The sequence below is a fragment of the Musca autumnalis genome, unplaced genomic scaffold (genome assembly GCF_047663935.1).
Source record: "Musca autumnalis isolate F117 unplaced genomic scaffold, ASM4766393v1 scaffold_2, whole genome shotgun sequence".
Taxonomy (NCBI): Eukaryota; Metazoa; Arthropoda; class Insecta; order Diptera; family Muscidae; genus Musca; species Musca autumnalis.
The window spans coordinates 48,793,673-48,937,851 of NW_027411755.1; the positions used below are offsets into that span (position 1 = coordinate 48,793,673).

Consider the following 144,179-nt stretch of genomic DNA (forward strand, 5'->3'; position numbering starts at 1 on the left):
GAAGGATCAAATGTTTCGCGGCTTACCTTTTGTATGCCTTTTTGTAAGAATAAGATTTGTTGTTTTTCGTTTTAAATTCAATGCTTTGTTTTATTTACAGTTTAGGTTAAGTAGCAAATTTAATTTACTTCATAGATTTAAGTAGGCAAATTTTACAGCAATTTTTAGGTAATTTTAGAAGGTAAGTTTTAGGCAAGTTCAATTAGCAAATTTCAGGTAAGTTAAGGTAAGTATTTGTTTGTGTGTTTAAATTAGGTTTTAGCTTGTAAGTTTTAACACTTTAACTTGTAAGTAGATTTTAAGTAGCACAATTGTAGTTTATAATTAGATTTTACTTAGGAAAATTTAGGTTTTAAGCTTTAACAATATTCTTGTGTTTTGTACTTTAATTTATTTTGTACTTTGTGGTATTTTGTGTGTTGATTCTTTATGTTTACAAATTCAATGTAGGTTTCGTTTGTGTAAATTCACCTTTGTTTAAATTTTAGCTTTTTGTATGTTCAATGTTCTATAACGATTTTAAGTGTGTTATTAATGTTCACTGTTTTGCACTTGTCACTGGGGGGTTTGGAAACTTGCTTGAAACTTACGCGCTCGCGGTTAGAAAAAGAACTGGCCGATGCAATAATTTGCATCAGCTTAGCTAACCGATTTACAAATCTACTTTATGCTTATTTACTTCCAATCGGTTGGAATTTACCGGTGACTGCGCATGAGTGTGTGTGAACTATTTACCATGTTTACACCTTTTAGGTTTTACATATTTTCTAATTTTTGCCGCAGTCACCGCTAACTCCAACCGACAGTAGCGAGCAAAAGTTTACGAATTTATAAACAGTAAGAGTATATCACAAGGTAGAAGCTTGCAATTTGAGATGGCGATCGGATAATATTTAGAGGGTTAAATGGACCAAAACTTTTGTGTGAAAATTGTGAAAATTTTTAATATACAGCTTATATCTTAATTCCTGAAAGTGGAACGCTTGACCTTTCAATTGATGCCAATTATGTTGGTGTGCATGATCAGATAACAGAGTTACAGCCTAATATATTCCGTTATTTGTTTGTAGTGTAATAATAAACTCGCTAGGAGTCGCAATTATACATCAATAGTCACGAAATTTTGCACCGGGTAAGAGTATTGGTCGAAAAAGATGCCTACAATTTTGAATGATGATCTAATATTAAAATACTGACCTTTCCTCTGATGTAAATTGCAATAAAGTGTTTGCTAGATAACGGCCCTACTGCCTAATATATAATGGGTTCTGTGTAGAGAACCACATTTTTATCCCATGTTACATATTGTCTCTCCAAAAGTTTATGAAACATCACGAAATATTCGTCCTAGACCCCTTATTTGGTATGCCAAAATTCATATCTCGACGAGATAAAGCGATTTAGCGATGTGTGTCCGTCCATTAAAAATTGTAAACAAGCTTAAGGCCGCAATTATGGACCGATTGTAACGAATTTTTTAAGGAGGTTGTGTTCGGGCCAGAATAGAAATGATTAGTTTTTGGTGATGATCGTGAAATGTTCAGGGGATGAAATGGACAAAAACATAATTTTAACCAATTTGGTAGCGGCTCTGTAGGTCAAAATAATAACCCGCAAAATTTTAAACAAAGTTTGAGTTTATGATGAAGAAGAAGCGTACAAACCAACATGAAGATCAGATAATTCTTAGCGGGTTAAATTGACTGAAACTTTTGTGTGAAATTGGTAAAAATTTCCGTAATGTAGCGGTTAAACAACGGGAGTAGTAGTACTACATAAGTGGGTTTCATTACATTTTAGTTTGTGTGAACTAAATTTTCCTTTCCTGCTACAAAAATGTCTTTGTCATGCTAGATAACTTGTTGGTTTTGGTCATAAGTATTATACATTACATCTCTGATATTTGAGAATTAAATTTTCACAATCATTGAAAAGAAGTTCCGTGGAGAGCGATTGTCCAAGGATAGTGGTATAGGGTATCCCATGGTCGGCTCCGTCCGACTATAGACTTTTCTTACTTGTTTTCATTATAAGTTTGTTTTGGTTATAATTTATGTAACACAGCGAAATATTCGTCGGACACCCCCAATGTGGTATACCAATCCTTATATCTCGACGAGATAAAGCGATTTTGAGATGTTTGTCCGTGCGTCCGTCCGTCCGTCTGTCCATTATAAATTGTAATCATACTCCTGGCCGCAATTATTGACCGATCGTCACGACATTTTGCATGTAGGTCGGGTTCAGACCAGAATAGATCCCTTTTTTTGTTGGAGATGATCGTAAAATATTTAGTAGGTGAAATAGACCAAACACATAATTTGTATCCAATAATAGTCCCATCAACGCGAAATTTTAAATATGGTAAGAGTATATGACAAAGAAGTAGCAATTTGAGATGACGATCAGATAATATTTAGAGGGTTAAATTGGCCATAATTTTTGTGTGAAAATTGTGACAAATTTTAATATACAGCTCATATCTTTGTTCCTGAAAGACACATTCTTCCCTCGTGAGTTATATTTGGAAGACGATCTCTTGACCTTTGAACTGATTTCAATTACTTTAATGTACGTTATCATATAACAGAGATACAGCCTAATATATGCAGTTTTTTGTTTGTAGTGTAATCATAAACACTCTGAATAAATATAAATTTGATGCCGCATCATCCAACAGACAGCCGCAGCTCGTCTGTAAAAAATAAGGAAAGACGCAGACGTCTTAACACAATGAGTGGTTGTAAGTCACTGATATATTTCAATAATATTTAGCTTAACTGTATCAATGCAAAATATTTCTTAGGCTACTCATACATTACAATTCTTATCACTAAAATTCTTATCTTATAAAATCTTAAGTGCATAGCGCACACACATACCACTATCGATACCAGCTACCACTGCATGGGGGATCTTCAACTCTTATCTTAAAACACTTCCATTATTAAATCAATGGAAAATGTGATAGTCTGTTCAAAGTATTTTGAACACACGCTTTTTGTTCTCAATGTTTAAAAAAGTGTTTATAGTTTTAATTGTTTGGAACTTGTAAACTTGTATTTGTGTAACTTTAAGTTGAGGGAGAGGAAGTGCGGTCGAACGCTTTTAATGATCACTGACGGAATGAACGATTGCTACTCTTTGAAATGCTTTTAAGGTTGACAAATTGCAGGATTCATTGGAAGGAGAGCAATAGATTAATAGCTAGCGGCCGCGGGTTGTATATGTACATACTGCAGCTACAGTGATCGCCATAAGTATGGTCCTAGACCATACACTAGGACTTATAGTAACATTTTATGGCGAACAAATTTCTGGAATATTTTGACCTGATACGATCACATTTTATAGGAGATTTTAAAGGTTTGTGCAAAAAAGGACTAAAAAGACCACATCTATGACTCGCACGATGGTTATTTTTTAAGGAAACTATTTCTTGCATTCTTGTCGGCAATGTTGCCAAAGACACAATATACCTAAACAGCAAGGATTCCAAGTAATCCTAACTCAACTATTTCCAAAACTGTAGAAATTGTAGAAGTTTGCAACCCTATTTTAGTTTCTTGGTTTTTTTTTTGGCAAAATTGATATCGATATTTCGTTTGTATGTAATGCAAATATAGATTCTTTCATTTCTTTGGTGACTTATAGTGAAATTAAGCAGAAAATATTTTTGACTTTTACGTCATTCTTCTAACATTATGTTTTCTATGACAATTTTGCCAAAACTCACATAAATTACGACTTTAACCCAAAAATGTGTTTTTAGTTATGCATTTTTCTGGAGTTTAGGTAAGATATAGAGTTTTGGTGTATTCTAGGACCTATAATAAAAATGATGGCAAACAAATTTTTAGAAACTTTTGAACGGATACGACCACACGATTATAGGAGAAGGGACCAAAAGGACCCCTTTAATGATCGTCCGAAGGTTAAAAAATATGACAAATTAAACCAGCGCCCGAAGAACATATGAACTCAAGCATAGGTCTAAATCAATTCATTTTTAGATTTTTGGCCAGTTTTTTGTAAAATTGTCCACTGTGCATTGGTTTTATAAATTGTATTGACAAATCTAAAATATAAGGAAAAATAGTAATTATTCAAATCCCAATATAACTAATCGTAGTTTAATTAAAAAAAAAAATCAAGAAATTAGAAGAGATCAATCATTGATAAAAATTGATTTTAAATATTAAAACGAGCCCACTGTGCAAAATTTTTTCTATTTTTTAATTTTATTAGATTAAAATTGTTTTTATTTGGACAAATATTTTGAATATTTCTTTGCATATAGTTTTTACAGAATTCGACTTTTTAAGGCGCGATACCTCTGGAACCCTTAGACAAAAAACTTAAAATATACTAAATTTTTTTTGCTGATAAGCAGCGTCTCCTCAGCAACAAATGAAGGAAATCGAAAACCTCATTTTGAAACAAATGTCTGATTTCACTCAGAAATCCCCATATACTATTTATTGTCTCCTACGAATAGTTTGACGTATTGGTTGGTTGGTTTACGTGGTGGCTATACTTTATAGCCTCAATTAGTATATAGGAGATACCGTTTTGAAAAACCCACACCACTCGTTCAGAGATTGCTATTTCGTTGTTGCATGTTGACAGTTAAATCCAGCCTGATGAGTTTAGGAATCGCAGAAGTTCTCCCAGACCTACTTCTGTTATCTCTGTTATATCAGAGGAACGGTTGTCCTAGAGCTTTAAATCGTCGTTGCATTTGTGCAGGGCAGGAACAGTGGAGGTGCCCAACAGTTTCCTCCTCTTCTTCATTCCCGCATCTACGGCAGTGGTCATTGTGCGGTAGATTTAAACGTTTTGCATGGTTACCAATTGCCCAGTGACCGGTTAACACTGCAATAAGTCTTGCAAGGTTCCGTCGCGTTTGATTGATTAGGTACTTAGTTCGTTTGGCGTTGTATTGAGGCCACGTTAATTTTTATATCTTGCATGTTGCCGTTTTGTCCCATCTACTTTCTGCCAGTGATAGATAGTGTTTGAAGATATCCCCTTTAACTACTCCCATTGGAATTGCGACTGACGCCTTTGGGAGTTCGTTAGAGGCGGATCCTGCTCTAGCTAACTCGTCTGCTTTTTCGTTCCCAGCAAGTCCTTGTGGCCCGGGATCCAAGTGAGAACTACTCTTGACAGACGCCCTAGTTTGGCAAGTTCTTCTTTACAATCTTTCACTAGCTTTGATGTGACAGCGTTGGATTTTAGTGCAAGGAGCGCCGCTTGACTGTCGACGAATATTCCTATTGAGTTTGCTGTGTGATGCTGTAAAAGTTCAGTACAGGCCTCCTTATTGCCAGTATCTCCGCTTGAAAGACACTACAGTACTCAGGTAGCTATGTTCTTCTGAAAACACACCGGATCCGACTCCACATTTCATCTTGGAGCCGTCCGTGTATACCTTAGTGTCATATGCTATCAATGGTTATCCATTACTCCATTCTCTTCTGCTTGGAAATTTTATTGCAAAAGGCTGATCAAAATCCAATGTAGGTACGCAGTAATCAGCAGTGGTTGTTATTTCTTTCGGAAGTTTTTGAAGCATGCATGCATGTCCGTAAGCTCTGTCTCTCCACATTCCTAGAGCTCGGAGTCTTAACGCATTACATGTTGCTGTTGCTTTGATGTGTAGATCAATTGGCAAAATGTGCATCATTACATTGAGGGCTTCCGCCGGACATGTTCGCATCGCCCCTGTTGCCCCGATGCATGCAGATCTTTGTATGCTGTATAGTTTTTTCTGTGTTGTTTTCTTGTCCACTGCTGGCCACCATACTAGTGCTCCATATGTGAGAATTGGTCTGATTATGCTGGTGTACATCCATAACACCATCTTAGGTTTGAGGCCCCAACGGCTTCCAAACAATTTGCGACATGCGTAATATGCAACAGTTGCTTTGTGAGCACGGTGTTCCACGTTACGTTTCCATGACAGCTTTGAATCTAGGATGATTCCTAGGTACTTGGCATGATCTGATAGGGGTATTACCTGACCTCGCAGTCTTGGCAGATTAGGTATTGCATATTTGGTCTTTGTGGTGAATAGCACCATCTCAGTTTCCCTGGATTCACTCCCAGACCACATCTTGTGGCCCAAGTATCTAGCGATCTCAGGGCTCCGCTCATAATGTCACTTATTACGGTCGGAAACAAACCAGAGACGAGTATTACCACATCGTCCGCATAGGCAACCACCTTAATCCCCATGTGGTCAAGTTTATTGAGAATTTCATTGATGACAAGAAGCCAAAGTAATGGCGAGATAACTCCTCCCTGTGGAGTTCCTCTGTTTACGTGCTTTGACAGTGTACTGTTTCCCATTGTGGCATTAATAACTCTGCTTTGCAGCATGGTGGTAATCCAACTACTAATGAGTGGTTCCACGCCGAAGTTATCTAGTGCTTGTTTTATAGCTGATGTACTGACTTTGTTAAAGGCACCTTCTATGTCTAGGAAAGCAGCTAAAGTAAATTGTTTGTGCTCTAAGGACTTCTCTATAGTCCTAACGACTTCGTGTAGGGCTGTATCCGACGAGCGCCCTTTAATATAAGCATGTTGGCTAGAAGATATGATGTTTGAGTTGTCAATCTTTTCTCGAATATACACGTCGATGAGTCTTTCGAGCGTCTTAAGTAGAAATGATGACAGGCTTATTGGTCTGAACTCTTTAGCATTTTCGTGACTACGTTTTCCTGCTTTGGGTATGAAGACAACCTTTACCTGTCTCCAACTCGTTGCAACGTAGTTAAGGGATATACGTCTACTATAGATGTATACTAGCCAAGGATTTATTATTTCCTCTGCACATTGTAGCATTTTTGGTATGATTCCATCTGGTCCTGGAGATTTGTAGGGAGAGAAGCTGTTTATAGCCCACGTGACTTTACTCGGACTTATTATCTTATCAACTTCCCCGTTGTTTTCATCTACAGCTGTAATGGGTCGCATTTCATCGGTACTGTCTGACCAGCCGGGGAAGTGCGTAGTGAGGAGGATTTCGAGAGATTCGGCTGAGTTTTCGGACCAGGTGCCGTTGTTTCTCTTTATATAGGTAGGATTCGAATGACCTTTTGCCATAACTCTGCTTAGTCTGGCTGTATCTTTGGTATTTTCTAACGATCCGCAAAAATCAAACCATGATTGCTTTTTTGCCTTGGCTATGGCTTTTTTGTACTCCTTTAGCTTATTCTTGTATGACTGCCAGGATCCGCTTTGGTAGCTGGCGTTGAAAGCTTTCCGTGACTCTTTACGCAGTTTAGAGAGTTCGGATGTCCACCAGGGTGGATAGTGTTTTTTCGATCGTGTCATTGGACAGGATACTTTAAAGGCTGTGTCTAGTGATTTCTCCAGAATAGATACAGCTTTGTCAATACATGTTGTAGTGTCCCCTTTGTGAGGAGAGCTGGGAAGTTTATCTTTTAAAACCCTATTAAATTTCTCCCAGTTTGTTCTTTTGGGGTTGCGAAAGCAATTTGTTGGCGTTACTTTTTCAGATATATTAAATAGTATTCAATTGTGATCTGAGAAAGAATTCTTATCGGATACCTTCCAGTTAGCAATTTCAATATGTCGTTTATCGGATACTAAAGTTAGATCAATGACATCTTGCCATCCCCTAAAGTTATCCGAGCTTGGAAATACAAAGGTTGGGTTAGTACCTCTATTGCATATAGTGAGATTGTTAGTATTAATGAAATCTAAAAATGACTCACCTCTGTCGTTGATTTCAGAGCTACCCCACAGGGTATGTCTTGCGTTTGCGTCGCAGCCAATGATAACGGTGTTGTGTGGGTGTATGGTGTTGTGTGGGTGTATGGTGATGTCCCAGACCTCGCTTGGTGGTGCTTCCCTTGAGTGAGCCATATAGCAGGATGCGATAAAGAACTGTTTACCATTTTCCGGTTCCACTCTTGCCACGGTGAAGTCCGCTGTACTATACTGAGGACACAGAAATGAATTTATGTTTTTTTTAACAATTAGACATGATCTTGGCTTATCTTTATCCTTCATGTATAATGTATTGTATTCTCTGCTATCAAGTCCCTTTACTTCATTCTCAAAGACGTATGGTTCTTGTATAATGCCTATGTCTAGATTCTCCTCCACCAGAAGGATCCTCAGGTTATCAGAAGCTAACCTAGAGAGCTTCAGATTGATCTGAACGACCTTAAGCATAGTTTTAATGGGGGGATGATGTGGATGGCCCCTCTAGCTGCATATTATCGAGCAGCTTTTCGGCATCGTCGACGTCAACACCATCGTCTTCTCCGTTCGGGCCAAGTGGGCGTAGTATCTTTACTTTGGCTTGCCTTACGCCAAAGAACAATTTGTTGCCTAGTTTCTCCAGTGCCTCTACTCCGGCCTCTGTTATCGAGAGAACCAGGCTCATACTATTATTGTTGGGTGGTTCCATGGCGATTACAGACCATTCGTCCATTGGTACGTCTTTGTTCATTTTCGCTAGACCTTGCAGTAATTTGGGGCCGTCGCAGTATATCTTGGGCAACCAAACTCTGGCTCGAGGTCTCATAGGGATATCTTGGGCTGGTATCAGCCGCAGGCTGATGTCTTCCCAAGCATCGCTCATCTTTGCGATACATTTCTCCAAGAATCCTTTTGAGAATTCGTCCATGCATTTGATTACCTTGTATCCACGGTGTCGAAATGGGGCACAGGAGAATCGTCGTTTGCGAAAACATGTTCCATAACTTGTTCCGACAACTTTGTTTCTACCATGCCCCATTCCGCTGTGGTGATAGGGGACAGCTTATCATTCTTGTCGTTGGCCACGGCAACCATCAGGTTATCCTTAACGACTTCGTTGAATGGGCGTTTTATTGTTGAAGAGGCAGTGGTGTTATGCTTTAACTTTTTCCTCTTTGCGGGCTTATTGTCCTCTGTGCGAGAGCGTTCACGCTTGGAGGATGTTGGATCATTTTTAGAGGCTTTTGCTTTTTCGTATTCCTCCACGATTTTAGTATAGGTAATCTTGTCTTCCTCATCCCGTTCATGGACTTTACCTTCTGCAGCATTCTTAGCAATTTTGCTGAGAATATACTTTGCCTTCTGGTACAGGGCCTTACGAACGTCGGACGGGCTTTTTTTCTTTTTGTTAGACTGACCATCTTCAGTGACGGCTAGAGTTTGTGTATTGGTTTTATGTTGCTGAAGTGTTTTATGTTGCTGAAGTGAGTCAGAGCTGTTTGCAGTGCTGACTGACGTATTAGAAACTGAATAACAAAATTAACTTTTAACCTCCATCTTATGGTGAATGGTATCAAAGATTAGCAATTAAAAAACAGGAATCTAGATGTTTTCAATGAACAATCCACGTACTTTGAACTTTTTGTTCTAAAATGTGTGTGGTGATATTTACAGAAGATTTTAGTTTTTTTTTTTTCAATGGCTTTAGGGAGTAAAAAGTCAGACCCATTAACGCCTTAAATCTATTATTTTTATGTTTCATTTGTAATAAATTTATAATTGAACAAGCAAAACGAACCAACAAACGAAAAAAACAGTTGTTGGTCGTGATATAATTGAATTGCATTCGTGAAATTGAATTTGCATTGCAATCTTATAATATTACTTTATAGAAGCCGCTGTACATATGTATGTCGTTGTTTGTATAAAAACACACTAGGCACATAAGCATCACTATTGCTGCTGATCAGCATTCACAATTGAATTCAATTGAAATGTGTTTTTCCCAGGGTTTCGGAGTCGATGTCTGAGTCGCAAAAAATAACTCGACTCCGGGAATTTTTTTTTCTATTTTTTTTTTTCAAAAATCTATATTTATTTTAAAAAGAAGCTAAAAGAAAACTTTTTAGCAAATGGTATTCTATACAAATTTAGAGGACAATTCACGGGATATTTACTGTCATTAGAAGTCTATTAATTTCATCTCTATTTTGATTACAAAATGCATGTCCAGAATATATTTGATCCAATTGATCCATTAATTTTTTGCAAGCAAAAGTAAAGTTCTATGACAAACGAATTATAATTGGACATTTAACATCTTTTATATAAGTCCTCTGTCAGAAGACTTCTCAGAGAGAGATGTCTTCCTTGTCTTCTATTAAAGGACCTGTTAGACTCCTATGAAGGACATTGTGTTCGCTATGAGAAATTCTACGGATTACACTGTGACATAAAATAGAAGTCAAGGTCTGGAGGTAAAAATTCACGTTGGGAATGAAAGCCGCTATTTAGTGTATTAAGAACTCCAATGACCCATAGCAAAAGTTTCTGAGTTATGAGGTAATGATTTTTTATTGACCCCCAATAATGATTGAGTAAGTAGCTTTATATCTTTGTTTGGCAATATTGATTCATCATTTTGAGGTGAAATGTTTTCAGATAAATAGAATGAAGAATTCCTTTGTAGATTATTTTGTCCTTCTAGCTTAGTTCCTTCCATGTCCTTTTTGTTCTTGAACTGCAAAAGAAACACAAGATCAAACTTTGCACATTAAAAATTTTTACAGAAATGTTCCTCAAGTAATTCATCGGTCGATTTTATTTTTCAAATCTTTTGTTCCCGTTTTATGACCAAAAACGTCAGTTTTGTAAAGCCAAAAATTTAATTTCTTTTCTGTCCGCCGTTTCCGTAAAAACTAATAGATCGATGAAGGACTAAATTTTGATGTCCTTGATAAGCCCACAAAAATATATGTAAGCAGTGTTTCGTAGACGGTCATTTGCCACAAAACTTCTTACAGCCTGTTTATATATTTCGAAAGAAAAATGTGTGCTCATGAAACACACCAAAACTTTAGTTTTCGAAATTTTATTTCCTTTATTTTTGCTCCAAAACAAAAAACTAATTTGAAAACAAGTGAGCCAAGGCTATAGTGGGGTCGGGGGCGACTATGTGATACACCACTACCCCTGTGCATAAGCTTTTGACTGGTAAAATTCAAAATATTAAAATTGGGATAACTTAGCGCCTTTGCTCTGAATGTCAATTTTGTTGAAACGCATTTAAGTGCATCGTCAGTACAACTCAAATAAAAAATGGAAAAGTTGGATGTACGCCAACCATTAATAGGCTTCTTTCTCTGTGAGACCCCCATCTAAGCTCAAAATTTCGTGAGGATCCTATCAAAATTCCGACCTGTAGTGTGATTGATTTCTGTCATATCTCTGTTATTTGACCACCAAAAGGTGATATTTTCTACTTCCCTTGCCAGGTTTTACTTTCGATATACCTATCACAGAAGAGATATATTCGCTTTGAAATAAAGCATTGGCCTTTTCTCCAAATTAATTTTTTCACATTCCGACCATATCCAACCATTACCAAAATCAATAGGGTTTTTCCTCTGTGGAGTAAACCTGTAGCGTGATTACAAAAAAATTAAAAATGGGATGTATTACCGACTATTGCGATATCTCCGTTATTCGGCCACCTACGCCAACCTACTTTGCATCATTGTAAAAATGGGATTTTCTACTTTCATAGTCAGACTTGGCTTTTGGAAGGTCCCCAACCAAAGCTGGGATATTCGTCATTATTATTAAAATCGCAATGATCGGAGTACTTCTGCATTGGTAACATTACGAATATACACCACAAATATTTCAACATATGTATGTTTACGATTATATGGAGCGAACAACATCTTTTGTATGAATTCATAACGAAAAACCGAAGCTACAATGTGGATAAAAATTGGAAAATATGGCCCTAAATGGTTACAGATTTATTTTATTCAGAGACTCATAGTGAAATTTGATTTGGAATCAACGTGAAAGATTTTGTGTGATTTTGATCCAGCATTTTCAAAATGAAAGCAAATAATTTGGCGTTACGAAATAAGTCCCCAATGCAATAAGTCCCCAAACAGAAAATGAAATAAATCCCCAAAATTTTATACACAAAACAACAACAACCATAATTTTAATTTTTGGGGATTTATTTCATATTTCTGGGGATTTATTTCATATAAAACTTTGGGGACATATTTCATTATGAAATAACTCCCCAAATTTGGAAATGAAATAAATCCCCAAAAATAAATTTGGGGACTTATTTCATTTTTGTGAAATTGCATATTATTCAGAAACTAATAGAAATATCCCATTGGACTTATTGCGCGCGTCGTTGTGTTTTCTCATATAGTTATTGCTTATCAATTAGTTAGTAAAGAGCGTCTACTGATCAGTATGGAATTCGAAATTATTGCCGAACTACTAGCATAGGGAAATATGATTGTGAAAATAAAATGTTTTGTGATGCATGGTAGTAGTTGTTTGGGGGAAGAAGGTCGTGTCTTGGTATCACGTTAAAAATCCGCGGGAATTTTTAACTTGATACCAAGACACGTCCTCTTCCCCCCAAACAACTACTACCAAGCATCACAATCGTATTTGAATGTAACTTGTTTTGTTGTGCAAATAGGTTAATAATATGATATGAAACCAAAATTCGCGCGAATTTTTGTTTCATACCAAAATATCAAAATGCACAACCAAACAAGTTACGTTCAAATTCCTAATACAATAAGACATTGAATATGTATCTTTATTACAAAAATGAGCCAACAGAGTTATTGGAAAACTGTAAGATAACGGTAGAAACTTTATTATCTTGGAAATATATGTGAGAGAAACGGCATGTGTATAAATATGGTACCATAAGTATATATTTTTCAAGAAGGAATTAGGGTAAACTTTTAGATGAAAAAAAAAATCTTTGATGAATCACTCAATTTCTGAACAAAATTACGTTTTCAAGTGCCTTATTTCTATATTTTATAAATTATTATATTTTGTTGCATACGAACGAAATAAAACAAGTAAAAAAGCGTTTCATACCCTCCACCATAAAATATTCTGAACTAAAATGGAATAATTAGTTTTCATTCCTGTCACCAACTTTAAGTGGGTACGTTAAAATGTCAGATAATGCACATAAAATGTTTCATTCGGTAGGCCCTTTTTTATGGTGCCTATATCTAACTATGTATGTTGACAATTTTTGGTGGGCTAGAAATTGGGAGGTACCGTTATATAGGGGTTATAATAAAACATGGACCTATGTTGACAGTTTTTGATGGGAGCCTTTAATGTCAAATAACTCCTAATTCGGTTAAAAATTGTAGCTAGAATCTTCAAAATACCGAAAATCGGTACATAACGTGGGAACTTCAAATGTCATTATCAGCTAGTTCGGAGGTATGTGGGCTATACGAAAATATGAACTTTTTGTGAACAATTTTTGTTGGCTTTTAAATTTCAAATTACAGAAGCTAATTACATAAAGCTAAGGTACGGAAAATCGGGAGGTTTGTTTTGGGGCTATACCAAAACATGGACCTACGTTCGGTTAAACATTTTAAGTAAAGTACCGAAAATGGGGAAGTATCGTTATATTGGGGCTATGTTGAAAATTGTTGATGCAGATGTGTGGTGACCACTACAACCTTCAAATGTCGAATTACAGTTAGTTCGGTTAAAAATTTTAGCTAAAATTGCCAATTACTGAAAATTGGGAGGTACCGTTATATGGGAGCTATATCTGAACATGGACCTATGTTGAAAAATTTTTAAGGAGAGGTGTTGTGACCACTAAGAACTTCAAATGTCAAATTACTGCTTGTTCGGTTTAATATTGTAGTTAAAATCATCAAATTACTGAAAATCGGGAGGTACTTTTATATGGGAGCATTATCAATACATCGACCTTTCTTGACAATTTTTGGTGGAGAGGTGTGGTGACCACTAAGAATTTCAAATGTCAAATGTTCAAATTACAGATAATTCGGTTAAAACTTGTTACATGGGGATACCGGAATCCGTTATACCAAGGTACCGTTATATGGGTCTATTCCAAAACATGGACCTATGTCCACTAGTTATATAAGTTTATTGACATTTAAGAACTTTAAATGTCACATTATAGATAAATCGGTCTGAAAATGTAGCTAAAAACGTCAAAATACCGTAAATCGGGGGGTACCGTTATATGGCGGCTATACCAAAACGTGGACCTATGTCCACAACTTTTGTTATATAAGTTTATTGACACTTAAGAACCCTAAATGTTAAATTATAGCTACATCGGTCTGAAAATGTAGCTAAAAGCTTCAAAATAGCGTAAATCGGGGGTACCGTTATATAGGGGCTATACCAAAACGTGGACCTATGTCCACAAGTTTTGTTATATAAGTTAAGTGACGCTTAAGAGCACTAAATGTCAAATTAGAGCTAAATCGGTCTGAAAATGTAGCTAAAAACGTCAAAATATCGTAAATCGGGGGGTACCGTTATATGGGGGCTATACCAAAACGTGGACCTTTGTCCACAACTTTTGTTATGTAAGTTTATTGACACTTCAGAACCCTAAATGTCAAATAATAGCTAAATCGTTTTGAAAATGTTGCTAAAAACGGCAAAATTCCGTAAATCGGGGGGTACCGTTATATGGGGGCTATACCAAAACGTGGACCTATGTCCACAACTTTTGTTATATAAATTTATTGACACTTAAGAACCCTAAGTGTCAAATTATAGCTACATCGGTTTGAAAATGTAGCTAAAAACGTCAAAATACCGTAAATCGGAGGGTACCGTTATATGGGGGCTATACCAAAACGTGGACCTATGTCCAGAAGTTTTGTTATATAAGTTTACTGACACTTAAGAACCCTAAATGTCAAATTATAGCTAAATTGGTCTGAAAATGTAGCTAAAAACGTCAAAATACCGTAAATCGGGGGTACCGTTATATGGGGGCTATACCAAAACGTGGACCGATATAGCCCATCATCGAACTTGACCTGCCTGCAAACAAAAGACGCATTTTCCCAAAATTTCAGCGTCCTAGCTCCATTTTTGTGGATGCTAGAGTGATTACCACAGACGGACGGACGCACAGAGGGGAAACATAGGCCTAAAGTTGCTCAAAACTCAAAATATAAAATCGTTTTTTTATGAAAAAAATGTTGATAAACGGCAACCAGACTCTTTTCTGCATTTGCTATAACCATCCTCGACTTTGTAAGATTAACCAATCCAATGCAGCAGTCGATTGAACTCAGCCATACTGAAAACAAAAAGTAAATTTTCGAAAACTAAGAAATTAGGTGAACATTAAAATGATATTATTTTCGCGAAAATTTATATTTTTCACGATTTATTGTTTTTGTACAGTCTCCGAACAAGATTAGCATTTAAAATTTTCAGATTGATTTTACATCTTTGTTCTTTAATAATGGTGATACATATCCTCTTTATGAAACATTTTTTATGATAATTTTTAAGATTACTACAAGTTCAATAGTGAAAAAGTCTATTTCCCCGTCGTTTCCCGACCATAGTTTCTTCTAATGTTTTATGCGCTTGAGTCTCAAATATCAGATTCAATCATAAAAAATTGCACATATTTGCGCCATTCCGAAAAAATTCAATTTTTCTTAACTAAAATATGAAATATTTTTATATGGAATTGCAAGGTTTACTCACACTAAATTTTGTTCCGCCTTATAACCGGGACTCTTATTTATCAGACTAAACCAAAACCTATCAAATATGTTTGCAATATTCAGAAACATTCACAGCTTTTCTTAGGTGAAATGAGAAAAATTTAATTTAAGTAAGTTTCATAAAATAAAATTTGGAATGAAATATATGTATATGGGACTATATATACATCTGTACTGATTTGTTTGAAAATTGGCTCAATGTTTTTTAAGGCTAGTTCAGGTTGCATGTGTCAAATTTCAGTGATTTTGGTGCATTTTTATCTCATATCAGATGCGAATATATATGGAAGCTGCATCCAAATCTGGACCGATTTTCATTATTTTCTATAGGATTAATCCTTGTACAGAAGATATGCTTTGTGCAAAATTTTATAGCAATCCGACTATAAATGAGCTCTCTAGGGCTTTTGATCAACTTTTAACACAAATTTCCCCTCTGTGGGACGGACGGACGGACGGACGACTTAGAATTTTACCCTGATCAAGAATATATATACTTTATAGGGTCGCAAATGAGTATTTCAATGCGTTTTAAAAATCGGGTAACAAATGGCATAAAGATGGCATAACTCACGCATTTTTCAACCGATTTCATTGGTTTTCCCCATTTTGTAAAGCTAACTAAATTATCTTCTTCATAAAAGTAAATAATTATGCAGTTTGGTGTCTTCTACGCAGCCTAGAGCAGGAAGAAAAGCATTTTCCTGTTCTTAAATGCGTTTTTGTCACACTTAAATCACTATAAGTTAACCATTTGTTACATGATTTTTAAAAATTATGGCTGGGACATGATTTTTACATTTTAAATAAAAAATAAGCAGTAAAAGTACGTTGTGGAAGAAAGAGGTTATGTCCGTTTTAAGTTGAAAATCCAAGAAACTACATTTACCGTTATAAAATCAAAAAACGAAGTGACACAAAGAAACCAAAGGTATTTTCGTCTTCCATGGACTCCCACAATACCGAATTTATGCATCAGAACTCCTGCAAATTTTCACTGTAGCACAGTGTAATTAATGTGTACCGCTAAAGCTTCATCAAGAAATATGGTTTACAATCGTGAAAGCTTATTATACCCTCAGCATTTATGCTAACTAGGGTATATACACTTTCATACGGGCAAAATGTGCCTCATCGAAATAATTGTTTTAGACCCCAAGTATGTTTGGACGAAATGTGTTTCAGACAATTTGGAGTCGATTGAGCAATGTCCGTCCGTCTGTCTGTCTGGCTGGCTGGTGCGCACGATAACTCTCGAACGGATGAACCGATTCACTTCAAGGTTTGGCTTTCGTAATATTGTGCCCAAGCTTAGTTTAAGTTCGAAGATGGGCTATATCGGTCCACTCCTTCCGGTACCTCCCCCACAAAAGTTCGAAAATGTTCGGAAAATTTGTGCGCACGATAACTCTTGAAGGGTAAAACGTGTACCAGACTTAGATAATGTTTCAATATAGACTCAATCGACCCACTCCTTCGGGTACCTCCCACACAAAATTTCGGAAAAGTTCAGTTTAGGGCCATCTCTCCAATCACTCTGATTTTTGTTTTAGCAACTTGTATTCACTGCCCTCTACACGACGGTACAAGTTTCATTAGGTGCAAGTCCACATTTCCTGCGAAAATAGCCTGAAATTTGCATAAAACCCCTATGAAACCGTGTGACGTGGTTGGAGCGCAAGATAACTCTAGAACGGATATGCCGATTCGTTCCAAAATTTGGCCTTAGTAATATTTGGTCCAAACATAGTTTAAGTTTGAAGATAAGCCATATCGGTTCACTCCTTCAGGTACCACCCCCACAAAAGTTCAAAAATGTTCGGAAAAAATGTGCGCACGATAACTCTTGAAGGGAGTAACCGATGTGGTCCATACTTTACACATCCTAATATATCTACTAAATATAGATCAGGTTTAAATATGGACTATATTTTTCCAATCCATCCGGTACCTCCCACACAAAATTTCGGATAAGTTGACTTTAAGACCTGCTATCGAATCACTTTGATTTTTGTTGAAACAACTTGCATTTACCTCAATTACGATGGTAAACTTTTTTTTTTCAGGGGAAGTCCATACTTCTTGAGCAAACATCCCGAAGGGTGGAAAAACCCCCTATGACAACATATGCAGTGGCTGGAGATCCACTTCCATAATGGTGAATGTAGATCCATTCCTTTTAGTATCTCCGCCGCAAAAATTTTGATCTCTAAGCCTAATGAACATTTTTGTCGGTTCAAGTTCCCAAACTTTTAAAAACCTATAAATACATACGTTTTTTGTGAAAAATTGTTTCAATATATACAGGCTGAGGGTATATCTCTGTCGGCAAAGACGACTGAAACTTTTTTACTTGTTTGCTTACTGTGGTAACTTATAAGGATTGGAAATTAAGAGTAATATTTAAATTACAATCATATAAAAAAATGTGGAAATTAAAAAGTCTATTATTCGCGAATTAGTTAAAATCAGTTAATGCGCATCCGTTTTTGGACACAGCGAAGCAATCTCTTTCAATATTTATGCATATTTCGATGCTTCACTCGGCGGTCAAAGTGTGCCGCCAGTTGCATCACACAATGCAAAAAACCTTAAAAATCGAGCAATTTGCATACAATTTTGATGCGCATCCGGTTTCAGTAGCACCCATCTAAAATACGTCTATATACACATATTTCAAATAGATTCTTCAAGAACCGCGGATGTGCCTCCACATTCTAATTTTGGTAAAAAACCCATATTACTCGCGAATCTCTGTAATTTATGACACGCGTTTTCGCACATCTTATAATCGCGTATAAAGGATTCCATTTATGTGAGAAATGTTAAAGAAAATCGAGGTTTAATACGCCGATTTGTCAAAATAAATTTTTGCCTATTTTCGTATTTCCAAGGTATCTATATCCGCGGTTTTAGTGGATGGATTCGATCGCGGAAGGTCTCATTAGATCCGTCGTGTAAAAAAACTAAATTCACGCGGGGTACAAACGAAATTGAATGGCATTTGTAAATTTTAAACGCAAAAAATGCGTATTTTACAAAATTTCACGCATCAAATATTGGCCTTTAGACTCCAATTACTAGGATGCTGTAAGGAGCACACTCATGAGATATGCATTAAACTACGTAAAATCGCGAGTTCTATAATCCTATTATGAGTTTTGAATATTATCTTGTTGCGCGTCCGAATTATTAAAAAAATCAAAAAAACCCGAAATTTCGGCTTCAAAATGTCAGCATCAATCAATTTAGGTGGATGCAGTGGATATATCGAAAAATGATACACTAGTACAGTGTTCACCAGCGAGCCCGTACTGAGAGCAACTGAGCATACATTACCGTGTGTTTTGGATTGAAAGTTACGATAATTTGCTCTCAGTAGCAGCTCGCTGGTGAACACTGCACTAGTATCATATTGCCCATGAAGTATTTTTTGAGTCTTTCTTTGGGCATATGTCTATAAAATGTAAGGTTAAGCCAGAAATCGGAAGGGAACATAAAAAAACTTGTTGGCTTCAACCCATTTCTACCTATTTTTCTACATTGATGTCAACACAGCTTCCACGTAAATTAATTTTAATGGTCGACGTTATGGGATTCCTCCTAAAACACTTCATTTTAAAGAATTTCAATCATACTATATAGAATATGTTAACAGTTCGCGAATTCTGAATGGGTGAAACTCGGATTCATCGGTTGTAAAACATCTTTGGTTTTCGCCATATATGCTTTATTTTAAAACTCATAATGAAATTTTGTGTAGAATTTATCTTTTTTGACACTTTTTACCTAGAACCAAGTTTCATATTACTTTCATGCATCAACTCGAAAAAAGACGGAAACATTTTTCATAAAAAAAATTGGGAAATATTCTCAAGTTTATTCAGCAAAATATATACGGATATTTTTATGTTATATAATGTATATAGACATTTCATTTCTTTGGTAGCCCATAATAAAATTTGACGAAAATTATTTTTGCCTTTGACGTCAGCTCTCTAAAATTATGTTTTGTGGGACAGTTTTGAATAAACTCAGATGAAGTCCGACTTTAACCCTAAAATGTGTTTTTCATTTTTAACGATTCCTGACGATGAGATAATATTTGGTGTATTCCGAGACCTATAGTAAAATGTTATGACGAACAATTTTGTAGAAAATTTGGATTTGATGTGATCATATTTTAAAGGAGTTTTTGAAAGATTTTCGAAAAAAGGACCAAAAAGAACCTCCTGAGGGTTAAAAATGTCAACAGAATGATTCCACACATCTTCCTCAGTAAAGTTGCTAAAGACACTATATACCTAAAATGTAACGATTCTCAGTTATCTTAACTTGAATATTTCGAAAAAAACTAGAAATGGGCGGAATTTGCCCCGCCTACTTCGTTACTTTCCGATGTAAACTTTAAAAACGCCGATACACGTGTCTCATATTTTTAGCTCTACTTTTATAATCTACTCGGGTTTTTCCCATCATTTTGAGAAAAATTTAATTTTTGTTCCACAGTGTTATTAATGAAACTAGCTGGCGCTGATAGTTATATCAACAACGTAATTTGTTGGAATATGCATTCAACTTGTTTCTACTTGCAATAATAATAATTTACACAAGCCGATGTACATATGTATGTATATCAGTATCACTATTGCTGCTGACCAGCATTCACAATTGAATTCAATTGAAATGTGTTTTCCATTGAGTCAAAAGTGAGTCGATTCCAGCTATCGCATTCATTCGCAAAACGCGAAGATCAGCAGATAATGTGTAGCGGAGAGTCTTACAAAAACAGAGTTTTCCAGTAGGACCTTTGTTTTTTATTCCTAGATATTATGTATAAAGTGACTTTTAGAATTCCGATATCTTAATAGTGGTGGACTTAAAAAAATAATCGGTGTAGAAAAATGACAAAAAAATGTTTGAGAAAAATTACAAAAAAAATTAAAAAAGCATTTGGCCCGGAATAACCTGTTTGGACACATTGGATCGATTGGGAGATTCAGGATAGTAGATATAGAATTACAAATGGAATAATTCGAATTACAAATGGAAAAATTCCAATTACAAATGGAATAATTTGAATTACAAATAAAACACTTCGAATTACAAATGGAAAAATTCGAATTACAAATGAAATAATTCCAATTACAAAAAGAATAATTGGAATTTAAAATGGAATAATTCGAATTACAAATGGAAAAATTTGAATTACAAATAAAGCCATTCGAATTACAAACTAAATAATTCGAATTAAAAATGAAGAAAAATCGAGTTGCAAATGGAGTTCTTAAATAACAATTGCATTGTCTTGAATTAAAAATGGCATAATCGAATTAAAAATCGAATTACCTCTGAACAAGTAAAAAAGTATCAGTCGGCTTTGCCGACAGAGATATACCCTGTGTATATTGAAACAATTTTTACCCCAAAATACGTATGTATTTGGGGGTTTTAAAAATTTTGGGCGTTTGAACAGACAAAAATGTTGATTAGGATTAAAGATCAAAAGTTATGCGGAGGAGATACTAAAAGGAATGGATCGACATTGACCGTTATGGAAGTGGATCTCCATCCGCAACATATGGTGCCACAGGGGGTTTTTACACTCTTCGGACTGTTTGCCCCTAAAAAACTTTTACCACCAAAAATCAAAGTGATTCAATATCAGGTCTTAAAGTGAACTTATACGAAATTTTGTGTGGGAGGTACCGGATAGAGTTGACAAATATAGTCCATATTTGAACCTGATCTATATCTGGTAGATATATTAGGATGTGTAAAGTATAGACCAATTCGGCTACTCCCTTCAAGAGTTACCGTACGAACAATTTTTCCGAACATTTTTGAACTTTTGTGTGGGAGGTACCCGAAGGAGTGGACCGATATGACTTATCTTCAAACTTAAACTATGTTTGGCCAAAATATTACTTAGACCATATTTTGGACCGAATCGGCAGATCCGTTCGAGAGTTATCGTGCGCTCCCACCACCTTACACGGTGTCATAGGGGTTTTTTGCAACTTTCATGCTATTTTCTCAGGAAGAATGGACTTGCCCCTGATGAAACTTGTACCGTCGTATGGAGGGCAGTGAATACAAGTTGCTAAAACAAAAATCAAAGCGATTCGAGAGATGGTCCTAAACTGAATTTTTCCGAAATTTTGTGTGGGAGGTACCCGAAGGAGTAGACCTATTGAGACCATATTGGAACCTCATATTACTCTGGTATAAAGTTTACACTATACAAAGTATGGACCAAATCGGTCACTCCCTTCAAGAGTTATCGTGCGCACAAACTTTCCGAACATTTTCGAACTTTTGTGGGGGAGGTACCGGAAGGAGTGGACCGATGTAGCTCATCTTCGAACTTAAACTAAGTTTGGGCAAAATATTACAAAAGCCAAAATTTGAACCGAATCGGTTTATCCATTCGAGAGTTATCGTGCGCTCCAGCCAGCAGGATAGACAGACAGACAGACGGACGGACATGGCTAGATCGACTCCAAATTGTCTGAAACACATTTCGTCCAAACATACTTGGGGTCTAAAACCGTTATTTCGATGAGGCACATTTTCATCGTATCAAAGTGTATATACCCTCCTTAGCCTAAAGGCTGAGGGTATAAAAAGGAGTAAAAAATTAACCACAAAGTGGTCCCATTGGATTTTTTTTTTGTTTTCTCGAATTACAAATAAAATGTTTCGAATTACATATACAACTTTTTCAGATGTAAATCAAAACATTCCAGTTGTAATTCGTAACATTTCATTTGTAGTTCGATTATTCCATTGAAATTAGTATAAGTCCATTTGCAATTCTAAACCAGTAAGGAAAGGATCAAAGTCGGGCGGGGCCGACTATATAATACCCTACACCACTGTGAATATGTAAAATATAAATCGGAGCTATATCCATATCTTAACCGATTTTGATAAAATTTGGCACATTTCACATTCCAAATATCATTGAAATCGGACTTATATATCGTGTTTGGAGCTGAAAATACACGAAATCGGCCGAAAATATATATGGGTGCTATATCCAAATCTGAACCGATTTCGATATAATTTGGCACATTTATTTCTAGACCGAATTCAGTCAAACATTTCAAATTTCATCAAAATCGGAAATATATAGCGTGTTTGGTGCAGCAAATACGTGAAATCGGGCGAACATATATATGGGAGCTATACCCAAATCTGAACCGATTTCGATATAATTTGGCTCAATTTAAGTGGCGAAATTTGGTGGCCACTGGGAACCACATATGTAAAATTTCAGCTAGTTCAAGCAAAAAATGTGGCTAAGATCCCTAAAATACCTTAAATCGGGAGGTATCGTTATATGGGGACTATACCGAACCGTGGACCTATCTTGACAATTTTTAGTGGAGCAATTTCGCAGCCATTGGGAACCTCAAATGTAAAATTTCAGCTGGTTTGGGCAACAAATGCGGCTAAGATCCTTAAAATACCTTTAATCGGGAGGTACCGTTATATGGGGGCTATACCAAAACTTGGACCGATATAGCCCATCTTCGAACTTGATCTTCCGACGGCTAAAAAAATGGTATTCCCCAATTTTCAGCGAAATCGGTCAACAAATGCGACCTGTATGTTGCGAACGGAAGGACGGACGGACGGACATGCATAAATCGACTCAGAAAGTGATTCTATGTATATCCCTAGAAGGAACTATGGGTCTATCTCGCTTCCTGTTGTATGTTACATACAAATGCACTAACACATAATACCCCTTACCACATAGTGGTGTAGGGTATAACAAGTAAAAAAGCGTTAAGTTCGGCCGGGCCGAACTTTTCATACCCAGTTTTCATCCCCAACTTTAAGTGGGTACGTTAAAATGTCAGATAATGTACATAAAATGCTTCATTCGGGAGGCCCTTTTTTATGGTGTATATATCTAAATATGTATGTTGACAGTTTTTGGTGGGCTAGAAAATGGGAGGTACCGTTACATAGGGGTTATAATACAACATGGCCCTATGTTGACAGTTTTTGATGGGAGCCTTTAATGTCAAATAACTCCTAATTCGGTTAAAAATTGCAGCTAGAATCCACAAAATACCGAAAATCGGTACATAACGTGGGAACTTGAAATGTCATTAACAGCTAGTTCGGAGGTATGTGGACTATACGAAAATATGAACTTAAATGAACAATTTTTGTTGCAGAATTTTTGTTGGCTTTTAAATTTCAAATTACAGAAAGTTCGTCCAAAAAATAAAGCTAAGGTACGGAAAATCGGGAGGTTTGTTTTGGGGCTTTACCAAAACATGGACCTACGTTGGTTAAACATTTTAAGTAAAATCCTCAAAGTACCGAAAATCGGGATGTATCGTTATATTGGGGCTATGTTGAAAATTGTTGATGCAGATGTGTGGTGACCACTACAACCTTCAAATGTCAAATTACAGTTAGTTCGGTTAAAAATTGTAGCTAAAATTGCAAAATTACTGAAAATTGGGAGGTACCGTTATATGGGAGCTATATCTGAACATGGACCTATGTTGACAAGAACCCTAACTACAAAATTATATATAATTCGGTGTAGAAATGTGACTTAAAACGTCAATACCAAACGCCAAAATCCAAAACATGGACCTGTGCCTACTAGTTGTATAAGTTTATTGACATTTAAGAACCCTAAATGTCAATTTATAGCTAAATCGGTCTGAAAATGTAGTTAAAAACGTCAAAATACCGTAAATCGAGGGGCACCGTTATTTGAGGGCTATACCAAAACGTGGACCGATATAGCCCATCATCGAACTTGACCTGACGGCCAACAAGAGACGGATTTTCCAAAATTTCAGAGAATTTTGATGGGGAGGTGTGGTGACCACTAAGAACTTCAAATGTCAAATGTTCTTATTACAGCTAATTCGGTTAAAACTTGTAGGTAAAAATCTCAAAATACCGAAAATCGGGAGGTGCCGTTATATGGGGCTATACCAAAACATGTACCTATGTTCATAATTTTTTCGAATATAAGTTTTTTGGTCACTAAGAACTCTAAATATCAAATTATAGCTAATTCGGTCTAGAAATGTGACTTAAAACGTCAAAATACCTGAAATCGCGCGGTAACGTTATGTGGGGTCTATTCCAAAACATGAACGTATGTCCACTAGTTTTGTTATATAAGTTTATTGACACTTAAGAACCATAAATGTCAAATTATAGCTAAATCGGTCTGAAAATATAGCTAAAAACGTCAAAATACCGTAAATCGGGGGTACCGTTATATGGGAGCTATACCAAAACGTGGACCTATGTCCACATTGGCACCTAAGAACCCTAAATGTCAAATTATAGCTACATCAGTCTGAAAATGTAGCTAAAAACTTCAAAATACCGTAAATCGGGGGGTACTGTTATATGGGGGCTATACCAAAACGTGGACCTATGTCCACAACTTTTGTTATATAAGTTTATTGACACTTAAGAACCCTAAATGTCAAATTATAGCTACATCAGTCTGAAAATGTAGCTAAAAACTTCAAAATACCGTAAATCGGGGGGTACTGTTATATGGGGGCTATACCAAAACGTGGACCTATGTCCACAAGTTTTTTTATATAAGTTTGTTGGCACTTAAGAACCCTTAATGTCAAATTATAGCCACATCGTTATATAGGGGCTATGCCAAAACGTGGACCGATATAGCCCATCATCGAACTTGAACTAAGCCAGACTATTTTGAAAAAAAAAAAAACAAAATTGCAAACGCTATCCCAATAAAAAAAACGCCACAATGTTTCTAATAGAAGACACTGGCACGACGTGTGTTGTTTTTGCTGTAAATCAGACCAACCAAATTTTGGTGTGTGCATTCTTTGAAATTCGACGACACATACTAGTGGAAGAGGTTTGAATTGTTTCGCAGACACTTTCGTCGGAGTTGTGTGAGGTTGCCAAGGAAAAACTTCTCATTGAACTTTTTTCTTTGCTTACCTTTATTAGGGTGGGGCGATTTGTGTGGAAGCAAAAAAAAAACCTTAATGAGCCCTTCGCGTTTCTGATTCCTGGGATTGAACTGAGCAAAAAGTCCACTGGACCATATATGTATCTACCGTGAAAATCGAGCCTCCCGATTTTGACTTTTAAGTTTTTATTGACGTTTTTTGGATATTTTGGCATATAACAGCCAAACCATTAAGATTTTTGATTCAACAGAAAGACAAAAATTGTAGCCAAGACAGTAATTGAAAACTCTCTAATACATCGCAAAAGCATTGGAACGCTTTTTCAGGCAGTTTTGGCCTTAAGAATGTGCAAACTTTTCGGAAAATGTCGATAAATGACATTGTGCTACAAAATTTGACCAGAAAATTATTCAAGCGTTCTGATGCAAAATTCTATCGTGTTGGGATCCATGGGCAACGAAAATGCATTTATTTCGATTGGGTAACTCCGTTTTATTTTTTTATAACCCTAAAAGTAGTGAAAATCTGGGTTTCCTACATTTTCAAATTTAAACGGACATATCTTCTTTTTTTCACAACGGATTTATAGTGATCCTTCTTCCTTTTAAAGGGGTGAATAATATCTTTAGAACAAGTTATTATTTGTTTAAATCCGTTAACAAATGGCTAAGTTATAGTGGTTTAAGTCTGAAAACCCCCTAAAAAAAACTATAACTGAATTTCTCATAATTTTGAAAATAATTATTGAACAAAACAAAAAAACATTATATTTTTAAAAATTATGAGAAATTCAGTTATACTTTTTTGAAGAGGGTTTTCGGTCTTAAACCACTATAATTTAGCCATTTGTTAACCAATTTAAACAAATAATAACTTGTTCTAAAGATATTATTCACCCCTTTAAAAGGAAGAAGGATCACTAGAAATCCGTTGTAAAAAAAGAAGATATGTCCGTTTAAATTTGAAAATATAAGAAACCCAAATTTTCACTACTTTTACGGTTATAAAAAAATAAAACGAAGTGACCCCGACGAACTAAAGGCATTGTCGTTGTCCATGGATCCCAACACGATATAATTTTGCATCAGAACACTTGAATATTTTTCTGGTCAACTTTTGTAGCACAGTGTCATTTATCGACATTTTTCGAAAAGTTTGCACCTTCTCAAGGCCAAAACAGCCTAAAGGAGCATTCCAATGTTTTCGCGATGTATTAGAGATTTCTTAATTACTGTCTTGGCTACAATTTTTGTATTTGTGTTGGATCGAAAATCTCAATGGTTTGGCTGTTATATCCCAAAATATCCAAAAAACGCCAATAAAAAACTTAAAGTCAAAATCGGGAGGCTCGATTTTCACGGTAGATATAGGGTCCAGTGGACTTTTTTGCTCAGTTCAATCCCAGGAATCAAAAACGCGAAGGGCTCATTAAGGTTTTCAAATCGCCCCAGCCTAACCTTTATACTTCGAGCTGACGATTGATGTTTGGGTATAAAAAGTTTCTTGTTGAAGAAGTTATTGAAAAATAACTTCGGTGGAGAGTATCCACAGACAAGAAACAAGGGAACTGATGAGATCCAGTGGCGTGGATCGAAACTATAGTATTCCCTGCCTTACCCCTTAGCGAACAATGCCAAATCTTTTCCACTAATAAACTAGTTGTTTTAAAATATTAAAACAACAACAATGGGATTAAGCCAGACTATTTTGAAAAAATTGCATCCAAGCCCACTGTGCAATTTTTGTTTTATATTTTTTACTAAATAGCTAATAAAACAACAAAACATACAAAAACGATTTTTCAAATTGGAACAATATTAAAGAAGTTATGAGTATTTCTTTCAATGTAGTTTTTACAGAATTTGACTTTTTCAAGGCGCGATATCTCTGGAACCGTTGGTAAACAAAAAAACTAAAAATATTTTAAAATGTTTTACAGATGGGCAGCATCAACACAGCAAAAAATAAAGGAAATCAAAAACCTCATCTTGGAAAAGTGTACGATTTCACTCAGAAATCCCCATATATATGTTTATACGATACAACATCGAGATAATGGTTTTAGACTCCACATATGTTTGGACGAAATCCGTGTCAGATAATCTGCAGTCATTTAGTCCAATTCTGTAGTTGTAGATATGTACAAATTGGCTTGCTTGCTAGGGATTACCAAGCAACTGCTTGTAAAATGTATCGAACGGAGTGCCTTTTTCACCACTGCATCCGGATGCAATTTTAATGTGAGAAATGCATGCCAATTATTGGATAGCATCCAAATGCTGTTAAAGTTTAAGTAATTGGAGTGCATTTTTCACGACTCCGTTTGAACTGCATCAAAACATGCCGAGAAAGGACTAGTCTACATTGCACTACTTCTAATTAATTATGCTGGGCGGTATTTTAGTGATTAACAGGTAAAAGTTCTTTTATCCCTGCAACAGGAAATCATTTTTGAGAAAAAATGTCAAGAAGTCATAACTCTAGTCCACAATCGTTAATATAAGTACCTTAAAAGTTTCGATATTTTTGTCGGTAAGTTCATATGTCCAAAAACGGCCAAAAAATTCTGAAAACTCGCAGAATACAAAATTTGGAGAAAAAATATTTTATCTGTGAAGCCAATTTTCAATCTGTTGATAGATAAAAATCTCAATCCATACATGCGGCAACGCCAAATGACACGTTTTTACTTGCTTTCTAAAATATAAGTGTCGAGTTTTCATGAGTTTACTTCCAACCGTTTACAAGTTTTGACTTTGACCTGAAAACCATACCGAACGTGGCCTCATATGGCTCTTTTTCAATTCAAAATATCCAAGGACTAATACATAATATGTATATACATATTGGTGGGTAATAAATTTCAAAATTGTATCTAAAATATTGGGAATTCTCTCTTTATTGATTTTATATACTTTGTATCTTTGTCTCAATAATTAATTAAACATCAATTAACACCCTTAAAATAGTGTTACGTAACCCTACACATTATAAAATTTCATGATTTTTGGCCAAGGTGGGTATATACGTCAACTTATGTATGTATGGCCGGACTACTAAGATATGTCGCAGTCATATAAAATAAATTCCGTCGAAAACTGGTAACCAGGTTTAGTGGAGTAGAGTATCACATGGTCGGCCCGTCCGACTATAGCGACTATATATATACTAATTGAATCTAAAACAAGTTAAAAACATTAAGTTCGGACAGGCGGAACTTTTAATACCCTCCACCATAAAATATTGTGAACTAAAAAGGAATACATATTTTTCCTGCCCACAATTTTTGGTGGAGATATTTTGTGACCACTGGGACAAAATGTTGCTAAAATCCTCAAAATATTAAAAATCGGGATGTATCGTTCTATGGGGCCATATGAAGGTGTGAACCAATGCTGACAAATTTTTGGGAGAATGCTTCATACGTCCCCTCAACGAAGACTAAGTACCAAATTTTAGCCATTTCGGTGTGATAATGATGCTAAAACCTTCAAAATAACGAAAATGGACTGGACCTATACCTACAAATTTTATACGGAAAGTTTAATACCCCAGATGAAGACCAAATACCAAATTTCAGCCTTTTCGGTGGAATATTGAGGCCACAACCTTTAAAATACCGGAAATAGGGAGGTATCGTTCAATGGGGGTTAACTAAGGCGTAGACCTACATCGACAAATTTCATATGGAACGTAGAATACACCGAATGAAGACAAAATACCAAATTTTAGCCATTTCTGAGGAATATTGAGGTGCAACCTTCTAAATATCTGAAATAGGGAGGTACCGTCCTATCGGGGCTATACTAAGGCGTGGACCTGTACCGACAAGTTGCCGTGTGAAAGGATTATTGTGGCCACAACCTTCAAAATACCGAAAATCAGCAAGTACCGTTCTATGGGGCAACATGAAGACGTGGACCCGCTGTACCCGCTAAGTACTAAATTTCAGCCATTTCGGTGGAATATTGAGGCCACAAACTTCAAAAACTGGAAATAGAAAGGTAGCGTTCTATAGGTGGTATAATAAGACGTAGGCCTATACCGACAAATGTTATGTGGAAAGTTTAATACCACAAATGAAGACCAAATACCAAATTTCAGCCATTTCGGTGTGATAATGAGGCAAACACCTTCAAAATACCGAAAATCGGGTGGTACCGTTCTATGGGACTATACCAAAACGTGGATCGATATGGGCCATTGCAATACCAAACATCATAGGAGTAATATAAATTTCAATGCCAAATTACAAAGCTCTATCTTAGCAAATAAGAAAGGCGTTAAGTTCAGTCGGGCCGAACTTGTTACACCCTCCACCACGAGTTGAATTGAGGTAAAATTTAACAATTTGTTTTCTTTCGTTTATAAAGAAAACTAAATACCAAATTTCAGCAATTTCGGTAAAACAATATGGCTAACCATCAAACTACCGAAATTCAGGATGTATTATTAAATGGGGGCTATATCTAAACGTTTATCTACACCTACAAATTTGTGGCGAACATTTTTTAGACTCAAAGTAGACTAAATACCAAATGTTCGATATTTCGGTAAGATAATGTGGCTCAAACCATCAAAATACCAAAAAATTAAGATGTACGCTTTTTCGTGGACCTATACGGACAATTCTCTTCTGGAATATTTTTTTAACCCCAAGGAAGACTAAATAACTAATTTCAGTCTTGCATATATTATATATTTCGATGTGTTACAAACGGAATGACAAATTTTATTATACCCTCCATATTATGGTGGAGGGTATAATTATCATATAACCTCCATCTTATGGTGGAGGGTATCTAATTAGCAATAAGATGTCAAGAATCTAGATGTTTTCATTGAACAATCCACGTACTTTGAACTTTTTACTCTAAATTGGGTTTGGTGATATTTTAAGAATAGTTTGATTTTTCTCTATGGATTTATCGAATAAAAAGATAGATCCATTAACGCTGTATGGTCTCTGACCATACTTATGAGCAGCACTGTCAACTTATTTTCTTCAAATTTGATTAGCGGTTCGCAATATGTACATTGGTACATATGCACATATACGTACATACCGACGGCCGCTAATTAATACCATTTTTTGCTGATTTCCAACGAATTCTGGAAGGTGCACAGGTTACGATATCGTCAACGCCAGAATCCAAAATCAGTTCGTCAGCAACCTTCAACTCGATCGTGATCCCCCAAGTGAAAAGTACAAACATACAAGTTACAATTCAATACAAAGCAAAGAATAAATAGTTAACATACAAGAAAACATTACCTTTTTGTTACATTAACAAACACAAAAGCTAAAATTAAACATTACATTTGTAAATACGCACAAAAAACATTCAAAATAAAGTTAATTTAAACATACAACATTGAATTCAAATACAAAAAGTGCAAATTATCTACTTAAAACTAAAATTTGTTAATTAACCTAATATTGCACTAAAATACCCTAAAAATTGTGAATTTAACCTTACATTGTCCTAGTTAAAAACCTAAATTGCATTACAAAGCCTAGCTAAAATCAACACACATTGTATATACACACTCACACATAACATCCATTGAATTACAACACAAAATAAAACCAAACACTTGAAATTAGAAAACATAAAATACTTGCTTATTATTTACAAATAATAAAAATAGGTAAAAAAAAACTTTTTAAGTTAAACGGTTTTATGTTAAACATACATTGCAATGTTTAAGATAAATGTACTAAAAACCAAAAAATAATAAAATAGCTACAGTCGTGGGAATTATAAACATATGCATAGACTAGACTAAAATAAAACCGTGGGGCACGTCAATTGTCTACAAATTATCGACTTAATGTGCGATAGAAGAATCGTTTAATTCGTCGTTAGGTAGTTGGCCCGTAGACCGTGAGGAAATTACTTACTATTTTCTTGCTCATGGAAATTCCAATAGTTATACACTCCATGTAAATAAAAGAGATGTTTCAACTAGTTTATCGTTGGACATTCACACTGCTGGCTGGCGAGGAATCGTTTCACTGCTCGTAGTTTGTCTTTAATCGACAAAGTACTACTCGCTCACCACTATGAAACCTAAAACTCGCTTAAAATCGAGCTTGCTAGCTTGTTTCCACATTCTAGCCCTACTTATCACACGTCCATCGTTGTCGGTTGAACATCTGCCTAATTATAGTGTAACATTACAAAACAAACATTTTAATCAACGATTGTAGACAATTGACGTGCCCCACGGTTTTATTTTAGTCTAGTCTATGCATATGTTTATAATTCCCACGACTGTAAGCTATTTTATTATTTTTTGGTTTTTAGTACATTTATCTTAAACATTGCAATGTATGTTTAACATAAAACGTTTAACTTAAAAAGTTTTTTTTACCTATTTTTATTTTCTAGTTTTTAGTTTTTATTTCGCATTCTGTTAATTCATTTAGTGCTTCATTATTGCAAGGTTTCTTGCCCGTTAGTTTATTGCAGTCCAACTCCTCTATACGTAGTCCCTGCAAAGATCTTACTCTACTAAGAGTCACGTAGGCTTGACCTTCTTCAAACAGTTTCGCACCTAAGTATACGACTGCGTGACCCACAGTGCTGGCCTGCATTTTATGTATTGTAGAAGCCCATGATAGTATTAAAGGAAACACACATATGTGTGTATCGCTCCCGTTGTTTTGTTAACCTGGCTTCATATTCTTCAGGCGTTTCTGACGCTATCATCTGTGTGTATCGCACACGTTGCTTTGTTAACTTGGCTTCATATTCTTCAGGCGTTTCTGACGCCGTCATTTGTGTATATCGCAGAAGTTGATTTTTTTAACCTGGCCTCATATTGCTCAGGTGTTTTTGACGCTAAATGTTCCCGTCGTTTCTGTAATCGACTATTTCTATCACCTTCACTTTCTTTAGCTCGTTTTGCTTTATACTTTTCTTTCGCTTTTTGAAGCCTTCGTTTACGTTGTGTTGCAGTTTCTGTTTTATTTGTTTATTTTTTATATTTTTTTGACCATTTTGTTCCCACGAGTAATGGACATTTAAACGGTCGACCCCCAAGAGATCCAATAAAGGGGCAAGGCTATGTACAACAAGATGCGCCTGAGTCTTGAGGGGAAAACGCTAACGACATATCATTTTTATCCACCCTAATGTAATACAGTTCTCGGCGCGTTTCAACCTTTCACCTTAACTTGGGTGGTTTACCGCTAACGACGTATCATTTTTAGCCACCCTAGCGCCACACAGTTCTCAACACGATAAAAAATCTTGACTTGGGTGGTGGATTCAGGCTGGATTAATCAGATACCTAAATTACAGATTCAATTTCTAAATTTAAATCTTAATTATACGCCATTTAGTGGCTGCGCCCATATTAAATATTGAGGTTGTATAGAGCACTGTATTCTTCTTGTCAAGCCCTTTTATTTGATACCCATATTGGTGGGATTGATAAAAAAATTGTTATCAGCCATTTGGTAGCGGCGGCCATCTTAGATTTCAATTTTGCATAGTAAATTGTATTCTACTTGTAGAGACCTTTCATTTGATACCCATGTTGATGGGATTGATAAAACCTATGTTATCCGCCATTTTGTAGAGGCTGGCCTGGTTGAGCACTTGCATTTGATACCCATATTGATGGGATTGATAAAACCTACGTTATCCGCCATTTTGTAGCGGCGGCCATCTTGAATTTATAATGATAATGAATAAACATAATTGTATTGTCACCAAAATCCAAAGTGTATACAAAATTTCAGATTGATCGGTTGACAGGAAGAGGGTGAAATTTGAATTACTAAATTTGACCCAAGAATAAATAATACAAGTGAGCAAAGGCTATAGTCGGGACGGGGCCGACCATGTGTTACCCTACACCACTACCCCTGTGCATAAGCTTTTCACTGGTAAACATTTCTTTTAGGGAATATAATCCGAATACCATCAAACATAATATGCCTCCTTCTCTCGGGACCCCCATAAGCAACCAAAATTTCGGTACCATCCGATCAAAATTGCGACCTGTAGCGTGATTGCAAAAAATGGACGAATTGGATGCATTGTGGTATCTCCCTTGTTTGGCCACCTTCGCCTTTACACCAATTTAAAGGCAATATTTTCTTATTCTATTGACAGGCTTTGCCGTTGGAATACCCCTACTAGAAGCCGATATATTCACAAAGAATAAAACTTTGAATTTGTCTCCACATGAGTTTTTCCCCATTCCGACCCCTAAATATTATCCGACTATCAATACAATCAATAGGCTTCTTCCTCTTTGGGCCCGCATCTACCGCCAAAATCTAGTGACTATCCGATCAAAATTCCAACCGGTAGCGTGATTACAAATAATGAAAAAAATGGATATATAACTGACTTTTGCGATATCTCCGTTGTTTGCTCACATACACCAACATACTTTGCATCAATATAAACGAGATCTTTTCTTCTACCATTTGCTGGCTTTCTTTTTGGAATGCTTCAACCAGAAGCGGAGATATTCGCATAAGAAAAAAACGTTGACTTTTCTCCACATAAGCTTTTTGCTTATTCCGACTGCTGAATATTATCCGACCATCACCAAACTTAATAGGCTTCTTCCTCTGTGGGACTCGCATCAACTCCCAAAAAATTCGTGACCATCCGATCAAAATTGCGACCTGTAGCGTGATTACAAAAAAATCGGAAAATGGGATGCATTACCGACTATTGCGATATCTCTGTTGTTTGACCACCTACGACAGCCTACTGTACATCGTTGTAAAGGTGATATTTTGTACTTCCCTTGCCTGGTTTTGCTTTTGATGTACCTCTTAAAGAAACGGAGCTATTGGCTTTTAAATAAAACGTTGATCTTTTCTCCAAATAAGTTATTGCCCATTTCGACCCCTGAATATTATCCGACCATCATCAAAATCAATAGGCTTCTTCCTCTGTGGGACCCCCATTAACTCCCAACATTTCGTGACGATCCGATCGAAATTGCGACCTGTTGCGCGATTTTGAAAAAAAAAATTGAAAAATTGAATGTATTACCGACTATTGCTATATTACCGTTATTTGGCCACCTACGCCAACCTGCTTTACATCATTGTAAAGGTGGGATATTCTTGTTTCATAGCCAGGCTTTGCTTTTGGAAGATCCCCACCCAAACCTGTGATATTCGTCATTGTAACTCAAATCGCAAAAATAAAAAGATGGGTTGTATTAGCGACTATTGCGATTTCTTCTTTGTTTGACCACCTACGACAACCTACCTTACATCGTTGTAAAGGGGATATTTTCTACTTTCATTAGCAGGTTTTGCTTTTGATATACCCATTACAGATGCGGAGATATTCGCTTTGAAATAAAACGTTGACTTTTTCCCCAAATAAGTTTTTTGCGCATTCCGACCCCTGAATATTATCCGACCATCACCAAAATCAATAGGCTTCTTCCCCTCCGAGACCCTCGTCAACACCCAAAATTTGGTGACGATCCGATCAAAATTGCGACCTGTAGCGTGATTACAAGGTTTAGATGGACAGACGGACAGACGGACGGACGGACGGACTGACGGACGGACACACATAGGCAGATCGACTCAGCTCGTCGAGACATTCATTTTGGTATATATAAGTATGGGTCTACGACCATTATTTCGATGCGTTACAAACTTTTTGGCCAAAACCAACTTATAATACCCTCCCCACATAGTGGTGTAGGGTATAAAAACAAACGGGGTGAGCTAAATAAAATCATTTAAAAAGGCAAAAGGTTTGTAAATAAACAAATGCCTTAAATCTCATATTTTTATATTTTATTTATAATGAAAAGAAGATTTGTGTGTTTTCTTATTGTGGAGGGTATAAAAAGTTCTGCCCGTTGAACAAGCGAAACGAACCAACAACAAACCAAGTACAAATATTAACTAGCCATCCAAACAGTTGTTGAACTTGATATAATAGAATTGCATTTGTGAGTAGCGGAATTGATTATTAATGCAACTAGCAGACGCTGATAGTGATTTCAACAATGTACTCGTAATTTGTTGGAATATGCGACTTACAGAACGTGCATTCCGCTTGTTTCTATTTGCAATCTCAAAATAATAATATACGAAGGGGATGAATGGTGTTGTTTGTATCAAAATCCACTAGTCATACAAGCTATGCCAATTACCACCGCTGGCCAATGCGCAATTGTTAACAATTTTAATGTGTTTTTCCGTTGGACTAAAGTGAGTCGATTCTGAGTCGATGCCCGCTATTGCAGTCATTTGCGAAACGCGAAGTACAACAGACAGTGTAATGGCTATTCGAGATTGTGTAAAATAGATCCGTATATTTTGATAGAAAACTTCAACACACAGAGAGATGCCCAAATAGATCAGTCAAACAAGAAATGGGTATCAGAAGGACATATCAAAATGTTCTACAAAACTCAATTTGGATGGAGAGGTGGGCATCGATTCTGTGTAGACAAACAAAAAAAAACGGTTATTCGGGATCAAACTCCATTTTTGGGTGTATTTTCTTTATATTTTCGCAAAAATGGCAAGACTTATCAAAAATTGATTAAAAAAAAAATCAAAAGAAAATGGAGCATATTACAGAAACAGAGTTTTCCAGTTGGGCCTATGTGTTGCGTTATATCGACAACTCCAAATAATAGTATGCTAAGTCTAAAAAGTGAGTTTTGCAGGAGAAGCTCTCAAAGTTTGGAAATTTTTTTTGAACTTCAGTACTATGCTAAGTCAATATTTGTTTATAACTTCTGTTCGGATTGACCTATCATTACCAAAATTAGACAGAATTTAAGTTAAAGGACGTTCGACACCTCCAAATAATAGTTTGCTAATTCTGAAAAGCGAGTTTTGCAGGAGAAGCTGTAAAAGTTTGGAAATTTCTTTGACCTTGAGTACTATGCTAAGTAAATATTTGTTTATAACTTCTGTTCGGATTGTCCGATCTTTACCAAAATTTGACAGAATTTAAGTTAAAGGACGCTAAATATAACAAGTAAAAAAGCATTAAGTTCGGCCGGGCCGAACTTTTCATACCCTCCACCATAAAATATTTAATCCTGTCCCCAACTTTTAAGTGAGTACGTTAAAATGTCAGATAATGTACATAAAATGCTTCGTTCGTTCCTTTTTTATGGTGCCTATATCTAACTGCTGACAATTTTTGGTGGGCTAGAAATTGGGGAGGTACTGTTATATAGGGGTTATAATAAAACATGGGCCTATGTTGACAGTTTTTGATGGGAGCCTTTAATGTCAAATAGCTCCTAATTCGGTTAAAAAATTTAGCTAGAATCCTCAAAATATCGAAAATCGGTACATAACGTGGGGACTTCAAATGTCATTAACAGGTAGTTCGGAGGTATCTGGGCTATACGAAAATATGAACTTAAATGAACAAATTACAGAAAGTTCGTCCAAAAAATAAAGCTAAGGTACGGAAAATCTGGAGGTTTGTTTTGTGGCTATACAAAAACATGGACCTACGTTCGGTTAAACATTTTAAGTAAAATCCTCAAAGTACCGAAAATTGGGAAGTATCGTTATATGTTGAAAATTGTTGATGCAGATGTGTGGTGACCACTACAACCTTCAAATGTCAAATTACATTTAGTTCTGTTAAAAATTGTAGCTAAAATTGCCAAATAACTGAAAATTGGGAGGTACCGTTACATGGGAGCTATATCCGAACATGGACCTATGTTGACAATTTTTGATGGAGAGGTGTTGTGACCACTAAGAACTTCAAATGTCAAATTACTGCTAGATCGGTTTTATATTGTAGGTAAAATCATCAAATTACTGAAAATCGGAAGGTACCGTTATATGGGGGCTTTCTTGACAATTTTTGGTGGAGAGGTGTGGTGACCACTAAGACTTTCAAATGTCAAATGTTCAAATTACAGATAATTCGGTTAAAACTTGTAGGTAAAATTCTCAAAATACCTGAAATCGGGCGGTAACGTTATATGGGGGCTATTCCAAAACATGGACCTATGTCCACTAGTTATAAATGTTTATTGACATTTAAGAACCCTAAATGTCAATTGATAGCTAAATCGGTCTAAAAATGTAGATAAAAACGTCAAAATGCCGTAAATCGGGGGTACCGTTATATGGGGGCTGTACCAAAACGTGGACCTAGGTCCACAACTTTTGTTATATAAGTTTATTTACACTTAAGAACCCTAAATGTCAAATTATAGCTATATCGGTCTGAAAATGTAGCTAAAAACGTCAAAATACCGTAAATCGGGGGGTACCGTTATATGGGGGCTATACCAAAACGTGGACCTATGTCCACAAGTTTTGTCACAGAAGTTTATTGACATTTAAGAACTTCAAATGTCAAATTATAGCTTCATCGGTCTGAAAATGTAGCTAAAAACGTCAAAATACCGTAAATCGGGGGGTACCGTTATATGGGGGCTATACCAAAACGTGGACCTATGTCCACAACTTTTGTTGTATAAGTTTATTGATACTTAAGAACCCCAAATGTCAAATTATAGCTAAATCGGTCTGAAAATGTAGCTAAAACCGTCAAAATACCGTAAATCGGGGGGTACCGTTATATCGGGGCTATACCAAAACGTGGACCTATGTCCATAACTTTTGTTATATAAGTTTATTGACATTTAAGAACCCTAAATGTCAAATTATAGCTAAATCGGTCTGAAAATGTAGCTACAAACGTCAAAATACCGCAAATCGGGGGGTACCGTTATATGGGGGCTATACCAAACGTGGACCTATGTCCACAAGTTTTCTTAACTAAGTTTAATGACACCTAAGAACCCCAAATGTTAAAATATAGCTAAGTCGGTCTGAAAATGTTGCTAAAACCGTCAAAATACCGTAAATCGGGGGGTACCGTTATATGGGGGCTGTACCAAAACGTGGACATATGTCCACAACTTCTAATATATAAGTTTATTAACACTTAAGAACCCTAAATGTCAAATTATTGCTAAATCGGTCTGAAAATGTAGCTAAAACCGTCAAAATACCGTAAATCGGGGGGTACCGTTATATGGGGGCTATACCAAAACGTGGACCTATGTCCACAACTTTTGTTATATAAGTTTATTGATACTTAAGAACCCTAAATGTCAAATTATAGCTAAATCGGTCTAAAAATGTAGCTAAAAACATCAAAATACCGCAAATCGGGAGGTACCGTTATATGGGGGCTACACCAAAACGTGGACCTATGTCCACAAGTTTTGTTATATATGTTTATTGACACTTAAGAACCCTAAATTTCAAATTATAGCCAAATCGGTCTGAAAATGTAGCTAAAAACGTCAAAATACCGTAAATCGGGGGGTACCGTTATATGGGGGCTATACCAAAACGTGGACCGATATAGCCCATCATCGAACTTGACCTGCCTGCAAACAAAAGACGCATTTTCCCAAAATTTCAGAGTCCTATCTCCATTTTTGTGGATGCTAGAGTGATTACCACAGACGGACGTGCTCAGATCGACTTAGAATTTTACCCTGATCAAGAATATATATACTTTATAGGGTCGCAAATGAGTATTTCAATGCGTTACAAACGAAAAAACAAACTTAATATACCCTCCATACTATGGTGGAGGGTATAAAAATGTAAAGAACTTGAAACATGCTAAGTCGACTTAGCATACTATTGTTTGGAGGCGTCGATATGTAGTCCGGTCAAAATAGACATTGAAATAGCAAAAATTCCCACAGAGCTAAATTTTGGTGGAGAGGTAGGGTTTGCCATTAGAAGCAACGACCTAAAAGTCCATATCGATCCCATGTGTGCAAAAAAAATTATTCGGGGTCAAAGGTCAAATTTTAAGGGTTTTTTAGGTTTTCGGATTTATTTTTTGAAAACGGTTGATCTAATCAAAAAGTGACTAAAGTAAATATTGTAGACAGGCAAATTATCTACAAGTTTGACTTTTATAATTTTTTCCTAGGAGGAACCATTCTTGAGATATAGCTGTTCTTAAAAACACATGATTTTTATGCACTTATAAGGGAAATATGCGATACGAAGTAATCGGGTCTGTCCCCAAAAAAATATATATTTTCTTGAAGAGAGAAATTATAGCTATCTTCAAAAAAAAAAAATCCAACAAAATCGGAGCGTGTTTAGTATAGTTATTCAATGTTAGAGTCATTCCCAGCAAAAATCCTCATTACAAATCTCCTTTCCCACCCATTATTATAGCAAAGGCATGTCGCGCGAAATATCTGGTTATTTTGTAACCACTGAAATAAGTAGTCAGAATCTACTCAGTATCTACTTATTTCAGTGGTTACCATCTACATTGTTCAGTGGTTACAAAATAACCAGATACTTCACGCGACATGCCCTTGTTAAAATAATGGGTGGGAAAGGAGGTTTGTAATGAAGATTTTTGCTGAGTTTTATGCAAAAATAGCCCATTTAACCCACATGTATAATCGAAAGCCCAACGGGAATGACCCCAACGAAAACTCTCCGATTTTTTTCAAGTTTTGTCGGAAGGTTGGGTTTGTTGCGCTGATTACGGAAATGTATAATTCTCAACGGTTGCGGATCCGGTTCGCCGGTTATTCGACCCGAAAGGCAAAATTTAAAAACCGGGCTAGACCTGGTTTTACTGAACCGATTACTGCAAAGTGGATATCGTTTGAAAGCTTACGGAAGTATCTAACACATAGTATCGTTACTTTAACCGGTTCGCCTCATAATGTACTTACGCGGCTAATTCTCTATTTGACCTTTAGATCGCAATATCTCGAAAATGGTAAGTCTTTTTTAAGAATCATAAAGACCACTCTTGTAGACAATTATTGAATCTACAACTTTTACTTTAGCCGGCTTTTGCTAAGTCTTACCGTTTTTGAGAAAAATTAAAAAAAAAACAAGTAAAAAGTCGTTAAATTCGGCCGGGCCGAACTTTTTATACCCTCCACCATAAAATAGTCTTAATTAAAATGGAATAATTAGGGTCCTTTCACAATTTTAGGTGGAACAACTTTTCGACAACGGATAGACTCCTACTGCCTCCCACTATTGCTTAAAACACACTGTGAACACAAATGTTGGGGCAGAGATAATTCCTTTTGGAGATGAAAGCCCTTGGTGTGTGTATATTAAAAACCCCGAAGGACAGATGCGCCGTGAGTCGAACTTCCGCGTTATGGCGTGATGAAGTTTTTGCAAGAGAACATGTAAGCCATCATGAATTAGCATTATATCTTTTTTTGTTGTTTTTGGTGAGCACTTAAGTAACAGTGAACAAAGATATAACGCTAATTCCTGATGGCCCACAGGGTCTCTAACAAAAATTTCATCACGCCATAACGCGGAAGTTCGATTCACGGAGGATCTGTCCTTCGGGGTTCATAATATACTCACCAAGGCCTTTCTTCCCCAAGAAAGGTAGGTGAAAGGTACCACCTACGGAACTAAATCAAAGAGTCAACCTATCTTTAAATTTTTTGGCGGAAAAGTTTTATAGCTGCAGGGAACTTCAAGAGTCAAATTGAGGGTACTTTCATCAAAACAATGTAGACCCTCAAAAATGGACCCATGTTGACGAATTTTAGTGAAGAAATTTCGTGACCACTGAAAATTCCCGAAAATCGGGAGGTACAGTTATATGGGGTGATATACCAAAACATGGACCTTTATTGACGATTATTTTTGAATAGACAAAATTGTAGCTAAAATTCGCAAAATACCGATCATTACAGCTAGTTCGGTTAAAAATTGCAGCTAAAATTATCAAAATACCGAAAATATGGGGGCTATAGCATAAAATGGATCTATCTTGACGATGCTTTGTTGGAGATGTTTTATGACCACTGAGAACTTCAAATGTCAAATTACAGATATTTCAGTTAAAGACTGTAGCTAAAATTCTCAAAATACCGAAACTTGGGAGGTACCGTTGTATGGGGGCTATACCAAAAACATGGACCTATGTTAACGATGTTCGGTGGGGATGTTTAATGACCACTGAGAACCTCAAATGGCAAATTGAAGATAGTTCGGTTAGAAATTTTGGCAAAATTTCTCAAAATGCCGAAAATCGGGAGGTACCGTTATATGGGGGCTATACTAAAACATGGACCTATATTGACGATGCTTGGTGGAGATATTTCATGACCACTGAGAACCTCAAATGGCAAATTGCAGATAGTTCGGTTACAAATTGTGGCTAAAATTCTTAAAAAACCGAAAATCGGGAGGTACCGTTATATGGGGGCTATACCAAAACATGGACCTATGTTGACGATGCTTGGTGGAGATATTTCATGACCACTGAGAACCTCAAATGGCAAATTGCAGATAGTTCGGTTACAAATTGTGGCTAAAATTCTCAAAATACCGAAAATCGGGAGATACCGTTATATGGGGGCTATACCAAAACATGGACCTATGTTGACGATGCTTTGTTGGAGATGTTTTATGACCACTGAGAACTTCAAGTGTCAAATTACAGATATTTCGGTTAAAAACTGTAGCTAAAATTCTCAAAATACCTAAAATTGGGAGGTACCGTTATATGGGGGCTATACCAAAACATGGACCTATGTTGACGATGTTCGGTGGGGATGTTTCATGACCACTGAGAACCTCAAATGGCAAATTACAGCTAGTTCGGTTAAAAATTTTAACTAAAATGCTCAATATACCGAAAATCGGGAGGTACCGTTATATGGGGCTATACCAAAACATGGACCTATATTGACGATGCTTGGTGGAGATATTTCATGACCACTGAGAACCTCAAATGGCAAATTGCAGATAGTTCGGTTACAAATTGTGGCTAAAATTCTTAAAAAACCGAAAATCGGGAGGTACCGTTATATGGGGGCTATACCAAAACATGGACCTATGTTGACGATGCTTGGTGGAGATATTTCATGACCACTGAGAACCTCAAATGGCAAATTGCAGATACTTCGGTTACAAATTGTGGCTAAAATTCTCAAAATACCGAAAATCGGGAGATACCGTTATATGGGGGCTATACCAAAACATGGACCTATGTTGACGATGCTTTGTTGGAGATGTTTTATGACCACTGAGAACTTCAAGTGTCAAATTACAGATATTTCGGTTAAAAACTGTAGCTAAAATTCTCAAAATACCTAAAATTGGGAGGTACCGTTATATGGGGGCTATACCAAAACATGGACCTATGTTGACGATGTTCGGTGGGGATGTTTCATGACCACTGAGAACCTCAAATGGCAAATTACAGCTAGTTCGGTTAAAAATTTTAACTAAAATGCTCAATATACCGAAAATCGGGAGGTACCGTTATATGGGGGCTATACCAAAACATGGACCTATGTTGACGATGCTTGGTGGAGATATTTCATGACCACTGAGAACCTCAAATGGCAAATTGAAGATAGTTCGATTACAAATTGTGGCTAAAATTCTTAAAAAACCGAAAATCGGGAGGTACCGTTATATGGGGGCTATACCAAAACAGGGACCTATGTTGACGATGCTTGGTGGAGATATTTCATGACCACTGAGAACCTCAAATGGCAAATTGCAGATACTTCGGTTACAAATTGTGGCTAAAATTCTCAAAATACCGAAAATCGGGAGATACCGTTATATGGGGGCTATACCAAAACATGGACCTATGTTGACGATGCTTTGTTGGAGATGTTTTATGACCACTGAGAACTTCAAGTGTCAAATTACAGATATTTCGGTTAAAAACTGTAGCTAAAATTCTCAAAATACCTAAAATTGGGAGGTACCGTTATATGGGGGCTATACCAAAACATGGACATATGTTGACGATGTTCGGTGGGGATGTTTCATGACCACTGAGAACCTCAAATGGCAAATTACAGCTAGTTCGGTTAAAAATTTTAACTAAAATGCTCAATATACCGAAAATCGGGAGGTACCGTTATATGGGGGCTATACCAAAACATGGACCTATGTTGACGATGCTTGGTGGAGATGTTTTATGACCACTGAGAACCTCAAATGTCAAATTGCAGATAATTCGGTTAAAAATTTTAACTAAAATGCTCAATATACCGAAAATCTGGAGGTACCGTTATATGAGGACTATACCAAAACATGGACCTATGCCCATATCCTTTGGAATATAAGTTTGTTGATCACTAGGAACCCTAAGTGCCAAATTTTAGCTAATTCGGTCTGCAAATGTGGCGAAGAACGTCAAAATACCTCAAATTCGGAGGTACCGTTATATGGGGGCTATACCAAAGAGTGGACCGATATAGCCCATCTTCGAACTTGACCTGCCTATTTAAAAAAGACCCTCGCGTGCAAAATTTCAGCACTCTATCTCAATTATTGCGGACGCTAGAGTGATTACAACAGACGGACAGACGGACAGACAGACGGACATGGCTAGATCGTCTTAGAATTTTATCCTGATCAAGAATATATATACTTTATAGGGTCGCAAATGATTAGTTCGATGTGTTACAAACAGAATGACAAACTTAATATACCCTCCATACTATGGTGGAGGGTATAAAAACTGAATAATGCCTCCAAAAATGACCTTTGACCCCGAATAACTTGTTTTGCACACATGGGATAGATGGGGACTTTTAGGACGTTGCTTGTAATGGCTAATCCTAGCTCTCCACCAAAATTCAGCTTTGTGGGAATTTTTGCTATTTCCCCCTTATACGCATGTCTATTTTGAGCGGACTAATGTGATTTATTTGTGCATATCATATACAATGTGTGCGATACCTTAAAACTTATGGACATGAGGAAATAATCTTGAGAATAAATGTTGTAGAGAATTTTATTGTCCATATGATCGTTAGAAACTTTTTGGTGAGGCTGACTGTTTTCTGACAGAAATTATAAATGATCTGTGACCCAGAATAGCAATATTTAGTAGTTAAATTGTGTGCCGACTGATGTTACCGATGTTTCTTGATCTTTAATTTGATAACAAAAACCAGAGAAAAGAAATTATAGAAATAATTTAAAAAATATTTTTAAAAATTTACGAGATTATGGCCGATAGTCGTTAAAAAATATTCTTCAAAAAAACTCGAGTTTAGGGCTTCAAGTCGTTAAAAATTATTATGTAAAAATTCCCGTGTTTAGGGCTGATAGTCATTATAAGAATATTCTTCAAAAATCCACGAGTTAAGGGCTGATAAAATAAATATATATTATACTCATTATAAGAATATTCTTCAAAAATCCATGAGGTTAGGGCTGATAGTCGTTAAAAAATAGATAAATATACTCTTTAAAAAAATAAAAATACTCACAAAAATCAAACAGAGATTACGTTTTTATATTTGGATGATAACTATGAATTTTTATCTTCTTTTCTCAAAAATGATTTCCTGTAGCAAGAATGAATGAAACTTTTGCCTATTAATGACTGAAATGATGTTTATTATATTCAATTAATAAAACAGTTAAATTAAAGTTAAGTTAAATTGGCTTTGAAGGCTTTCTATGTATTGATATCGAATAAAATAAATAAAAAAGATCAGGCACAAACCACATTGCAAAAATTTTTGTTGAAAAAATTCTGTGAAGAGAAACACAAAATTTTCACAAAAAAATAATTCCTGTTGCAGGAATAAATGATCTTTTGCCTATTTATAACTAAAATAAGTTTTATGTATTATTGTCTTTTTGGGACAAAAGGCATTATTTATGAAAGTTTTTAGAATTAATTTTCAATACAAACTCAATTAATTAATTAATAAAATAATTATTTAAACAAGTAAGCAAAGGCTATAGTAGGACAGGGCCGACCATACGATACCCTACACCACTACCCTGCGAGTTAGCTTTCAGCAAGTCAAAGTTTTTTTGGACAAATACGCTCATTGTAAGAAATAAATTTTTGAAGTCTGCAACCTTATCACATTTAGTTTAAATAACAATATAATAATTGTTTCACAAACATCACAGAAGGGACAGGGCGTGCACCACGATTCATATTACAGCAATAGTATGGGGCCTACTGTTTATCGCCAAGTCCGAAAGGCATGTCTTAAAACACCACCTGTAGAGAAGTTGTACATGGTTGAAATACTCTGAAAATGTCGCCAACTTTACTGAGGGGTATTTTGCCACCGTTGGAAATTTGATGTTTGCTGGCCAGGAATCGAACTCCCGACCTTCAGCGTGCAAGGCGGGTGTGCAAACAATTGTACCATGGTGGCACCAATAAATAATTTTAGAACGGACATTTAGTCTGGACCTAATTTTTTGCATATTTTAACATATTTGCTAAACCATATGCAAGACTTTGTGCCCTAAATATCCCATCGAATTGGCTGAAAGTTTGTATTAAGTATTCGTTCATCACAATTTTCGACCTGAAATTTATCGGTATAGGTCCAGGTCTTCATATAGCTCCCATTGAACCGTACCTCCCGATATCCGGTATTTTGAAGGTTGTGGCCTCAATATCAAACTGAAATGGCTGACATTTCATATTCAGTCTTCGTTGGAGGTAAAAAACTTTCCACCTGAAATTTGTCGTTATATGTCCACGTCTTCATATAGCTCCCATAACCAGAACCTACCGATTTTCTGTACTTTGAAGGTTATGGTCTCAATATCCCTCCGAATTGGCTAAAATTTGGTATTAAGTCTTCATTGGGGGTATTAAACTTTCTATCTGAAATTTGTCGGTATAGGTCTAGGCGTTCATATAGCTCCCATACAACGAAAGCTCCCCATTTTCAACATTTTGAAGATTGTGGCTCTGGTTACAGATTTCTCTATTTTATTGACTTGTCTGAAGTGAATTTCAAACAGAAAAATGTACACATAAACATTTTAGAAGATATTATTGAAATATATGTAGCATACGAAAATATGTGAAATACAGAACTTTTCCATATGCAAAAATAATATTTGCATATGCATAATTTATACATTTCGCATATTTTTGCATATGTGATATATTTCGATTGGAATTTAATTGGAAGCCAAAAATATGCAAATTTTACAAAAATATGTGTTACATAAAATTCCGCTGTCTATATATCATTGAGCTGATATTAATCGGGGTGCTCTCATTATGAGAGAAGGCTCCCTTGTCCCTACTGGGATGTTTGTGGAACAATTACATATATACAGTACATTTTAAGAAATATTCTTAAATTTGAAAATTGGCGTTGTTTAGCAATTTCTGCTATATCTTTAAATTTTGGACAATTGGACAGGTAATATGATAGGGTTCCACTTTTCAAGCACATCTGGCAATGCGTAAACTGCGCCTTCTCTATAAGGAGTGCGAACATTCCAGGTGCAGATTCGCAGATCATGGGCCTTAAAACTTTTGAGGCGGTTGTCAACTTTAGAGGGGTTTGTTTTTCTTTTCTATCGTTTTTTCATAGCAGACTTCTTTTTTTAGGGTTTACCCGCCGCCCAAACCCAAGTTTTAAGGTTCTTATGGGTGAACGCGCGACACATGTTAGTTCACTACCTTTAACTGGTGTTAAAGGCAGCTCCCCAAACAAACTCAAATGCCCATTCCAAAAACTACCCAATACATAAATTATTATTAAAAATACATTATTTTTCCTATTATTTATCACTTGTTTATCAGCCCTTCTTATGAATTTTGTTTCGGGGACTATTGCAAATTCTCCTTGACTCCAAAAACACAAATCAATTAGTTGATTTTTTCAAGCAACAATATTGAAGCAATTATTACCATTAAGCCTCTGCAAATAATGCGTACCCGAATTATTTCTGACAACAATTTCCCACTGTCAATATTTTATAGGCAAGATTTATTACTGTTGTAATTTTACATATTTTGCAACAAGTTTGTTGAATTGAAAAAAAAAACATAACATAATGTAATGGCAGGTGTATTTATTAAATAGTATTTTTGTATAAAACGATATGTATAATAATAAAAATAAATAAAAGAAATTTGTCGACTCTCCATTGGAGTGGAAGTTTCCACATTTCATATGTTCATTTGCCGAGAAATCAAGGACAATTCTTCATAGTCCACTGTTGTCGAGGAATCCATCGCACTTCATTGGAGTTGAACATTTTTCATCTTAGAACAATTCTGTTGTTGAGGTATCCATCGTTTCTGACATTTCCACGTCTTCACATTCCTCTGGATAAACCCGTTCTTCATATGATGACAATTCTGTTGCCGAGCAATCCATTGCTTCTGGCATTTCCACATCTTCACACTCCATTAGAGTGGGAAGTTTTTCATTTGATGACAACTCTTCAAAGTCCACTGTTGCCGAGGAATCCATTGCTTCTGGCATTTCCACATCCTCACACCCCTCTGGATGGACCCGTTCTTCATATGATGAAAATTCTGTTGTGGAGGAATCCATCGTTTCTGACATTTCCACATCTTCACACTCCATTTGAGTGGTACGTTCCGCATTTGATGAAAACTCATCAAAGTATACTGTTATTGAGGATTCCCTAACTTCTGACAGTTCCACATATTCATGATCTTCATGATTTGCTATCATAAATTTTACAAAAATAGCGCTTGTTACGGAATACATATTTTATTTGCTGTTTGTGGTGCCCTAAAAATAAATGTTTATTGTTCGTTAATAATATAATTAACTAGCTGAATCGGTGCGTTTCGCTACCCCTTTAGATTGATATGCATTTGAAATTTTACGGATTTTTTGAAATCAGAAAGAAATCAAATTCAAAAATTTAAAGTAAAGTATTTATTGTAATGCTTTAGGATATACAGTGTTTTTTGTTTTTCCTTCAGGAGCGTAAACAAACAAATCGTCCGGTCTACCAACACGTGAACATGCAACGTAGAGCTGACCATGAGAAAAGCAAGAACATGCTAAATTTAGGCCGCATACACGAAGAGTCTGTCCTTGGGATTTATTTATAGTCATTGCTAATGCCAAACGTACAGGAAACTGCAGATACAGATACAGTCTTCAAATTTGGAATGTGTGACGGAATTTGGTCTAAAAATAAATTTGTCAAACTATATTGAAATCGGTTCAGATTTGTATATAGCACCTATATATATTTTCGGCCGATTTCATGTATTTGATGCACCCAACCCGCTATGTTTGTCCAATTTCAATGAAATTTGGAATGTGTGACAAAATTTGTTGTAGAAATGAGTATGCCAAATTATATTGAAATCGGTTCAGATTTGGATATAGCTTCTACATATATTTTCGGCCGATTTCATGTATTTGATGCACCCAACCCACTATGTATGTCCAATTTCAATGAAATTTGGAATATGTGACTAAATTTGTTGTAGAAATGAGTATTCCAAATTATATTGAAATCGGTTCAGATGTGGATATAGCTCCTATATATATTTTCGGCCGATTTCATGTATTTGATGCCCCAAACACGCTATATCCCAGCAAAATAAATTGGAAGTAGTGCAATGTAGACTAGTTCTTTCACGGCATGTTTTTATGCAGTTCAAACGGAGTCGTGAAAAAGGCACTCCATTCCCCACATTTTAACCGCATTTGGAAGCAATCCAAAGAATCACATCCATTTGTCACATTTTAACAACATCCGGAGGCAGTTCAACGGAGTCGTGAAAAAGGCACTCCAATTCCTCACAATTTAACAGCATCCGGATGCAGTGCAAACGGAGTCGTGAAAAAGGCACTCCGTTCACTACATTTTATTAGCAGTTGTTAGAGATCCCTACATGTACATAAATCAGTTTGTACATCTCTACAGGCACCGGAATACATTTCCAAAAGGAGATAATCGTGTTAACATTTCCAAACATTTGTTAATACAAACTAAATAATATTTAATTTGTGAACATTTTTCCGGTAACTCACGAGAAGAAACTTTCCCAATGGAGTGCTGTTGGAGTACATGTCGAAATCTTAACTGGTGATGGGAAGACAATATCAAACCCATTTAGCAGATGAAGCAAAAGCACTTAAGCTTGGATTAAACGAAGAGCACACACATGTTAGCGATTGAATTCAATAGAGAATTTTCATAATTTGTGTTAATTTAATAAAGTTATTAATATTTTTGTTTTACACAATTAATAAATGCATTTTATTTTGTTATTCAAAACACGTGCTCTGGACTGCCTCATATTCTACTCCAAAGGGTCAGTTAAAATGCAATGCCAAAGGGTCAGTTAAAATGCAGTGCCAAAGGTTCAGTTAAAATGCAATGCCAAAGGGTCAGTTAAAATGCGGTGCAATGGAGTGCCTCTTTCAGTAGTAACTCCCTTGTAAAAATCATGAGTGAAAATCCATAATTTGATGCACTTCCAAATCACTTGTACATATCATTTAACTGCCTCTTTGGAGGCAAACTTTTCGCTGGGATATGTCCAATGTGTAACTAAATTTGGTGTAGAAATAAGTATTGAAATCGGTGTTGATTTGGCTATAGCTCCCATATTTATTTCAATGAAATTTGTGCGGTATCTATATATCAGGAAAAATGTCTAAAAAAGTCTTTTCCATTTCAAAAAAATCAAAAAAAATTTTTGATACTACATCAATGATTTTTGGTACATAGATTAAGAAAAAAAACCGCATTCCAAATCTGTTTTCGTTACTAACTTTGATCGTTGCGCGCAAAATATATGACCGCTTTAATTATGATAATTAGAAAAAATTATCGTTAACTGAATTCGTAACCTTTGCGATGATGCAAAAAATAATCGCAAAGTCTCAATGGATTCGCGAAAAATTAAATTTGTTAAATCATTTCACGTATTTACAAACATATTTTTGAAACAATAACGCTTATACTTACAAAAAAAATATAAAAAAAATATAGCAGCATCCAGAAATTGTGAGGAATAAAATGAAACGTAAGTCGTGAAGTTTGGAGCTATAGTATTCATGTTATTTGCAAAAATACGAAGAAAATATTACGAAAAAATTAAAATCATATTATTCTAATTTTATTTTTTTATTGTTTTATAGGAAAAGATGGAGAAAAAATGTTTGAGTTCTTCGGCATTTTCGTCAAAATTTCACGCAATAATGATGATATTCCGTTGTAACAAATTTGTCGCTTATAGTTTTCCTATTGGCGAATATTTTTAGAACATTATATTAAATCACAAGGAATTCCAATTGTGGCATAACATTAAAATAATGTTATATTGAATATTACAACATTTGAAACGCATATAAACCGCGTAATTATGAAAATGACATGATGCGCACCCGATTTTCCAACACAGCGAATCAATCCCTCTTATTTGATTTAAAGTTTGTCAAATTCTATTTGGCGGCCACGATGTAGCATCTGCTGCATATTAGGGTGCAAAATACAGTAAAATGGTCATAATTTCCGCGAAGTTCATTTACATTTTAAGCGCATCCGATTTCAATAACCACCATTAAAAAATACATCATTCTATGCCGTTTCAACGCGATCCATCAAGAACCGTGGATGTAGCATCGCACTCAATTTTTAGAAAAAATCTATTATATCTCTGGATTTACGATAGTTTTTAAATATCTGTTTTCTCGTATCGATCTATTTATTTAAGTAGAACTGACACATCCAAAACGCGTTTTAATATGCGATATTTTCAAAATAATTTTTTGCAAATTTACGCGGGTTTCCACGGAAATCAAATGACGTTTGTAAATTTTAATCCAAAAAAAAATAGGTTTTTGAGAAAAATTTACGCACAAAAATTTCGTGTTTGGGCGCAGATTACTGTGATCCTGTGAGGGCTACACCCTCATGTTATACATTAAAAAATGCGAAATGGCGAGCACTACAATCAAATGATAAGCTTTTAGGGAAATCCTGTTGCGCGTCCCGATTAGAGCAAAATTTCAAAAAACCCCACTTTTCAGGTTTCAAAATGTCAGCATCCGTTTGAGGTAGATACAGTGGATATATTAAAAAATCATACATTAGAAACTTCAACTCTGAAGTGTACTCTTTAACTTCTCCTTTGAGCATTAAGCTCTACATTGTGTTGTAAAACCACTAATTGGAAAATAACATAATGAAACTCGTTTTCTTCAACGATTTTTTCCGATTTTTTTACATTAGTACGACCACAGCTTCCGCTCAAATTATTATTTTTAGAAACCCCTCGGTGAATCGGGCTAAAACAGTTTATTTTACCGAAATGCTGTCAAAAGTTATGATATAGTAAAACTGATCGCGTGTTGCAATACCCCATACCTCAGTTTCAACATAAGTTAATTTTCTACAAAAAGCTTGATATATATAAATGGAAAATGTTTGTACGTTTGTTTGTTTGAAGTTTATGGACTCAAAAACCTCTGAACCAATCTTCCTGAAACTTTCAGAGCATATTACCACATGGCCTGAAAGAGTCACAGGCTATATAAAAATTCTGCCCCGATCTGGAGATATAGCCTCAGGATCGGAGGTACCTCCAAAAAATGTAGACTTTGTATGCTGATATCTAACGAACGATTATCGATACAGTCTTCAAATTTGGAATAGGTGACGGAATTTGGTCTAAAAATAAATTTGCCAAAGTAATTTGAAATCGGCTCAGATTTGGATATATATTTTCGGCCGATTTAATGCATTTGATGCATAAAACACGTTTTGTATGCCCAATTCCAATGAAATTTGGAATGTGTGACGGAATTTATTGCAGAAATAAATGTTCCAAACTATTATGAAATCGGTTCAGATTGGGATATAGCTCCCATATATATTTTCGGCCGATTTCATGTATTTTCTACACCAAACACGCCATGTATGTTAAATTTTGACGAAATTTGGAATCTTTGACGGAATTGATCCTAGAAATTAGTTTGCCAAATTATATTGAAATCGGATCAGATTTGGATATACCTCCAATATATATTTTTGGCCGATTTCATGTATTTTATGCAATAAACACCTTATGTATGTCCAATTTCAATGACATTTGAAATATGTGGCGGAAATTGATCTACAAAACAATTTGTCATATTATATTGAAATCGGTCCAGATTTACATCTAGCTCCCATATATATATATTTTCGGCTGATTTCATGTATTTGATGCGCCAAACACGCTATGTAAGCCCAATTCCAATGAAATTTGGAATATGTGGCGAAAATTGGCCTACAAAACGAATTGGTAAATTATATTGAAATCGGTTAAAATTTATATATATTTTCGACCGATTTAATGGCTTTGATGCACCAAACACGCTGTGCATGTCCAATTTCAATGAAATTTGGAATGTGTGACAGAATATGGTGTGGACATAAGTGTGTCAAATTATACTGAAATCGGTTCAGACTTGGATATATATATTTTCGGCCGATTTCATGAATTTGATTCACCAAACACGCTATGTATGTTCAATGAAATTTGGAATGTGTGACGCAATTTTGTCTCAAAATAAGCCTTCTAAATTATATTAAAATCGGTTTAGATTTGAATATAGCTACCATATATATTTTCGGCCGATTTCATGTATTTGATGCACCAATCATGATATATATGTCCAATTACATCTCATGAAAGTAATGAAGACTATATATTTTCAAAATTCGATAAGGATGTTTTAGTACCTGACCGTAAAGTTTTGAAAAATACGTAGTACAAATAGGTGTTCATTGATCAATTTGGGTCATTCAACAAGTGTCGAAATGAAGTTGTGAAAGTGAAGTTTTTTTTAAGTGCATAGTGAAAGTGAAATAAAAAAGTGAATTATAACATATTAACATGCCTCCAAAAAAGTGATCGGTAAGCAGAAAAACTAAAAATGCATTGTCTCTACCAGTCTCAAAGGATACAGGAAACGCCACAAGAGAGTGAACTTCGCCTCACAAATGCGCGGAATAGAGCATCAACTTCAAGAGCTGCTGAACGAATTGAACACTACAATGTCCGCCTTGCAACTCAACGATTATTAGCGTCTACATCACGAACGAACGAATCATCTAATCAGCAAAATGAACGACATTCCAGTCAACAAATTAGATTGTCCAGATTGAGAGCTAACGAGACACCCGAACAACGGCAAGTACGACTTCAAAGTCAACAGATTAGATCGTCAAGATTTAGAGATCACGAGACATCCGAACAACTGCAAGTACGCCTTCATAGCCAACAGATTTGATCCTCATCGTTGAGAGCTCACGAGACACCTGAACAACGGCAAGTTCGTCTTAATAGTCAACGGATTAGATCGTCAACGTTGAGATCTCACGAAACACCGGAACAGCACCAAATTCGTCTTTCAAATCAATATGATAGAACGTCATCGTCCGCGTTGCTAGATTCTTCGTCCTTCCAATTTTAAGGAATTTTATGCTTTAAAAAATGTAAACTTGGTGTTTAGGGGTGGGGTGTGATTTTATATTAAGTTGACAATTTATGGTTTTACCGCACTTTATTATACCCTACACCACTATGTGGGGAGGGTATTATAAGTTGGTTTTGCCAAAAAAGTTTGTAACGCATCGAAATAATGGTCGTAGACCCATACTTATATATACCAAAATGAATGTCTCGACGAGCTGAGTCGATCTGGCTATGTGTGTCCGTCCGTCAGTCCGTCCGTCCGTCCGTCTGTCCATCTAAACCTTGTAATCACGCTACAGGTCGCAATTTTGATCGGATCGTCGCCAAATTTTTGGTGTTGATTAGGGTCCCGGAGAGGAAGAAGCCTATTGATTTTGGTTTTGGTCGGATAATATTTAGGGGTCGAAAAGGGCAAAAAACTTAGGTGGATATAATGACAACGTTTTTTTCCAAAGCGAATATCTCAGCTTATGTATAGGGTATACAAAAAGTAAAACCACTGACAATGAAAGTAGAAAATATCACCTTTCTAATGATGTAAAGTAGGTTCTCGTAGGTGATCAAACAACGAAGATATCACAATTGTCGCAAATAAAACCCAAATTTTCATTTTTGAGATTTTAACTATAATGACGAATATCGCAGCTATGGTTGGAGAATTTCAAAAGCAAAGCCTGGCTATGAAAGTAGAAGATTCCATCTTTGCAATGATGCAAACTAGGTCGGCGTAGGTGGCCAAATAACGGAGATATCGCAATAGTCGGTTATGCATCCCATTTTCCGATTTTTTTGTAATCACGCTACAGATCGCAATTTTGATTGGATCGTCACGAAATTTTGGGAGTTATTGGGGGTCCCACAAAGCAAGAAGCCTAATGATTTTGATGATGGTCGGATAATATTCGGGGGTCGAAATAGGCAAAAACTTATTTCGGAAAAGGTCAACGTTTTATTTTAAAAGTCAATAGCTCTGTTTCTTTAAGAGGTATATCAAAAGCAAAACCTGGCAAGGAAAGTAGAAAATATCACCTTTACAACGAAGTAAAGTTGGCTGTCGTAGGTGGTCAAACAACAGAGATATCGCAATAGCCGGTAATGCATTCCATTTTCCGATTTTTTTTTTTTTTTGTAATCACGCTACAGGTCGCAATTTTGATCGGATCGTCACGAATTTTTTGGGAGTTGATGCGGGTTCCACAGGGGAAGAAGCCTATTAAGCTTGGTGATAGTCGGACAATATTCAGGAGTCGGAATAAGCAAAAAGCTTTTGTGGATAAAAGTCAACGTTTGTTTATGCGAATATCTCCGCTTCTGGTAGCAGTATTCCAAAAGGAAAGTGCGCCAATGGAAGAAGAAAATATCTCCTTTATATTGTTGCAAAATATGTTGATGTAAGTGTAATCACGCTACAGGTTGGAATTTTAATTGGATAGTCACGAAATTTTGGGGGTTGATGGGGGCCCACAGAGATAGAAGCCTATTGATTTTTTTGAGAAATTCAAAGTTTTATTCTTTGTGAATATATCGGTTTCTAGTAGGGGTATTTCAGCGGCACAGCCTGTCAATGGAAGAAGAAAATATTACCTGTACATTGGTGTAAAGTAGGTTGGCGAAGGTGGTCAAACAAGGGAGATACCACAATAGTTGGTAATGCATCCAATTCTTCCATTTTTTGCAATCACGCTACAGGTCGCAATTTTGATCGGATGGTCACGAATTTTGATTGTTTATGGAGGTCCCAGAGAGAAAGAGGCATATTATGTTTGGTGGCAGTCGGATTGTATTCCCTAAAAGAAATGTTTACCAGTGAACAGCTTATGCACAGGTGTAGTGGTGTAGGGTATCACATGGTCGGCCCCGTCCCGACTATAGCCTTTGCTTACTTGTTTATAAGATAGCTTATAAAAACACAAAAAAAACTGAAAATAGGACCAATATTAAAGGTCCAATCAATCAATCAGAGAAAAAAGTAAAAGACTCAAAAAACTTGTGTGCGCTCAATTGGCTTCCGAAGGCAAGTGAATTGTTGATGATCTCTGCAATCAATCGACTTTATCAAGGTGGGATAAACCGTTAGTTAAAAAATCTGCAAATACACTAAAATGTTTTGCTGAGGAGCGACATCAAGACAACAACAAAAAATAAAGGAAATCAATAACCAATTTTTGAAAAGGATCCCCATATATTATTTGTTGTCTTCTACGAATAGTTTGACGTGTTACAAAGTGAATAACATAATTAACATATAACCTCCATCTATGGTGGAGGGTATCAAAGAGTCACCTAATTACCAATTAGGAGTAAGAAAACTAGATGTTTTCAATGGACAATCAGCGTATAAGAAGAGTTTAGTTTTTCCTCTATGACTTTATTGAAAAAAGTTAAAGCCATTAACGGCTTAAATCTCATATTTGTATGTTTCATTTATAATGAATAGAAGATCTGTGTCTTTCCTTATTGTGGAGGGTATAAAAAGTTCTGCCCGTTTCAACTTGAACAAGCGAAACGAACCAACAACAAACCGAAAGCTTTTGAGCTTTTGTACAAGTATAAATATCAACTAGCCACCCAAGCAGTTATTGCACTTGATATAATGGAATTGCATTTGCGAATAGTTTAATTGATTATTAATGAAACTAGCTGACGCTGACAGTGATCTCAAAATTATAATTTGTTGGAATATGCTACTTACAGAACGTGCATTCCCAACATTTGTATATGCAATATTAAAATAATAATATACGAAGGGAATGGATGTTGTTGTTTGTATAAAAATCCAATAGTCATACAAGCTATGCCAATTGCCACTGCTTGTCACTTTTAACAATTTAATATGCGTTTTTTCCATTGGACTAAAGTGAGTCGATGCCAGCTATTGCAGTCATTCCCACTAGTCATACGAGCTATGCCAATTGCCACTGCTTGCCACTGCCCAATTGTTAACAATTTAATATGCGTTTTTCCATTGGACTAAAGTGATTCGATACCAGCTATTGCAGTCATTCCCACTAGTCATACGAGCTATGCCAATTGCCACTGCCCAATTGTTAACAATTTAATATGTGTACCTCCATTGGACTAAAGTGTGTCTATTCTACTAGTCATACAAGCTATACCAATTGCCACTGTCCAATTGTTAACAATTTAATATGTGTACCTCCATTGGACTAAAGTGTGTCTATTCCACTAGTCATACAAGCTATGCCAATTACCACTGCTTGCCACTGTTAAATGTTTAACAATTTAATATGTGTACCTCCATTGGACTAAAGTGTGTCTATTCCACTAGTCATACAAGCTATGCCAATTGCCACTGCCCAATTGTTAACAATATAATATGTGTACCTCCATTGGACTAAAGTGTGTCTATTCCACTAGTCATACAAGCTATGCCAATTGCCACTGCCCAATTGTTAACAATTTAATATGTGTACCTCCATTGGACTAAAGTGTGTCTATTCCACTAGTCATACAAGCTATGCGAATTACCACTGCTTGCCACTGCCCAATTGTTAACAATTTAATATGTGTACCTCCATTGGACTAAAGTGTGTCTATTCCACTAGTCATACAAGCTATGCCAATTGCCACTGCCCAATTGTTAACAATTTAATATGTGTACCTCCATTGGACTAAAGTGTGTCTATTCCACTAGTCATACAAGCTATGCCAATTGCCACTGCCCAATTGTTAACAATTTAATATGTGTACCTCCATTGGACTAAAGTGTGTCTATTCCACTAGTCATACAAGCTATGCCAATTGCCACTGCCCAATTGTTAACAATTTAATATGTGTACCTCCATTGGACTAAAGTGTGTCTATTCCACTAGTCATACAAGCTATGCGAATTACCACTGCTTGCCACTGCCCAATTGTTAACAATTTAATATGTGTACCTCCATTGGACTAAAGTGTGTCTATTCCACTAGTCATACAAGCTATGCCAATTGCCACTGCTTGCCACTGCCCAATTGTTAACAATTTAATATGTGTACCTCCATTGGACTAAAGTGTGTCTATTCCACTAGTCAAACAAGCTATGCCAATTTCCACTGCTTGCCACTGCCCAATTGTTAACAATTTAATATGTGTACCTCCATTGGACTAAAGTGTGTCTATTCCACTAGTCATACAAGCTATGCGAATTGCCACTGCTTGTCACTGCCCAATTGTTAACAATTTAATATGTGGACCTCCATTGGACTAAAGTGAGTCTATTCCACTAGTCATACAAGCTATGCGAATTGCCACTGCTTGTCACTGCCCAATTGTTAACAATTTAATATGTGGACCTCCATTGGACTAAAGTGTGTCTATTCCACTAGTCATACAAGCTATGCGAATTGCCACTGCTTGCCACTGCCCAATTGTTAACAATTTAATATGTGGACCTCCATTGGACTAAAGTGTGTCTATTCCACTAGTCATACAAGCTATGCGAATTGCCACTGCTTGCCACTGCCCAATTGTTAACAATTTAATATGTGTACCTCCATTGGACTAAAGTGAGTCTATTCCACTAGTCATACAAGCTATGCGAATTGCCACTGCTTGCCACTGCCCAATTGTTAACAATTTAATATGTGTACCTCCATTGGACTAAAGTGAGTCTATTCCACTAGTCATACAAGCTATGCGAATTGCCACTGCTTGCCACTGCCCAATTGTTAACAATTTAATATGTGTACCTCCATTGGACTAAAGTGAGTCTATTCCACTAGTCATACAAGCTATGCCAATTTCCACTGCTTGCCACTGCCCAATTGTTAACAATTTAATATGTGTACCTCCATTGGACTAAAGTGTGTCTATTCCACTAGTCATACAAGCTATGCGAATTGCCACTGCTTGCCACTGCCCAATTGTTAACAATTTAATATGTGTACCTCCATTGGACTAAAGTGAGTCTATTCCACTAGTCATACAAGCTATGCGAATTGCCACTGCTTGTCACTGCCCAATTGTTAACAATTTAATATGTGGACCTCCATTGGACTAAAGTGAGTCTATTCCACTAGTCATACAAGCTATACCAATTGCCACTGCTTGCCACTGCCCAATTGTTAACAATTTAATATGTGTACCTCCATTGGACTAAAGTGAGTCTATTCCACTAGTCATACAAGCTATGCGAATTGCCACTGCTTGCCACTGCCCAATTGTTAACAATTTAATATGTGTACCTCCATTGGACTAAAGTGAGTCTATTCCACTAGTCATACAAGCTATACCAATTGCCACTGCTTGCCACTGCCCAATTGTTAACAATGTAATATGTGTACCTCCATTGGACTAAAGTGTGTCTATTCCACTAGTCATACAAGCTATGGCAATTGCCACTGCTTGCCACTGCCCAATTGTTAACAATTTAATATGTGTACCTCCATTGGACTAAAGTGTGTCTATTCCACTAGTCATAAAAGCTATGCGAATTGCCACTGCCCAATTGTTAACAATTTAATATGTGGACCTCCATTGGACTAAAGTGTGTCTATTCCACTAGTCATACAAGCTATGCCAATTGCCACTGCTTGCCACTGCCCAATTTTTAACAATTTAATATGTGTACCTCCATTGGAATAAGTGTGTCTATTCCACTAGTCATACAAGCTATGCGAATTGCCACTGCTCAATTGTTAACAATTTAATATGTGTACCTCCATTGGACTAAAGTGTGTCTATTCCACTAGTCATACAAGCTATGCGAATTGCCACTGCTTGTCACTGCCCAATTGTTAACAATTTAATATGTGGACCTCCATTGGACTAAAGTGTGTCTATTCCACTAGTCATACAAGCTATGCGAATTGCCACTGCTTGTCACTGCCCAATTGTTAACAATTTAATATGTGGACCTCCATTGGACTAAAGTGTGTCTATTCCACTAGTCATACAAGCTATGCGAATTGCCACTGCCCAATTGTTAACAATTTAATATGTGTACCTCCATTGGACTAAAGTGTGTCTATTCCACTAGTCATACAAGCTATGCGAATTGCCACTGCTTGTCACTGCCCAATTGTTAACAATTTAATATGTGGACCTCCATTGGACTAAAGTGTGTCTATTCCACTAGTCATACAAGCTATGCGAATTGCCACTGCCCAATTGTTAACAATTTAATATGTGGACCTCCATTGGACTAAAGTGTGTCTATTCCACTAGTCATACAAGCTATGCGAATTGCCACTGCTTGTCACTGCCCAATTGTTAACAATTTAATATGTGGACCTCCATTGGACTAAAGTGTGTCTATTCCACTAGTCATACAAGCTATGCGAATTGCCACTGCCCAATTGTTAACAATTTAATATGTGGACCTCCATTGGACTAAAGTGTGTCTATTCCACTAGTCATACAAGCTATACCAATTGCCACTGCTTGCCACTGCCCAATTGTTAACTATTTAATATGTGTACCTCCATTGGACTAAAGTGTGTCTATTCCACTAGTCATACAAGCTATGCGAATTGCCACTGCTTGCCACTGCCCAATTGTTAACAATTTAATATGTGTACCTCCATTGGACTAAAGTGTGTCTATTCCACTAGTCATACAAATGCGAATTGCCACTGCCCAATTGTTAACAATTTAATATGTGGACCTCCATTGGACTAAAGTGTGTCTATTCCACTAGTCATACAAGCTATACCAATTGCCACTGCTTGCCACTGCCCAATTGTTAACTATTTAATATGTGTACCTCCATTGGACTAAAGTGTGTCTATTCCACTAGTCATACAAGCTATGCGAATTGCCACTGCTTGCCACTGCCCAATTGTTAACAATTTAATATGTGTACCTCCATTGGACTAAAGTGTGTCTATTCCACTAGTCATACAAATGCGAATTGCCACTGCCCAATTGTTAACAATTTAATATGTGGACCTCCATTGGACTAAAGTGTGTCTATTCCACTAGTCATACAAGCTATACCAATTGCCACTGCTTGCCACTGCCCAATTGTTAACTATTTAATATGTGTACCTCCATTGGACTAAAGTGTGTCTATTCCACTAGTCATACAAGCTATGCGAATTGCCACTGCCCAATTGTTAACAATTTAATATGTGTACCTCCATTGGACTAAAGTGTGTCTATTCCACTAGTCATACAAATGCGAATTGCCACTGCCCAATTGTTAACAATTTAATATGTGTACCTCCATTGGACTAAAGTGTGTCTATTCCACTAGTCATACAAATGCGAATTGCCACTGCCCAATTGTTAACAATTTAATATGTGTACCTCCATTGGACTAAAGTGTGTCTATTCCACTAGTCATACAAGCTATGCGAATTGCCACTGCTTGCCACTGCCCAATTGTTAACAATTTAATATGTGTACCTCCATTGGACTAAAGTGTGTCTATTCCACTAGTCATACAAGCTATGCCAATTGCCACTGCTTGCCACTGCCCAATTGTTAACAATTTAATATGTGTACCTCCATTGGACTAAAGTGTGTCTATTAACTAGTCAAACAAGCTATGCCAATTGCCACTGCTTGCCACTGCCCAATTGTTAACAATTTAATATGTGTACCTCCATTGGACTAAAGTGTGTCTATTCCACTAGTCATACAAGCTATACCAATTGCCACTGCTTGTCATTGCCCAATTGTTAACAATTTAATATGTGGACCTCCATTGGACTAAAGTGTGTCTATACCACTAGTCATACAAGCTATGCCAATTGCCACTGCCCAATTGTTAACAATTTAATATGTGTACCTCCATTGGACTAAAGTGTGTCTATTCCACTAGTCATACAAGCTATGCCAATTGCCACTGCCCAATTGTTAACAATTTAATATGTGTACCTCCATTGGACTAAAGTGTGTCTATTCCACTAGTCGAACAAGCTATGCCAATTACCACTGCTTGCCACTGCCCAATTGTTAACAATTTAATATGTGTACCTCCATTGGACTAAAGTGTGTCTATTCCACTAGTCATACAAGCTATGCCAATTGCCACTGCCCAATTGTTAACAATTTAATATGTGTACCTCCGTTGGACTAAAGTGTGTCTATTCCACTAGTCATACAAGCTATGCCAATTGCCACTGCCCAATTGTTAACAATTTAATATGTGTACCTCCATTGGACTAAAGTGTGTCTATTCCACTAGTCGAACAAGCTATGCCAATTACCACTGCTTGCCACTGCCCAATTGTTAACAATTTAATATGTGTACCTCCATTGGACTAAAGTGTGTCTATTCCACTAGTCATACAAGCTATGCCAATTGCCACTGCTTGCCACTGCCCAATTGTTAACTATTTAATATGTGTACCTCCATTGGACTAAAGTGTGTCTATTCCACTAGTCATACAAGCTATGCGAATTGCCACTGCTTGCCACTGCCCAATTGTTAACAATTTAATATGTGTACCTCCATTGGACTAAAGTGTGTCTATTCCACTAGTCATACAAGCTATGCCAATTGCCACTGCTTGCCACTGCCCAATTGTTAACAATTTAATATGTGTACCTCCATTGGACTAAAGTGTGTCTATTAACTAGTCAAACAAGCTATGCCAATTGCCACTGCTTGCCACTGCCCAATTGTTAACAATTTAATATGTGTACCTCCATTGGACTAAAGTGTGTCTATTCCACTAGTCATACAAGCTATACCAATTGCCACTGCTTGTCATTGCCCAATTGTTAACAATTTAATATGTGGACCTCCATTGGACTAAAGTGTGTCTATACCACTAGTCATACAAGCTATGCCAATTGCCACTGCCCAATTGTTAACAATTTAATATGTGTACCTCCATTGGACTAAAGTGTGTCTATTCCACTAGTCATACAAGCTATGCCAATTGCCACTGCCCAATTGTTAACAATTTAATATGTGTACCTCCATTGGACTAAAGTGTGTCTATTCCACTAGTCGAACAAGCTATGCCAATTACCACTGCTTGCCACTGCCCAATTGTTAACAATTTAATATGTGTACCTCCATTGGACTAAAGTGTGTCTATTCCACTAGTCATACAAGCTATGCCAATTGCCACTGCCCAATTGTTAACAATTTAATATGTGTACCTCCGTTGGACTAAAGTGTGTCTATTCCACTAGTCATACAAGCTATGCCAATTGCCACTGCCCAATTGTTAACAATTTAATATGTGTACCTCCATTGGACTAAAGTGTGTCTATTCCACTAGTCGAACAAGCTATGCCAATTACCACTGCTTGCCACTGCCCAATTGTTAACAATTTAATATGTGTACCTCCATTGGACTAAAGTGTGTCTATTCCACTAGTCATACAAGCTATGCCAATTGCCACTGCCCAATTGTGAACAATTTAATATGCGTTTTTCCATTGGACTAAAGTGATTCAATACCAGCTATTGCAGTCATTCCCACTAGTCATACCAGCTATGCCAATTGCCACTGCTTGCCACTGCCCAATTGTTAACAATTTAATATGTGTACCTCCATTGGACTAAAGTGTGTCTATTCCACTAGTCATACAAGCTATACCAATTGCCACTGCTTGTCATTGCCCAATTGTTAACAATTTAATATGTGTACCTCCATTGGACTAAAGTGTGTCTATTCCACTAGTCAAACAAGCTATGCCAATTACCACTGCTTGCCACTGCCCAATTGTTAACAATTTAATATGTGTACCTCCATTGGACTAAAGTGTGTCTATTCCACTAGTCATACAAGCTATGCCAATTGCCACTGCTTGCCACTGCCCAATTGTTAACAATTTAATATGTGTACCTCCATTGGACTAAAGTGTGTCTATTAACTAGTCAAACAAGCTATGCCAATTGCCACTGCTTGCCACTGCCCAATTGTTAACAATTTAATATGTGTACCTCCATTGGACTAAAGTGTGTCTATTCCACTAGTCATACAAGCTATACCAATTGCCACTGCTTGTCATTGCCCAATTGTTAACAATTTAATATGTGGACCTCCATTGGACTAAAGTGTGTCTATACCACTAGTCATACAAGCTATGCCAATTGCCACTGCCCAATTGTTAACAATTTAATATGTGTACCTCCATTGGACTAAAGTGTGTCTATTCCACTAGTCATACAAGCTATGCCAATTGCCACTGCCCAATTGTTAACAATTTAATATGTGTACCTCCATTGGACTAAAGTGTGTCTATTCCACTAGTCATACAAGCTATGCCAATTGCCACTGCTTGCCACTGCCCAATTGTTAACAATTTAATATGTGTACCTCCATTGGACTAAAGTGTGTCTATTCCACAAGTCATACAAGCTATGCGAATTACCACTGCTCGCCACTGCCCAATTGTTAACAATTTAATATGTGTACCTCCATTGGACTAAAGTGAGTCAATTCCACTAGTCATACAAGCTATGCCAATTGCCACTGCCCAATTGTTAACAATTTAATATGTGTACCTCCAGTGGACTAAAGTGAGTCAATTCCACTAGTCATACAAGCTATACCAATTGCCACTGCCCAATAGTTAACAATTTAATATGTGTACCTCCATTGGACTAAAGTGTGTCTATTCCACAAGTCATACAAGCTATACCAATTGCCACTGCTTGCCACTGCCCAATTGTTAACAATTTAATATGTGTACCTCCATTGGACTAAAGTGAGTCAATTCCACTAGTCATACAAGCTATACCAATTGCCACTGCCCAATAGTTAACAATTTAATATGTGGACCTCCATTGGACTAAAGTGTGTCTATTCTACTAGTCATACAAGCTATACCAATTGCCACTGCTTGCCACTGCCCAATTGTTAACAATTTAATATGTGTACCTCCATTGGACTAAAGTGTGTCTATTCCACTAGTCATACAAGCTATGCGAATTGCCACTGCTTGTCACTGCCCAATTGTTAACAACTTAATATGTGGACCTCCATTGGACTAAAGTGTGTCTATTCCACTAGTCATACAAGCTATACCAATTGCCACTGCTTGCCACTGCCCAATTGTTAACAATTTAATATGTGTACCTCCATTGGACTAAAGTGTGTCTATTCCACTAGTCATACAAGCTATGCCAATTGCCACTGCCCAATTGTTAACAATTTAATATGTGTACCTCCATTGGACTAAAGTGTGTCTATTCCACTAGTCATACAAGCTATGCCAATTGCCACTGCTTGCCACTGCCCAATTGTTAACAATTTAATATGTGTACCTCCATTGGACTAAAGTGTGTCTATTAACTAGTCAAACAAGCTATGCCAATTGCCACTGCTTGCCACTGCCCAATTGTTAACAATTTAATATGTGTACCTCCATTGGACTAAAGTGTGTCTATTCCACTAGTCATACAAGCTATGCGAATTACCACTGCTTGCCACTGCCCAATTGTTAACAATTTAATATGTGTACCTCCATTGGACTAAAGTGTGTCTATTCCACTAGTCATACAAGCTATGCCAATTGCCACTGCTTGCCACTGCCCAATTGTTAACAATTTAATATGTGTACCTCCATTGGACTAAAGTGTGTCTATTCCACTAGTCAAACAAGCTATGCCAATTTCCACTGCTTGCCACTGCCCAATTGTTAACAATTTAATATGTGTACCTCCATTGGACTAAAGTGTGTCTATTCCACTAGTCATACAAGCTATGCGAATTGCCACTGCTTGTCACTGCCCAATTGTTAACAATTTAATATGTGGACCTCCATTGGACTAAAGTGAGTCTATTCCACTAGTCATACAAGCTATGCGAATTGCCACTGCTTGTCACTGCCCAATTGTTAACAATTTAATATGTGGACCTCCATTGGACTAAAGTGTGTCTATTCCACTAGTCATACAAGCTATGCGAATTGCCACTGCTTGCCACTGCCCAATTGTTAACAATTTAATATGTGGACCTCCATTGGACTAAAGTGTGTCTATTCCACTAGTCATACAAGCTATACCAATTGCCACTGCTTGCCACTGCCCAATTGTTAACAATTTAATATGTGTACCTCCATTGGACTAAAGTGAGTCTATTCCACTAGTCATACAAGCTATGCGAATTGCCACTGCTTGCCACTGCCCAATTGTTAACAATTTAATATGTGTACCTCCATTGGACTAAAGTGAGTCTATTCCACTAGTCATACAAGCTATACCAATTGCCACTGCTTGCCACTGCCCAATTGTTAACAATGTAATATGTGTACCTCCATTGGACTAAAGTGTGTCTATTCCACTAGTCATACAAGCTATGGCAATTGCCACTGCTTGCCACTGCCCAATTGTTAACAATTTAATATGTGTACCTCCATTGGACTAAAGTGTGTCTATTCCACTAGTCATAAAAGCTATGCGAATTGCCACTGCCCAATTGTTAACAATTTAATATGTGGACCTCCATTGGACTAAAGTGTGTCTATTCCACTAGTCATACAAGCTATGCCAATTGCCACTGCTTGCCACTGCCCAATTTTTAACAATTTAATATGTGTACCTCCATTGGACTAAAGTGTGTCTATTCCACTAGTCATACAAGCTATGCGAATTGCCACTGCTCAATTGTTAACAATTTAATATGTGTACCTCCATTGGACTAAAGTGTGTCTATTCCACTAGTCATACAAGCTATGCGAATTGCCACTGCTTGTCACTGCCCAATTGTTAACAATTTAATATGTGGACCTCCATTGGACTAAAGTGTGTCTATTCCACTAGTCATACAAGCTATGCGAATTGCCACTGCTTGTCACTGCCCAATTGTTAACAATTTAATATGTGGACCTCCATTGGACTAAAGTGTGTCTATTCCACTAGTCATACAAGCTATGCGAATTGCCACTGCTTGCCACTGCCCAATTGTTAACAATTTAATATGTGGACCTCCATTGGACTAAAGTGTGTCTATTCCACTAGTCATACAACCTATACCAATTGCCACTGCTTGCCACTGCCCAATTGTTAACAATTTAATATGTGGACCTCCATTGGACTAAAGTGTGTCTATTCCACTAGTCATACAAGCTATACCAATTGCCACTGCTTGCCACTGCCCAATTGTTAACAATTTAATATGTGTACCTCCATTGGACTAAAGTGTGTCTATTCCACTAGTCATACAAGCTATACCAATTGCCACTGCTTGCCACTGCCCAATTGTTAACAATTTAATATGTGTACCTCCATTGGACTAAAGTGTGTCTATTCCACTAGTCATACAAGCTATACCAATTGCCACTGCTTGCCACTGCCCAATTGTTAACAATTTAATATGTGTACCTCCATTGGACTAAAGTGTGTCTATTCCACTAGTCATACAAGCTATACCAATTGCCACTGCTTGCCACTGCCCAATTGTTAACAACTTAATATGTGGACCTCCATTGGACTAAAGTGTGTCTATTCCACTAGTCATACAAGCTATGCGAATTGCCACTGCTTGCCACTGCCCAATTGTTAACAATTTAATATGTGTACCTCCATTGGACTAAAGTGTGTCTATTCCACTAGTCATACAAGCTATACCAATTGCCACTGCTTGCCACTGCCCAATTGTTAACAACTTAATATGTGGACCTCCATTGGACTAAAGTGTGTCTATTCCACTAGTCATACAAGCTATGCGAATTGCCACTGCTTGCCACTGCCCAATTGTTAACAATTTAATATGTGGACCTCCATTGGACTAAAGTGTGTCTATTCCACTAGTCATACAACCTATACCAATTGCCACTGCCCAATTGTTAACAATTTAATATGTGGACCTCAATTGGACTAAAGTGTGTCTATTCCACTAGTCATACAAGCTATACCAATTGCCACTGCTTGCCACTGCCCAATTGTTAACAATTTAATATGTGTACCTCCATTGGACTAAAGTGTGTCTATTCCACTAGTCATACAAGCTATGCGAATTGCCACTGCTTGCCACTGCCCAATTGTTAACAATTTAATATGTGTACCTCCATTGGACTAAAGTGTGTCTATTCCACTAGTCATACAAGCTATACCAATTGCCACTGCTTGCCACTGCCCAATTGTTAACAACTTAATATGTGGACCTCCATTGGACTAAAGTGTGTCTATTCCACTAGTCATACAAACTATGCGAATTGCCACTGCTTGTCACTGCCCAATTGTTAACAACTTAATATGTGGACCTCCATTGGACTAAAGTGTGTCTATTCCACTAGTCATACAAGCTATACCAATTGCCACTGCTTGCCACTGCCCAATTGTTAACAATTTAATATGTGTACCTCCATTGGACTAAAGTGTGTCTATTCCACTAGTCATACAAGCTATACCAATTGCCACTGCTTGCCACTGCCCAATTGTTAACAACTTAATATGTGGACCTCCATTGGACTAAAGTGTGTCTATTCCACTAGTCATACAAGCTATGCGAATTGCCACTGCTTGCCACTGCCCAATTGTTAACAATTTAATATGTGTACCTCCATTGGACTAAAGTGTGTCTATTCCACTAGTCATACAAGCTATACCAATTGCCACTGCTTGCCACTGCCCAATTGTTAACAACTTAATATGTGGACCTCCATTGGACTAAAGTGTGTCTATTCCACTAGTCATACAAGCTATGCGAATTGCCACTGCTTGCCACTGCCCAATTGTTAACAATTTAATATGTGGACCTCCATTGGACTAAAGTGTGTCTATTCCACTAGTCATACAACCTATACCAATTGCCACTGCCCAATTGTTAACAATTTAATATGTGGACCTCAATTGGACTAAAGTGTGTCTATTCCACTAGTCATACAAGCTATACCAATTGCCACTGCTTGCCACTGCCCAATTGTTAACAATTTAATATGTGTACCTCCATTGGACTAAAGTGTGTCTATTCCACTAGTCATACAAGCTATGCGAATTGCCACTGCTTGTCACTGCCCAATTGTTAACAACTTAATATGTGGACCTCCATTGGACTAAAGTGTGTCTATTCCACTAGTCATACAAGCTATACCAATTGCCACTGCTTGCCACTGCCCAATTGTTAACAATTTAATATGTGTACCTCCATTGGACTAAAGTGTGTCTATTCCACTAGTCATACAAGCTATGCGAATTGCCACTGCTTGCCACTGCCCAATTGTTAACAATTTAATATGTGGACCTTGCCACTGCCCAATTGTTAACAATTTAATATGTGTACCTCCATTGGACTAAAGTGTGTCTATTCCACTAGTCATACAAGCTATGCGAATTGCCACTGCTTGCCACTGCCCAATTGTTAACAATTTAATATGTGGACCTCCATTGGACTAAAGTGTGTCTATTCCACTAGTCATACAACCTATACCAATTGCCACTGCCCAATTGTTAACAATTTAATATAAGTGAGTCAATTCCACTAGTCATACAAGCTATGCCAATTGCCACTGCCCAATTGTTAACAATTTAATATGTGTACCTCCAGTGGACTAAAGTGAGTCAATTCCACTAGTCATACAAGCTATACCAATTGCCACTGCTTGCCACTGCCCAATTGTTAACAATTTAATATGTGTACCTCCATTGGACTAAAGTGAGTCAATTCCACTAGTCATACAAGCTATACCAATTGCCACTGCCCAATAGTTAACAATTTAATATGTGGACCTCCATTGGACTAAAGTGTGTCTATTCCACTAGTCATACAAGCTATACCAATTGCCACTGCTTGCCACTGCCCAATTGTTAACAATTTAATATGTGTACCTCCATTGGACTAAAGTGTGTCTATTCCACTAGTCATACAAGCTATGCGAATTGCCACTGCTTGCCACTGTCCAATTGTTAACAATTTAATATGTGTACCTCCATTGGACTAAATTGTGTCTATTCCACTAGTCATACAAGCTATGCCAATTGCCACTGCTTGCCACTGCCCAATTGTTAACAATTTAATATGTGTACCTCCATTGGACTAAAGTGTGTCTATTCCACTAGTCATACAAGCTATACCAATTGCCACTGCTTGCCACTGCCCAATTGTTAACAATTTAATATGTGTACCTCCATTGGACTAAAGTGTGTCTATTCCACTAGTCATACAAGCTATGCGAATTACCACTGCTCGCCACTGCCCAATTGTTAACAATTTAATATGTGGACCTCCATTGGACTAAAGTGTGTCTATTCCACTAGTCATACAAGCTATACCAATTGCCACTGCTTGCCACTGCCCAATTGTTAACAATTTAATATGTGTACCTCCATTGGACTAAAGTGTGTCTATTCCACTAGTCATACAAGCTATGCGAATTGCCACTGCTTGCCACTGCCCAATTGTTAACAATTTAATATGTGTACCTCCATTGGACTAAAGTGTGTCTATTCCACTAGTCATACAAGCTATGCGAATTGCCACTGCTTGCCACTGCCCAATTGTTAACAATTTAATATGTGGACCTCCATTGGACTAAAGTGTGTCTATTCCACTAGTCATACAACCTATACCAATTGCCACTGCTTGCCACTGCTTGCCACTGCCCAATTGTTAACAATTTAATATGTGGACCTCCATTGGACTAAAGTGTGTCTATTCCACTAGTCATACAAGCTATACCAATTGCCACTGCTTGCCACTGCCCAATTGTTAACAATTTAATATGTGTACCTCCATTGGACTAAAGTGTGTCTATTCCACTAGTCATACAAGCTATGCGAATTGCCACTGCTTGTCACTGCCCAATTGTTAACAACTTAATATGTGGACCTCCATTGGACTAAAGTGTGTCTATTCCACTAGTCATACAAGCTATACCAATTGCCACTGCTTGCCACTGCCCAATTGTTAACAATTTAATATGTGTACCTCCATTGGACTAAAGTGTGTCTATTCCACTAGTCATACAAGCTATGCGAATTGCCACTGCTTGCCACTGCCCAATTGTTAACAATTTAATATGTGGACCTCCATTGGACTAAAGTGTGTCTATTCCACTAGTCATACAACCTATACCAATTGCCACTGCTTGCCACTGCCCAATTGTTAACAATTTAATATGTGGACCTCCATTGGACTAAAGTGTGTATATTCCACTAGTCATACAAGCTATGCGAATTGCCACTGCTTGCCACTGACCAATTGTTAACAATTTAATATGTGTACCTCCATTGGACTAAAGTGTGTCTATTCCACTAGTCATACAAGCTATGCGAATTGCCACTGCTTGCCACTGCCCAATTGTTAACAATTTAATATGTGTACCTCCATTGGACTAAAGTGTGTCTATTCCACTAGTCATACAAGCTATGCGAATTGCCACTGCTTGCCACTGCCCAATTGTTAAAAATTTAATATGTGGACCTCCATTGGACTAAAGTGTGTCTATTCCACTAGTCATACAACCTATACCAATTGCCACTGCTTGCCACTGCCCAATTGTTAACAATTTAATATGTGGACCTCCATTGGACTAAAGTGTGTCTATTCCACTAGTCATACAAGCTATACCAATTGCCACTGCTTGCCACTGCCCAATTGTTAACAATTTAATATGTGTACCTCCATTGGACTAAAGTGTGTCTATTCCACTAGTCATACAAGCTATGCGAATTGCCACTGCTTGTCACTGCCCAATTGTTAACAACTTAATATGTGGACCTCCATTGGACTAAAGTGTGTCTATTCCACTAGTCATACAAGCTATACCAATTGCCACTGCTTGCCACTGCCCAATTGTTAACAATTTAATATGTGTACCTCCATTGGACTAAAGTGTGTCTATTCCACTAGTCATACAAGCTATGCGAATTGCCACTGCTTGCCACTGCCCAATTGTTAACAATTTAATATGTGGACCTCCATTGGACTAAAGTGTGTCTATTCCACTAGTCATACAACCTATACCTATTGCCACTGCTTGCCACTGCCCAATTGTTAACAATTTAATATGTGGACCTCCATTGGACTAAAGTGTGTATATTCCACTAGTCATACAAGCTATGCGAATTGCCACTGCTTGCCACTGACCAATTGTTAACAATTTAATATGTGTACCTCCATTGGACTAAAGTGTGTCTATTCCACTAGTCATACGAGCTATGCCAATTGCCACTGCCCAATTGTTAACAATTTAATATGTGTACCTCCATTGGACTAAAGTGTGTCTATTCCACTAGTCATACAAGCTATGCGAATTGCCACTGCTTGCCACTGACCAATTGTTAACAATTTAATATGTGTACCTCCATTGGACTAAAGTGTGTCTATTCCACTAGTCAAACAAGCTATGTCAATTACCACTGCTTGCCACTGCCCAATTGTTAACAATTTAATATATGTACCTCCATTGGACTAAAGTGTGTCTATTCCACTAGTCATACAAGCTATGCCAATTGCCACTGCTTGCCACTGCCCCATTGTTAACAATTTAATATGTGCACCTCCATTGGACTAAAGTCATTCCCACTAGTCATACGAGCTATGCCAATTGCCACTGCCCAATTGTTAACAATTTAATATGTGTACCTCCATTGGACTAAAGTGAGTCTATTCCACTACTCATACAAGCTATGCCAATTGCCATTGCTTGCCACTTTTAACAATTTAATATGCGTTTTTCCATTGGACTAAAGTGATTCAATGCCAGCTATTGCAGTCATTCCCACTAGTCATACGAGCTATGCCAATTGCCACTGCCCAATTTTTAACAATTTAATATGTGTACCTCCATTGGACTAAAGTGAGTATATTCCACTAGTCATACAAGCTATGCCAATAGTCATACAAGCTATGCCCATTGCCACTGCCCAATTGTTAACAATTTACCTTAAATGATAGTTGTATTTAAGCGATCTCACTTGTTTGACTTCAAAATTCAACTGAGTACAAAAATAAAAGAAACTCTCTTTATGTCTCATATGAAATCTAAATTAGTTTGTTGTTTTTATTGTTCTTCACTCATTGCAATGGCTTGGCTTTGGTGATGCACAGGCATTAGAAGAATGTTGAGCTTTGGTATTGTTAAACGTTTTTCGGCAATTCACACACACGACCCGAACACACACGACCCGAACGCAAATGTTTTGACTTGTTTTTGTTTTGCAGCATGCGTGCATACAATACTACTACTAACACACTGTCAAAAGTTGCAAATATTGAGAATTTTGTATGCCGTATTCTTGGTCGGCTGTGCATTAGAAGCGAGAAACAATAACAACAACTCCGTTACAGTTGATATTGTGGATTCTAAACGACAATATTTATGTTGTTGTTTTGCTTATTTTTTGCAGATCAGAATATCAAAGAAAATAACGAAAAAAATGTGATTTATTTGTGGGACATAAAGGGTTATTGAATAGGTAATTTAAAAAAATTTACTATGACTTCAATGTTAAATATTTTTATAGTTTTTATAAATGAGTTTAAGGCGATACCACAGTCTTTTATTAGGGCCAAGAAATATATAACCAATAGCTGTCTGCTGGGCAATAATTCCATTGACATCCGTTGAAATTGAACCGTTTCTATAAAGGTGGTAAAATTCGTCGGTTCCTAGTTCAATTTCTAATAGCAAGTTGCTCTGTGGATCTGGATCGGCCAAAGAGTTCGTGAAACCGGTGGTTGGATCCTCAGGAACTGCAGCTCTGTATGGACGACGTGGAAGATCATTGGTGATGACGGGTCGTATTTCGCAACTCCATACAAATCTCAATGTACGACCTTTTGTTTTTGGTCCATTTCACCCGCTAAATATTTCTCGATCATCACCATACAAAATTTTGTGACGATCGGTCAATAATTGCGGCCTGGAGCGTGGTTACAATTTTTAATGGACGGACGGACACACATCTCAAAATCGCTTTATCTCGTCGAGATATGAAGATTGGTATACCACATTGGGGGTCTCCGACGAATATTTCGCGGTGTTACATGAATTTTTACCAAAACAAACTTATAATACCCTTTTCCACATTGTGGTATAGGATATAATAAATTATATATGTAATGATATGAGGATAAAATTGGTGAGAAACAAACTCTTACCAATACACTCGTGTATCCCTATACTTTGATTTCAGATAAATATCGGCTTACGCAAAAATATTTTTTCAATTAGCGCGATTTTTTACAAAAATATTTTCACTATTTAATAAAATAAAATTTTTTTGTAAAAATGTCTGACAAACGCAGGGGATTTTTTTTATATCTCGCAATTTTTTACAAAAATATTTTCATTGTTTGTGGAAATAACAAATTTTTGTAAAAATATGAGAATACTTTCTGAAAAAAGTTTTTTTTACAATACAAAAATTAAGGAAATACAAAATTGTTATGTAAACACTTTAAAAATCGCTCATTTTAAAATTAAAAAAAGAAAGTAATATTTCATGTCTTGGTTTAGTCCCCATATAAGTGTACCTCACAAGTTTCGATATTTTAAGGATTTTAGCTAAAAATTTGGTAATATATCTATTGAGGTTCCCAGTGCAGTATTTTGAGAATTTTAGCTACAAATTTTAACCGAATTAGCTGTAATTTGACATTTGAGGTTCTCATAGGTCACGAAAGTTTTCAACCAAAACCGTCAACACCACTCCATGCTTTGGTATAGCCCCCATATAAGGGTACCTTCCGATTTTCGGTATTTTTATAATTTCAGCCGCAATTTTTAACCGAACTAGCTGTAATTGCATATTCGAGTTTCTCAGTGGTCACAAAACTGATCCAACAAAAATTGTCAACATAGGACCATTTTTCGCTACAGCCCCCTGATAACGGTACCTCCCGATTTTCCGTACTTTGAGAATTTTAGCTACACTTTTACACAGAACTACCTGTAATTCGACGTTTGAGGTTCCAAGAGGTCTGAAACAATTGTTAACATAGGTCGATGTCACGGTATAATCTCCATGTAATGGTACCTTCCGAGTTTCGGTATTTTGCGGATTTTTTATCTACATTTTTGGACCGAATTGGCTGTAATATATCATTTAAGGTTCCCAGTAGTAACATAACATCTCCATCAAAAATTTTAAACATAGTTCCATGTTTCGGTATAGCCCCTATATGACAGTACGTCCGATTTTCGATATTTTTAGGGTTTTAGATACATTGTTTGACGGAACTACCCGCTCAAAACTTTTCCACCAACAATAATCAACGTAGGTCAGGGGCAAGTCCATACTTTTTGAGAAAACAGTCCGAAAGTTTTAAAAAAAACCCTATGGCACCATATGTAGTGGCCGGAGAGCTCGAACCGAATACTATTTTCGTCCACACTTTGGATATTTTAATATTTCTTCGAATATTAGATGAAATTCGAAAGTGGTGCTTATAGGTCCACTCCTTACGGTACCTCCCCCACAAAAGTTCGAAAATATTCGCTAAAATGGTGCGCGCGATATTTCATAGACCTATCTTTCCAATGCTTGTGGTACCAAATGTTCAATATTTTTGTGTGGATAAGATCCTTTTGACATTTTAACTAAAGGTGTCTGTGTATCGATATCCCCACAAACTTTTGAGCTTTAATCCTATCCATACTTTTGTCGGTTCATACGCCCAAAATTTTGAAAAGTAAAAGACTCAAAAAACTTGTGTGCGCTCAAGTGGCTTCCGAAGGCAAGTGAATTGTTGATGATCTCTGCAATCAATCGACTTTATCAAGGTGGGATAAACCGTTAGTTAAAAAATCTGCAAATACACTAAAATGTTTTGCTGAGGAGCGACATCAACACAACAACAAAAAAATAAAGGAAATCAATAACCAATTTTTGAAAAGGATCCCCATATATTATTTGTTGTCTTCTACGAATAGTTTGACGTGTTACAAACTGAATAACAAAATTAACATATAACCTCCATCAATGGTGGAGGGTATCAAAGAGTCACCTAATTACCAATTAGGAGTAAGAAAACTAGATGTTTTCAATGGACAATCAGCGTACTTTGAACTTTTTATTCTAAAATGTACATATGTGGTGATATTATATTATTAAGTATAAGAAGAGTTTAGTTTTTCCTCTATGACTTTATTGAAAAAAAGTTAAAGCCATTAACGGCTTAAATCTCATATTTGTATGTTTCATTTATAATGAATAGAAGATCTGTGTCTTTCTTTATTGTGAAGGGTATAAAAAGTTCTGCCCCTTTCAACTTGAACAAGCGAAACGAACCAACAACAAACCGAAAGCTTTTGAGCTTTTGTACAAGTATAAATATCAACTAGCCACCCAAACAGTTATTAACCTTGATATAATGGAATTGCATTTGCGAATAGTTTAATTGATTATTAATGAAACTAGCTGACGCTGACAGTGATCTCAAAATTATAATTTGTTGGAATATGCTACTTACAGAACGTGCATTCCCAACGTTTGTATTTGCAATCTTAAAATAATAATATACGAAGGGAATGAATGTTGTTGTTTGTATAAAAATCCAATAGTCATACAAGCTATGCCAATTGCCACTGCTTGTCACTTTTAACAATTTAATATGCGTTTTTCCATTGGACTAAAGTGAGTCTATTCCACTAGTCATACAAGCTATGCCAATTGCCACTGCTTGCTACTGCCCAATTGTTAACAATTTAATATGCGTTTTTCCATTGGACTAAAGTGATTCGATACCAGCTATTGCAGTCATTCCCACTAGTCATACGAGCTATGCCAATTGTCACTGCTTGCCACTGCCCAATTGTTAACAATTTAATAAGTGTACCTCCATTGGACTGAAGTGTGTCTATTCCACTAGTCATACAAGCTATGCCAATTGCCACTGCTTGCCACTGCCCAATTGTTAGCAATTTAATATGCGTTTTTCCATTGGACTAAAGTGATTCGATACCAGCTATTGCAGTCATTCCCACTAGTCATACGAGCTATGCCAATTGCCACTGTCCAATTTTTAATAATTCAATATGTGTACCTCCATTGGACTAAAATGAGTCTATTCCACTAGTCATACAAGCTATGCCAATTGCCACTGCTTGCCACTGCCCAATTGTTAACAATTTAATATGTGTACCTCCATTGGACTAAAGTGAGTCTATTCCACTAGTCATTCAAGCTATGCCAATTGCCACTGCTTGCTACTTTTAACAATTTAATATGTGTTTTTCCATTGGAGTCGATTCCAGCTATTGCAGTCATTTCCACTAGTCATACAAGCTATGCCAATTGCCACTGCTTGCCACTGCCCAATTGTTAACAATTTAATATGCGTTTTTCCATTGGACTAAAGTGATTCAATACCAGCTATTGCAGTCATTCCCACTAGTCATACGAGCTATGCCAATTGCCACTGCCCAATTGTTAACAATTTAATATGTGTACCTCCATTGGACTGAAGTGAGTCTATTCCACTAGTCATACAAGCTATGCCAATAGTATGTTTTTTTATTTGCTATTGCGAAACTCTTTATAGTAGAGAAAAATGTTTGTTTTGTTTTAGTTGAAGATTCAATCATAAGATTGCTTAAGTCTGGAGTAATCCCCCATTGGCTTAACTTCATCATTACTTCCTTTGCAGAGAGTAATGTTTACAAAACGCACTCACAGCTTGCAAAATTTACTGATCACTGCCAATATCATGATTTCATCCCGGCGAAGGGAATTATCAATTGGCTTTTCAGTTTTTGAAATGATGATTTTTTAGTGAAAACCTAAACTCTTTAAGCATCGAGTATTCTCATTTTAATGAGAATGATGATCAATTTTCGGCTTTCCCAAAAAAAAAAAAAAAAAAAAAAAAAAAAAAAAAAAAAACTCTAGAACAAAGTATTTGCAAGCTGACAGCACGATTCAACTAAGAAATCATCGATTTCTGTTAAGTTTAAATAACATCAGCACAGTTACCTGTGAGTATGTTGTTGGAATTTTATTTAAAAATTCCCTTTTGTGCGTGCCTTCGCACGATTAAGATTGATTAAGTCTGGAGTATTCCCCCATTGTCTGATGATTTTTTAGTGCAAACCTGAACATGATCGGTAAATTTTGCAAGCTGTCAGTGCGTTTTGTAAACATTACTCTCCGCAAAGGAAGCAATGATGAAGTTAAGCCAATGGGGGAATACTCCAGACTTAAGCAATCTTATGATTGAATCTTCAACTAAAACAAATCAAACATTTTTCTCTACTATAAATGTATTATTTTCGCAATAGCAAATAAAAAAACATACCTCTGATTCTTTTAAAGCGTCTTTTTGTTGCGGGTGAAGCCGGTTTTTGCCAAATGAAAATGTTGTCATATTTAACAAACATACAAAACTGGGCTGCCAACCGTCTTTTTGTTGTCAATATTTTGCCAAATGAAAATACTGCAATATTTAACAACCATGCACAACAGGGCTGCCAAGTTGTAACAAAAAGAAAATCGAATGGATTTTTCCAGATCAAGCTACAACCTCATATACACATGACGATATTTGATTCCACCTTGCACACGACTCTCACTGCACCACAGTGACGCTCAATAAAGAATTTTAATTCGACTGAATTTAGTTTTGGATGAAACAAATTTATTAATCAAATTTAAATTTTTAATAGCAACATAGAAAAAAAATATGGAAGACTTTCCCTGAGCCGAAACGTTGTTGACATATTTTCCTCGTAGATTATAACTGGAAGACGAACATCACGATTTACACGGTTCAATTTGGCCAGTCCAACAAGCAGTGCTGCTTGTTTTTTGTGGCAGCAACGCATGCAAACCCATACAAAATTTTCACAATGCTGGGGGATAGCTAACGTCCGAGCTCTGCGCTTCACCTCCTACGAAACACATGATGATATTCTCTTCTATTCAGGTTTGTTGATTTAATCTGTAAAATAAAAAGTACAATCTTGAATTAATAAATGTATTGTTAATAATTATCAAAAAAAAAGAAAGTAAGTTGGTAAACAGAAAGAAAAATATATTTTGTGCAGAAGTCTAGATATGGCGAAAGCATTCATCAAATGTCATGTTGGATTATTTGAATAATCAGTTACTCTCTATTCTCTAAATGAAAGCGCTATACGCTGGCATTCCACTAAGACACAATAACAGACACACGTTTTAAATATGCATTATTTATTTAGACATATGTTGACAAGTTTTTGTTTGGTTAAATTTTGTGACCACTGGGAACCTCAAATAAAAGTTTCGGTCAAAAATGTAGCTTAGACTCCAAGGGCCAAATACAATCAGTCTGTTGTGGATTGGGTCACGCGTTAAAATCATGAAAACTTTAAACAAAACATGAAATCTCTTAGACTTTTGTCATGTGGTTGTTGCTTTGACGCGTAAAATGAAGCTCAACGGGCCAATTGTATTTGACCCTTAAGTGACAGCATTGTAATCTGACATACCAATAACACACATAACAAACATGACTTTTAGTTATTGCTCATAGTTAGGTGGCGTATATGGATATGATAGCGTATACGCAACATGTTATGTACATAATTAAGACCTATTATGTAGGACATTTTTCAGAGAAGTTTTCTGACTATTATGTACATATTCTGACTATATTCAAAATTATTATTATATATAATTGGTCTGGAAGAATGTGTCTTCTACGACCATAAAGTAGAAAATTGTAAATCAAATTTAAGTCAATGGGGCATGATATCGCCGACTTTTATAGTGCTGTATAACCTCAATAGTCCATTCTTTTGTACTTATTCGTGTTTGTTTTATGACTTGTGAACAGAAACAAAACTTTTTGACCTGACTATATAAGTCGGCGATATCATGCCCCATTGACTTAAATTTGATTTACAATTTTCTACTTTATTGTCGTCGAAGAGACATTCTTCCAGACCAATTTTCGAACATTAATGATATATGTGGTCAACTATGGTGGATTTGCGAGCATGATAATACTTACATTTGTACTGCAAGGATAGTTAAAAAACTAAACTTGAACTAAAATACCAACTATTTTCAATGACCTTTCTAATTTATCGATCCTTATAATATGGCTACACTTGGTATTTGCTTTCATACAATTTTCAAAGCTCAGAAGAGATCTAACGAAATCAAAAAGTCATTTAAAGCAAGTTTATAAAACGTTTTTGTTTGAATATTTCTTGTTTTTATCTGAAATTTCTTGGTACCTTTTCCATGTTGAGAATTGAACCCACGTTCCAAATAAAGCGGGTCAAATTTGTTGTAGGATTTATCAGAATGTTCCATTTTACTAAGCTAACCCAAACAACTGCGCAATATTTGCATGGGTAGTAAAATTTTTTCAATTTTATTTGATTCAAACCTATTCTGATGATCGCAAAAATTGGACACTTTTTGTAAATTTTTTATTATAATTGGGATATTTTCCGAAAATATGGCAACACCGTCAAATTTTTTCTTGGGAATGTTGGCATAGTATTATTATTATTATTATACAATATAATTTTATTGTCATAAACATAAAAAATTTAAAAATATTGAAAAATTCAGAGAATGTACAGGGAACACCCGTAGTGAAAACAGGTTATATATTTTGTAGAATTTCGGAGGGGGCAGTGAACCTCCCTTATGCCATACTTTTTTGAAAACGCTATTTTAGCACGCCCACTTTTTAAATATGTTAGATATCCAAAACTGCTTAACCACTTGGCTTGAAAATTTCAGAGAATGTACAGTGAACACCAGTGGTGAAAATAAGCTAAATATTTTATTGAATTTCGGTGGTGCGAAGTATCTCCCCCATGCCATATTTTTTTTAAAACCCTAGTTTAGCACGCCCACTTTTAAGATATGTTAAATATCCAAAACTACTGAACCGATTTTCCTGAAAATTTCGGAGAATGTACAGGGAAGACCCTAGGAGAAAATAGGCTATATATTTCGTTGAATTTTTAAAAAACGCCATTTTAGCAAAATTGAAACGAAGAATTGAATTAATTCTTCCGAACATCGACCCCCTCCAAACTTCCACCCTCTTGAAAATTTCAGAGAATGTACAGGAATTCAGAACTACTGAGCCGATTTTCTTGAAAATTTCAGAGAATGTACAGGGAGGATTAAAAAAAACGTTATTTTAGCAAAACTAAAGACATATATTTTTTTTTGTTTTGCCTTATTAAGGCGAAGGTCATTTTTAGAGTGATATTTGAATTAATTCTCTTTCGAGTTGAGCTATTTAGACCTAATAGGTACATTGAAAAATTAGGAATCCACCGAAGTCCCACACATTCAACCACTATGCTACGTTTCACGGGTGGTTAGACCGATCATCAGGCATATTGAATGGTGTTTTTTAGTGGGTGGACGAAGGCTAAGCTTGGAGACTAGCATTTATATCACAAATCATTCGAAATTTGTATATTCGAATTATTTATTTATTTTAATGTTAGTCATTTAATTCCAAACCTTTCCTATAGTCCGACTTGGCTGGTAACCCGATTTTTCAATGCTTTATTACAAATACTAAGGCAGCTTTTTTCCACCTTTATTTCCTAATTTTTCAATGTACCTATTAGGTCTAAATAGCTCAACTCGAAAGAGAATTAATTCAAATATCACTCTAAAAATGACCTTCGCCTTAATAAGGCAAAACAAAAAAAAAAATGATTTCAGCATGAGCCAGGCTGGGATTCGAACCTGGGACCCCAACAACCATGTGACACGGTTGCAGGCGTCTTAGCGTTCTAAGCCATCAACTTGTCAAAGATTCCGATGACAAATATTGATGATCAAAATCTTCTGATACAGAAGAACAAATAAAACAAGTAAAAAAGCATTAAGTTCGGCCGGGCCGAACTTTTCATACCCTCCACCATAAAATATTCAACTTTAAGTGAGTACGTTAAAATGTCAGATAATGTACATAAAATGCTTCATTCGGGAGGCCCTTTTTTATGGTGCCTATATCTAACTGTTGACAATTTTTGGTGGGCTAGAAATTGGGAGGTACTGTTATATAGGGGTTATAATAAAACATGGGCCTATGTTGACAGTTTTTGATGGGAGCCTTTAATGTCAAATAACTCCTAATTCGGTTAAAAAATTTAGCTAGAATCCTCAAAATATCGAAAATCGGTACATAACGTGGGAACTTCAAATGTCATTAACAGCTAGTTCGGAGGTATCAGGGCTATACGAAAATATGAAGTTAAATGAACAATTTTTGTTGCAGAATTTTTGTTGGCTTTTAAATTTCAAAATATGGTAAGTTCGTCCAAAAATAAACTAAGGCACGGAAAATCGGGAGGTTTGTTTTGGGGCTATACCAAAACATAGACCTACGTTCGGTTAAAAATTTTAAGTAAAATATTGGGGCTATGTTGAAAATTTTTGATGCAGATGTGTGGTGACCACTACAACCTTCAAATGTCAAATTACAGTTAGCTAAAATTGCCAAATTACTGAAATTGGGAAGTACCGTTATATGGGAGCTATATCCGAACATGGACCAATGTTGACAATTTTTGATGGAGAGGTGTTGTGACCACTAAGAACTTCAAATGTCAAATTACTGCTAGTTCGGTTTAATATTGTAGCTAAAATCATTAAATTACTAAAAATCGGGAGGTACCGTTATATGGGGGCTTTCTTGACAATTTTTGGTGGAGAGGTGTGGTGACCACTAAGAATTTCAAATGTCAAATGTTCAAATTACAGATAATTCGGTTAAAACTTGTTGGTAAAATTCTCAAAATACCTGAAATCGGTCGGTAACGTTATATGGGTGCTATTCCAAAACATGGACCTATGTCCACTAGTTATATAAGTTTATTGACATTTAAGAACCCTAAATGTCAATTGATAGCTAAATCGGTCTAAAAATGTAGATAAAAACGTCAAAATGCCGTAAATCTGGGGTACTGTTATATGGGGGCTATACCAAAACGTGGACCTAGATCCCCAACTTTTGTTATATAAGTTTAGTTACACTTCTGAAAATGTAGCTAAAAACGTCAAAATACCGTAAATCGGGGGGTACCGTTATATGGGGGCTACACCAAAACGTGGACCTATGTCCACAAGTTTTCTCACATAAGTTTATTGACATTTAAGAACTTCAAATGTCAAATTATAGCTTCATCGGTCTGAAAATGTAGCTAAAAACGTCAAAATACCGTAAATCGGGGGGTACCGTTATATGGGGGCTATACCAAAACGTGGACCTATGTCCACAACTTTTGTTATATAAGTTTATTGATACTTAAGAACCGTAAATGTCAAATTATAGCTAAATCGGTCTGAAAATGTAGCTAAAACCGTCAAAATACCGTAAATCGGGGGGTACCGTTATATGGGGGCTAAACCAAAACGTGGACCTATGTCCACAACTTTTGTTATATAAGTTAATTGACATTTAAGAACCCTAAATGTCAAATTATAGCTACATCGGTCTGAAAATGTAGCTAAAAACGTCAAAATACCGTAAATCGGGGGTACCGTTATATGGGGGCTATACCAAAACGTGGACCTATGTCCACAAGTTTTGTTAAATAAGTTTAATGACACTTAAGAACCCTAAATGTCAAATTATAGCTAAATCGGTCTAAAAATGTAGCTAAAACCGTCAAAATACCGTAAATCGGGGGGTACCGTTATATGGGGGCTATACCAAAACGTAGACCTATGTCCACAACTTTTGTTACATAAGTTTATTGACATTTAAGAACCCTAAATGTCAAATTATAGCTACATCGGTCTGAAAATGTAGCTAAAAACGTCAAAATACCGTAAATCGGGGGGTACCGTTATATGGGGGCTATACCAAAACGTGGACCTATGTCCACAAGTTTTCTCACATAAGTTTATTGACATTTAAGAACTTCAAATGTCAAATTATAGCTTCATCGGTCTGAAAATGTAGCTAAAAACGTCAAAATACCGTAAATCGGGGGGTACCGTTATATGGGGGCTATACCAAAACGTGGACCTATGTCCACAACTTTTGTTATATAAGTTTATTGATACTTAAGAACCGTAAATGTCAAATTATAGCTAAATCGGTCTGAAAATGTAGCTAAAACCGTCAAAATACCGTAAATCGGGGGGTACCGTTATATGGGGGCTAAACCAAAACGTGGACCTATGTCCACAACTTTTGTTATATAAGTTAATTGACATTTAAGAACCCTAAATGTCAAATTATAGCTACATCGGTCTGAAAATGTAGCTAAAAACGTCAAAATACCGTAAATCGGGGGTACCGTTATATGGGGGCTATACCAAAACGTGGACCTATGTCCACAAGTTTTGTTAAATAAGTTTAATGACACTTAACAACCCTAAATGTCAAATTATAGCTAAATCGGTCTAAAAATGTAGCTAAAACCGTCAAAATACCGTAAATCGGGGGGTACCGTTATATGGGGGCTATACCAAAACGTAGACCTATGTAAACAACTTTTGTTACATAAGTTTATTGACATTTAAGAACCCTAAATGTCAAATTATAGCTACATCGGTCTGAAAATGTAGCTAAAAACGTCAAAATACCGTAAATCGGGGGGTACCGTTATATGGGGGCTATACCAAAACGTGGACCTATGTCCACAAGTTTTCTCACATAAGTTTATTGACATTTAAGAACTTCAAATGTCAAATTATAGCTTCATCGGTCTGAAAATGTAGCTAAAAACGTCAAAATACCGTAAATCGGGGGGTACCGTTATATGGGGGCTATACCAAAACGTGGACCTATGTCCACAACTTTTGTTATATAAGTTTATTGATACTTAAGAACCGTAAATGTCAAATTATAGCTAAATCGGTCTGAAAATGTAGCTAAAACCGTCAAAATACCGTAAATCGGGGGGTACCGTTATATGGGGGCTAAACCAAAACGTGGACCTATGTCCACAACTTTTGTTATATAAGTTAATTGACATTTAAGAAATCTAAATGTCAAATTATAGCTACATCGGTCTGAAAATGTAGCTAAAAACGTCAAAATACCGTAAATCGGGGGTACCGTTATATGGGGGCTATACCAAAACGTGGACCTATGTCCACAAGTTTTGTTAAATAAGTTTAATGACACTTAAGAACCCTAAATGTCAAATTATAGCTAAATCGGTCTAAAAATGTAGCTAAAACCGTCAAAATACCGTAAATCGGGGGGTACCGTTATATGGGGGCTATACCAAAACGTAGACCTATGTCCACAAGTTTTGTTATATATGTTTATTAACACTTAAGAACCCTAAATGTCGAATTATAGCTAAATCGGTCTAAAAATGTAGCTAAATAAGTCAAAATACCCCAAATCGGGGGTACCGTTATATGGAGGCTATACCAAAACGTGGACCTATGTCCACAAGTTTTGTTATATATGTTTATTAACACTTAAGAACCCTAAATGTCAAATAATAGCCGAATCGGTCTGAAAATGTAGCTAAAACCGTCAAAATACCGTAAATCGGGCGGTACCGTTATATGAGGGCTATACCAAAACGTGGACCTATGTCCACAACTTCTAATATATAAGTTCATTAACACTTAAGAACCCTAAATGTCAAATTATAGCTAAATCGGTCTAAAAATGTAGCTAAAAACGTCAAAATACCGCAAATCGGGGGTACCGTTATATGGGGGCTATACCAAAACGTGGACCTATGTCCACAAGTTTTGTTATATATGTTTACTGACACTTAAGAACCCTAAATTTCAAATTATAGTCTGAAAATGTAGCTAAAAACGTCAAAATACCGTAAATCGGGGGGTACCGTTATATGGGGGCTATACCAAAACGTGGACCGATATAGCCCATCATCGAACTTGATCTGCCTGCAAACAAAAGACGCATTTTCCCAAAATTTCAGCGTTCTATCTCCATTTTTGTGGATGCTAGAGTGATTACCACAGACGGACGGACGGACGGACGGACGGACGGACGTGCTCAGATCGACTTAGAATTTTACCCTGATCAAGAATATATATACTTTATAGGGTCGCAAATGAGTATTTCAATGCGTTACAAACGGAAAAACAAACTTAATATACCCTCCATACTATGGTGGAGGGTATAATAAAGGTGGAAAAAAGCTGCCTTAGTATTTGTAATAAAGCATTGAAAAATCGGGTTACCAGCCAAGTCGGACTATAGGAAAGGTTTGGAATTAAATGACTAACATTAAAATAAATAAATAATTCGAATATACAAATTTCGAATGATTTGTGATATAAATGCTAGTCTCCAAGCTTAGCCTTCGTCCACCCACTAAAAAACACCATTCAATATGCCTGATGATCGGTCTAACCACCCGTGAAACGTAGCATAGTGGTTGAATGTGTGGGACTTCGGTGGATTCCTAATTTTTCAATGTACCTATTAGGTCTAAATAGCTCAACTCGAAAGAGAATTAATTCTAAAGACATATAGTTTAGGAAATAAATTTGCGAGACAACGGTGGTGGGGCCTAAAGACCCAACCACACCCACTTTTTTAAAACATTTTATCTCTGAAACTACTGAGCCGATTTTCCTGAAAATTTCAGAGAATATACCAAGATGTCCCATGGTGAACATAGGCTGCATATTTTATTAAATTTCGGAGGGGCGGGGTACCTCTCCTAGGTCCAATGTTTTAAAAAAGGTATATTTAAAAAAAACTTGCGAAGCAACGGTGATCGAATCTGCGACTCTAGGTACTTATTTAGGGCCTAAAGGCCCGACCACTCCAACTTCTTTAAATATATTATATCTCCGAAACTACTGAACCAATTTTTCTGAAAATATACAGCGATGACCCTAGTGAAAATATGAAATATACTTTGCTGAATTTCAGAGGGGCAGGGGAACATCCACAAGGCCCACCGAACCCTTCGGTTTGAAAATAAATTTGCAATGGTGGTTGTGTTCCCCGCCCTACGTCCTTAGTTGGGAGCAAAATGCCAGACCATATCTTTTTTAATACGTTATATATCCGGACTTCCGACCGGTTATCATATAATTTTCAGATGCTATCTATTTTATTGAATTTCGGAGGAGCGGGGTTCGAAAATGTATTCGATGGACAATGGTGGTTGTGCCTCGGACTCTAGGTACTTGTTTGTAGCCTTAATACCCGAACACGCACACATTTTCAAATATGTTATAAAAAACTTCTGAACCGATTTGCATGTCATTTTCATATGTTGTACAGGTATGGCCCCTAGTGGAAATAGGCTGTATATTTTGTTGAATTCCGGAGGAGCCCTATTTTGTACAACTTTATATGTAAAACTTCGGAACGTGTCCATTTTCCCGACCACTTTCTTAAATATGTTACAAACCAATGGAAATACCAAATGCTATGCATAACGGAGCTTTGGTCTTATTGAAAAGCAAGTGTTTGGATTAAGGACACGCAAGTCGATTTTCGTGTAATCGATTCCTCTATTTTTATACCCTCTGCATTTATGCTAACGAGGGTACATACACTTTCATACGGGCAAAATGTGCCTCATCGAAATAATGGTTTAAAACCCCCAAGTATGTTTGGACCAAATGTGTTTCAGACAATTTGGAGTCGATTGAGCAATATCCGCCCGTCTGTCTGGCTGGCTGGAGCGCACGATAACTCTCGAACGGATGAACCGATTCGGTTCAAATTTTGGCGTTCGTAATATTTTGCCCAAACTTAGTTTAAGTTCGAAGATGGGCTATATCGGTCCACTCCTTCCGGTACCTCCCACAAAAGTTAGAAAATGTTCGGAAAATTTGTGCGCACGATAACTTTTGAAGGGAGTAACCGATTTGGTCCATACTTTGCCCATCGTAAAGTGTGCACCAGGCTTAGATAATGTTTCAATATGGACTCAATCGGCCCACTCCTTCGGGTACCGCCCACACAAAATTTGGGAAAAATTCAGTTTAGGGCCATCTCTCGAATCGCTCTGATTTTTGTTTTAGCAACTTGTATTCACCGCCCTTCATACGACGGTACAAGTTCCATTAGGGGCATGTCCATACTTCCTGAGAATATAGCCTGAAAGGTGCAAAAAAACCCGTATGACACCGTGTGAGGAGGTTGGAGCGCAAGATAACTCTAGAACGGATCTGCCGATTCGGTCCAAAATTTGGCGTTAGTAACATTTTGTCTATACATAGTTTACGTATGAAGATAAGCCATATCGGTCCACTCCTTCAGGTACCACCCCACAGGTACCTCCCCCACAATAGTTCAAAAATGTTCGGAAAATTTGTTCATACGGTAACTCTTGAAGGGAGTGGCCGAATTGGTCCATACTTTACACATCCTAATATATCTACTAGATATAGATCAAGTTCAAATATGAACTATATTTGTCCACTCCATCCGGTACCTCCCACACAAAATTTCGGATAAGTTCACTTTAAGACCTGCTATCGAATCACTTTGATTTTTGTTGAAGCAACTTGCAGTCGCTGCCTCAATTACGATCGTAAACGTGTTTTAAGGGGCAAGTCCATACTTCTTGAACAAACATCCCGAAGGGTGAAAAAGTCCCCTATGGCACCATATGTAGTGGCTGGAAATCCACTTCCAAAACTTTTGATCTCTAATCATAATGAACATTTTTGTCGGTTCAAATTCCCAATATTTTTAAAAACCACTAAATAAAAAAAAATATTTCAGGATATATCTCTGTCGGCCGACTGACACTTTTTTACTTGTTTTATTTGAAGAATCTAAAAATCGAAGTCGACTTTTGACTTCATAGAAAATTAAAAGATCGAGTTTCTATTATGAGTCTTAGATTTTTGCAGTGGAAATCGAAAGATCAATTCTGTTTTGACTTTTTGATGTACTAAAAAAAATTAAATATACATACATATGGCGAAAACCAAAAATGTTTTACAATCGATGAATCCGAGTTTCACCTATTCAGAATTCGCGAACTGTTAACATATTCTATATAGTAGGACTGAAATTCTTTAAAATGAAGTGTTTTAAGAGGAATCCCATAAGGTCGACCATTAAAATTAATTTACGTGGAAGCTGTGCTGGCATCAATGTAGACAAGTAGGCAAAAATGGGTTGAAGCCAATAATTTTTTTTATGCTTCCTTCCGATTTCTGGCTTAACCTTACATTTTATAGACATATGTCCAAAAAAAGACTCAAAGAATACTTCATGGGCAATATGAGACTAATGTACCATTTTTCGATATATCCACTTCATCCACCTAAAATTGATGCTAACATTTTGAAGCCGAAATTTCGGGGGTTTTGAAACTCAAAATAGGATTATAAGACTCGTGATTTTACGTCGTCTAATGCATATCTCATGAGTCTGCTCCTTACAGCATCCTAGTAATTGGAGTCTAAAGGCAAATATTTGATGCGTGAATTTAAAAAAAAAAAAAACTATTTTTTGCGTTTAAAATCTAGAAGTGCCATTCAATTTCCTTTGTACCCCGCGTGAATTTAGTTTTTTTCACGCGACGGATCTAATGCAAACTTCCACTATCGAATCCATCCACTATTTTGATACACGATTATAATATGTGCCAAAACGCGTGTCATAAATTACAGAGATTCGCGAGTAATATCGGTTTTTTTATCAAAAATAGAATGTTGAGGCACATCCGCGGTTCTTGAAGATTCTATTTGAAATATGTGTATATAGACGTATTTTTGATGGCTGCTACTGCAACAGGATGCGCATAAAAATCGTATGCATATTGCGCGATTTTTGCCCACTTTAAGGTTTTTGGCGTTGTGAGATGCAACTGACGGCACACAATGGCCGCTGAGTGAAACATCGAAATATGCATAAATATTGAAAGATTCCAAAAACGAATGCGCTTGAACTGATTTTAGCTAATTCACGAATAATAGGCTTTTTAATTTCCAAATTTTTTCAATGATTGCAATTTCAATATAATATTACTCTTAATATCCTATCCTTATAATTTATAACAGTAAGCAAATAAGCTTTCACGATGGTAAATCATATTTCTTGATGAAGTTTTAGCAGTACACACGCAAACAACTTAGATCTGGTTAAGATTTTATGGCCTCATTTAAACCGACCTAAAATAAGACTTTTTTCCAGTGATCGGACCTTTATCTCCGAAACTAATAAGAATTTTGCTTTGCAGTCTTCAGCAATATTGTAGCCCTAAAGTAGTAGAACTTATGTGTCAAACAGATGAACTAGGAAAAGCAGCATCTAGCGCATCAAACTCGTTAAAATACAGAAAATTTTACATAATTTCTGAAATTCTGGTCAGTAACAACTAAACTGTTGGGAGTTGAAACAAGTAGCCATTATAAAAATGTTCCCAATAATGTGACCATCAATTCTTCAGAACATTCTGAAACTCTAAAATTGTTATTTCACGTTGTTTAGGGGGTATTTCATAACATACCTTCTACAAAACTTATTTCATACAATGTTCACACAGGCTGTTTATTCTCGTGTTGGGGATTTTAATGAATTATTGAAATATTTACCAAATTGTTGTTGAAAAATTTGTTATAAACAAGGCGATAGAGGCATTTTACAACAATATAATGTACTGAAGAGTTGTGTATTATATTCCAGAGAATATTTTCCAAAAGGTAACATTAAGAAAAATTTAACATTTTGGGAGATACGCTGCGAAATATACACAAATTATAGAATTTTTAGATATATTATAAAATTTGAGGCAATAAATGCAGTTTTTCGAGTTCACTATTCCTCCAAATATTTTCTTCTTGCTCTTATCTACAAGTTTGCTGCAGATGTCAAAACAAGATTCATACTGTTTCAGAGATACAGCCCCGATTTGTTTTAAAAATTCGATTTTAACCATGTTTAGATGAGGCCATAAAAACCGAACCCGATCTATGAAAACAAAACCCAAATACGGTTTTTGCCTATTGGTCCTCTACTTTCATAAAATTTTGGACAGAAGTTGTTTGCACGCGATTGGCTCAAAAATGTTGCAAATTTGAAGTAAAACAATGTTGCCTTCATTCGAAAAATTTCCTAAAATAGAACAAGAATCCAGGTCCAGTTCGTTAGGTCCATTTACACCCACTTAGAAACTAAATTTTCGAATCAAACCAAAAAATATATTTGCAACAACATTTTCCAACATTAAGTTTTTCTCTTTCTCTATAAATTTGGTATCATATTTTTCTACGCATTGTCTAGATTCCGCAAATATTCTTTAATTTATTTTTGAGGGTTTGTACGGGACAGGATAATTTGGATTTACTGCAAACATTTTTTATTATTTGTTGATTTTCCGCGAAAATAATAATAAATTTTATAACTATTTAAACATCTACAAATAGATATGGAATGCTGTTAACGATTTATGCATACATTTTCTCATAACAACAAATAAGATATTTTTAAATATTTTTTCTTTATATGAGAATAAAAACCGCTATAACTTTTGCGCGCATCGTCCAATTTTGTGAACGCGAACAGATTTGAAACCAGAATTTTTATACCCTCAGCCTTTAGGCTAAAGAGGGTATTTACACTTTGATAGGACCAAAAATGTGCCTCATCGAATTAATGGTTTTAGACCCCAAGTATGTTTGTACGAAATCGGTTTCAGACAATTTTGAGTAGATCTAGCAATGTCCGTCCGTCTGTCTGTCTGTCTGTCCGTCTGTCTGTCCGTCTGTCTGGCTGGTGCGCACGATGACTCTCGAACGGACCAATCGATTCGGTTCAAATTTTGGGTACCGAAATATTTAGTCCAGATTTGATTTAAGTTCGAAGATGGGTCATATAGGTCCACTGCTTCAGGTACCTCCCTCACAAAAGTTCCAAACTGTTCGGGAAATTTGTGGGCACGATAACTCTCTAAGGAAGTTACCGATTTGGTCCATACTTTGCACATCGTGAAATTTCTACCAGACTTAGATGAGCTTCCAATATCAATCCTTCGGATACCTCCCACACAAAATTTCGGATAAGTTCAGTTTAGGACTTGCTCTCGAATCGCTTTGATTTTTGTTGCAACAACTTGTATTCACTTCCCCCCATACGAGGGTACAAGTTTCATCAGGTGCAAGTCCATACGTCCTGAGAAAATGGCCGGAAAGGTGCAAAAAGCCCCTATGACACCTTGTGTAGTGGTTGGAGCGCAAGATAACCATCCAACGGATATGCCGATTCGGTCCCAAATTTTGCCTTCGTAATATTTTGCCCAAACATAGTTTAAATTCGAAGATAAGCCATATCGGTCCACTCCTTCCGGTACCTTCCCCACAAAAGTTCAAACATGTTCGGAAAAATTATGCGCACGATAACTCTTGAAGGGAGTGACCGATGTAATCCATACTTTGCACATGCTAATATATCTACCAGATATAGATCAGGTTCGAATATAGACTATATTTGTCTACTTCTTCTGGTACCTCTCACACAAAATTTTCGGATAAGTTCACTTTAAGACCTGCTCTCGAATCCTTTTGATTTTTGTTGAAGCTATTTGCATTCGCTACCTCCATTACGACGGTAAACGTTTTTTCAGGGGCAAGTCCATATTTCTTGGGAAAACAGTCAGAAAGGTGTAAAAAAAACGCCTATGTCACCATATGTGGCGGTCGGAGAGCACGATAACTTCGAACTGTTCAACCGTTTTGGTCCAACATTTGGTCTTTGTCATATTATATCCAAACTTAGTTTCATGGGCCATACTGGTCCACAACTTTCGGTACTTCTCCCCAATATTTAAAAAATGTCACTAAAATGCTAAGACGATGTTACTTGATCTCCTAATATTTTAGTTTAACTTCTCAAATGGCCCATATCGGTCCTCCCTAAGGGTACCTGCCCTACAAAAGTTCAACATTTGTGTCTTAGTGCAGTTAATTCCTAAGCCACATTTTTGTCGGCAAGTTCAATTGTCCAAAAAGGGCCACACAATTCTAAAGATACCTTAAATACATTCGATCTGTCCGGAGGTGAAAGTATCGCTTCACATTGGCTGAGGGTATCTATCTGTCGGCAAAGCCGACTGACACTTTTTTACTTGTTTTCTTAACCTCTGTGCAAAAAATTGTAGATGTGCTTGCAAAAATTTTTTAAATTTTTTTTTCAAATAGAATTGCAAAGGATTTTTGGTTTTTGCCACATATGCATTGCATTATAAAATAAGTAAAACACCGCTGATTGTCACGTACACCTTACTTATAACAATTTGTATGTAATGCAATGTAAAAAAAATGTTGAAAATAAAATCGAATGATCGCAAAGTAGACATCTCCGTTTTGAGTAATGATCGAAAGGTAGATTTTTGAGTTCTAGGTAAAAGTCAAAAGATCGATTTTTGATTTCTAAGTAAGAATCAAAAGATCGAAAAATCGATTTTTGAGTTCTAAGTAAAAATCAAAAGATCGAAAGATGATTTTTTAAGTTTTAACCAGAAATCAAAAGATCGATAAGTCGAAGGCAACATATCGATAGCCATAACTTCATCAGGTAGAAGCTTTATATCGATTCTTGAAGAATTTAAAAAGCAATTCGCTTTTAGATTTTAGACAAGCTATTTCAGTTATACTGCTCCAGCAGATGAAATAAATGCATGACTCAACTCATAAGTTCTTTGCCGGCATGTTAAAAGTGCATATGGACACCAAAATTTCCGAAAATTGTTTTATGTATAGTCACTTGCAGATCCCCACTAACTATCGATGCAAAAAAAATATATTATTGACTTAAGAAAAGGTAACATAAATTTGTTTCAAGGGTCGGCAACGCGGACCGGGTAGGCTATTTCTATTTAAATTAGCATCACTATTCTAACACCATTTTCACTTTCAATTGACATTTGTGGATTGTTCTTGTTCATAATTAAACTAAATTTAGTAAAGGAACCATCATTCAAGAACTTAGATGAATGACGCAAAGGATAAATTTCGGCTTATCTTCAGTTTAAAAAGCTCTCCTAATTTTTGTGAAATTTTTCCAGGGGTAGATATTGTTGCGCTGATCTCGGGAATGTATAATATTCTTGGGGCATAGACCCGATTACCTGCCCGAAATTCTGGGTACAAAACCTGGTTTATACCCGGCTCTACTGAACCGAATGCAACACAATTGGTATCATTGGAAAGCTTATAGCTTATAAATACCTATCCAATAAGTGGTCATACGATGGGGTTATTCAGATGATATATCCCAAAAAGTAAGCTGTATTTCCGCAAAATTATTTGTTATTGGTAGTACTGGTAAAACAGTGCTGCCAAGTTGTTTATGGTTCCACTGGTTCATTCTCCACAGCATCTTCTCCAACAAATCGTAACTTAATGACATTTAAAAGTAAACGAACGAAAGTAACAACGAGAAATATCCATTCCATTTTTATTTCCAGATCAAGCGTTGTGCTTTTTGTGAGGGACCAAGTAAATTGAATACGTGGAGTAGATTGCAACATACAAAGATGGCACGGGCGCAGTTTTTTTCCTGATGATGTTTTGGAATGACACAACAATCGCTTCTATGCCACATAACAGCATGGCAGAAGCAACTCCCATTTGAAGGCGTAGAAGGCGTTGTATGAACTATAGTGATATAAAAACGAATTCCACACTGAGAAAATAGGAGTAAACCTCATATAAAATATCTTAACAAGAACTAAGTTGATTTATTAAAATACTAATGTACACATATTTATTTCTTGCAGACAAACATGAAGAAAGCTACAATTCCGGTGTAATTTCCCAAAGCCTGTTGAGTTTATCACCATCCGAGCGCCGTGCTATATTTAATTCCGGTGATTTAAAGCGATCGAAAAAAAAGCTGGTGATATCCCGTCCAGTTTAGTTCGCCGCTTATCTATGTATATGTCCGTGTCATTTTATAACCTATCTACATACAATTTCGGCCATTTGACGTAGTGGAGTGCCAAGTACTATGTCAGCTCCTTGTATTTTTGTACATTAAACCTTATTTCACATTCAATAAACTAGATACGAAAGCTTAAAAGAGATTTTTTCTGTACTCTTTGCACTTAATAAAATACAAAATCTACAGAAAAAAGGCTTTGATTTATTTGATCTTATGTTGCACACGACTCTTACTGCACCACAGTGGCGCTCAATAAAGGCTTTTAATTCGATTGAATTTAGTTGTGGATAAAATAAATTTATTAATCAAGTTGAATGTTCATTTTCAGCCAAAACTTTGTTGACATTTTTTCTTGTAGGCTATAGGTGGAAGACGGATATCACGTTTTACAGTGTCCAATTTGGTGTGCCCAACAATCAGTTTTGTTGGTTTTTCTGAGAGGGAAGCTGCTGGTTGTCTGGCTGGCTCCAACGAAACATATGTAACTTCCTGGTGATCCCTTGCGTCCACTGAGAATCTCTTCATTTTAGTTTTGTAAATTTAAAATGTAAAATAAAAACAAGTGAGCAAAGGCTATAGCCGGTACGGGGCCGACCATGTGTTACCCTACACCACTACCCCTGTGCATAAGCTTTTCACTGGTAAACATTTCTTTTAGGGAATATAATCCGAATACCATCAAACATAATATGCCTCTTTTTCTCGGGACCCCTATAAGCAACCAAAATTTCGTGACCATCCGATCAAAATTGCGACCTGTAGCGTGATTACAAAAAAATCGGAAAATGGGATGCATTACCGACTATTGCGATATCTCTGTTGTTAGACCACCTACGACAGCCTACTGTACATCGTTGTAAAGGTGATATTTTCTACTTTCCTTGCAAGGTTTTGCTTTTGATATACCTCTTAAAGAAACAGAGCTTTTGGCTTTGAAATAAAACGTTGACCTTTCCTCCAAATAAGTGTTTGCCCATTTCGACCCCTGAATATTATCCGACCATCATCAAAATAAATAGGCTTCTTCCTCTGTGGGACCCCCACTAACTCCCAAATTTTCGTGACGATCCGATCGAAATTGCGACCTGTAGCGCGATTTTGAAAAAAATTGAAAAATGGGATGTATTACCGACTATTGCTATATCTACGTTATTTGGCCACCTACACCAACCCGCTTTGAATCATTGTGAAGGTAGGATATTCTTCTTTCATAGTCAGGCTTTGCTTTTGGAAGATCCCCAACCAAAGCTGTGATATTCGTCATTATAACTCAAATCGCAAACATAAAAAATGGGTTGTATTAGCAACAACCTACTATACATCATAATAAAGGTGATATTTTCTACTTTCATTAACAGGTTTTGGTTTTGGTATACCCCTTATAAATGCGGAGATATTCGCTTTGAAATAAAACGCTGACTTTTTTCCCAAATAAGTTTTTTGCTCATTCCGACCCCTGAATATTATCCGACCATCACCAAAATCAATAGGCTTCTTCCCCTCCGGGACCCTCATCAACACCCAAAATTTGGTGATGACCTGACCAAAATTGCGACCTGTAGCGTGATTACAAGGTTTAGATGGACAGACGGACAGACAGACTGACGGACGGACACACATAGCCAGATCGACTCAGCTCGTAGAGACATTCATTTTGGTATATATAAGTATGGGTCTACGATCATTATTTCGATGCGTTACAAACTTTTTGGCCAAAACCAACTTATAATACCCTCCCCACATAGTGGTGTAGGGTATAATTACGATAGTGGATTAATAAATGTTTTTTATTTTCTTAACTTAACTAAAAAGTAGACAAAGCCCTCTCCCCTCTCTCTACCATAAATCAAAAACTGAGAAACGCTAATTGAGCATCGGATAAGTCCCAGCTTGGAAAACTCAGTTACACTCATAAAAGAAATAGCTATCATAGCCCGTGGACTGTTTAGGATAAATCTGAATAAGAATTAGAATTATTCTACAAAATAACAAAAATATTTTCTGTGCAAAGGAAAGCGCATGAGACTGAGATCCATACGGACAACTGTCTAAATATGGCGACAGCATTTATCAAATATCATGTTGGATTACTCTCTTTACTATAAATGACAGCGTCATACACTGGCATTCCACTAAGACGCAGAAATATACAACAGTTTTAAATATAAACAAGTAAGCAAAGGCTATAGTCGGATGGGGCCGACCATGTAATACCCTACACCACTATCATCGGGAATTAGTTTTTCGCAAATTGAAATTCCTTTATGGAACAAATCAACTTATTGCAAGAAATATTTTTTTCGATTTTGCACTTTAGCACATCAAGCTTAATTAAGGGTACCATAGAAAATAAAGTTCTAACATAAGGTGTAATATTAGAAACGAAGATACGTAATGAATGATTTTGTTATATCAAATGTCTCCGACGTCTATTCTTTAAAAATAGGAAAATATAAAATGTCCATGTTATGACATTCTAATAAATATTAAACAAGTAAGAGAAGCGTTAAGTTCGACAGGGCCGAATTTTTTATACCCTCCACCACGAACTGTATTGAAGTGAATAGGAACAATTAGTTTTATTTCGTTTATGAAAGTACTAAACTGATAATACTCCTTTCGAAACAGTTAATATGGGGCGACATTTTTATTCTTTCCAAAACATGGACCAATATTTACAATTTTCCGTTCGATGTAGGCTGCATAAAACGTTAACCTGTACCGATAAATTTCTGGAGGAGAGTTATGTAACTCCAGCGAATACTAAATACTAAATTTCAGTAATATCCACTGAATATTGTGGCTAAAACTTTTGAAATATCGAAAATTGGGATTGATCTTTCAATGGGGGGTATATAAATACATGAAACAATACCGGAAATTTTCAGGTGGGAAGTTTTATACCACCAACGGAGATTAAATATTAAATTTCATCCGTTTCGATGGGATATTAATGACACAACCTTAAAATAGCGAAAATCGGGAAGTACGCTTCTACGGGGTTATTTGAAGAAAAGGGCTTATATTGATAATTCTCTTCTGCAATATTTTATACACACATGGCAATTTAAATACTAAATTTCAGTCATATCGGTGGTATATTGAGGCCACAACTTTCAACATACCGTAAATCGGAAGGTATGGTCCTATGGGGGTATTTGAGGACGTAGACCCATATCGGCACATTTCGGCTGGAATGTTTCATACCTCTATGAAAAACTTAATACCAAATATCAGCTATTTTGGTGGAGAACGAGCTATGTTCTACATATGAGATATCATATGGAATGTTTTATACTCCAAATGAAGATTAAGCACCAAATTTCAGCCATTTCGGTTTAATATTAAGGTCACAACCTTCAAAATACCGAAAATCGGGAGGTACCGTTCTATGAGGGATATATGAAGGCGTAGACCTATACCGAAAAATTCCATATATTCCTACGGTGATCAATATTTTTGGATGAAAATAGAGTACACATACGAGGGCTACTACATAAGATTCTGGGCTAGACAACAATCTCAGTCGCCATTTACCATTTTCACTGGAAAGCTTAACATTTTCTGCTTAAGCGTACTCAGTACGGTTTGACGTACCACGAACTGCGTTTCTTACAGGACTTCAAGAATTAATTAGCAAAAAAAATGTGGAGTTTACTTATGAACATTATCATCCGACCATTTTTCACAATGCTCTACGTGAGGACGACGCGATGAAACAACATCCTATAGTTATTAGTCAATAGGGTTTCGTAGTCTGAGCTGGAGTCGTGCAATTATGCTGTAGTCGGAGACTGAGTCGAAAAATAACTTGGCTCCAACTCCGTGCAACAATCTTTTCTACATTTATCAAAAATGAATTTCAAGAACTCTTTTGGTCCAATTAATACTCTAAAGCAAACTTAAAACTCCATGACAATCGAATTAGAGTTTCAACTTTAACGTCAATTTGTCAATCGATTTCTCAATATTCGATAAGAAATGTATAAATATTTTGGAATATTTGTTTTATGTGGAATATTCTTGATTTAGAATATGATCAATGATATTCCAAGAAGATAATGATCTCCAATTGCTCATATTCCCGAGCGAAAGCCTGCCCAATTCAGAACCTGTTACACAGAGTTTCAAATTTCGACGATCTTGTATTTTTATTATAATCGTAGAAGTTTTAAAAAAGAAGTTTTGTAGTTGTGACAAATGTTCTTTTCAAGGAACACCTCAGAAAAAGTCCAACATATAGAAAAAAAATTGGAAACTTGTGTATATTTTATTCATATTGAGTGCTATTAGAAATTATCCTCGGAGTCGAAACAAAAATGGCTCGACTCCAAAACGTTGCTAGTCACACGTACGAGTAAAAGGTTTGTCGTAAAGTAAATTGAGTTTTTGCGAAAGTGATTGTAGGAAAGCTCTATTCTTCCCGCTCTCTACCAAACACTCAATATATTTTACGGCAAACTTTATACGTCCAAGAGAAACGACATCAATAAACAGACCAAGTGACACGATGGTCTGTGACACTTGCCGCTAATTCCTCCTCATTGACCGTGCAAAACTTAGAGCTCTATCCCAAAAAATCAATTTATTTAACCGAAACATTAGTACGAGTTACTGATAATGCAAGATCGCCATGATAGAGGTATCCAGGGACGTACTCAGGATTTCATTTCGGGGGGGGGGGGGGGGGGCCCAACGTGACCAACGTGTCCGATGGACTCGAAATTTTAGCACATATTCTATTCTACATGTACTTTAAAATAAGCCAAAAAAATTGGATTTTTCGAATATTATGTAAAATATTGGTACAAAGTATATAAATTCAATAGAAAGAATTCATAATATTTAGTATACAATTTTAAATATTTACAGAGTAGGATATTTAGAATTGAAAATAGACGAACGTGGCCCGGTTCGGTAAAGTCGCCATGTAAAATTTAAGCCCCGTTTTCAGTATATTGAAGTTTTTAATCATACGGGCTCACGTTATAGTTTATCGCAGAATTATACAACCACAAAGAATTGCCGTTGTCTTTGCTATAGCAAGATTTTTACTATTTCGAGGATCTTAGCCTAATTTTTAAGAATATCGGCTGCCGTTGTCGTTGATATGTTTCAATATGAAAACATTAAGAAAAATTTAACAGTTTTGGAGATATGGTGCGAAATCTATACAAATTATGGAATTTTTAGATATATTATAAAATTTGAGGTAATAAATGTAGTTTTTCCAGTTCAGTATTTGTCCAAATATTTTATTCTGACCCTTATCTACAAATTTGCTTCAGAGGTCAGAAGAAGATTTGCATTGGTTTCAGAGATATAGCCCCGAGTTGCTGTAAAAAGTCGATAATTAGCAATGTTTAGAGGGGGCCATAAAATCCAATCTGGACACGGTGTGCCTTAACTAAATTTAAATGGAAGGTGCTTACACCTGGGAAGTTTTTGCAGATTCTGAAACTAGAATGTTAATAGATGAGACATATCAAGAAACAAAAAAAATCGCCGGAGGGATTTTCAAATAAATCGCGATTTAAGTTCACATTTTTAGGGATTCTTTAGATTTTCACGATTTTGCTTGGAAACCGCGAGTCCTATGCAAATTATCCTAAAAAAACATTTTGTAGCTGTGAAAATTCTCCATAAGATTGACCCTTATAATATTTTCGTAGGTTTTACCGTTTTTGAGATATAGAAGTTCAAATTGAGACAATGCACTGACTGTAATGTCATTACTGCAATTTCCCAAATTAAACTTATATATGTTGAAAATTGTAAAACCTAGGAAAAAATAAATCATCCAATCTTGTAGAGAATTTTCAGAGCTTCAACATTTTATTTAGTCCCATTTTGATATGACTTGCGGTTTCCAAGCAAAATCTTGAAAATCTAAAAACCCCCTAAAATTGTGAATTTTGATCGCGATTTATTTAAAAATCCCTCCGGCTATTTTTTCTGATTTTTTTATTTTTCTTATCTATGAACATTGCTGTTTCAGAATCAGCGAAATCTTCCCATGTGTAAGCGGTTTTCATCAAAAGTTAGTTAAGGCGCACTGAGCATGATATTGTTTTATAAAGAGGGGATACAGTCAGTGCATTGTCTCAATTTGAACGTCTATATCTCAAAAACGGTAAAACGTACGAAAATATCATAAAAGTCAATCTTGTGGAGAATTTTCACAGCTACAATATTTTTCTTAGGCCCATTTACATAGAACTCGCGGTTTACAAGCAAAATAGTGAAAACCTGAAAAACCCCTAAAAATGTGAACTTAAATCGCGATTTATTTGAAAATCCCTCCGGCGATTTTTTTTTCTTGAGATTTCTCATCTATGGGCATTCTAGTTTCAGAATCTGCAGAAACTTCCCAGGTGTAAGCACTTTCCATTTAAAATTGGTTAAGGCACACCGTGTGGATCTGACTCAACAAAACGCAACTAGGGCTTTTGTACTTTGGGTCTGTACTTTCAAAAATCCTCGCTTCATTTTTTTTGCACAAGAATACCTTAAAAATGCTGTACAGTGTTATTTAGCGGAAGAGATAGAGTCTGATTCAGGATTATTTTTTACTTTTATTATAATGTTAAAGAAGAAGCAATATATATATATTTTTTTAAATTGGACTCGACACTTTGATGGACTTTAGACAAACACTTTGATGAACTTAGTTCTATATAGTTTTGACAAATAACAATCGATGCTTATTGAACCCCACTTAATTATTCGGTTATAATAAGCTAAATAATTTTAGAAATGTATCTTATTTTGAGAAACGCTCCTCTCGAAAGTTACCGCGCCCATAAGCTATTTGATTTGGTTACCGTAGCATTTAGAGCTTTGTCAGGAAGCATGAACTTGTCCACGAAAAATAGGATATCGCTGTAAACAAGACTACAAAATGTCCAAAGGATCCTCAAACAGTCTTTAAACTGAGGTTATGTTAGACTTGTATGAGTGACCTGAAGATGTTGTCCAAACATATTCTCTTGGAACTTGATGTACTTTTGGAAGTAATTTTGCGAGTAGACCAAGATAGTCCATATTAGGTTCGATTTTGGACCGAATCGGTTAGTCCCTTCGACCATTTTAGTGAAAATTGTGAACTTTTATGGCGGAGGTACCGATATGACTTTAATTTGATTTGGACAAAACATTACGAGATCCATAACTTGGACCAAATCGGTTGATCCGTTCGAGAGTTATCATGAGTTCCAACCTGCCAGACAAACAGAGATACAGACGGATGGACGGTGGTAAGTACATCCATCATGTCTGAAAAGGATTTTGTCCAAACATATTTATGTGGAGTCTAAAATCATTATTTTGATGAGACCTACATATTTGTATCGTATCCTAGTGTATATAGTCTCGTAACCTTAAAGTCTGAGGTTACAATTATACTTCGGTGATGATAAGGAAAAAAATCAAGTAACGCACAAAAATTCATTTGTCTTCATTACTTTCTCATACAGTTTAGCAGCAAATTTGTCTAAAATAGAATAACAAAATTTTGGCGATGGCAGTTAAACAAACTTCTAATTGGTTTTCAAGATGTAGTCCACGAAGGACCGACTCGTCATTCATTGTATCCAATAGACATTTTTTCATATACTTCCATTCCCACAATACTGAACTCGTTATTTTTGTTGTTACAGTATGAGTTTTAAGCCTCGAGAGCTCTGTATAGTTCGAATATGACATGAACTTGGAGTACATTCATTAAGGATTCGCATTTGATAGTGGAATGATATGACATGAAGAAATAATTCAGATTTCATTGGAAGTTTCTCTCAACAACAGCATACTAACAAAAAATTTTATAATATTTTCTTACAAAACTTGTTAATGATGTACATTTACTGTTCAGAAACTTAAGAAAATATAAGCTTTAATTTGAAATCTGCAAACATACAAACATTTTTATGAGAAAAAAATATAATAACTAGTTACAGCATCTTAACAAATTTTGTTCGACCAAATCATTTCGTGCCCCCCCCCCCCTGCGTACGTCCCTGCATAAGTTCTTCGGCGGCATGCTTGCATAAGAGCACCAAAATTTCCGAAGATTGTTTTATGTATAGTCATTTGCAGATCCCCACTAGCTATCGATGCAAGAAAAATATAATTTATTAAAGAAAGGTAATATAAAATTGTTTCAAGGATTGGCAACGCGGACCGGGTAGGCTAGTTCTATTTAAATTAGCATCACTATTCTAACACCATTTTCAGTTACAATTGACACTTGTGGATTGTTGTTGTTCATAATTAAACCCAATTTAAGTCAAGGAACCATCATTCTAGAACTTAGATGAATGACGCCAAGGATAAATTGTGGCTTATCTTTAGTTTAAAAAACTCATTTTTGTAAAAAAATTTCCAGGTGTAGATATTGTTGCGCTGATCATGGGAATGTATAATATTTTTCGGGCATAGACCCAATTATCCGGTTATTAGGCCCGAAATCCCGGTTAAAAACTTGGGTTATACCTACGGTGACCAATTTTTTTGGATGAAAATAGAGTACACATACGAGGGCTACTACATAAGTTTCTGGGCTAGACAACAATCTCAGGCGCCATTTACCATTTCCACTGGAAAGCTTAACATTTTCTGCATAAGCGTACTCAGTACGGTTTGACCTACCACGTATTGCATTGTTTACAGGTCTTCAAGAATTAATTTGCAAAAAAATGTGGAGTTTACTTGTGAACATTTTCATCCGAACATTTTTCACAATGTTCTACGTGAGGACGAGGATGAGGATGAAACAACATCCTATAGTTATTAGTCAATAGGGTTTCGTAGTCTGAGTTGGAGTCGAGCAATCAATCTGTAGTCGGAGACTGAGTCGAAAAATAACTTGGTTCCAACTCCGTGCAACAATCTTTTCTACATTTATCAAAAATGAATTTCAAGAAATCTTTTGGTCCAATTAATACTCTAAAGCAAACTTAAAATTCCATGACAATCGAATTAGAGTTTCAACTTTAGCGTGAATTTGCAAGCTGGGTCGATTTCTCAATATTCGATAAGAAATGTATAAATATGTTGGAATATTCATTTTAGATCCCACACATTCTTGATTTAGAATATGTTCAATGATATTCCAAGAAGATAATGATCTCCAATTGCTCATATTCCCGAGCGAAAGCCTGACCACTCCAGAACACAGAGTTTCAAATTTCGACGATCTTGTATTTTTATTATAATCGTAGAAGTTTTAAAAAAGAAGTTTTGTAGTTGTGACAAATGTTCTTTTCAAGGAACACCTCAGAAAAAGTCCAACATATAGGAAAAAGTTGGAAACTTGTGTATATTTTATTCATATTGATTGTAGGGAAGCTCTTTTCTTCCCGCTCTCTACCAAACACTCAATATATTTTACGGCAAACTTTATACGTCCAAGAGAAACGACATCAATAAACAGACCAGGTGACACGATGGTCTGTGACACTTGCCGCTAATTCTGAAAGGGGCGTCCTCATTGACGGTGCAAAACTTAGAGCTCTATCCCAAAAAAATCAATTTACTTAACCGAAACATTTGTACGAGTTACTGATAATGCAAGATCGCCATGATAGAGGCATCCTTGGACATTTCTTTTACCGGATTACATTCATTCCATACTGCATGAAAAAATACGATCGCTGTATAAGCCTTATACGACGAGTATAAGCCCGAAACAAAACAGCAATCGACAGAACATGCTGTTGACACGTTCAAAAACAAAGTTTTTGAGGTGTTTCAATAGGAGTAGAAAAAGTGTTTGAACAATTGGTTTGATTGCGTGCAGAAGTGTTTAAATCAATAAACAGTGATTTGAAACGACTGATATCATTTCAACAACGACAGTATTTGGTTAAATTTCCTTCTAGGTTTCTCGGATTTCATTGTATTACCTTTGTACTCACATGTATTTGTAAAACAAATCAAAAATACAGGACATAGAGTACATATGATGAAAATAGCGGACAAATACCTTAAAAATATAGAGTACGGACACCTAAAATAGAGTACTGTCCTCTATAATAGAGTACGGTTGGTCACCGTAGTTATACCCGGCTCTACTGAACTGAATACAACACAATTGGTATCATTGGAAAGCTTATAGCTTATAAATACCTATCCAACAAGATGACATACGATGGGGTTATTCAGATGATATATCCCAAAAAGTAAGCAGTATTTCCGCAAAATTATTTGTTATTGGTAGTACTGGTAAAACAGTGCTGCCAAGTTGTTTATGGTTCCACCGTTTCATTCTCCGCATCATCTTCGGCAATAAATCATAACTTAATGATATTTCGAACGAAAGTAAAAACGAGAAAATATCCATTCCATTTTTATTTCAAGATCAAGCGTTCTTTCTTCTTTTTGTGAGGGACCAAGTAAATTGAATACGTGGAGTAGATTGCAACATACAAAGATGGCACGGGCGTAGTTTTTTTTTCCTGATGCTGTTTTGGTATGACAGCATAACAGTATGGCAGAAACAACTCCCATTTAAAGGCGTAGAATGTTGTATGAACTAAAGTGATATAAAACGGATTCCACTCTGAGAAAATAGGTGTAAACCTCATATAAAATATCTTAACAAGAAATGAAATGATTTATTAAAATACTTATGTACACATATTTATTTTTTGCAGGCAAACATGAAGATTATTAAAGCTATAATCCCGGTGTTATTCCCCAAAGCCCGTTGAGTTTATCACCATCCGCGCTATATTTCATTCCGGTGATTAAAGCGATCGAAAAAAGCTAGATGTCACCTCCAGTCCAGTTTAGTTTGCCGCTTATCTCTCTGTCCGTGTCATTTGAAAATCTATCTAGATCCCATTTCGGCCATTTGAAGTAGTGGAGTGCCGAGTACTATGTCACATTCAATAAACCAGATAACAAAGCTTAAAATATATATTTTCTGATCTTCGTCCATGTATGTGATTCAACCGGTGACCAAGAATCTGCAATGAGAGACATCAGGTGAATCAGATACAGCAAGTTCTGCTAATCACGCCGCCGGGAGATGATGAAAACGATGGTCTCACAATTTCTATAGCCATAGTCCAGCAGGAGAATCACAACTTAACGGTTAAAGGCTTCATCAATGGTGTATTGCGCACCTTGACATTGGACACCGGTGCAACAAAGTCCATTATTAGACCGGATTTGGTAAAAGGGAAGGGCCGTTAAATGGAGTCAAATTGCGGATGGCCACAGGCGAGACTACAACGGTGCATGGAATGGCATACCAAAGGCTAAGTATGGGTAGAAAATCGGTAAATTTCGATTTTATTGTGGCCGATATTGTGGACGAAGTTATACTCAGTGTAGACTTCATGTTTGCTTCGATATCAACCTGGACATAAAGCACCGTGTGATGACATGGTCCAATGTGGAAATACCGATAAGTGTGGGCAACAACGAGAAAAGCAAACATCGCCCGAAGGCAGAATCTGGCGAGATTGCTGTCGATGTCCGCACGCAGAGAAAAAAATATGTTTGATCCAACAATATTCCAAGAGCAAAATATGTATTGTTAACATATTGTTGGATTCCTCATGTAGTATTGTAAATCCAAAAATAGTTTGTGTCAACTGAACAATATTTCTCTCTTTTCTTCGAAAATTTGTTTCTCTTCTCTCGCTATTCGATGCCGTGTTGAAAAACAATTTTGGTGAGTTGTGGTGTGTTTGTATGACTTGCTGCCTTTACCTTTGTTTTTGTGTGTATGTACTTGTGAGACTCTTGTTTTTATTTGTATCTGTTTTGTTTCATTCTTCTTTCCTTTTCATGTTTGTTATGGTGTTTAATTATTCCTTTTGTTGTGGTGGGTTCTTGTGGCTTTTTGTTTGTCTTTGTTGTCAGCCAATGCAGCAAACCATGTATTGTGTTCATCAATGATTGCAATATTATACGCGACATTTATATCCAAGTTATGCGAAAAGTGTATATGAGAAGTATATGCACTCAAATCAAAAATTTCTGGGCTGGTTTTCTGTATTGACAATACTTTTTGTAAACAAAATTAGATTATGATAGTTCCTACAATCGGTATTGTTAACGATTTTAACAATATTGCGGAAATTCGAAAGTTGTTTTTGTTTTCTATGTTTGGAACAAAAGATGGTATTTTTGGATTTGGATTACAATTGAACAAAACAAATACATTTTTGGAACCAAAACATATATTTTTGTTCCAACAAAAGCGAAAAATATTTTTTCTCTTCGTGCGTACGCTGAAGGTGGAAGCCGCCGACAACTGGTCCGTAGGAAAGCGGAAGAATCCGGCAACGAGGGAGAAAAAGCAAGGATGTACATCGAGGAAAGGTACATCGAAAAGCGGCCGTACAGCAAGGAAGGACAAGTCCGAGGAAGACCAGATGGCACTTAGGAGAGTGACCACGAAGAAAGAAGGTATAACATCGCGATTCCTGAAGAGAGAGCAACGTCGTGCAAAAGTCCAAAGCTGACGGCGTAGAGGGTACATCTAAATCCGTTGCTACCACTACGGAACAAGAACTGTGTCTAGTCAAGAGGGACAGGCTTAAGAGGGAGGCAGTGTTACCAATGCCCATACCACCGAGAGGGAACTGTGCCTATTCGGGACGAACAGGCTTAAGCGGGAGGCAATGTAACTGATAGGTTTAAGTTAATTTAGTTTAATTTCCGTTAATATAAAAATTTGAATTGTAACATAAAGTTTTTTATTACGCAGTTTTATTTAAGCAACAACAACTACCATGTAGAATTCTCTTCATCGTTCTAGTTCTTACTTTGCCTTTTATTAATGTGCTTTTGTTTGTTCTCCATAATCATGTAATTATCGTTTAGTTTGTTACTTCTTTATTTCTTGCATTTGTTTGTTGTTGTAATTACGTCATTAGTGTGCTTGTGTTGATCTTCGTCCTTGTATGTGAGTTTGGTTGTTCGCTTAGTGCGAATGTGCGTCTGTGTGTTCGATGCACAGATTCGAGGTGTTGCCAGACGTGTTCTAGAGAATTCTTGAACGAGGGAATTTTTAGATAAATTCAGGTGGAACAAGCAACGGCGAGTTAGTTGTGTTTTAAGCGTTGAACTGAATAGATCGGTTAAAGAATTGCTGCGTGCTAACTAGAGACAAGATGTGTGCTTAGTATTTAAAGTGGGTTTCGAATAAGTGTAATAAAGTAAATAAAGCATTGTAGAAACGTAATCTAAAACGAACCCTGTTTTATTTGGTACAAATCGTACTGGGAAATAAAACAACGTCTACACGGAGATTAGTTAAATCTAAATCCGTAACAATATGTAACTTCCTGGTGATCCCTTGCGTCCAATGAGAATCTCTTCATTTTAGTTTTGTAAATTTAAAATGTAAAATGAAAATTACGATCGTGGATTAATAAAGGTTTTTTTTAAATACTTAACAAAAAAGTAAGTAAAGCCCTCCCCCCTCTACCATAAATCAAACACTAAGAAACGCTAATTGAGCATCGGATAAGTCCCAGCTTGGAAAACTCATGTACACTCATTAAAGAAATAGCTATAATAGCCCGTGGACAGTTTAGGATAAATCTGAATAAGAATTAGACGAATTATTCTACAAAATAACAAAAATATTTTCTGTGCAAAGGAAAGCGAAAGAGACTGAGATCCATGCGGACAACTGTCTAAATATGGCGACAGCATTTATCAAATGTCATGTTGGATTACTCTCTTTACTCTAAATGACAGCGTTATACGCTGGCATTCCACTAAGACGCAGAAATATACAAAAGTTTTAAATATAAACAAGTAAGCAAAGGCTATAGTCGGACGGGGCCGACCATGTGATACCCTACACAACTATCATCGGAAATTAGTTTTTCGCAAATTGAAATTCCTTTATGGAACAAATCAACTTATTGCAAGAAATAATTTTTTCGATTCTGCACTTTACCACATCAAGCTTAATTAAGGGTACCATAGAAAATTGAGGAAGTTGAAATAAAGTTCTAACATAAGGTGTGATATTAGAAACGAAGATAGGTAATGAATGATTTTGTTATATTAAATGTCTCCGACGTCTATTCTTTAAAAATAGGAAAATATAAAATGTCCATGTTATGACATTTCTAATAAATATTAAACAAGTAAGAGAAGCGTTAAGTTCGGCCGGGCCGAATTTTTTATACCCTCCACCACGAACTGTATTGAAGTGAATAGGAACAATTAGTTTTATTTCGTTTATGAAAGTACTAAACTGATAATACTCCTTTCGAAACAGTTAATATGGGGCGAAATTTTTATTCTTTCCAAAACATGGACCAATATTTACAATTTTCCGTTCGATGTAGGCTGTATAAAACGTTAACATGTACCGATAAATTTCTGGAGGAATGTTACGTAACTCCAGCGAAGACTAAATACCAAATTTCAGTTATATCCACTGAATATTGTGGCTAAAACTTTTGAAATACCGAAAATTGGGAGTGATCTTTCAATGGGGGGTATATAAAAACATGAAACAATACCGGACATTTTCAGGTGCGAAGTTTTATACCACCAACGGAGATTAATTATTAAATTTCATCGGTTTCGATGGGATATTAATGACACAACCTTAAAATAGCGAAAATCGGGAAGTACGCTTCTATGGGGTTATTTGAAGAAAAGGGCTTATACTGATAATTCTCTTCTGCAATATTTTATACACCCATGGCAATTTGAATACTAAATTTTAGTCATATCGGTTGTATATTGAGGCCACAACTTTCAACATACTGTAAACACTGTGCCACAAATTGGAACTCAAGGTCTGTGCGGTGGAAAATTCCTTTTGGAGATGAAAGCCCTTAGTGAGTATATTAAGAACCCAAAAGGAAATTTTTCCCCATAGGTCAAGTTTCTGAGATATCGCGCGATGATTTTCTTTAATTTTCGCCTATGATGCTTGAGAAAATAGCTTTATATCTCTGTTTGCCGTTATTGTAGCTTCGTTTTGAGATTATATGTCTTCAGTCAAATCGAATGGCGAATCTTTTTGTAAAACATTTCATTCTTCTAACTCAATTCCTTTCATGTCCTTTTCGTCCTTTCTTTCTTGAACCGTAGTAAAAGTACCACAAGATGAGATTTACAGCATCCAAATATTTCTTGAACCGTAGTAAAAGTACCACAAGATGAGATTTTACAGCATCCAAATATTCCACAAAATTGTTGCTCAGAGAATTTTAGGTACGGTTCTCATTGACAACTAATCGATATTGTCACGTTTTCATTGTCTTTTCTGACATTTACCCGGTTTTTGTTCAGAAAAAACCTATGTTTTGTTTTGACTGAAGACATGTTATCTCAAAACGAAGCTACAATAACGGCAAACAGAGATATAAAGCTATTTTCTCAAGGATCATAGGCGAAAATTCAAAAAATTCATCGCTCGATATCTCAGAATCTTGACCTATGGGGAAAATTTCCTTTTGGGTTCTTGATATACTCACTAAGGGCTTTCATCTCCAAAAGAAATTTTCCACCGCACAGAAACCTTGTTGCACAGTGAAATCGGAAGGTATGGTCCTATGAAAAACTTAATACTAAATATGAGCTATTTTGGTGGAGAGCGAGCTATGTAGAAAATTGGGAGACATCATATGGAATGTTTTATACTCCAAGTGAAGACTAACCACCAAATTTCAGCCATTTCGGTTTAATATTAAGGTCACAACCTTCAAAATACCGAAAATCGGGAGGTACCGTTCTATGAGGGATATATGAAGGCGTAGACCTATACCGAAAAATTCCATATTTTCCATATGGAATGTTTTGTACCCCAAATTAAGACTAACCACCAAATTTCAGCCATTTACCTAAAAATTTTCGGGAAATTGGAAAATTGGCATTGTTTATCCCCTTCTTCTTAATCGTTAAATTCTTTGAATATCGGGTGCTTTTGGAATATACTTACGGTGACCAATATTTTTGGATGAAAATAGAGTACACGCACGAGGGCTACTACATAAGTTTCTGGGCTAGACAACAATCTCAGACGCCATTTACCATTTCCACTGGAAAGCTTAACATTTTCTGCTTAAGCGTACTCAGTACGGTTTGACCTACCACGTATTTTTTTCTACATTTATCAAAAATGAATTTCAAGAACTCTTTTGGTCCAATTAATACTTAAAATTCCATGGCAATCGAATTAGAGTTTCAACTTTAACGTCAATTTGTAAGCTGGGTCGATTTCTCAATATTCGATAAGAAATGTATAAATATTTTGGAATATTTGTTTTATGTGGGATATTCTTGATTTAGAATATGATCAATGATATTCCAAGAAGATAATGATCTCCAATTGCTCATATTCCCGAGCGAAAGCCTGCCCAATTCAGAACCTGTTACACAGAGTTTCAAATTTCGACGATCTTGTATTTTTATTATAATCGTAGAAGTTTTAAAAAAGAAGTTTTAGTTGTGACAAATGTTCTTTTCAAGGAACACCTCAGAAAAAGGCCAACATATAAGAAAAAGGTGGAAATTGTGTATATTTTATTCATATTGAGTGCTATTAGAAATTATCCTCGGAGTCGAAACAAAAATGGCTCGACTCCAAAACGTTGCTAGTCACACGTACGAGTAAAAGGTTTGCCGTAAAGTAAATTGAGTTTTTGCGAAAGTGATTGTAGGGAAGCTCTATTCTTCCCGCTTTCTACCAAACACTCAATATATTTTACGGCAAACTGTATACGCCCAAGAGAAACGACATCATTTGACAGACCAGGTGACACGATGGTTATGTCTGTGACACTTGCCGCTAATTCTGAAAGGGGCGTCCTCATTGACCGTGCAAAACTTAGAGCTCTATCCCAAAAAATCAATTTACATAACCGAAACATTTGTACGAGTTACTGATAATGCAAGATCGCCATGATAGAGGCATCCTTGGACATTTCTTTTACCGGCTTACATTCCATACTGCATGAAAAAATACGATCGCTGTATAAGCCTTATACGACGAGTATAAGCCCGAAACAAAACAGCAATCGACAGAACATGCTGTTGACACGTTCAAAAACAAAGTTTCTGAGGTGTTTCAATAGGAGTAGAAAAAGCGTTTGAACAATTGGTTTGATTGCGTGCAGAAGTGTTTAAATCAATAAACAGTGATTTGAAGCGACTGATATCATTTCAACAACGACAATATTTGGTTAAATTTCCTTCTAGGTTTCTCGGATTTCATTGTATTACCTTTGTACCCACATGTATTTGTAAAACAAATCAAAAATACAGGACATAGAGTACATATGATGAAAATAGCGGACAAATAGAGTACGTTGAAAATATAGAGTACGGACACCTAAAATAGAGTACTGTCCTCTATAATAGAGTACGGTTGGTCACCGTAAATATACTACAAATGCTGCATAAAAATTGTCAATGGGTAAATTGTGTATCATTAAAAAAAATATAGTAATGAACATAAATCCAAATAATTTGCATACAAACAGATTTATAAATCCTTAAATTATTCATATTCAATTACACGCCAAGAGGAGGTTGGTGTCTTCACTTCACTAAAATTAATAATTCACGGAAAAAAAACTCAAATGGTAGCGATGCCAAATTCAACTGGACAATTAATACACTACGAGGCCACATAGTTTGCCATAATGCAAAAACTGGGATTTTCTCTGTCATGATAGAGACAATTTGTAGCATGGTAGGAAAATGTGTTTCTTTATACAAAAACCATTATGACCATTATACGGTGTTACATGAATTTTTATCAAAACAAACTTATAATAACTTTTCCACATAGTGGTGTAGGGTATAATTACGCTTTAAAAATAAATTACGTAAGTGGATATGCAAATTGGAACGTATTCGTGACAGTAGATGTATTTAAAATGCGTATACATACGTAGTTTTTGTTTGGTGAACTTTTGTGACCACTGGGAACCTCAAATGTCAAGTTATAGATTGTACGGTCAAACCGTAGCTCAAACGTACCAATTACCTATTACACTTTAAGGGGCCAAATACAATCGGTCCGTTGTGAGACGCGTTAAAATAACAACCACATAAAAACTTCAAAACAAAACTTGGCATTATATATTATTTATTTATTATTACTTTTCTCATGTGGTTGTTGTTTGGAGCGTAAAATAGAGCTCAACGGGCCGATTGTATTTTGCCCATAAGTGAGATCGTTATACGCTGACATACCATTAACACAGAAACAGACAAACATTTTAAACATGATTTTTATTTATTGCTCACAGTTAGGTGACAAATTGTAGCGTATACGTAACATTTTATGTACTTAACATAAGTATACGTCAACATGAACCTATTATATTGGCAGTTTTTGGAGAAGTTTTCTGACAACTGGTAAACTCAAATGTCAAATTGCAGCAAATTTTCACCAAACAAGTACAAAAGTATCAGAAATATACCCTCAGCCAATGTGAATTGAAACTTTCATCTACAGACAGATCGCATGTATTTAGAGTCTTTTCTGAATTTTGTCTATTTTGGAAGTGCACCACTAGTCATTTCAGTGCGTCATCGTATAACTTTTGGTCCAGCGTGAACTTGTCCACGAAAACATAATATTCATTTCCAAATGAAGCTTCGAACATACCCTAAACTGCACTTAGACCAAATGTTGAACTTTTGTGGGGGAGGTACCCTAACGAACGGACCGATACCGGCCGAGATAAACTAAATTTAAACAAAATATTAGGAGATCCAAAGTTTAGATCATATTGGTTGCCCCATTCGGGAGATATTGTGCATAATAATTCTGTGACATTTTTTAAATGTTGGCGGAAGCAACGGAAATTGTGGACCGGTATTGCATATCTTCGAACTGAAAGTAAGTTTGTACAAGATATGACGAAGGCCAAATTTTGGATCAAATCCATTGATCAGTGCTTGAGTTATCGTGCTCTCCAGCCTCTACATATGTTACCATAGATGTTTTTTACAACTTTGGGACTGTTTTCTCAAGAAGTATTTAATTGCCCCTAAAAAAACTTTTACCGTTGTAATTGAGACTGGCAAAGCATGTTGCTTCAACAGAAATCAAAGTTATTGGAGACCAAAATCGGTAAAATGAAAATGCTTATAAATTCGGTAATTAACGATATTTTTCGGTAAGTTAGCGACCAAAAGAAAGTAGTCGTAAAGTTCTACCCATTGCAACATTGTTGTCAACTTTTATTTGAACTTTTCATTCAAACAAAAAGTTAACCTACCACTCCGACTGACAGATAGATGGACGTAGCTAGATCGACTGCATATAGTCTGAAACGGCTTGGGTCTTAACATATATGGAGTCTGAAACCATTATCTCAGTAGCAATAAGGGTGTGGAAACAACAATGAAATGAACTATATTGGTTCTGTTCCTTTATATTCAAATTGTAAAAGTAGCAAAAGTAGAGAACTGGTCGTATAGCAGTTGTGATTCTTTATTATGTAAAGTAACGCCCTTCTAATATAAGTGACAAAACTTGATGTTTCTTGTAAATGAGGGAACAAAGCAATTAATTTAGGGGTGAACACCACTTGTAAAGCCCAAAAAATGACATGATGATATTTTTCCAAGAAGTCAAATTTTATTGGTTGATTTTTTCCTTTATCTAAAAGAGCACGTCTTAATCTAGTGCCTGATTTTTTTTTAAATATTGTGTGCTTTTGTGGCAAATGGCCGTCCATGAAACTCTTTTTTTGTAAAAGCGTTTTGCGGTGCCAACTCTAGATCGAAAACTAATTAACCGATCGTCATATATTTTTGTGGGCTTATTTTAAACATAAAGATCTAGTACTTAATCGATCGATTTTTTATAAAATATTAGATTTTATTGAAAGTAACCAATTTTTTTTTTTAAATAAAATCTATCGATGAAGTTCTAGATTTTGTAGTCCTTGATAGCCCCACAAAATTATATGACAAACGTTTTATTAGTTTTCGAGCTTGAGTTGCACCGATTTCAAAATGTCATTTCGAGGAAAACACGCTTTTAGTTTCTATGTTGCATACAAAACACAATAAATTGTCGTTTCCAAAGTTTATATTATTTGCAATATTGTTCCGATCGACTTGAAAATTTCACTGCAAATTCTCTGCTTCTTCTACCTTAAAGTAAGCAAATAACAAAATTGATTTTATGAAATTTACAAGTGGGGTCGCCCCTTATTATAGTACATAATGTCTTATTATATATCACTAAAACTTATTTCTACAAATAACTAATATAATGCATGGTAGAACAAGAAAAGGTAGCAGCAATGCCCAGCTGACCATGGTACAAATACACAGGTAGCCACATCGGCAATTGTTGGTAACATAAGGTGTCAAAATTTGACATCACTTCAATGCACTTGACACATTATGTTAACATCAGCTGGCATGATAATGCTACCTGTATTATTGTACCATGCAGCTGACTGAACTGAGCTATAATGTTAGTGTCAAATTCAATACGACATTTTATATATTTATTTCTATGTTCGAGGTATATTAGGGATATATATTTTTTGAAGAACAAATTTATTCATCAGAAAAAAAACTATTTCCCATAAAGACTCCTTCATATCATTGACATGTAACCTCCTCCAGGTCCGAACGACACGCCTAACACTAAAACACCGCTCATAGAGGCGGTACAATATTTGTTAATATGTGTGGCATTTTGTTAAACTTGAAAAGAATAAAGCCCTAAAAAAACATGTGCTTTTTTGTTTTCAAAAGCAATCGATTGAAATAGCTTCTTTTTTCAATGAATTACCAACGACTCCAAATATTTTTGCAAGAATTCTAATTTCTGCGAGAAATTATGCATTTAGTGGAATGATATGGGAACATTCAAATTGAGAATCTAACGTGTTGTCATTCATGTTTTTCACAATATTCAATCAAATGTGACAAATGATTAGTTTTTTAAAATTCCAATATTTTATAGACATTTCTTTATTTTGTTTACATGTACGTTGACACTAACGTTTACAAACAATAACAAATTCCTATGTGGTTGTTGTTGAGTTGTATTTGTTGTAGTATTTACTTTACCTGTTTTGTTCTACCATGAATATAATGTTTGATCTTAAATTGTTCAGCTTTATTATACCTTTTAATTTAAATAACCTCATCAGCGCCCCCTAATCACGTTCTTCAACCACACTAGAATGTAGAGAAAATTTATTTTTCGAACTTTTACGAATTCGGGAAAAGCTTTCGCTCAAAATAAATACGTTTATGAATATGGTAAAGTATTAGCACATTCAGAAACCACTTAAATGGTTATGTGGTGAAAAGCTTTACCTTAACATAGAAAGAGCTTAATGTTACGATCATTTACAGAATGCAATAGAGCTGAAAAAAAAATCGATGGCACCATTAATAATATCGGTTATTTTCTAAAAATTCAATATGGATGGATAGTTTTTTCTATCGATATTATCGGACTAAAAGAGAAGGTACGTCCTTACCAGCAAAAATTCGGATCCATTAGTCATTATGTAACCCATTTTTAAAGTAATGTAAACAAAAATAAATACCAGTATTACTCCTTACTAATGCCTTGTTCATACTAAAGATAATTCGCTCTCTATTCCTTGTTCGAACCCAAATTACGATGTAATTACTTCATTTCCCATACAAAATTTAGAGAACGAACAACAATTTTTGTACATTGTTCAATTTAAATTACTCTGAGAACGACGATAAAATATGTGCCATCTCTAGCAAATGAGAGAATTTATCGAAATAAATTAATTATGACAGGAAAAATACAAAATTTAAAAATTTATTAAAAACCCAAACATTTTGACAAAAACTGCAAAATATGAATGAAAAGTAAACGGTTTAACGACTAGTATACATTCAAATCATAGCAAATTTTGTATTCTCTTCCATTGCTGTTGCATTTCTTGTCCATCTTTTCAAACTCGCGTACAAATTTAGGAACAAAAATCAAATGCCTGCCGGAATGTCTGTATACCAAAAGTTGTTGTGGATGGTCTCTCTCTCGTTAATTTTTAAAATAGAAACATTTGAAAATATACTGAAAACACCAAAATTTTGAGTAAAAAATAGAAAACATGAATGAAAATAATAGAATTTAAATAGATCTCTGAAAGAAGGATAAATATTTGTTCAGTTCATATCAATTAACTTTACTCGTCTTTTGGCTGAAACTTTCTTTAAAATTAGTAAACAAAAACTATGAAAATATGAATCATGTTGCTATGAATTGTGTACCGTGTTGTATGAACGGCTTAATTCGTGTACGTAATTATGAGAACGAACGATGTGATTCAAATGCTGGTATGAACATGGCATAAGGTATGAGTACGGTGGCACAGAGCGTGTGTGTCCCACTACAAATCAGATGGTTGTGTGTATAACGCTCAACGCCGGCCGGGTACTTTTTGTTAAAAAAAAAAAAAACAAAGAATAGTCGGTTGTGCACATGTAAGTCTTTAAACAACCCTTAATGTTTGTATGGGTGGCCTAGTGTGTAGTGTGTTCGGCTACAAATCAGTTCGTGTGTTCAAATTCAGCAAAGAGCGAATAAAAGTATGAAGTGTGTTGAAATTTAAAGCAAATTCCTCCTCAACTGTTCTGAAAATAAAAAATATCTATTTTTTTAACTTTTAGCCTATTTTTTAACTTCCAGTGGCATGTCAGTGCGACATGCCTTGTTAAAATAATTGGTTAGTAGGGGGATTTGTAAGTAGTTACGGCTGCCAAAAATCCCTTTTGGCAGGATTTTATGCTGGGTAGTCACACGTACAAACTTTTCGGAAAATTAAATTGCATTTTTGTGTGTTTTTATTAAATAAAAGCAATTTTTTCTCCTCTACACTTCTGTGAAGTAATTGTGCAAAATATTAACAAAAGCATAGCATTTCAGCAATTTTTATTTACAAATTAATTGTGATAATATCGATAGCTATAAATTTTTTAAATATAATATATATATAGCATTCCAGCTCTATTGCATTCTGTAAATGATCGTAACATTAAGCTTTTTCTACGTTAAGGTAAAGCTTTTCACCACTTAACGATTTAAGTGGTTTCTGAATGTGCTAATACTTTACCATATTCATAACCGTATTTAGTTTGAGCGAAAGCTTTTCCTGAATTCGTAAAAGATCGAGAAATAAATTTTCTCTACATTGTAGTGTAGTTAAAGAACGTTATTAGAGGGCGCTGATGAGGTTATTTAAATTAAGAATTATAATAAAGCTGAACAAATTAAGATCAAACATTATTGTCATGGTAGAACAAAACAGGTAAAGTAAATACCACACAAATACAACTCAACAACAACCACATAGGAATTTGTTTTTGTTTGTAAACGTTAGTGTCAACGTACATGTAAACAAAATAAAGAAATGTCTATAAATTATTGGAATTTTAACGCCCAGTTTTTGTAACTTATTTTTGTTCGTTCGTCTATATTCGTAATAATTTAGGCATTCATAGCTAAGCCCGCAGATGACATACACATATTATTTTTCGTATACCCGTTCCATATATCATTAAGGATTCCTCATTTAATAATCAGCGCTCTAGATTTGCGCTAAAGCGAGTAAATCGATCTACAAAATTTGACAATTCGTGTGAGAAAAATAAAAATTTTTACAAAAACTGGGGGTAAAAAACTAATAATTTTTCACATTTGATCGAATATTGTGAAAAACATGAATGAAAACACGTTAGATTCTCAATTTGAATGTTCCCATATCATTCCATTAAATGCATAATTTCTCGCAGAAAGTAGAATTCTTGCAAAAATATTTGGGGTCGTTGGTAATTCATTGACAAAAGATTTCAATCGATTGCTTTTGAAAACAAGTAAAAAAGTATCAGTCGGCTTTGCCGACAGAGATATACCCTCAGCCGGTATATATTGAAACAATTTTTCCCCAAAAAAACAAATGTATTTAGGGGTTTTTAAAATTTTTGGGCATTTGAGCCGACAAAAATATTCATTAGGGTTAGAGATCAAAAGTTTTGCGGAGGAGATACTAAAAAGAATGGATCTACATTGACCATTATGGAAGTGAATCTCCAGCCACTACATATGGTGCCATAGGGGGTTTTTACACCCTTCGGCATGTTTGTTCAAGAAGTATGAACTTGCCCCTGAAAAAACGTTTACCATCGTAATTAAGGCAGCGAATACAAGTTGATTCAACAAAAATCAAAGTGATTCGATAGCAGGTCTTAAAGCGAACTTATCCGAAATTTTGTGTGGGAGGTACCGGATGGAAAGGACAAATATAGTCCATATTTGAAACTTATCTATATCTAGCAGATATATTAGGATGTGTAAAGTATAGACCAATTCGGCCACTCCCTTCAAGAGTTACCGTACGAACAATTTGTCCGAACATTTTTGAACTTTTGTGGGGAAGGTGCCTGAAGGCGGTCCACTCCTTCAGGTACCTTCCTTATCTTCAAACTTAAACTATGTTTGGACAAAATATTACTAAGGCCATATTTTGGACCGAATCGGCAGATCCATTCGAGAGTTATCTTGCGCTCCAACCACCTCACACGGTGTCATAGAGGTTTTTTTGCAACTTTCATGCTATTTTCTCAAGAAGTATGGACTTGCCCCTGATGAAACTTGTACCGTCGTATGAAGGGCAGTGAATACAAGTTGCTAAAACAAAAATCAAAGCGGATCGAGAGATGGCCCTAAACTGAACTTTTCCGAAATTTTGTGTGGGAGGTACCCGAAGGAGTGGACCAATTGAGACCATATTGGAACCTCATATTACTCTGGTAGAAAGTTTACGCTATACAAAGTATGGACCAAATCGGTCACTCCCTTCAAGAGTTATTGTGCGCACAAACTTTCCGAACATTTTCGAACTTTTGTGGGGGAGGTATCGGAAGGAGTGGACCGATGTAGCTCATCTTCAAACTTAAACTAAGTTTGGGCAAACTATTACGAAAGCCAAAATTTGAACCGAATCGGTTCATCCGTTCGAGAGTTATCGTGCGCTCCAGCCAGCAGGACAGACAGACAGACGGACAGACAGACGGACGGACATGGCTAGATCGACTCCAAATTGTCTGAAACACATTTCGTCCAAACATACTTGGGGTCTAAAACCATTATTTCGATGAGGCACATTTTCATCGTATCAAAGTGTATATGAGGAAAAGTCAAAATTTTTTAGTTTCCATGAAGCCAAGGTTTGCACTATTATAATACGCGAACTATTGTAGTTTGCCAGTAACTATGACTATTGCTGGATTAATTTAGATGTTTTTGTACAAAGCTCAAAAATTTAGCAAAAAAAATTTAATTTACGTGGTAGTTACGACCGCGTAAAGGAAAAACCATAGGTAAAAACACGTTGAATCTAAACAGGTTTTTTACATTGCTATTCGATTTCTGATTAAACCATTCAAATGACGGACCTCTGTCCAAAGTAAAAGTTGGAGAATACAAAATGAAGATTACACTTCTAATGTATCACTTTCCAAAATTTCCACTGCATCCCCCTTTTATGGATGCCGACATTTTGAAGCCGGATTTCAGGTGTTTTTTGTATTTTTTGTGTAACTGGGACGCGCATTCGGATATTTCGAAAAACCAATTATAGGACTAAAGAACTCGCGATTTCGCATAATCTGATATGTATATTAAGTATGTAGCCCACACAGCAGCAGAGTAATCTACTGCCAAAGGCCAAAATTTAGTGCGATATTTTTTCTAAAAAACCTATTTTTTGGGTACAGTATTTACAATATCGTTTTGAGTGTGCTGGTACCCCGCGATATTTTAGTTTTTCGACGATCCGGATCATATGAATCACAGATTGTAAAAATCCATCTACTAGAACGGCGGAAATGGCTACTGCAAAAATTGAAAAATTTGCGAAAAATGTTTTTCCAAATATCGCTGACTAATTCGCGTTTTATGTGGATCGTTTCCATTTCAATGAAGAAAGTGAATCATCACTCGCGTTTGTGCGAAAACAGCGGTTTGAAACATTTATTGGCATGGGAGCTGTATCCGATTTATCCAAAAAATACTGTGTGATGCTACATCCACGGTTCTTGATGGATTTTATTGAAATATGTTTAGATCGATGTATTTTTTCACGGTTGATAGTGAAATCGGATGCGCATAAAAAGTGTATGCACTTTGTGCAAAATATAAGCGTTATACAGTTTGATGCACACTAAACTGCAGACGATGCTACATCTTAGCGGCCAAAGTAAATCCTGGCAAATGTGTAGAAATTAAAAGAGAAGAATTAGCTGTATTGGTAAACCGCATGCGCATCAAGTGATTTTGAGGATTTCGCGATTTACACGCATTTCAAAATGAACATTACCCGATACAATTTTATTTCAAGATTATACCCCATTTAAAGGAACCCAACATTTATTTGAAAGATATCCATATCTTCTGCTAGATGTTAGCGTGTTTTCGAGAAGTGATTAGAATAAAAAATGTGATTTATTGCGTGGAATTTAACTAAAATAGAAGAAAAACTCCGACCTATTTTTCTTACATTTTGTTCAACTAACTCACAAAATAAATTTTAATAAATATTTTCTCTTACAAAAATTTTATAAATTTCCTCAATATATTTTTTGTTTTTTGCTATAATATGCAAACCGCTAAACGGATTTGTATAGTTTTGGTTTCATTTGAATCTTCGCGATTTGTTTGGATTACGTACATATTTTTTATATATTTTTCAGATGCATAAACAGCTTGAATTTTATTAGAACAAGTCGTAAACTACCAATTGTTTTGAATGCTTTCCTAATTTCCGCGAAAATTTACAACTTTTTCAATAAAGTTGTGGGACCTCAGTAACCATATAGTATGTAGGGAGCCCCAAATTAAGAGAGTTTCTCAATATAATGATTAGAGTCTTTTAAAGAGTTTTTTCTTTTTATCAGAATTGAAACCGCCATAACTTTTGCGCGCAACGACCAAAATTAGTATCTCGAACAGATTTAAGAATGTGATTTTTTTCCCAATGTATGTACCAAAAATCATTCATGTAGCTTAAAAAAAAATTTTAATTTTTTTTTTATGGAAAACTAAAAAATTTTGTCTTTTCTTCATATACCCTCCTTAGCCTAAAGGCTGAGGGTATAACAACCAAATAAAAAGGCATTAAGTTCGGCCGGGCCGAACTTTTCATACCCTCCACCATAAAATATTCTGAACTAAAATCGAACAATTAGTTTTCATTCCTATCCCCAACTTTAAGTGGGTACGTTAAAATGTCAGATAATGTACATAAAATGCTTCATTCGGGAGGCCCTTTTTTATGGTGCCTATATCTAACTTTGTATGTTGACAATTTTTGGTGGGCTAGAAATTGGGAGGTACCTTTATAGGGGTTATAATAAAACATGGACATATGTTGGCAGTTTGTGATAGGAGCCTTTAATGTCAAATAACTCCTAATTCGGTTAAAAATTGTAGCTAGAATCCTCAAAGTACCGAAAATCGGTACATTTCGCGGGAACTTCAAATGTCATTAACAGCTAGTTCGGAGGTATGTGTGCTATACGAAAATATGAACTTAAATGAACAATTTTTGTTGCAGAATTTTTGTTGGCTTTTAAATTTCAAATTACAGAAAGTTCGTCCAAAAAATAAAGCTAAGGTACGACAAATCGGGAGGTTTGTTTGGGGCTATACCAAAACAAGGACCTACGTTCGGTTAAACATTTAAGTAAAATCCTCAAAGTACAGAAAATCGGGAAGTATTGTTATATTGGGGCTATGTTGAAAATTGTTGATGCAGATGTGTGGTGACCACTACAACCTTCAAATGTCAAATTACAGTTAGTTCGGTTAAAAATTGTAGCTAAAATTGCCAAATTACTGAAAATTGGGAGGTACCGTTATATTGGGCTATACCAAAACATGTACCTTTGTTCATATTTTTTTTTCGAATATAAGTTTTTTGGTCGCTAAGAACCCTAAATAACAAATTATAGCTAATTCGGTCTAGAAATGTAACTTTAAACGTCAAAATACCTGAAATCGGGCGGTAACGTTATATGGGGGCTATTCCAAAACATGGACCTATGTCCACTAGTTTTGTTATACAAGTTTATTGACACTTAAGAACCCTAAATGTCAAATTATAGCTAAATCGGTCTGAAAATGTAGCTAAAAACGTCAAAATACCGTAAATCGGGGGATACCGTTATATGGGGGCTATACCAAAACGTGAACCTATGTCCACAACTTTTGTTATATAAGTTTATTGGCACTTAAGAACCCTAAATGTCAATTTATAGCTACATCGGTCCGAAAATGTAGCTAAAAACGTCAAAATACCGTAAATCGGGGGGTACCGTTTTATGGGGGCTATACCAAAACGTGGACCTATGTCCACATGTTTTGTTATATAAGTTTATTGATACTTAAGAACCCTAAATGTCAAATTATAGCTACATCGGTCTGAAAATGTAGCTAAAAAAAAGTCAAAATACCGTAAATCGGGATGTACCGTTATATGGGGGCTATACCAAAACGTGGACCCATGTCCACAACTTTTGTTATATAAGTTTATTGACACCTAAGAACCCTAAATGTCAAATTATAGCTACATCGGTCCGAAAATTTAGCTAAAAACCTCAAAATACCTTAAACCGGGGGGTACCGTTATATGGGGGCTATACCAAAACGTGGACCTATGTCCACATGTTTTGTAATATAAGTTTATTGACACTTAAGAACCCTAAATGTCAAATTATAGCTAAATTGGTCTGAAATTGTAGCTAAAAACGTCAAAATACCGTAAATCGGGATGTACCGTTATATGGGGGCTATACCAAAACGTGGACCTATGTCCACAACTTTTGTTATATAAGTTTATTGACACTTAAGAACCCTAAATGTCAAATTATAGCTACATCGGTCCGAAAATTTAGCTAAAAACTCTAATCACGGACGGACGGCCGGACGGACGTGCACAGATCGACTCAGAATTTTACCCTGATCATACCTGATATACTTTATAGTATTTCAATGCGTTACAAACGGAAAAACAAACTTAATGTACCCTCCATACTATGGTGGAGGGTATAAAAAGCACATGTTTATTAGGGCTTTATTCTTTTCAAGTTTAACAAAATACCACACATATTAACAAATATGTTAGGCGTGTCGTTCGGACCTGGAGGAGGTTACATGTCAATGATATGAAGGAGTCTTTATGGGAAATAGTTTTTTTCTGATGAATAAATTTGTTCTTCAAAAAATATATATCCCTAATATACCTCGAACATAGAAATAAATATATAAAATGTCGTATTAAATTTGACACTAACATTATAGCCCAGTTCAGTCAGCTGCATGGTACAATAATACAGGTATCATTATCATGCCAGCTGATGTTAACATAATGTGTCAAGTGCATTGAATTGATGTCAAATTTTGACACCTTATGTTACCAACAATTGCCGATGTGGTTACCTGTGTATTTGTACCATGGTCAGCTGGGCATTGCTGCTACCTTTTCTTGTTCTACCATGCATTATATTAGTTATTTGTAGAAATAAGTTTTAGTGATATATAATAAGACATTATAAGGGGCGACCCCACTTGTAAATTTCATAAAATCAATTTTGTTATTTGCTTACTTTAAGGTAGGAGAAGCAGAGAATTTGCAGTGAAATTTTCAAGTCGATCGGAACAATATTGCAAATAATATAAACTTTGGAAAGGACAATTTATTGTGTTTTGTATGCAACATAGAAACTAAAAGCGTGTTTTCCTCGAAATGACATTTTGAAATCGGTGCAACTCAAGCTCGAAAACTAATAAACCGTTTGTCATATAATTTTGTGGGGCTATCAAGGACTTCAAAATCTAGACCTTCATCAATCGATTTTATTTTTTAAAAAAATTGTTTACTTTCAATAAAATCTAATATTTTATAAAAAATCGATCGATGAAGTACTAGATCTTTATGTTTAAAATAAGCCCACAAAAATATATGACGATCGGTTAATTAGTTCTCGATCTAGAGTCGGCACCGCAAAACGCTTTTACAAAAAAAGAGTTTCTTGGACGGCCATTTGCCACAAAAACACACAATATTTTTCAACAAAACAAAAAAAAATCTGGCACTAGATTAAGACGTGCTCTTTTAGATAAAGGAAAAAATCAACCAATAAAATTTGACTTCTTGGAAAAATATCATCATGCCATTTTTGGGCTTTACAAGTGGGGTTCACTCCTAAATTAATTGCTTTGTTCCCTCATTTACAAGAAACATCAAGTTTTGTCACTTATATTAGAAGGGCGTTACTTTACATAATAAAGAATCACAACTGCTATACGACCAGTTCTCTACTTTTGCTACTTTTACAATTTGAATATAAAGGAACAGACCAATATAGTTCATTTCATTGTTGTTTCCACACCCTTATTGCTACTGAAATAATGGTTTCAGACTCCATATATGTTAAGACCCAAGCCGTTTCAGACTATATGGAGTCGATCTAGGTACGTCCATCTATCTGTCAGTCGGAGTGGTAGTTTAACTTTTTGTTTGAATGAAAAGTTCAAATAAAAGTTGACAACAATGTTGCAATGGGTAGAACTTTACGACTACTCTCTTTTGGTCGCTAACTTACCGAATTTATAAGCATTTTCATTTTACCGATTTTGGTCTCTAATAACTTTGATTTCTGTTGAAGCAACATGCTTTGCCAGTCTCAATTACAACGGTAAAAGTTTTTTCAGGGGCAATTAAATACTTCTTGAGAAAACAGTCCCAAAGTTGTAAAAAACATCTATGGTAACATATGTAGAGGCTGGAGAGCACGATAACTCAAGAACTGATCAATGGATTTGATCCAAAATTTGGCCTTCGTCATATCTTGTCCAAACTTACTTTCAGTTCGAAGATATGCAATACCGGTCCACAATTTCCGTTGCTTCCCCCAACATTAAAAAAATGTCACAAAATTATTATGCACGATATCTCCTGAATGGGGCAACCAATATGATCTAAACTTTGGATCTCCTAATATTTTGTCTAAATTTAGTTTATCTCGGCCCGTATCGGTCCTTTCGTTAGGGTACCTCCCCCACAAAAGTTCAACATTTGGTCTAAGTGCAGTGTAGGGTATGTTCGAAGCTTCATTTGGAAATGTATATTATGTTTTCGTGGACAAGTTCACGCTTCCTGGCATACTGGACCAAAAGTTATACGATGACGCACTGAAATGACTAGTGGTGCACTTCCAAAATAGACAAAATTCAGAAAAGACTCTAAATACATTCGATCTGTCTGTAGATGAAAGTTTCAATTCACATAGGCTGAGGGTATATTTCTGATACTTTTGTACTTGTTTGGTGAAAATTTGCTGCAATTTGACATTTGAGTTTACCAGTGGTCAGAAAACTTCTCCAAAAACTGCCAACATAATAGGTCCATGTTGACGTATACTTATTTTAAGTACATAAAATGTTACGTATACGCTACAATTGCCATATCCACTTACTCCACCTAACTGTGAGCAATAAATAAAAATCATGTTTAAAACGTTTGTCTGTTTCTGTGTTAATGGTATGTCAGCGTATAACGATGTCACTTATGGGCCAAATAAAATAGGCCCGTTGAGCTCTATTTTACGCTCCAAACAACATCCACATGAGAGAAGTAATAATAAATAATTAATATATAATGCCAAGTTTTGTTTTGAAGTTTTTATGTGGTTGTTATTTTAACGCGTCTCACAACGGACCGATTCAATGTGGCCCCTTAAAGTGTAATAGGTAATTGGCACGTTTGAACTTCGGTTTGACCGTACAATCTATAACTTGACATTTGAGGTTCCCAGTGGTCATAAAAGTTCTCCAAACAAAAACTACGTAGGTATACGCATTTTAAATACATCTACTGTCACGTATACGTTCCAATTTGCATATCCACTTACGTAATTTATTTATAAAACGTAATTATACCCTGCATCACTATGTAGAAAAGGTATTATAAGTTTGTTTTGGTAAAAATTCATGTAACACCGCGAAATATCGGTCCTAGACTCCCAATGTGGTATAACAATCTTCATATCTCTCATTATAAATTGTAATCAAACACCAGGCCAAAATTATGGACCGATCGTGTATGGAGGTCGGGTTCACACCAGAACAGACACCTTTTGTTATTGGCGATGATCGTGAAATATTTAGATGGTGAAATATTTTTTATTTTAACAATAGGTGTCTATTCTGGTATGAACCCGACCTCCATGCAAAATTTCGTGACGATCGGTCCATAATTGCGGCCTGGAGTTTGATTACAATTTATAATAGACAGACGGACGAAAGGACACACATCTCAAAATCGCTTTATCTCGTCGAGATATGAAGATTGTTATACCACATTGGGAGTATAGGACCGATATTTCGCGGTGTTACATGAATTTTTACCAAAACAAACTTATAATACCTTTTCCACATATATAAATTACGTAAGTGGATATGCAAATTGGAACGTATACGTGACAGTAGATGTATTTAAAATGCATATACATACGTAGCTTTTATTTGGAGAACTCTTGTGACCACTGGGAACCTCAAATGTCAAGTTATAGATTGTACGGTCAAACCGTAGCTCAAGCGTGCCAATTACCTATTACACTTTAAGGGGCCAAATACAATCGGTCCGTTGTGAGACGCCTTAAAATAACAACCACATAAATACTTCAAAACAAAACTTGGCATCACTTATACTTCTCTCATGTGGTTGTTGTTTGGAGCGTAAAACGGAGCTCAACGGGCCGATTGTATATGACTATTAAGTGGCATCATTATACGCTGACATACCACTAACACAGAAACAGACAAACGTTTTAAACATGATTTTTATTTATTGCTCACAGTTAGGTGGAGTAAGGGGATATGGCAAATTGTAGCGCATACATAACATTTTATGTATTTAAAATAAGTATACGTCAACATGCACCCTTTATGTTGGCAGTTTTTGGAGAAATTTTCTGACCACTGGAAAAGTCAAATGTCAAATTGCAGCAAATTTCTATCAAACAAGTACAAAAGTATCAGTCGGCTTTGCCGACAGAAATATACCCTCAGCCTACGTGAATTGAAACTTTCATCTACGGACAGATCGAATGTATTTAGAATCTTGACTGAATTTTGTCTATTTTAGAAGTGCACCACTAGTAGTTTCAGTGGGTTATCGTATAACTTTTGGTCCAGTGAACTTGTCCACGAAAACATAATATCGCTGTAAACAGGACCACAACGAACGGCATCGGTATACATTTCCAAAGGATCTTCGAACAGACCCTAAACTGCACTTAGACCAAATGGTGAACTTTTTTGGGGGAGGTACCCTAACGAGAGGACCGATACGGGCCGAGATAAACTAAATTTAGACAAAATATTAGGAGATCCAAAGTTTGGACCAAATTGGTTGCCCCGTTCAGGAGATATCGTGCATAACAATTTTGTAAATTTTTTAAATGTTGGGGGAAGCAATGGAAGTTTTGGACCGGTATTACCAATCTTTGAACTAAAACTAAGTTTGGACAAGATATGACGAAGGCGATATGACAAGATATGACGAATTTTTGACCAAATCCGTAGATCAGTTAGTGAGTTATAGTACTCTCCAGCTTCCAGCACATGTTACAATAGATTTTTTTTACAACTTTGGGCTGTTTTTCAAGAAGTATGGAATTGCCCCTGAAAAAACTTTTACCGTCGTAATTGAGGCAGCAAAAGCAAGTTGCTTCAACAGAAATCAAAGTTATTCGAGAGCAAAATCGGTAAAATGAAAATGCTTATAAATTTGGTAATTAACGATATTTTTCGGTAAGTTAGCGACCAAAGAAAGTAATCGTAAAGTTCTACCGATTGCAACATTGTTGTTAACTTTTATTTGAACTTTTCATTCAAAAGTAAACAAAAGTTAACCTACCACTCCGACTTACAAACTTGGGTCCTAACATCTATGGAGTCTGAAACCATTATTTCTGTAGCAATAAGGGTGTGGAAACAACAATGAAATGACACATATCGGGTCTGTTCCTTTATATTTAAATGGTGAAAGTAGCAAAAGTAGTGAACTGGTCATATAGCAGTTGTGATTCTTTATTAAGTAAAGTAACGCTCTTCTAATATAAGTAACAAAACTTGATGTTTCTTTTCATGATTTTTTTCCATGAATTTAAATTTTAAATCTTAATCTAGTGCCTGATTTTTTTTTAATATTGTGTGTTTTTATGGCAAATGGCCCTCCAAGAAACAATTTTAGCTCGAAAAGTAATTAACCGATCGACATATATTTTTGTGGGCTAATTTTAAACATAAAGATCCAGTCCCTCATTGATCGATTTAGAAAAAATATTAGATTTTTGATGGACCAAAAAATTCACAATTTCAATTTTTGGCTTGAAAAACTCATGTTTTTGGGCCGTAAAACGGGTAAACAATTTGTTAAAAAATAAAATCCATCGATGAAGGTCTAGATTTTGAAGTCCTTGATAGCCCCACAAACTTATATGACAAACGGTTTAGTAGTTTTCGAGCTGGAGTCGGCACCGATTTCAAAATGTCATTTCGAGAAAAAAAACCTTTTTAAGTTTCTATGTTGCATACAAAACACAATAAATTGTCCTTTCCAAAGTTTATATTATTTGCAATATTGTTCCGATCGACTTGAACATTTTAACACGTAATCTCTGCTTCTTCTACCTTAAAATAGGCAAATAAAAAATCGATTTTATGAAATTTACAAGTGGGGGTCAATTTACAAGTGGGGGTCACCCCTTAATGTAATGCATAATGTATTATTATTTATCACTAAAACATATTTCTACAAATAACTAATGTAATGTTTGATCTTTTATTGTTCAGCTTTATTATACCTTTTAATTTAAAGAACCCCATCAGCGCACTGTGGGCGAAATCCAAATCTAGCGGGGAAAAATTAATAACTCCTAAACTAATTGAGGTAAGTGGCTATAATTTGGTACAGATGTTACTTATTTGTATAGGTATGATTACACGGAGTATGGCGAATATAGCTCACCGTTAAATCATATCGTCCTCGTAACGGTACCTCGGCACATATGGTATTTTGGGTATGTGGACCACATTTCACTGTGAATTTTGCTGTATTTTGGTATTTAGGGTCCTAAGGGGGTTTGTGACATTAGTTCCCATAATGGGGGTCATAGGTCCACGTTTTGGTCTAGCCCCGAAATTTTAGGTATTTTGAAGGTATTCTTCATATTTTCGAACCAAATTTGCTGTACTTTGGTATTTTGGGTTCTAAGTACACACAAAATCTCCATACCAAAAATGTTCGACCTAGATCCACGATTTGATATAGTACCCATATATACGTATCTCCCGATTTCCAGAATTCAGAAGGTTTAAGCAACATTTTCCAACGGAAATGGCTGTAAGTTTGGTTCTTCCAAACTATCTGAAAAAATTAAATTATCGACATGTTTATTCTCATTTCTCCATATTATTAGTCAACATACAAGTTGTCAAAAAAAGTCGATTTTATCACTTGCAAAAAAACTCCCAGTAAATGTACCGTTATAGCGGCCAATAACCGTTAAATGCAATACTGATTGTTATTTTTAGGTCTACCAGTATGTTTGGTAAAATACTGCATTAATGATTTTTACTTAGGTCATGCTTTTTGGACTTTTCCCCCGCTAGATTTGAATTTCGCCCACAGTGCAGCGCCCCTCAGCGCGTTCTTCAACCACATCAGAATGGAGAGCAAATTTATTATTCGATCTTATACGAATTCAGGAAAAGCTTTCGCTCAAAATATATACGGTAAACAGCTTTAGCACATTCATAAACCACTTAAATGGTTAAGTGGTGAAAAGTTTTACCTTAACATAGAAAGAGCTTAATGTTACGATCATTTACAGAATGCAATAGAGCTGGCAAAAAAATAGATGGCACCATCGATAATATCGTTTATTTTTTAAAAATTCAATATGGATAGATAGTTTTTTTTCTGTCGATATTATCGGATTAAAAACACCTAACCTAAAATCTTTTGAAAAAATTACGCGGCTTTTCGGTTTTATGTATGTGAGTCCGTACCCAGCAAAAATTCAGATCCGTTAGTCATTATGTTACCCATTTCGAAGTAATGTAAATAAAAATAAATACCAATATTACTCCTTACTAAGGTATGAGTACGGTGGCACAGAGCGTGTGTATCCGACTACAAATAAGAGGGTTGTGGGTGTATAACGCTCAACGCCGGACGGGTACTTTTTGTTAAAAAAAAACAGTTGGTTGTGCACATGTAAACCTTTAAACAACCCTTATTGTTTGTATGCGTGGCCTAGTGTGTAGTGTATTCGGCTGCAAATCAGAAGTTCGTGTATTCAAATTCAGCAAAGAGCGAATAAAATAGAAATATGAAGTGTGTTGAAATTGAAAACAAATTCCTCCTAAACTGTTCTAAAAATAAAAAAAGATATATTTTTTAACTTATATATATATATATATATATATATACATATATATTGTGGGTGTATAACGCTCAACGCCGGACGGGTACTTTTTGATAAAAAAAAAAACAGTTGGTTGTGCACATGTAAACCTTTAAACAACCGTTATTGTTTGTATGCGTGGCCTAGTGTGTAGTGTATTCGGCTGCAAATCAGAAGTTCGTGTATTCAAATTCAGCAAAGAGCGAATAAAATAGAAATATGAAGTGTGTTGAAATTGAAAACAAATTCCTCCTCAACTGTTCTAAAAATAAAAAAAGATATTTTTTTAACTTATATATATATATATATATATTATATATATATTATATATATATATATATATATATATATATATATATATATATATATATATATATATATATATATATATATATATATATATATATAAGTTAAAAAAATATCTTTTTTTATTTTTAGAACAGTTGAGGAGGAATTTGTTTTCAATTTCAACACACTTCATATTTCTATTTTATTCCCTCTTTGCTAAAAATAAAAAAAGATATTTTTTTAACTTATATATATATATATATATATATATATAAGTTAAAAAAATATCTTTTTTATTTTTAGAACAGTTGAGGAGGAATTTGTTTTCAATTTCAACACACTTCATATTTCTATTTTATTCGCTCTTTGCTGAATTTGAATACACGAACTTCTGATTTGCAGCCGAATACACTACACACTAGGCCACGCATACAAACAATAAGGGTTGTTTAAAGGTTTACATGTGCACAACCAACTGTTTTTTTTTATCAAAAAGTACCCGTCCGGCGGACCCCGGTCCGCGTTGCTGGCCTGTCGTAATGAGTTTTAATGACAACTTTTTATCGACTTTATGCTTGAAAATTAAAAAATAGGTATTTTCTACCTCACTTCTTCGGTCTATTGTCAAACCGAGAAGGATTTTCTGTCTGTAACCTTTCTTTTCTCTTACGGACTTTGTCGGATTTTTTCGCCAATGTATGCTTTTTAGGATTTATTATTGTCCATGTCCCTGTCTTTATCCTAAAGCGATCTAATCTTAAAGGTTAAGAAGTGGTTAAATCGAATTCTCCCGCTTATTGAGACTTATATGTTTTAGCTTTTCATGGCTGGTGGACCGTTGAACCTCACTATAATTTGTAAATATATAGTTTTTCTTGATGGGGGGCGCAACCACCGTTGTCTCGAAAACTAATTTGCAACCCGATGCACTCATAAGGTTAGCAAATATAGCGATTATAAAGTAATAGGCCCCGAAATTCGTCTACAAATATATAGCATTTTGGACCACGGGACATTCCTGAACATTTTCTGAATATTAGGTTCAGTAGTTTTGAAAATATAATGTTTTGAAAAGAGTGGGCGTGGTCATCAGTTTTCAAGATATAACATATTAAAAAAAGTAGGCCTGGTCCGGTATCTTGGCTCCAAATATGTACCTAGGGTGCACACAACTTCATTGCCTACCAAAATGTATGCTGAAACCGATATAATCATACTTTTGGCTTATATATAGCGTTTAACAGAAAGGCGTCGGGAAGGTACCCCACCTCTTTCGAAATTCATAATATATACATACCAACGGCAAACATTGAGCTTTTGTCGCAAATTTTATGGAAATCCCTTCAGTAGTATTGGAGTTATGACATATAAAAAAAAACAGGCGTGGTCTGGCCTATTGGCCCTAAAGAAGTACCTAGATTGTAGATTAATCCGTAAATTTTTAATCCGATACATGCATAATTTTTGCAAATATAACGTTTTTTAAAAATATCACATAGGGGAGGTACCCCGCTCCCTCTGGAATTCAATAAAATATGTAACCTGTTTTCGGGGGGCGTGGTAAACTTTTCTTTTCAAAAAACCTAAGTTGGGTTATGACAGCATTTGATTTTTATTCATAAAGGTAAAGCGTTTTTTTTTTCAAATATGCCCCCTTCAAAATTCAAGAAAATATGCCCGTACATTCCCTGACATTTTCAGGAAAATCGGTTCAGTAGTTTTGTAGATGTAACATATTTTAAAAAGTGGGTGTGGTCAAGTCATTGGATCCTAAAAAAGTGGGTAAGGTCTTCCGAAATAGATACATTCGTAATTATTGTAAATATAACATTTTAAAAAAGTAGGGTATAGGGGAAGTACCCCGCCCCTTCCGAAATTCAACTGAATTTGTAGCCTAATTTAAGCGGGGACCATCCTTGTACATTCCCTGGCAATTTGAGGAAAATCGGTTCAGTAGTTTTTGTAGAAATGATAAAAATTAAAAATTGAAAAAAGTGGGCGTACATTTTCTTTGCATAAAAAAATATCAAAATCGGTCCAGCCGTTCTCAACTGATGCCATGACCAACAAACGACATTTGATTTTTATTTTTAAAGATTTAAAAGTTTAGACAAATCGCGATTTCCTTGAAAATCCCTTCCGTAGTTTTGTAGATATGTATAACCTAATAAGAAAGTGAGCGTGGTCGGATCTTAAGTCCCAAAATAAGTACGTAAGGTTGGAGATACAATCGCCATTGACCCGTAAATAAATTCCGAAACCGATACATTCGTATTTGTTGCAAATATTGAATTTTTACAAAAATAGGGCATAGGGGAAGTACCCGCCCCATCCGAAAGTCAAAAATATGTAGCCTATTTTTATCGGGGACCAACCCTGTACATTCGCTGAAAGTTTCAGGAAAATCGATTCAGTAGTTTCGTAGATATAACATATTTAAAAAAGTGGGCGTTGTCCAGTCTTAATGCCCCAAATAAGCACGGAGACACAATCGCCATTGACTCAAAGCGATACATTTGTAATTGTTGCAAATATTGCATTTTTACAAAAATAGGGCATAGGGGAGGTACCCCGCCCGATTCGAAATTCAACCAAATGTGTAACCTATTTCAACAGGGTGCCATCACTCTACGTTCCCTGAAAATTTCAGGAAAATCTGTTGAGTAGTTTCGTAGATATAACATATTTATAAAAGTGGGTGGAAAAGTGGGCGTGGCCAATTTTTCTTTGCATAAAAACCTAAACTGGACTATGACTAACATTTCCACAAAAAAATTATCCAAATCGCTCCAGCCGTTTTCAACTGATTCAATTACCAACAAACGACAATTGAGTTTTATATATAAAGATATATATATATACTAGCTGACCCGGTCCGCGTTGCTGGCCCGTTGTTTGGGTTTTCCGTGTAAACTTTAGTTATCTATCCAGCATTGATACACCCATAATTAGGCATCCCTCTAGAAACTTCATAATATAAATCAATGTTTTGACATAAATTCCATGTAACGGTATCCCCCAAATTTAAGATATAAAATCTCATTTATTATAACCTTAAATCGACAGTTTAAAGCACTTTGTGGCCCACATATAATGGCCGGTGCACGTCAATAAACATTGCTATATATTGGATTGTTGGTCTCGGTTGGGGTCGTAATTATTAGGTCCATGGTCCACGTTTTGATATAGCTCCCATAGAACGGTACCGGCTGATTTTCGCTATTTTTGAGGATTTAACATCATTATCACACCGAAATGGCTGAAATCCTGTTTTAATATATTTTAAAGAGGAGAGCATAAATATTCTGATCGACCGAAAGACACGCCTTTTTATTTGCGCTTGGTATGTAACAGTTATAGGTTCACTTTTTGATATAGCTCCCATAAAACAGTACCTCCAGATTTTCAATAGTTCAGAGATATAGCCACTGTTGGGGGTCGTAAACAGTCTTGCAGAGAATTTTCAGTATACGTCCTCGTTTTGATATAGCTCCCATAGAACGGTGGCGCCTGATTTTCGCTATTTTTGGTGGATTTAACCTCATTCAGCCCGAATGAACGTAACGCCTTTTTTCTTCGCGCTCTATATGCAATAGTGGTAAAATACCCCTCAGCGAAATGTATGTTCCTTCGGGATATGTATGGCAACATTTATATAATTCGAGATTTTGCTGTATTTAAAAAATGTATCTTTATCTAGCTATTCCAAGGATTGAAATCAATGCTCATGAAGTTTCACTTCCCATATTTTGAGAACACAGTGCAACAAAATTCAATTTTTTTCAAAATGATTGGAAAAACCGAGTACATTATAAAAGTAGAGCTAAAAATATGAGACACGTGTATCGGCGTTTTTAAAGTTTACGTCGGAAAGTAACCAAAATAGGCGGGACAAGTTCCGCCCATTTTTAATTTCTTCGAAATATTTGAATTAAGATATCTTGGAATCCTTGCATTTCAGGTATATCGTGTCTTTGGCAACTTTACTCAGGAGGGTGTGGGGAATATTTTTGATAAAAAATTTAAACCTCATGCGGTTCATCAAAGGGGTCCTTTTTGTCCGTTTTTTGAAAAACTTTCAAAAACTCCTTAAAGATGTGATCGTATCAAATCCAAATATTCCACAAAATTGTTCGCCATGAAATTTTACTATAGGTCTCAGAATACGCAAAATCTGTAACTCTTGTCTAATCGCCAGGAATCTCTAAAAATGAAAAACACGTTTTAGGGTTAAAGTCAGACTTCATCTGAGTTTATTCAAAATTGTCCCACAAAACATAATTTTAGAGAGATCATGTCAGAGACAAAAATATTCTTCATCAAATTTCACTATGGGTCACCAAAGAAATGAAATGTCTATTTACATTTTATAGCATGAAAATATCAGTATCAATTTTGCTGAAAAAACATGAAAATATTTCCCAATTTTTATACCCTACACCACTATGTGGGGAGGGTATTATAAGTTGGTTTTGGCCAAAAAGTTTGTAACGCATCGAAATAATGGTCGTAGACCCATACTTATATATATCAAAATGAATGTCTCGACGAGCTGAGTCGATCTGGCTATGTGTGTCCGTCCGTCAGTCCGTCCGTCCGTCCGTCTGTCCGTCTGTCCATCTAAACCTTGTAATCACGCTACACGCCGCAATTTTGATCGGATCGTCACGAAATTTTGGATGTTGATGGGGGTCCCGGAGAGGAAGAAGCCTATTGATTTTGGTGATGGTCGGATAATATTTAGGGGTCGGAAAGGGCAAAAAACTTAGGTGGATAAAAAGACAATGTTTTTTTCCAAAGCCAATATCTCAGCTTCTATATGGGGTATACCAAAAGCAAAACCTGACAATGAAAGCAGAAAATATCACCTTTCTAATGATGTAAAGCAGGTGCTCGTAGGTGATCAAACAGCGAAGAAATCGCAATAGTAGCAAATAAAACCCCAATTTTCATTTTTTGCGATTTTAATTATATTGACAAATATCACAGCTTTGGTTGAAAATTTTCCAAAAGCAAAGCCTGAGTATGAAGGTAGAAGATCCCGTCTTTACAATGATGCAAACTAGTTCGGCGTAGGTAACCAAATAACGGAGATATCGCAATAGTCGGTAATACATCCCATTTTTCTATTTTTTTGGAAATCACGCTACAAGTCGCAGTATTGATCGGAACGTCACGAAAATTTCAGGGTTAATGGGGGTCTCACAGATGAAGAAGCATATTGATTTTGGTGATGGTCGGATAATATTTAGGGGTCCGAATGGGCAAACACTTATTTGGAGAAAAGTCAACATTTTATTTCAAAGCCAATATCTCTGTTTCTTTAAGAGGTATATCAAAAGCAAAACCTGGAAAGGAAATTAGAAAATATCACCTTTACAACGATGTAAATTAGGTTGTCGTAGGTGGTCAAATAGCAAAGATATGGCAATAGCCGATAATGCATCCCATTTTCCGATTTTTTTGTAATCACGCTACAGGTCGCAATTTTGATCGGATGGTCACGAAATTTTGGGGGTTAATGGGGCTCCCAAAAAGAAAGAAGCCTATTAATTTTGATGATGGTCGGATAATATTCAGGGATCGGAATGGGCAAACACTTATTTGGAGAAAGGTCAACGTTTTATTTCAAAGCCAATATCTCTGTTTCTTTAAGAGGTTTATCAAAAACAAAATCTGGCAAGGAAAGTAGAAAATTTCACCTTTACAACGATGTAAATTAGGTTGTCATAGGTGGTCAAATAGCAGAGATATGGCAATAGTCGATAATGCATCCTATTTCCGATTTTTTTGTAATCACGTTTAGGGGTTAATGGGGGTCACACAGAGGAAGAAGCCTACTGATTTTAATGATGATCGGATAATATTCAAGGGTCGGAATGGGCTAAAACTTATTTGGAGAAAAGGTCTACGTTTTATTTCAAAGCCAATATCTCTGTTTCTTTAAGAGGTATATCAAAAGCAAAACCTAGCAAGGAAAGTAGAAAATATCACCTTTACAACGATGTAAAGTAGGTTGTCGTAGCTGCTCAAACAACAGAGATATCGCAATAGTCGGTAATGCATACCATTTTCTCGATTTGTTTGTAATCACGCTACAGGTCGCAATTTTAATCGGATCGTCACGAATTTTTTGGGAGTTGATGCGGGTCATACATAGGAAGAAGCCTATTGATTTTGGTGATAGCCGGATAATATTTATGGGTCGGAATGGGGAAAAACTCATTTGGAGACAAATTCAAAGTTTTATTCCTTTTATTGGCTTCTAGTAGGGATATTCCAACGACAAAGCCTGTCAATGGAGGAAGAAAATATTACCTTTACATTGGTGTAAAGCAGGAGATACCACAATAGTCGGTAATGCATCCAATTCTTCCATTTTTTTGCAATCAAGCTACAGCTCGTAATTTTTGATCGGATGGTCACGAAATTTTGGTTGCTTATGGGGGTCCCAGAGACAAAGAGGCATATTATTTTTGGTGGTAGTCGGTTTATATTTCCTAAAAGAAATGTTTACCAGTGAAAAGCTTATGCACAGGGGTAGTGGTGTAGGGTATCACATGGTCGGCCTCGTCCCGACTATAGCCTTTGCTCACTTGTTTTTGATGAAAAATTGTTCCTTCTTTTTTCGAGTTGGTACATGGAAGTAATATGAAACTTGGTTGTAGCTGAAAAGTGTCAAACGATGAAATATTCTACACAAAATTTCACTATGAGTTTCAAAATAAACCATATATCTATGTATACTATTTCCTTAAAAAATTAGATTACAAATTTATATATATTAGGATGAAATTATATGTTTTAATTTTGGACTGTTAATTTTACATAATTCCATACTGGATCAAAATCTAGCCAAATCCTTTACTTTTTGGGAATATTGTTAAAGAAAGAAATGTTCCAAATGAAATTTCATTATGGGTCTCTGAATAAAAGAAATCTGTAACCATAGCATATAACATTGTTAGCAGCACTTGTTTTTGATATATATGTTTTAGGGCCATATTTCCCAATTTTCATACAGATTGTCGTTGTGATTGGATACTGTAAATATCATATTGATGGTTTTTCGTTGTGAATTCATACAGAAGATGTTGTGCGTTCCATTCATAATGCTTTTGAAATATTTGTGGTGCATTTATAAATTTGGAATATAAAACACCCACATTGGACATGCCCAATTTGTGTATTTTTAGTACTTTCAACTTAAATTCCCCAGTTTGGATAAGCCATTGGTTGCTTATATTGTAAGTGAAAATACATTAGAGGTCTACGGCTATGGTCAAGTGAAAATATAGGTGTCATATGGGATCTCACATGAACAATTTGGTGTGGTCCAAAAAACTACAATAATGGGGCTAACTCCTACTTTGGTGGCATTTACGTAATTAACTTAGTAATTGACGTAAATAGCTGTATCATGAATGACCATAACGAACCCAGTTAAGATATATTCATTTATGTCAATTGCTATAGTTAATTACGTAAATGCCGCCAAGGTAGGAGTGAGTCCCATCATTGTAGTTTTTCGGACCACACCAAATTGTACATGTGAGAGCATATATGACACCTATATTTTCACTGGACCATAGCCGTAGACCTCTAATGTATTATCACATACAATATAAGCAACCAATGGCTTATCCAAACTGGGGAATTTAAGTTGAAAGTACTAAAAATACACAAATTGGGCATGTCCAATGTACGTTATGGTTACAGATTTCTTTTATTCAGAGACTCACAATGAAATTTCCTTTTGGAACATTTCTTTCTTTAACAATATTCCCAAAAAGTAAAGGATTTTGCTAGATTTTGATCCAGTATGGAATTATGTAAAATTAACAGTCCAAAATTAAAACATAATTTCATCCTAATATATATAAATTTGTAATCTATTTTTTTAAGGAAATGGTATACATAGATATATGGTTTATTTAGAAACTCATAGTGAAATTTTGTGTAGAATTTTTCATCCTTTGACACTTTTCACCTATAACCAAGTTTTATATTACTTCCATGTATCAACTCGAAAAAAGTAGGAAAATGTTTCATCAAAAAAATTGGGAAATATTTTCATGTTCTTTCAGCAAAATTGATACTGATATTTTCATGCTATAAAATGTAAATAGACATTTCATTTCTTTGGTGACCCATAGTGAAATTTGATGAAGAATATTTTTGTTTCTGACATGATCCCTCTAAAATTATGTTTTGTGGGACAATTTTGAATAAACTCAGATGAAGTCTGACTTTAACCCTAAAACGTGTTTTTCATTTTTAGAGATTCCTGGCGATTAGACAAGAGTTACAGATTTGGCGTATTCTGAGACCTATAGTAAAATTTTATGGCGAACAATTTTGTGGAATATTTGGATTTGATACGATCACATCTTTAAGGAGTTTTTGAAAGTTTTTCAAAAAACGGACAAAAAAGACCCATTTGATGAACCGCATGAGGGTTAAAATTTTTATCAAAAATATTCCCCACACCCTCCTGAGTAAAGTTGCCAAAGACACTATATACCTGAAATGCAAGGATTCCAAGATATCTTAATTCGAATATTTCAAAGAAATTAAAAATGGGCGGAACTTGCCCCGCCTATTTTGGTTACTTTCCGACGTAAACTTTAAAAACGCCGATACACGTGTCTCATATTTTTAGCTCTACTTTCATAATCTACTCGATTTTCCTTGTCATTTTTTTTGTTGTCGCACAGTGGAATTTATCCGTAATTATAATATTTTCAAAAATCGAACACGATCGCGGTATTCTGATTCCAATGATGATATTGTATTGTATATCAATAACTTTTGTCTGATTTCCAATCGATCTTTCTGGAATTTCGGTCTTGTGACATCTCAAGTTATCGGGATTTTACTGTATTCCAAAATGTGGAGTTGATCGCGCTATCCCACTTATTGTTTAGTGTTCAGCGTTTATAGCGTTTTTTAGGCTCGCTTACAAAATTATGTATATTATCTGAAATAACAAATGTTTGCAAATTTTGTGATGACCGCGTTATTTCACTTTTCGCGATATTTCACTTCCGCGAAGACCATTCAGGGTCAAGACAGTAATTACAGTAGTATTGCAAACAATCTGTAAACAATACGTTCAAAAATATCATGGACTTCAGATTTAAAAAAAAAAAAAAAAAAAATTTGAAGGAGAACCTCCGGTCACTACACTTAGCCGTATTAAAATAGCTCACGACCGCGCTATCCCACTTGTTGAAGCTAGTGTTTATATCATTTTTGTGTCACGCTTACTAAAATTATGTATATTAATTGAAATAATACATTTTTGAAAACTTTGTGATGACCGCGATCATTCAGGGAAAACAATCTGTAAACAATACGTTCAAAAATATCAAAGATTTCAGATTTTCTTAAAAACATTGTGGGGGAGCACCACCTGTCACTACTCTTAGCTTACGACAGTTCTAATTAATTGAAATAATACATTTTTGAAAATTTTGGGATGACCGCGATATTTCACTTCCGCGACGACCATTCAGGGTCAAGACTGTAAGTACCATAGCATTCCAAACAATAAAACAATATATTAAAACGTATCTTGAATTTCGCGGTTTTCTTAAAAAAATTGTGGGGAGGACCACCGGCCACTACACTTAGCGGGATAAAAAAATAGATTACGACCTACTCTCAGACCTAAAAACTCCACATACAAAATTTCATAAGATTTCCCAATCATTTTTGCGGAATTTCTATATAGTGACATCTCATGTTATCGGGATTTTACAGTATTCCAGAATATGGCGTTGACCGCGATATTTCACTTCCGCAACGACCATTCAAAAAAATATATAGCCTATTTTCACCACCGGTGTTCCCAGTACATTATCTGAAATTTTCAAGAAAATCTATTCAGCCGTTTTTGAGTCTATTCGGAACATACAAACATACAAACATACAAACAAACAAACATACTAACATACACACATTGCCTTTTATATATTAGATATATATATTAGATATATATATATATATATATATATATATATATATATATATATATATATATATATATATATATATATATATATATATATATATTAGATATATATATATATATATATATATATATATATATATATATATATATATATATATATATATATATATTGAAATTGAAAACAAATTCCTCCTTTTTTATTTTTAGAACAGTTGAGGAGGAATTTGTTTTCAATTTCAACACACTTCATATTTCTATTCTATTTAGACTGTCTATAAATTGTCTCCATCTCTGCCGGTTTGTAGCTAATTCACTCAGTTCTGCAATGCTATTGTAGGATCTTCCAAGACTGTGGGACATAGAGTTAATTTCTGATATCGTTGACCTTCTCCATGTGGTTTTCGGTCTACCCCTTTTTCGGCTTCCTTGAGGGTTGTAGACTAATGCACGGTTGCATACTTCTTCTGGTGTTTTTCGCAGTGTGTGGCCAATCCAGCCAAATTTTCTTCTACGGATTTCCTCAACTGTTCTTAAAATAAAAAAAGATATTTTTTTTAACTTCCAGTGGCATGTCAGTGCGACATGCCCTTGTTTAAATAATTGGTTAGTAGAGGGATTTGTAAGTAGTTACGGCTGCCAAACATCCGTTTTTTGAGAAGTAAATTGTATTTTTGTGTGTTTTTATTAAATAAAAGCAATTGTTTTTTGTCCTCTATATTTCTGTGAAGTACTTGTGCAAAATATTAACAAAAGCACAGACATTTCAGTAATTTTTATTTACTAATTAATTGTGATAATATCGATAGCTATCAATTTTTTAAATGAAATATCGGAAATATTTTATGTTGGGAATATCGATAGTTTGCCAACTCTAGAATGCAAGCGTAATATGTACACATAGTGTAAAATGAAGAAAGTTGTAGTTTTTAACCACAAACAGATATCGCACAAAACCATTTCGACGCTAGCCATGCATGTTATTAACCCCATATTAAATGTTTGATCAATTAAAAATCCTCTCTCCTTACTCCTTCCTGTCTTTATAATGTCATTAATTTGAAACAAATCTGAAAATCTTTCAACGCATGGTAGAACAAACCAGGTAAAGTTAATACTACAACAAATACAACTCAACAACAACCACATAGCAATTTGTTTTTGTTTGTAAACGTTAGTGTCAACATTCATGTAAACAAAATAGGGAAATGTATATAAATTATTGGAATTTAAAAAAACTAATAATTTTTCACATTTGATTAAATATTTTGAAAAACATGAATGAAAACTCGTTAGATTTTCAGTTTGAATGTTTCCATATCATTCCACTAAATTCATAATTTCTCGCAGAAAGTAGAATTCTTGCAAAAATGTTTGGGATCGCTGGTAATTCATTGAAAATAGAGAAGCTGTTTCAATCGTTTGCTTTTGAAAACAAAAAAGCACATGTTTATTAGGGCTATATTCTTTTCAAGTTTAACAAAATACCACACATATTAACATATATTTATTGTACCGCCTCTATAAGCGGTGTTTTAGTGTGCGGCATGTCGTTTGGACCTGGAGGAGGTTACATGTCAATGATATGAAGGGGTCTATATGGAAAATAATTTTTTTCTGATGAATACATTTGTTCTTCAAAAAATATATATCCCTAATATACATCGAACGTAGAAATAAATATATGAAATGTCATACGGAATTTGACACTAACATTACAGCCCAGTTCAGTCAGCTGGGTATTGCTGCTACCTTTTCTTGTTCTACCATGCTTTCAACGGAGAATATTAAAAATATATATATATATATATATATATATATATGTATATCTATTACATAAAACTCAAATGACGTTCGTACGTGAATCAAAAACTCGACCAATTTACAACCGATTTGTTTCGCGTTTGTCTTAAAATGTTCGTATTTATCCAAGGAAGGATCTGACGTATTTTATTTTTGAGATATCGCGAAGAATCAGCGAAAATTTGCAAAAATATATTTTAAAGAAAGTTAATTGTTTCCTCACATTCCGTTGCAGGCTTTTGTTGCCGAATTGCTTATTTCCACCTTTTTCAATTTTTTAGCTCGAAAAATCCGCTAAAATTTGCAAAAATATATTTTGAAGAAAGTTAATTGTTTCCCCACATTTTGTTGGAAGCTTTTGCTGTCGACTTGCTTATTTTCACTTTTTTTCAAATTTTTAGCAAAAAGTGTATATGACGAAAAGTCAAAAAATTAACATTGATGAAGCCAAGGTTTGCAGTGTACCGCGAAATATTGCAGTGTACCACGAAATATGACCATAGTTGCATCAAACGAAGTGTTTTTAATCAACGCTCAAAAATGTGGCTAAAAAGTTAATTTTCGCGGAAGCTATGACCGCGTAAATGAACAAAAACACGTATATGGTGAAAACACGTTGAAGCAAACAAGTTTTTTACGTTGTTATTCGATTGACGGTTAAACCGTTTAAATAACGGATATCTGTCCAAAGTAAAAGTAGAAGAATAAAAATGAAGATTACACTTCTAATGTAACACATTTCAAAATTTCCACTGCATCCGCCTTACGCATAATTTGATATGTATATTGACCATATAGCCCAGACCGCATCAGATATTTTTTCGAAAAACCCTATTTTTGGGGTACAGTATTTACAATATCCGTTTGATTGTGCTGGGACCCCAAGATATTTTAGTTTTTTTGACGGTCCGGATCATATAAATCATAAATCGTGAAAATCCATCCACTAGAACGGCGAAAACAGCAACTGCAAAAACCGCAAAATGTGCGTAATATGTTTTTGGAAATATCGCGGATGTAGTCGCGTTTTCTATGGATCCTTTCCTTTTCAGTGAAGAAACTGACACATCACTCCAGTTTTTGCGAAAACAGCGGTTTAAAGAATTTTGTGGCATGGGAGCTGTATCCGATTTATCCCAAAAATAGTGTATGATGCTACATTCACGGTTCTTGATGGATTTTATCGAAATAGGTGTTGATCGATGTATTTTTTCTTGGATGATAGTGACATCGGATGCGCATAAAAATGTGTGCACTGTGTGCAAAAT

At 35.8% G+C, this 144,179-nt stretch overlaps 1 long non-coding RNA gene across 1 annotated transcript; it reads left to right on the forward strand.

Annotated features, from left to right (window-relative positions):
- The first annotated feature begins 35,665 nt into the window (after positions 1 to 35,665).
- LOC141392772 (uncharacterized) lies at positions 35,666 to 94,479 on the forward strand. The gene is made up of 3 exons (XR_012409867.1): positions 35,666 to 36,144; positions 93,880 to 94,111; positions 94,192 to 94,479. It is a non-coding gene; the product is annotated as an uncharacterized lncRNA (long non-coding RNA).
- Positions 94,480 to 144,179: the final 49,700 nt, after the last annotated feature.